The 144,179-nt window shown below is 37.6% G+C and overlaps 1 protein-coding gene across 2 annotated transcripts; it reads left to right on the top strand.

Annotated features, from left to right (window-relative positions):
• Positions 1-35,476: 35,476 nt before the first annotated feature.
• Positions 35,477-107,423, top strand: LOC149793794 (beta-1,4-galactosyltransferase 2-like). 2 transcript variants are annotated; one of them, XM_089967787.1, is made up of 7 exons: positions 35,477-36,324; positions 82,937-83,172; positions 86,879-87,069; positions 92,909-93,031; positions 96,483-96,584; positions 97,925-98,063; positions 107,114-107,423. In XM_089967787.1, exons 1-7 carry the CDS (start codon positions 36,015-36,017, stop codon positions 107,150-107,152), a joined length of 1,140 nt encoding a protein of 379 aa, XP_089823913.1. In that variant the 5' UTR covers positions 35,477-36,014; the 3' UTR covers positions 107,153-107,423. The 2 variants fall into 2 exon arrangements, with proteins under 2 accessions (XP_089823913.1, XP_089823912.1); XM_089967786.1 differs by lacking the exon at positions 35,477-36,324 and adding an exon at positions 74,063-75,214.
• Positions 107,424-144,179: the final 36,756 nt, after the last annotated feature.

Raw genomic sequence — 144,179 nt, 5'->3', positions numbered from 1 at the left:
AGCGGTTAGGGTGATAAATTCGCGATTACCAATCTATAAAACAACCTCCGGAGATGGACTCGGTAATGTTGTTCAGGGTTTCGTCAGAAGGATAGCTCCCAAATCAATACCGATCGTAAAACAATTATCAATGAAAGCTATTGACGTTGTTCGTGATAAAGCTGCTGGTGCTATTGGTAATGTTGCCAGTAAAGCGTTCTTGGCAATCAAGGACAGACTAGCACGATTAATACGTAAACCAAAAGTGGTCCAACAACCACCAGTGAAATTACCAAGCACTGAAGTGATGCCTGCAAATGTCAGCTAAGTAATAAATCAAGCCGCAAATCAAAAACTAGCAGTCTTGATAAATCAAGGGGCTGAACAAATAAATACAAGTCTGATATCAGGAAGTGCTTTTCGTGTTAGACGATAACAAATTATAATAAAATGTTTAAACGTACATCTGACCCAGCGTTTGACATGGATGCACCAGTACTAAAGGATGAGTCTATACGTGATTATCAATATTATTCTTATGAAGCAGTATCGCCAAATCAGCGTGGACGAAATGAATTACGAGTTCAGGATACAGGTAGATATTTCTTGCCCGCTGAAGCATTTATTGAAGTCGAAGGTGAACTTGTAACAAACGTTGTCGCTAATATACCACACGGAGATGATGTCAGAGTTGGTTTTGTTAATAATGGCATCATGGCGTTATTCAAAAGTGCTATATACATGGTTGATGGAAAGGAAATTGAGACAATCCAACGATTATGGGTCTAGCAAGATATTCAAACGATTATACTAGATCAGCTGGTCCGACTATGATGTTTGCCAAGGATAATGCAGACCATCCTGATGGGAGACCTGATATTGTAAGACGACCAAAAACTTTTTGCCGACAACGCTGACGCTGATGTATGGCCGCTGGTTCATAACAAACCAAATTACAATTTAGGATTTAGAATGCGTCAATTAATGTTAAAGGGTAATCGTAGTAGATTTTCATGTGCAATTCCACTGTCCCACATCCGTGGATTTTGCAGAAATGTCAGAAAGGTTATTTTTGGAGCAAAATATACACTTTTTCTTCATCGAAAGAAGATAATGATGCTATCTGGCGAGAAAATAACGCTGTTGATGGTAGAGTAATTTAAACTATCATTATGGATCTCTGTAATGACTCCATCGCACGCTGAAGAACAGCGGCTACTTTCTTTTATGGATCAAGGCGGTAAATCGATATTATCATGGTTAGCAACAACTACCCATAGTGTTCAAAATCCCGTCGACGGTTTATTTACATGGCATATAGCATCACAGCAAGGTGTTTCCGCACCAAGGCATATCTTTGTTACTTTTCGAGATGCTGCACGATTAGACAACCAAGAAAGAAATCCAATGGTATTTGACAAACTTAGTGTCTCTGAAGTATCTTTAAGAATAAACGGACATCAAGAACCATCTGAGGATATATTATTGAATTTTGAAAATATTTATGCAGCACGTGCATATCATCGTTTGATGACATTTATGGGAAGAGATCAAAATATAGACGCTGGTTTACAAATATCACAGTTAAAATTTTACAACGCTGTACCTAATTTATTACTTTTCGCTTGAACATCTTGATTTAGTTAAGCAAACTGTCGTTGATATACATTTTCAAGCTCGCGTGAACACAGGTGGTGTTAATTACAGAACAACTGCTGTTATACTCAGCGATACATCAATGTTACTTGAAGGTGTTGGTAGACGAATGAGAGTCATTGATGCGCCAGTGGAAAATATGTAGACAATTAGATCAATCGCGTTAATCATAAATGTCATATAGTCAGGTTAATGTCACTCTGACTCCCGGTCAGGTGAAAAAATTGCAATCAAAAATCGCGAGCGGATGCGGGACAAAAATAACATTGAAGCGAGAACAAATTGCTAGTGATGGTCCAAACAAGCTATCGTTGACTAAAACTCAACTAAAACATTTCAATAAAGCGCAAAAAGCAAAAACCGGACTTCTACTTGATTTCGCTCCAAGTGCCATCAAAGACATGATTAAAACTGATGGTATATTTCCACTTCTCGCAGCAATACCAGCATTAATTCCTGCGGCTGGACCAGCTGTCGCAAAAGCAGCAGCGTTAGGGGCTGTTGGAACCGCTGCTGGAATGGCATTAAAGAAAGCAACTGGGAAGGGAATTTTACACAAGGAAAGCTTAAAAAAAAGATCATCACGAACACAAAAACCAACAAAGTCAAATATGCCTCAGCCGAGTCGTCTAAGACTACCTGTGGAGCGGTTCTAAGACTTCCAGGAACTCCACCATCATGGTACCTCAAACGTTTTTAACGCTGAGTGTTTCACCGATGTCAAAGTTTGATTTACGCGATGCTGCTAAACAATTAAATATATAAAAATTTAGAGATGTTTTTTATGCGAGATCAGTTACCACAACACCCAAACAGCACTGAAACAGGAATTAGTAATCTTGACAACAGCGATGGTCCAGGAACTCATTGGGTTGCTTACGCGATTGATCAACGTGGAATTGTTTATTTCGATTTGTATGGGTGAGCACCGCCAGTTGAAGTTCTAAAATACGTACAAAGCACTCTAAGTTCTCCAATTTGGTACTCAACGCTACCAACACAAACATTAACCGATCCACCAATATGCGGCCGTGAAGTAATTATGTACTTGACGCGTTATCGAGATCAACCAAACCACCTCACAAAGTCGTGCACGATTACAACGCAGCAAAATTTAACATTTTAAACAACCCTTAAAGATAATTTGGTTGATATTTAAGGAAGATCTCTCAGTACAAGTAAAAGTAAAAAACAAGATATTAATTTATCAAAATATGCGACTAAAGATGAAATCCATAATCTTTCAAACTTGTCAGGGATAGACCCAGATGAGGTTGTTATTTGTCAAGATCGATATGGCAAGCTAAAACCAGCAATATCAGATGGAATGATATAATTCGACGAGTATTCTGTGCGGTCACGGATAACATCCTTGTGTTTACCGACAGCGGAATAATCAGACTCAGTTATATCATTTACAAAAATCAGAGAAGAAATTGCAAGAAGTGTTGCTAATCGTTTACAAAAAACCGGTGACACAATGACAGGTGAACTCAACATGAACGGAAATAAAATAGTGGTGTTAAGAGATCCAACGTTGGACGAAGATGCCGCAACAAAAAATAGGTTAACTACAGCACCGTTGATGGTAAATTATCCACGTTGCGGGCCGAGTATGATGTTCACCTAAGCACATTTACAAATTTCCGTAGAAACTTTAGAAAAATTAATGAAACGGCAGAGGAAATCTTTTTTAACCCGCTCTGCGTTGACACAAAACTCTCTGATATCAAAACATTTGATACGATTAAGAAAACACCCGAAGATGTCGTAAGAGAAATTCCTGAGATCGTTAACAAAATTAATCTGATTAACATCCCACCCGGAGTAACTCCGGGACATATTACCAACATCGTATACGCGGTATCATCTTGATTCCCAACATGTTCAAAGCAAAATAATACTATCAAATATACCGCAACAGTCACTGGTGTGTAGAGACTGTCTGTGTTCAGAGCTGCCAAATTTGAGATATTTACAACGTATCCATGGCGTCATTCAACTGATAAGTTTTCTGGAGTTGTGTCTATCATATTAAATAACGGAACCGAAGAAACAATTAAACTGGAAGAAGCTGATAAGAAATAAACCGCAACATCTTACTCGTGGTGTCTAGAATTTGTAGCTGAAACACCTCAATTGGTTACTGCGTAAAATAATAATGACATTGACAGCTTCAACAACAACATTAAATGTTCAACAATATATATATCTATATATATATATATATATATATATATATATATATATATATATATATATATATATATATATATATATATATATATATATATATATATATATTTACGATCAAGTAAGCGAATGGCAATCAGAATTAAAAAATACCATCATCGAGTATATGTTAAAAGTAAAAAAATACTAGCGGCTTGTAATCGCGCTGGATGCTATAGTTTATTCAGTGTCTGCGTTAGTTGCGTCCACCGGGGTAGTATTATCAGCTCTAACGCCTGTAACAACTGCAGTAGCAGTAACAATATGCAATTGCATCATCGACTGGATTCGCTGGTGTTATTAATATTATGCGAAAAAGATATCAACGTGCACTAACACAAAACTCAACGACGGAGTTGTAAAATTAAACACAGCCACGGACGCGTACTCGAAATTATCGTTGCTGTTATCATCAAGCCTTAGCGACGATAAAATATCAGATTCCGAATTTACCGTCATGACAAACATATATAACAATTATTTGAAAACAAACAAATACAATAATGACAGAGCTACTTCAGCAGATAACCGCAAATACAACTCCGCCGAAAATCACGATGATAGCAGTAAGCTCAACCAAGCCTGAATTCAGTATTAATTTTCCAACTGCGGTTCGGGTAAGCGAAATCGCGTTAGCATAGTTGCTACTATACCACAGTTCGCCAAATATCAGATCAAAATCATTTGGCGGATTACCAGCAAATACTTCGTTTGTGTTTTCAAATAAAAATAAACATGATGGTACACGTTGTTGGAACGTTGTTGGAATACCAACCGGGTGCTATCAAATCGAAGAAATCATTGAGGAATTAGCTCGTAGAATAAAAAAATTACACAACAAAGGAATCCAAAATAACAATAACAGCTCACGAACCAACGCTGTCATCTGCAATCGAGATAAACTCTCCCGATTACGCCGTGGACATATATCAATCATCGATTAGAACAGTGTTAGGATGGCTTGAAATTCCACCTGAAGTACAACCACCACCAACTGAACCAAAAAAGTCTGATTATACCACAGACAATAAATCATATCATGAAATTACCCCACGTTACAAAGATACTTTACTTGAGATATCAACCTTGGATAGTGATTTTATCTTTTCAAGCAAGGACAATATAGGCTGGAGACTTTTTAAACAAACTCCAGGAGAAAAATTCATTATGACTACTCAGTTGGACAATATTATTGAATACTTCTAAATCATTAATCAAGAACACAAAACACAACTACAGCGTTTCCAAGAACATCTTTCTTGATATAACTTTACGCAGCGAAAACATTAAACAAATAGAAATATTAAATCAGCTTGAATCAGACATGGAATATAACCAGCGAGCAATTCAAGCAATAATTGATTCCACTGACAATATAAATCGCTATAAACAACAGTTTTTAAACCGTATTCGATAACAGAAGCAAATCTACCAAATTTTAGATTTTCTGGATATAACGCAGCTGAGTTATAAAAAAATCAGTCAATGATGTTATCAACGAAAACCTTACTGACATACTTACGCAGTGGAGAAAAACACTACCACTGGCAATTATTCCCTGATATAACAATAATCCACACGGAGAAGGCCGCCACGTATCTCCGGAAATCGTAAATGTAACTCCAACGATCGCGCTCAATCTTGTGTGTGATGTAATTGATGGAAGTTACAACACAGACACAACAATATCAAATCAAGCGCACCAAGGATTTATTCTTTATTCGTTCATACCGAAAGATCAACCCGAATTTTTGCTTGTACTAGAACCGATCAATTCGGTCTATCTACGATGTCATAATCCACTGTTATCAAGAATAAATTTCAAACTAACTGACCAATCCGGGCATTTGTTGGATTTAAGACATAAGACTGTAAATATAAATTTATACGTAAAATCTTAAGGATTTCCGATCTTAAGATCTCATCGCAAAGATTTTCAATCTTCAATCTGCGATTTTCAGGGATTTTCAATCGTGAAAAGAAAACAGCACAAAAAATAATTCTCCGTTCCCCTGGATCAAATCAAGGATAAAGTCAACGAGGCGGATTAACAAATACTCTTCAGATTTCACAAAAATATTATTTTGTACTGAAAATCCGGCTGATTTCTCAATTCTGATCGGGTAATAGGTAGTCAAAATCGTGCACATCTAACATTTCAATGAGAATATATATATATATATATATATATATATATATATATATATATATATATATATATATATATATATATATATATATATATATATATTATTGAAATCTGTCAGAAATCAATTTTTTACTGAAAATCTGACATACTACTTTCACCTTCATTTCCACGCCCTTCATGTCATCAAGAAGTCTAACTTTCGTTTTCATTAGACATAATTTTTCTTAGTTGCCTCACACGAGTATTGTCTTCTTTGCTTGATATTCACGAGATAATTCAGATCTAATTTTCTCGATTGCACGAGAGAGAGACAAATTCCTTTACTCACTCTTCTTCTATTGTAGCTAGTGATTGACACATTGCTGTCTGAATCTTCTTTACGAATCGACGTAGAATATATGCACCATATTCTTTTTTTTCTTGCAGCGTCTCAAAATCAGAAATAATTTTTTTCAGGATTTAGTTCATCAGTTGAATTATGCCGTTGCGTTCTAATTTTTCAATAGCAAAAATAACATTATTGACATTTTCATAATTCATTATATCATATATACCGAATATATATATTTAAAAGAAAAATATTTTACACCATTATGTGAACTTGTAGGTTGCTCATATAACATCCTAGCAGGTCCAGAATGGTGTACACAGAGGACAACACAACCCCATATGAGCCTCTAGGATGTTCATATAACATCCTACCAGGCTCAGGGGCATTACGAAACATCCCCCCCCCCTTGTGAGCCTCTAACCTGTCAAACAATAGTCTAGCTGCTCAAGAGGGCGTGTTTCGGGAGACGTCACAACACATAGTATTCACACTATTTACATCTGTAAACTCCTAAGGTGCCACCGCATCTTAGCGAGTTTACAAGAATACAGTAAACCCTAATTAAGGGACGGCACAACACATGTATTTACACTTTTAACAGGTATTTACACTATTTATAGTAAGGACGGCACGATACATGTATTTACACTATTTATAGCAAGTACGACACAATATTAGTATCTACACTATTTACAGTAGGACGGCACAGACAGATTCGGGGTTATTTTCAACGCTCAATAGATTTGCAAACCCAGGAGATGCAAAATAGCACCACCACTTGGTATCATGGCGGAAAGGTGTGTTTGTTGTTGAGTTTCGAAAACCCCAATAAGAAAATGGTGTCGTGTAGTAAATAAACTGATTAATACTTAGAAATTCAAGGATAGCTCACGCGATGGGCATTGCTTATTTGCTGTTTTTTATTTATTTTTTTTCTTAAATAATCGTAGAAAAAAATAAACCAGAAAACCAGACAGATTCAGCAAAACAAGTGTATTGTATGTGACAAAAATATTAATCATCTTAATTAAACGATTACACCTACACGTGTTGACATCCACTGATTTTATCCACGGGAAGTAATCGTATACTTCCGTGATAACCAGTACGGGTCTTCTGAAATCAAGGACAGAGAATTATTTAGCCCACACTAAAGAAACTTGGAGACTGTTACGCCACGAAACCATATGTTTCAGACAGTTACTTTTGGATTGCAAAAAAAAAATGCAACTTGAATTTAGTTCTAGTTAAAAATCAGATTTATTTATTTTTTTGATAATGGGAAATTGTGTGTATTTGTGCAATCTTCTGAAAGTCAGCGGAGAGAACGTTTTCAACGACTTTTACACAATCGCGGCAGAGTTATCTCCTTTATCTACATCTAACACTATTGCGACATAAGAGAACAAAATTTGTTCTTTGTATCTTTTTGAATAAGCCGATTTGTATATTTTATTTGCGACTTTTTGTACTGAAGACGTGCATATGTCAAAATACTTACCAGCCGCGTTCATTGGTTGAAATATTATCTCTTTGCCGGTTTCAATATTGACAGATTTTACTGCTTACCTAGTAATTGTTTCACATCTTCCAGTATTTTCGAATACAGAATTTTCACGTTGTGTAATAGCTTGCATATTCTGTAAATTATTATTAAGTTTATTACGTCAGTATGATCGATAACAAGATCTCCCCGTAAAAAACTTCGAATACAAATCTATGATTGAAATACTTCTCTTTCCCCACATTAAATCTAAGATAACCAGTATTATTAACTATGCAACCTGGTTGTTTACTCTGGCAGTGTCTCACTGTACCATCACGAGATACTTCATAATTCTTGATGATGGGATGTGGGACAAATTATTTTTGCTCCATTTAGTTGTAATATTTTTGTATAAATTATAATTTATCTTCATATCTTGCTATTTGGTCTTCGGGGGTTCATATAACCTTATCAATGACCTTGACAGAGTCAAGATTGTATTTTTTCTTGTCGTAATAACGTTTTAACACTATATACTGTTGACCGCGATAATTGCACACACAGCTGTGTTTTATCTCTAACTCCAACACCACACCGTAAGCAGGGTTTTTGGACCTAGACTGCCTCTCTTTACACTTTGCGAATGTTGTCCGCAGAATTCATTTACGCAGGATTTGTTACAAGGAGTTGCAGATCCTATCATAAGCCATTTGCGCTGCTTCATTATATATAATATTTTTTATTTAAATACTTCTCTTAATTATGATATGGAAGAGCTTCAGAGATTGTCCACAATCAAAACTTCCAGATTCGATCTTGACAGACTAACCCCTAAAACATGATGATGGGGCATCTCGCACGTGGTCTACATTCAAAAATTGTACGCGATGACTCTGTCAAGTACAAAGGTGTGGACGAAGTTATTGATGCTACAATGAACGATACGCGGGCGAAAACGACTACCGATTATATCAACGATCAGAAATAATTTTTCAGACTAAAGTTTATTGTGCTAGCAGATTCCGCTACGTGGACTATCCGTGCCAAATATGACCCTGTCCTTGCTAATAGAAAAACGGTTTTGTTAAGTAAAACTTCCAAGCCAGGAACACTGAGTGGCATTGACAGACCATATTACGCTCAAGTGTATCCTGTGACCGCGGTTGTTTATGGAATTTATCAGCTAAATGATTAACTCAACATCGATGATTATGCACCAATGAGATTTTCACCGCTGAGTTGTGTATTCGAACAAGTAATTGAGCATTTTACAAATGCGAAGCGTGGAAATGGGTTAACTATTCAGCGACGTGAAAAAATAGCCAAGTGGGCTGAATCGGTCAAGGATACCGGAGCTACAATAAATGATGTTGCCGAGTTATCAAGTAAATTAAAATTTCCAATGGTAGTAAAAACGTTAACCGGAGAGATTTTATATCAGTTATATCAGTTAGCGAATAAAGGAAAAGGGACACCAATTGAAATTATTGATCAGAATGCGTACGCGTGGACTAGCGCAGTAACAATATTTCCACGGAATCGTACTGTAAGATTTTACCCCCTAGAAAACTCTGGAGAAAATATGTTTGATTTTATTCACGAAATAAGTAAAAAGGATCCTGTGTCAGTGTGGTTATTTAAAAGTTCTGATGAAGAATACGATCAATTTGTAAGACCCAACGGCGATTTATATCGTTGAGAATCTCTTCGTGAATCTCTTTGTAGATAGCAATGATAACAATCACGGTCATACACGAGAAAATGTGATGCTGACCAGTCTTGAATGTAATCGACGTAGGGGTGCTAATTAAGTGATCGCGGTGGTAATTGTGTGTCTTCGGGAATTACTTGTAATTGTTCACGTGTAAATCCACGTTGAGGAGCAGTTGAATCAAGTCTGTAGATTGCGGGTCTACCCGAGGATCTTACTCTGTTAGATATCTTGTGCGTCGTAATACCTCAAATATGATCAGTTGCTCTTTTATACCGCCGTCAAGTTCACCGAGTTCATCTAAATATCTTACAATCACATTGCCCAGCACTGGCTGTTTTGAAAATCACGTCCTTGCACTGTTATACGCGCGCTTTTGATTGCATTAACGGGTTTCAACGCAGTTGTTCAAGTTACTTCATTATTTAACGAAGCTATCACACTTGGCAATCTTGCAACCCATTCGCGAGATCTCTTGTCTTGAATGAATTCCTTCGCGTATTGATATCCAACTAACCGCTCAGCAAGTGTTCGATTAAATCGTTCAACGATTGCCTGATCACGATGAATTGCAGTATGCCCTCGTCTAATGGTGACGTTATGTTGCTTCATCAACGATGATACTGCACCCTGAAAGTCTTTGCCAGGATCAACCTGTAACAGCTGTGGCCATCGCAGACCACTTCGTTGATAAATTCGTTTAAACGTAGAAGCTACCTCAGTTGCTGTCTTTGTTGACAACGGCTCTGCTTCTTTGTATCTACTTGCAACATCAACGACAGTTAACGCGTATTTGTACGTTTTACCACGTATAGTATCATGTGGTAAAAAGTAAAATATCAGCCTGATGAACTTCATTAGGAACGCTGACATCAAAATGTGCAAAATGAATTCGTTTAGGAGGTGGTAAATAAATTTCCCATATTGTCTGTCGTGCTAACCACGTTTCAGTAGTAACACGTTTGACTTTTGCTGCTTTGGCGAGTTTACTAATCGCTGCTCTACCTTTCCTTTACTAAATTGATTACATTATACGAATAATCGGTTGCTTAATTAACAGCGCATATCACTAGATTACCTTTCATCGCGGATCTCACCAACCAATTAGCTAATGATTCACTGAAAGATTTATTCGTAATGGAATTTAGCACATGAATTAATTTTACATCTGCGATATGTCTATGCTGCAGATCTTTACTTTTATAAGCTACATCATGAGCATGATACGCTTTATCAATGTCATTTATGGGATATTCACCAGGTCTTGGTTGATCTTGATTATCAAGTCTGATATCAAGTCTGGTTCCAGGGCCACAATAATTTTATCCTGGGAGGTGTTTTTCTCCTGGGTATTTAGCCCACGGGGTCCCGGGTAACGTTGTTACTTTTGAGGCAATATCACCTCCGTGTTGCTTTTTTTAAACCCGACTGTGCGGGAATAAATTTAAATTTCTTTGTACCACACCGCGCACACTTACCTGTAACTGCTGATCTGTTATTTTTTTGTTGCAATTGTTGTTAGATCATTTGTTGGGGTACGCGCCCTGCATTTCACACAATATAAATCCATATTTATTTATATTTTATATACCATGAATGTAATTGTTCTTTCTGCAACACGAAAACAAGAACCGGCCAAGCATCATCCAGAGCTACCAAATTCTGTTCGTATGATCATAATTAGACCATCTGGAAGTGGCAAGACGTAACTGTTTCTTAATTTGATATTGAGATGTCTCAGGTGGGTTAAGTTCTATTTGATTGATCCGTCTGTAGATGACCAGCGGTGCTATGATGTACTTAAGGATTTTAATAAAAATGCAAAATCGTTAAATGAAAACGGTGATGTTGTTATCGAATGTATCACTGATATTGATCAAGCGCCATCTGTAGACGATCTTGATGGATTCGTTAACAATTTAGTCGTGTACGATGATGTAATGTTGGACAAACAGTCCAATCCAGCTAGAATATTTTCTCGTGGTAGACACAAAAACACTGATGTGATTTATGTAACCCAGCGGTACACACAAATTCCTAAAGTGATCAGGGATAATTGTAATATTCCTGCTGTCTTTAACGGAGTTGATACTTACACGTTACGAAATATTCATCAGACCTGGTGTAGCGGTGATATGGATATAATTAAGTTTAGAAATTTATTTAGTCAGGCTCAGTTAACCCCACATGGATTTATAACAATAAACTTACATGATCCTTGAACACGATACCGAGTCGGTATTGATACAATTTTTTGATAATAGCAGCAGAGAGGGTGCTGTCTCAAACTTGACACCGACGTGATCGCTGAGATTTTTCGCGATCAGAGAAACTTATTAGCGATAGACTGAATAAGTCAATTAGAGTTTATTAAGTTCGTCGACAGGGTTGTCTCATACTGGATACTGAGACAATCGCGATTTTTTGAGGTTTTTTGCGATTTTTCCAGGGAGACTTTTTTTTGCGAAACAGAGAGTGAACAATTAGAGGTTGTTCTCCCTCTCTGCTGCTCAGGTATAAAACACCATTTCACTTATTACACAACTGACTCACAGTTGTTATTGTGGTGTTTTTGAAGATTGCAGTGGGTGAACCCATTATGCTAATTTACATAGGTAACGATCACGAAGTCGAATAGATAAATCAAAGAGATTCTAGATGCATATAGGACAAAATTTATTACATATCATTTTTGAAAGTGAATGTATCAACCATTTGCATTAAAGACTATTGATAGGTTTATGAACAGCGACAACGTTCTCTGAAGTCTGATTTTACTCCATGTATAAAACCTAAAGCATGAGTATTTCTGTTCTATTATTTTTCAAGTTTGATACGATTGTGTGTTGTTAATGTTTGTCTAAATAGAAACACCAGCTGTACGTAACATATTCCACAAGCTGAACTGTATATTCAGGTTATTTCTCTTTATTATCATTCGTTATCTTTTTATTATACGAAGTATTAATTGACCTATACTTTTCAGGATGATTTTAGCCATGGAATAAATTGATTGAAAGAAAATAATAGCACACGTTCGTGTTTGCACAGATGATGTGTGTTTATAAAGCGTTGCAATCCGTGCGCATATATATATATATATATATATATATATATATATATATATATATATATATATATATATATATATATATTGATCCCTTAGAAACAGATTAATGACGTAAACAATTATATTGAATTCAGATTAAATTTAGTCTGCTGAAGCCATAAAGCGAAACCGGTCACACATTCTACGTGTTGGTGTTGTTTATTACAAACATTGTTTTTAAATATCATCTGTAGTGATTAAATTTACATTACAATATCATGTAAGGAAAACAAATTAAAGCTGACAAACAATTACATTGAATTAAATATATATTACATCAGATATAATTAAATCGTATATGCATAACACGTTCCCCCGTATAGAAAAAGAAAGATTCATACATAAAGCTTTATTTTTACCCCAGACTGAGGTAAAAAAAAATCATATAAGTTACACAGTGTGCACGAAATAATATATTATTTTACACGGAAAATGCGTCTGCTATTAAAGTATCTTTTCTCTTGATGTGCCTGATGTCACGATTATATTCCTGTAACAATAAACACCACCTCAATAGTCTTTGATTTTTATATTTCATCTTGCCGATGAAAGTAAGGGGGTTGTGGTTACAAAATTCAATAATCGAGGAAGGAGCTGAACTAAGGAAAACTTCAAAATGTCGTAATGCCAATATCAAAGCCAAACATTCCTTCTCGATTGTTGAATAATTCCTTTGGTGCTTATTTAATTACTTGGAAAAATAGCACACCGGATGATCAGTACCACTTTCATCTTCTTGAATCAAAACTGCTCCAACCCCAAGATCACTTGCATCAACAGACAGTTTAAAAGATTGGCTTAAATTTGGAGCTGTAAGAACCGGCGCGCTATTAAGTATGGCTTTCAACTTGTCCAAAGCCTCCTGACATTATTCAGTCCCACGGAACTTGTTTTTCTTACTCAATAAATGTGTCTGGGGATCAGCAATTATAGAAAAATTGGAAAAAAAATTTTGATAGTATCCAGCCATACCCAAAAATCGCATCAGTTGGTTTTTATAAACAGGCACGGGTAATTCAGAGATAGCCTTGACCTTAGCATTTATATGTTTACGTGTCCATGCTCCACGATATGCCCTAGTAAAGTTACACTAGCACGGCAGAACTCACTTTTAGATAAATGAATTGGCAAGCAAGCATATGTGAGTCTACCAAAGAATTTCCGAGTTGTGGCTACATGTTCTTTCCGGGTGTCATTGTAGATAATGACATCATCGATGTAAGCGTCATAATTGTCTAGACCAGAGGTAATCATATTCATGAGGCGTTGAAATGTACTTGGCGACCCTTTTATCCGAAAAACCATTACTTTATATTGGTAAAGTCCATCTGGAGTCACGAATGCCGAAATTTCCTTTGCTCTTTCCGTTAGTGGAATATGCCAAAATCCTTTCAGAAGCTCAAATTTGGTGACATACTTGGCATTCCCGAATTTATCAATACTGTCATCGATTCTTTCTAATGGAAATGAATTTATTTTTGTCAAACTATTCACCTCCCTATAATCAGTACACATGCGGAAAGTTTTATTTGGTTTTGGAACAAGTATGCATGGTGAACTCCAGTGACTTTTACTGGGCTCTATAAAATCATTCTCCAGCAAATATTGAATTTCCTTTTTCAAGTATTCCTGTTTGAGAGGGTTCATCCTCTACGGGCGTTGTTTAACAGGTTTGGAATTTACAATTTCAACGTCATGGAAAATATTGTTTGTCTTTGTAGGAACATCTGGTAAAAGTGCTCATTTTCAAATAATAACTGTTTAAGTTCATTTCTTTCTTGCTCCTGCAAATGTGAAAGTTTCTGGTCCAGATCTTTCATAATTTCTAAATTCCGAAGATTTGTCACTCCAATGTCAGTAGAATCCGATGATATTCCCTCGCTTATATCTTCACTCAGTGGGACAGGTACAACTAAATTAATTTCATGCTTTTCCTGGCTATCTCTTTCAATAAGCTCGTTTTAGCATGTTAATGTGACAGAGTTGTTTCTGTTTACGCTACTCAGGAGTATTTATGAAGTAATTTAAATCATGTATTGTCCTGTTAACTGTGTAGGGACCATACTAATTGTCCTGAAGAGGATTTTATGGTATTGGCAAGAGAGCCAGGACTCTATCACCAGGCTGAAAGCTCATTTCCTTCGAGTTCTGATCATATTTTGACTTCATTTTGGATTGAGTAGAGTGCAGTTGTGCTCTTGCAACCTCACAAGCCGTTGACAACTTGTATTTGAAATTAGAAACACAATCAATAAGATTAATTTCAGAATCTTCTTTAGAAATAAGTGTTTCTTTCAATAACTTCAATGGTCCACGCACAGTGTGTCCAAAAACCAGTTCAAAGGGACTGAAACCTAACGATTTGTGAACTGGTTCCCTAAGAGCAAACAGTAGTAAATGAATGCCTTCATCCCAATCTTTACCCGTATCAAAACAATATGATCGAATCATATTTTTCAATTTTTCAGAGTCTGATGGAATCCTTCTATTGCCCATTGGCTCTCATGGTGATAGGCAGAATATTTGAATTGTTGAATGCCTTGCTGGAATATTCCAGACATGAAATTTTGAGCCTTGATCACACTGTACAGACTTAGGAAGGCCAAACTGAATACAACACTATATGAAACCTTTTACTTTTGTTTTAGATTTTATATTCCTCAAGGAAATTCAGTCTGGAAACCTCGTTCAGGCACACATAATGGTCAACAGGTATTAGTTACTTGACTTGGTTTTAGGTAAGGGATCAACAAAATCTACCATAATTCTACTGAATGGTTCGTCAAAGGCAGGAATAGGTTGTAGAGCAGCCTTGGGAATTTTCTGATTTTGTTTTCCTACCATTCTATACGGCCCTGATTGTGATGTCTAAAATATAATGTTATATAACTTCATGCAGGAATTTGCCTCTTAACAAACGGCCACGAGTTAACTATCAAAAATATTTTAGACTGCAGGAAATCTGACCTACTCATCACTTCTAATGCAAGAACGATCTGAACAATAAATGGGCACATGCATTATTTAATTTTGGCGAAGCATATTTTTTGTTAATTCTCTGTCCTATGAAAAATGTAGTTCAATCGAATCCAGCTGAGCGGAGATGCTTCATTTGCTATTGTTATCACCATTAATAGTGTAACCCTATATCTCACTGCATGAGGGTAGAATGTCGGTGCTTGTTAACAATTCTCAGGCATTCAAAACTAGCGAGATATAAAATTTGTTATGACAACGGTATTGTCGCCCTCATAACAGTAATTTAATAAAAAAACTGAATTATTAATGTCCAGAGAGAAGCTTTCAAGCATTACTAATTAGCCGCTGTTCATCAATCGATGTGTGGAGAAAATGTATGGGTATAAGAAATACATAAACAGAGTAAGTATACAATTGTATAAAGACGAATTCATGTTCCTATTTGACAGCAAATGTATAGGTATTACAAATAAACATGCTGAATCACAAACATAACCGATCACGTAGTATAGTTGTAATGTACACAAAGTTACGAACATTCAGGAAAACAAATCTGAAACTTCAGCAATGTTTAACGCCTTAGAAAACGGATACTTACTGATAAATTAAATATATAACTTTATAAATTAATCCATTTAATTGATCACTATATCAAAATGCAAAGATGATGTTCAAATATATTTGGTGAAAATACATACACAAACAGAAGAATGAACACACAAAAGTTGTTCAAGTGCACCGAAGCACCGGATTAGGTTATTGGGATTTATTGCACACTCATATCCCCCACCCACCCCATCAAAATGTATATATGAATGCCTTCATCCCAATCTTTACCCGTATCAAAACAATATGATCGAATCATATTTTTCAATTTCACTAAACGTTTTCTTTACACACTGGCTTCAATAGGCTTGGTGTCACCCAGTGCGGTAACTCATGGTGTCACCCCCATGGACCTCCTTCCTGCACAAACATTCAAAAATTGAATAGACAGTCAAGTGAGGTAACTCATGGTGTCACCCCCATAGACCTCGTTCCTGCACAAAAATGCAAAAATTGTATAGACAGTCTCTTTGGTTTCTGACCCTCTGATAGTGTCACCCGGTGCGGTTCACAGACCCTAACGACGTCACTGTCTTTACACAATCTTACAAATAAAGACCACTTGAAACATAAACGAACTAAGCTTTATTGCAAACTCTGGTCTGACAGTAGATATGAGATTTTGCGTAAATACAGCTTGATAATGGTGGTGGTATATCGGGCATGAAGGGCACGGCACGGAGAGAGAGAGAGAGAGAGAGAGAGAGAGATTATCATCTCTATTTTGGACATAATGTTATAGTAGAATGAAAATCTGCTATACATAACTAGCCTGACTTTACCGAGCAATATAAATATCTTTTGAAATTACATAATTAAATATGTCCGTTAACATTGGTTTTATTTAGCAAATCATCATATGCATTACCACTTTTTGGATAGTTTATACATGTTAAAAAGTACAGACCTCTTATGCAAACGTCTGGAGGCATTGGTTCTAATACTGATCGAGAAAGATGTTTAGACCCGCATAACTGTGTAATCGGTTTGACAAAGGGGCGATAACAGAGCTAGATGCAAAGTGTTTAGTTTGAGTTGGCTGAACTAACTTTGCCATATGATTGAAATTGTATGCCAAGATAAACTGCTGAAAACATACAGTACCAAACTACCTTCATACAGAGAGTTAACATTCTGTTTATAAAACAGCTTTAGTGGAGTTTTAAACCAAAATTTAAACAGGGAATCAAGGTTAAATACCCACTTGCCACATGTACACCTAATACCATCCATAGTAGTTAAGGGGGATCTTATAGGGTCAATGGGACTTATCATTACAAATACCCTTGGGACAATATAGGGTCTATGTAAATTTAACATGGAGAAAAATCGTGGGACAATATAGGGTCTATGGGAATTAACATGGTCAAAAACCCCTGGGACAATATAGGGTCTATGTAAATTTAACATGGCCAAAAACCCATGGGACAATATAGGGTCTATGTAAATTTAACATGGTCAAAAAACCCCTGGGACTGTATAGGGTCTATGTAAAATTGAAACAGGGAGGGTCTCTATCTCTAAAAAATAAAATAAAAAAAGGGGTAGGCAATGGAAAGGCTATCTCTTTTCGAGAAATATGGCTGACCCTGAAAAGGGCCTTTGGGTTTATGTTAATATTAATATTAACATAGATGGCATCTGTTACATCTTCTTCTTCTTAAACTCCTTCTAACTGCCGGTCCATACACAAGTACCCTCTTGAGACATCCTTGTCTTTCTATATAAACTCTCCTCATCCATAGACTTGTATCTGTCCTATCAACAACAGTCCACTTGGACCGGACATACATGAGCATGTCCGTTCTGAACATCATTGTTGACACAAGGGTTGAAGATTGAACGTCGGTCCACATCTTGAGGCTCCGAGAGACAGGTGAATCAATGCAGTGAACTTCGCTTATTTATAGGCAGAGGTAGGATTGAAACGGATTGAGTTCATTCACCAATCCGAACACGCGTTACAAAATTCAGCCAGCCTCATCCAATCCGAAGAGAGCAGTCTGTGACGTCACTTAGTCAATATAGATCTGTTAGCGCTTGTGTGCAGTCAATCTATGCGACAGTGATTCAACATGACGGAAACTCAGAAAACGATCCAATGGGGTGTACCAGCAGCGGAGACCGCCCAAGGGAACCCGGACTTACTTTCAGAAGAGGTGAATTGGGATTTTGTGGATTTTCTCTCCTCGCAAGAATTTGTTCCGGAACCTTCGTTACCTTCTTCATTACCGCAAGTGGAGAATTTTAGACAGAGACAGAAAGAAGAATTGGAGAAATTTATACAACGACAAAAGGAAGCGGAACAGGCTTTTCTCATACAGCAACAGCAAGAAGAAGAGGTAAGAAAAAAACAACAGCAGCAACAGCAAGAAGAAGAAGTAGCAGCAAAGAAACAAGAGGGCGAAAATCAAACGGTCACGGTACTGTTGGACATTTTAGCAGAGTTAAGAAGTCTGAAACAAATGTATCAGACTTCTTTATCACGACCGAAGAGAATACGACCTTCCCGAGCTAAACACGTCAACCCTGTGACTAAGCCTACCGTACCACCCTTAGTGATTTCAACTCAATCATTATCATCATCATCAACAGTACGTAGTCCAGAAGTAGGCCTTGGCCGTGGCAAAGGCTTAAGGCAGTTAAAGTTGATTGCTTAAACTCACCCCTACACCAAAAAAGGCCCTTTTCAGGGCCACCCACATTTCTCGAAAAGAAATACAATTTCAATTTGCCAATAACTCCAAAAATAAACCCCACCCATTTTACCCTTATAGTACGTGTCTGTGTATGAGTGCGTGAGTGTAGCTTCTTATTTTAAAATCACAACACAAAGACACTTACCTTATATCATTAATTTATTCTTTTCTCCATTTTTTACAATCCAATTCACAATTCACAACACAACACTTTAATAAAAAGTTCATTGACTTCTTCTTTCTCCTTGTTTAGTCTCTCTGTTTTTTGAATTTTTTCACCGTCACACTCTTTTCCTCTTCTTCCTCCTCGCTTTCTTCCCTTTTTCTTTTTTTCTCCTGTTTCTTTTTCTTCACCTGTCTTCTTTCTTCCTCAGAAGAATCCCTCTCTTCCTCCGAAGAATCCCTCTCTTCTTCTGAAGAATTCCTCTTTTCTTCTGATTCCTCTTGTTTCTTTTTTGGGCAATCTGGAGACCAATGTCCTTTTTCTTTACAATAATAACAGGTATCTTGACTTTTGTCTTTTTTAGTCCCTGTTTTTGTTCTTTTTTGACGGTCTGGACACTCTGAAGACCAATGCCCTTTCTTCTGACAGATATAGCAAGTATCTTGACTTTTATCTCTAAAGGAAGGAGAGTAGTCCGTAGGCTGGTCTGAAGAGAATTTTCTAATGACCCCTCGCAAAGCTCTGACGAAACGTTCCATCTGGTTAGTCTCTTCCATCGTTGTGCTCGGCTTGAGAGTGAAATGAATAGTGAAAGGATAAGACACACACCCTTTTATATACGCTGGTCTGCTATGACTATAAAGTAGCTCATGGTGTTTGAACTTGAGTCATTTGACTTTTTGCTTTCAAGATGAAACGATCCTATTCATTCGAGAAGAAAGAAGAAGAAAGTAAGAGGCAGAAACGTGATCTATCGCCTCGAACCAGGGCTGAAATCTTGGCACAAATTCATGCCAGTGATTTTGAAGAGGACATGAGTGAACCAGAATTTGAAACCTCTAAACCAAGTTCACCACCCTTAGTCAACCCTGAAAAATACTATTCCATTCGAGAGACGGAAAAGCGTTCCTCTAGAAAATTTAGAACCACGGCTTACAAATACACGGTGAAGTTTAAAGATTTCAAGTCCGAAGTACCGTTAGAGAAAGCAGAAGGGTTCATCACCGGAGTGTGGGATTCTCTGCTCACTTCACTCAAGCGACAATGTCAACCCAAAGAAGACGATCGCATGAGACTTTCCATACAACACGACGGTTTGAAATCCCCTGTTTAGATCGAGTTTAGCACCCCTGCAGAATTGACCGCTTCCAAAGTCATGGACAAGATTCAACACGTGCAACAATCTAATGACCAGTTTGACATCACCGATGGAAAAGCCACATTGGACATGACCCACGTCTCTCCTCCTCAAGGGACCGGACGCAAAAAGATGTTATTGGTGAACGACCTTCGCAGCATTAAGCGTAGCCTTGTCCAAATTCACAATCCTCATGACCAGATGTGTTTAGCCCGTGCCATCGTGGTGGGACGAACCTATGCCAACAAGAACGACACGGCAGAATGGAAAAGAGACTGGGAGAACATTCGACAATCGGACCGAGCCAAACAACGAAGTGAAGCAGAACTCCTGTTACGACAAGCTGGCATGTCCAAAGACACACCCTGTGGCATTCCTGAGATGCAAAAATTGCAAGATGCCCTAGCTCCACGATACACTTTGAAAGTGCACCCTCAAGAAGTGCGCGGGTCTCTGTTGTTTCGAGGGCAAGATTTTAAGGACGGAAAATACATTCACGTTTATCATCACGATGAACATTTCGATACCATTACCAGTATCACCGGATTCCTGGGATACGGTTATTACTGTGAGAAATGTGACCATGGTTATAATAATCGAGAGCAACACAAGCATTGTGGATCGAAATGCACAGGATGTTTGGCCTCTTCACCCTGTCTGAGCGAAGAACCAGTGCCTTGTTCGACTTGTCTGCGCACGTTTGTCACCCCTACCTGTTACCAACAACATTTGAAGACGCAAGGTTCACAGAAGAAATGCGCTTGTCAACTGCTGAGATTGTGCTCTACGTGTGAACAAGTCATACGTACCAATAATACCAAGGCACACGTATGTTCAGGAAAGAAAAAATGTCACATTTGTCACGACATCGTGGACTTGGAACACCAATGTTACGTGCAAAAATACCAACCCCCACCAGAGAAAGAGGACGGTCACAAGAAGAAAGGCAATTTCATCTTTTTCGATTTCGAATGCATGCAAGAGACCGGCATTCACATTCCTAATTTCTGCGTGGCTCATCGAGCGTACGAGAAGTGCATTCAAGAACCTATCTTCAGTCATTGCCCTCACTGCAGCAAGATTCCCGGAGGGCGTGAAAAAATCTTTCGGGGGCCGAACACGTTAGCCGATTTTGCCCAATGGGTCTTAGACCCCGTCGACAAGACGTGGAGCCAAGAGGACATCGAACGTTACGGAGATTGTCATCGTCATGCCACAGTGATGGCTCACAATTTTTCCGGATACGATGGACAGTTTCTTTTGAGGTACTATACGGAACAAGGCACCGAGCGTCCTAAAGTCACTTTGAACGGAGCCAAAATCATTTTCATGCAAGTGGGACAAGAACAGTTTAAAGATTCGATGAGTTACTTGGCCATGCCTTTGAGTCGAATGCCTAAAACGTTTGGAATGACAGAAATGGCTAAAGGGTACTTTCCACACTTTTTCAATACGGAAGCCAATCAACACGCCGTTCTACCCCATTTACCTGAGGCTCACTATTACGACCCCGACAACATGCGTACCGAACAACGAGAAGCTTTCTACGCTTGGTACCAGGCTCACGCCTCGGACCCTTTCGGCTTTCAGGAAGAAATGCTAAAGTATTGTCGTTCCGACGTGGACATTTTACCGCGTTGCTGTGGAAAATTTCGAGAACTGTTCATGGAACACGGAGGGGTCGATCCTTTGAAAGAAGCTTGCACCATTGCCAAAGCGTGTTCCTTAGTGTACCGCCAACGATTCATGCCTGAAAACACCGTGGCTGTCATCAGTCCTCAAACGACCCACTATGTCAAACGTCAATACTCGGTCAAAGCCCTACGTTGGTTACATTACTTGTGCGACAAGGAAGACAAGTGGATTCAGCATGCCCGCAACGGAGGGGGCGAAAAGACCATCGGAACGTATTCGGTAGATGGCTGGGACTTAGAAAACCCCAAGATCGTGTACGAGTTTAACGGTTGCTTATTTCACGGATGTCCCGTCTGTTACCCTGACCGTGACACTAAAAATCAGTTTTTGCAACGAACCATGGAAGACTTGTACCAGGACACTTGTCAGCGTCGCCTAAAGTTAGAACAGGAAGGATACCAAGTGGTGGAAATGTGGGAACACGAGTACGATCACCGTATGAAAACCGATCCCGAGTTTAAACGCCTCGTGGAAAGTTACCAGTTCATGGACCCGCTGAACCCGAGGGATAGTTTGTACGGAGGAAGGACCAATGCCACCTGTTTGCTGTACCAAGCCGACGAAGAGAAAGGAGAAGAAATCAAATACTTGGACGTGTGTTCGCTGTATCCCTACGTGTGCAAATATTGTCGCTTTCCCGTAGGGCACCCGCAATTATTGACGGAACACATCGACCTGAAAAACATTCGACAATACGAAGGCTTGATCAAGTGTAAAGTTTTGCCTCCCACGAACCTATACCATCCCGTCTTACCTCACCATTGTCAAGGCAAACTGATGTTTCCCTTGTGCCGTACTTGTGCCGAAACGTGCAACCAGGACCAACCTTGTCAGCACAGCCAGGAAGAACGGGCCTTGACGGGAACCTGGGTCAGCGTAGAATTGTTCAAAGCTCTGGACATGGGATACCAACTGTTAGAAGTGTACGAAATTTGCCACTTTCCCAAGACACAACAGTACCACAAGGGTGACCCTACTCAGAAAGGCATTTTCGCCGACTACGTGGATGCCTTTTTGAAACTGAAACAAGAAGCCAGCGGCTATCCTTCCTGGTGTCACACTCCCGAAGACCAAATACAATTCAAAGAGAAATACTATGCACAAGAAGGCATCACTTTAGACCACATCGAGAAAAACGAAGGCAGGCGATCGTTTGCCAAAGTGATGTTAAATTGCTTGTGGGGTAAAATGGCACAACGACCGTGTTTACCCAAGACGGAATATTTGACAGAACCTTCCCGCTACTTCCAGATGATTCACGACAAAACCAAATACATGAAACACGTGGACGTCGTTCGAGAGGATTTGATCTTGGTCAATTACGAAGAAGATCTGGACTTTGTACAAGACGACCCTTTTGGAAATGTCATCATTGCGGCTTACGTGACAGCTCATGCTCGCTTAAAATTGTACGAAGCTTTAGAACTGTTAGAAGAACGCGTCCTGTACTTTGACACGGACAGTTGCATTTACATCCATCACCCGATTCAACATCACCCTGACATCGAAGGAGACCGTTTAGGAGCCTGGACAGACGAGCATCCCGACGACAAGATTCTAAGTTTCGTCAGTGGCGGTCCCAAAAATTACGGCTACGAATACCGGGACAAACAAGGAGAAGTGCACACGACGTGCAAAGTGAAAGGACTGACTCTGAATCATCGTACCAGTCGAGTGGTCAACTTTGGGGTATTGAAAGAAGCCTTGCAATCGGGAGAGGATGGAAACTTTAAAGCGACCACTTACCAACCGATCAAGATTGTACGTTTACCCACTCACCACATCGTCAGTCGACCTTTGGAAAAAGTTTATCAAATCGTGTACCAGAAGCGAGTGCGACTTCCCAATCATTTCACTTTACCGTATGGACACGTTGGTATAAAACATTGGTTGTAAGAGGATAGTCACCCACCAGAAAGATGACTTCGCCACAGCAAGAATCGAGTGAGAAACCCGATGAGAACTCCAAGTTCAAACCCTACCATTTTCCAGTCTTCTTACCTGACTATTGTGATTGTGCCCGTCGATTGGACACGTTTCAGAAATGGCCTACGGATAGGGAAGGATTACCTTCTTCGCATGTTTTAGCTAGAACAGGATTTGTCTACTTGGGACCTGAGTCAGGATTGGGATACGAGGTACAGTGTCTCGCTTGCGGACTGAAGTTACGAATGGATCTATGTATCTATAAAGATTCAGCTATTCTGGAACATACTCGATGGTCTCCGCACTGCCCTTACCTTTCTTTGGCCTTTCCACCCATCACACTACGGTACAATGTTGACGGTACCTTAGAGACGGTACCTTCCGAAACAAGACATAAAAAACGTAAAAAAGGAAAGATGTACAAGCTGGAGACTGCATTGCGACTAGTATAAAAAGGGGGCTATGGTCAAGATCGATAGTTCATTGTGACTACCAAGATCGAGCGAACAAGATGAATACTTTGAAAGAGACATCGTTCCAGTTTGGGGATTATAAAAAAGTTGTATCTTCCTCTAGTGTGACTAATATTGGATGGATAAGACCCAGGCATTGCGACGGAAAATGTCCGGAAGGAAACTGCGATTGTCCATGTGGTTACCATTGTAATTGCGTAACGGAGTTTGCAGACGAGTGCGATTGTGAGCCTTGCCTGTGACCAAGTAGGGTATCAGTGTTCTTTTGGTGCTCCTAAAGACTCAAAGATGTCACCCTCCAGAAAACCCCAAGGAAAGAAAAGGAAAGGACTGCCACCACGTTTAGCCAAACATGGGGACCTGTTATCTGTCCTGTCCAAAGCTTCTCCACCCCTACGAAAAAACTCATTCGAACGGCCTCCAAAGAGGTCATCGATACCGTGTGCGAATGTTGTTTGAACGTTTTGAAAGGCACGATCCCTTTGTCCAAACACCAGAAACAATGCTTAGGCAAACATCGTCACGTTCTTCGCCAAATGGTTCGAAAGAAAATTCATATTCGTCAAAAAAAGAAGATGTTAGTCCAACGTGGAGGCATTTTGCCTCTCTTGTTAGGCCCCATACTGAAAGGAGTCTTGGGAACCATGTTGGGAGGACTGGTGGGAGCAAGATAAAAAGGCCTTCGAAAGTCCCAAGATCTCAGAATCGACCCCTGACAACCCCATGGAAGGACGAAAACTAGCTTTAGTACCTTACAAACGATGGATGGAATACCATCGGTGGCAAGAACAACGCACCCCGCATTTACCTCCCAATCCCAATTTGAGCGAGATGTCCCAGTTACAACACGAATTGCAGTCCTTGATGGATCGCCAAGATTTGTCCGAAACAGAAAAATCGCAAAAGTACGGTCAACTCTTGCAACGACTGCAACTCTTTCACCAGAAAGCTTTAGACGAAACAGCTCTACCCACTCTGAAAGATTTTAAGACCTTGATGAAAAGTCCAGCACCATCACCAGTACCAGTACCAGTACCAGTGACCAAGACAGAAAAAGGAAAAGAAGAAGAAGAAGAAGGGTTTCAAACTCCACCAGAAAAAGTACGCAAGTTAACTACACCACCTACCTCCAGAATTGGATGGATTAAAAAGATGATGGCCACCCCTTCTTCATCACAAGAGAAAAAGAAAGTGAAGACAGAAGTGAAGACAGAAGTGAAACAAGAACCGATATCCCCCGCTCAGACATCCTCCTCCTCTTCGACACCTATTGCCGGTCGCACACGCAAAGCATTGCAATCCAAGAAAATACCCCAAGGGAAAAAGAGTAGCATCCTCCAAGAGTGGGTGCCTTATTAACACACCAACCAACACAAAAAAAAATGGAAAAAGTCTTAGCCAGCATTTACTACGATCCCTCCCATCCTGCAGGTTACGCAGGAGTTCAAAAATTGTATCGTGCTGCCAAAACGCGACTGAAAAGTCTCCGTTTACCTCAAGTGCAACGATGGTTACAAGAACAAGCTACCTACACTTTACACAAACCCATTCGACGCAAGTTTGCCAGAAGTCGCACCCGAGTGGAAGGCATCGATCATCAATGGCAAGCCGATTTAGCCGATGTCTCTCATTTGGCCAGCTACAATCGTGGCTACAAATATTTGTTTTGTGTCATCGACGTCTTTTCCAAATTTGCCTGGGTCGTGCCCTTGACTTCCAAATCGAGCAGCGAGTTAGTGCGAGCCCTGCAACAGGTGTTGAAACAAAGCGGTCGTCACCCTCTTCGATGGCAAACGGACAAAGGCACCGAATTTCTGAACCAAGCTTTCCAAAAAGAATTAAAGAAACGTGACATTCATTTTTTTACCACCGAGAATCCCGAAACCAAAGCCAGCATCGTGGAACGTTTTCAACGCACTTTGAAAGAACGCATGTGGAAATATTTTACGCATCACCACACTCTGAAGTACATCGACATCTTACCGCACCTGGTGCAAGCGTACAACCAATCTTACCATCGAAGCATCGGACGTGCCCCGCAAGACGTGACTCCCGACAACGAAGTGATGGTGTTCGAGCGTCTTTTCGGTACGTCCCCGACGAGGGCTGTCCCCAAGAAAAGTGGAGAGTTGACCGTAGGAGATTGGGTACGCATTGGCAAAACCAAACGCACTTTCGACAAAGGTTACTTACCTAACTGGACGACCGAATTGTTTCGCGTCACTGGACGAGTGCATGGCCGTCATCCTGCCGTCTATAAATTGGAAGACATGAACGGAGAAGTACTCAAAGGAACGTTTTATTTGCCCGAGTTACAACGTGTCACCAAAAAAGAAGACGACGTGTACGACATCGAAAGCATTCTCGAACGCAGAACCCGTAAAGTGGGCAAACGACGTGTCAAAGAAGTCAAAGTACGTTGGAAAGGATATCCCCCCAGTTTCGATTCTTGGATCGACGCATCGCAAGTCATCGACTATAAAAAGAAGAAGTGACCATCATGCCCTTTCACACATCAGACGCAGCTACGTCGACCACTCCTTCTTCACCTAGTTCTTCTGTGCAAGATTTACAAAAACAACCCTTGTGGGTGTGGTGTGGAGAACGTGTGCCTAAAACGCAAATCGTCTTTTTCTGCCAAATCTTCGTGGTGTATTGTGTCATCGGGGCAGCCATTGCCAATTTGAGTTTGCAACAAGGAGACAAACAATTGTGGACCATTTTATTGAGCAGTTGCATCGGTTACCTGCTTCCCAATCCCTCCCTGAAATTCTCCTCGAACGGGAACGTTGTGTCCAGTGCCAGTGCCAGTCACCACTCCAACCACAACCAGAATCCCATTTTGGGCGGAGACACGTCTCTGACGTCCAGTAATATCCCCTCGGACAGCCACAGAACTCTGGAATTATGAGTCACGAAAACCAATTTTACTTAACTTTACCCAGTGACAGTTCCATGGAGGTGTTTCCCCACAACACGTTGTGCTGTTACACAGCCAAATTTCCTCAGGGCATCCCCTTAGATCACGAAGCCCATTGGGAAGTGGCTTTAGTAGAAATGATTCACCCCACACAAATCCAAAACATCACCGAAAAGCAAAACACTTTTGAGATCGAGATCCTGAACCAACAAGTGCAAGATGCCATGACTGACATCGGGTTTTCAGGGGACATAAGACCAGCCAGCAATTCGCCCTTCAGTATCTACACCTTGAAAATTCCAGCAGGGTTCTATTTTAGTGGCCAACATTTGGTGGACACCATTACTTCCAGGTTCGAGTTCGCCTTTGGCAAAGCCCTGAACAGAATAAAAAAAAGTGTCACCCTGGAGTACCATAAAGTCGCTCGTCGCTTCCTGATGAAATTTCAGGACACCCAAACGTTGTCCATCAGTTTTAATCATGACTTGTTTGATATTTTAGGTGGAGACACAAAAATGGCTCAAAATTTTAAACCGAAGATCAACAGCAATACGGAATTTTACAAGTTCTTTCGATTCCCTGTAGAACTGAACCAAGGACTGAATGTGATGTTCGTGTACTCCGATGTGGTGGAGTATAACGTGGTGGGACACACCTCCGTGCCATTACTGCGTGTCATTCCTTTCAAAGTGGATAGTAACACGACCAGTGACCAGGAAGGTGGAAACACTTACCACGTCTACCGGGAATTTGTACATCCTCATTATTTGCCTGTCAGCAAGTCGTATTTGGACACGGTCAACATTGCTATAAAAGGAGATTTGGGACAAAATATTCCATTCACCAAAGGAAAAGTCACGGTGAAACTCCATTTTCGAAAACGGTTCTCTCACGACTCGTAAGTAAGTCATGTATCCAGTGTACCAAGGGGTTGCTCGACAGCGAGGACACGGTTTAGGAGACATGTTAAAATCGGCCTTTCGTTCGGTGGCCCCGGTGTTGAAACCGATGGTGACACGCGGATTGCACGCCTTGAAAGATGCGGCACTGACGCAAGGCAATGAATTTCTCCAAAATGTCATCATCGACAAACAAAACCCCAAAGAAGCCTTCATGAGGGCTGGCAAAAATGTTTTGCTGCAAACGGGCAAAGACATTTTAGGCCGACGAGAGACACCTATAAATGCCCTGCACGCTACCGAGTCAGGCATTCAGCAAGGACAAGGCAGAAAGAGACGACGAAGAAAACACCCTTTCACCAGACTTCAAGCTAGAAAGGCCAAGAAAAGAAGAACCGTTCGAGACTTAGACGTTTTCGATTATTGAGACACAGAAAAAAAATGATGCACCGAGAGTCTTGCGCCTGTTCCAAGACGGAACTGGATCTGTTTGCCATGCCCCCCACCATGATGACCATGCAAGAATCCCAATGGGTGGAATTTCATCCCGTCTCCTCATTGACCGATTCCGCTCCCTTCGAGTTTGAAATCAAAGGACAGCCCGAAGATTACATCGATCTGAATAGCAGTTACTTGTACTTGAAAGTCAAAGTTCAAGATAAGGATGGAAATACTATAGACACTGAGCTAGTAGCTCCCGTCAACAATTTCATGCATTCCTTGTTTAGCGGAGTGGACTTGTACTTGAATAACAAACTAGTCAGTAGCAGCATGGATACTTACCCTTACCGAGCGTACCTGGAAAATCTCTTGACGTACGGAATAGACACCAAGAACACTCATCTGAATGCCTGTGTGGTATGGGAAGCTGACGATGCAGGCCAGTTTGAAACATTCAAAGGTGCTGCAGACAAAGACAACAATGCGGGATTTGTAGAACGAAGAGACAGAATCAAAGATGGAAAGAGTTTAGAACTGATGGATCGTTTGCATTTGGACATGTGGTTGCAAGAGAAATATTTGCTAAACGGGGTGGATGTCCGCCTGAGACTGAATCGGAGCAGTACCGCTTTCCATTTATTGGCTGATAATGACGATAATTACAAAACCAAAATCCAAGAAGCCAGACTCATCGTACGCCGCGTAGAAGTGTTACCTAAAGTGGGAAACGACGTCAGTCAAACATTGAGCAGAACGACCGCCAAGTATCCGATCCGACGTGTGGAAGTGAAAACGTTCACCATTCCTAGGGGACAGCGATCTATGATCGAAGATCATCTGTTCCAAGGACAGTTACCCAAACGTTTAAACGTTGGTATGGTCGAGAATTCAGCCTTCAACGGAGCTATCGCTAAAAATCCTTTCTACTTTCAACACTTTGACGTGAAGAAAATCGAAGTCAGTCGCGATGGCAAGACCTTGTGTACCCGACCTTTCGAACCTGACTTTAAAGAGAACAATTACTTGAGATCGTACTTGTCCCTGTACGAAGCCACGGGACAGTTAGGAACCAACACCAGTCACGGCATTACGTACGAAGATTATGCAAAAGGCTATGCTTTGTGGGCTTTCGATTTTACTCCAGACCAAGGCAGCGACGAAGGACATTTCCACCCTATAAAATCAGGCCAGATTCGTGTGGAACTTCAGTTTGCAAATCCTCTGCCAGAGACAGTGAACGTCATCCTGTATGCAGAATTCGATAATACGATAGAAATCAACAGTTTGAGAGAAGTCATTCTAGATTACTAGAAACCATGGAAGACTGTTATCCCTCTTTACCTAGTGGAGAAACTTTGGAGATGGAATGTGAGGAGACCCTGGAAAAAGAAGAAGAAGAAGTAATCATGATGAAATCGAGATGGCCAGAACAAGAAGCCCATTTAGTTTCCTGTTTTGCCAAACACTTGGCCGACAAAATAACAGAATTAATCAAGAAAAATTGCTATGGATGTCAAAACGATCATCCCAGTCAAATTCAACACGATAAATGCCTAATGTTAAGTCAAGAAGAAAAATTGGACGAGTATCTGGACGAAGCTTGGAGTCTCATCTCGAACAAAGACGTGTTGCACCAGTGGTATAAAGACTTGCGTGAACATTCTTGTCCACCATTAACCACTCAAGAGATCCATCGTATCGAAGCTCTCCTGAATCAGAGTGAGGAAACAGAACGAATAACCGTTTATTCGTCAGACATTTTCAAGCAAAAGGTCAGGATCGAATTGACGACTTATTATTACCTGTGAAGAAGAAAACAAAACAATGGATACCTGGGAACTTTATTACCTTTTGAACCACAGTTCGTATACGTCTTCTTGGAATCCTGTCGTCTGTGCTAAAGATGAACTCCCTCATCGCAAACCTAAAGACCATCAAGCTTACGTGATCAACACGGACGACAGTCATCTCCCAGGAACCCACTGGGTAGCCGTCTACTTTCCTCAAGAAGGATGTGTGGAATATTTCGATTCGTACGGATTGCCCCCTTTGGAAGACGATAGCATCGACTTTATGAGAAGAAATGCTCAAACCACCCGATTCAATAATGTGAAATTACAAGGCACAGATTCCTTGGTGTGTGGACAGTACTGTGTGCATTTTCTGCATCATCGCAGCCTGGGCTATTCCTTAGAACATTTAGTGACTCATTTTGATCCTCGTTCTTCTGCTAGAAATGATGTGAAAGTAGATCGATGGTTTTGTGACCATTATGCTTATCTTTTGTCTCAAGCTAGGAAACGTAGTGTCCATCAATGGCCTAATGATTTCCAACAGTGGAAATCACAATTTCATTCACAATATTGTCAGCCCTGTTTAAAATAGGTTGTAAATTGAGAAAAAAATGTTAGTGATTTGAAAAAAATTGTTTGATGTTATATTATTAAAAATGTTAGAGTTGTTGTTAAGTGTTAAGTGATTTTTGAATAAAAAATGTTGTGTTTTGAAAAAATGCTTTTGTCTTTTGTTTAGCTATAAGAATGTTGGATTGATGCTCTTTCATTTCTTACTATCCCTCTCATGAACGTTGCGACTCGAAAAAACGTGTGGGGATGTTTTCCTTCACGTCCGCGCTTTGACTTTAAGAACCGGTTTGTTCCCAGTCTAACCATCCATTGTCGACTCATCCTCCTACGAAGATGTGCTCCAAACTAGCTAAGCTCAACGAAGCCTACGTGAATTTGCATAGGGTCAGACACAGTCTGATACCGAAGCCAGAAGAAATAGAGAATGTGAGAATGTTAAAAATCACTGAAGACCTGATGGAAGAACTCTTCAGAGAAGAAATGAACAGGGAGAAAGAAGAATGGACAGAGAAGTACAGACTTCAGAGACAGCAGCAACAGCAGCAACAGCAGCAACAACAGCAACAACAGCAGCAGCAACCTGAAGCTGACAGAGGCTTTGTCGATTGCCGTATCGACACGAAAGAGTTCTTCTTCTCTTTCCGAAGAAGCAGACCTATCGCCAGAAAGTCTATCCTCAGAGGACATCGCATTCTTAGAAACTAAAAAAGAATGCCATAGCAAACAAAAAAAAAACAGCCCTTTTCAGGGCTACCCCAATACTCTAGAAAAGAAATAACGATCGATTTGCCAATGTGTGTAGGTAGAGTAGTGTGAAAATAAACACTAACTCTTGCTTTTAAAAATGTGAGGGTATGTGTTGGTGTTTGTGTTAGTAAGAGCTAAAGTAAGTTGGTGTGGATAGTAGATTAAAATGATATCTTTTCTTAGTGTTTGAGGTGTATATTTGGGGTTAGATTGGATTGATTTGCGTATGTGGATAGTCTATTGAAGTGATTTATAAAAAATTTTTAGAATAGGAATGAGTAGCATAAAAAGTGAGTGAGTGTTTCTTTTAGGTCCGCGCTGTTGTTGTTTTTTTGGTCATGATCTAGGTAAGATGAATTTTATGTTATTAGGGGATGTTTTCCTTCACGTCCGCGCTTTCAGTATAAATTGAAACTCGTTCGGCAGTCCAGCTACCCTTGTTGATTGATCAACACCAAAAAATGAACACGAGACTTGAGAAACTGTTGGAGCTTCATGTGCATCTGGAATATGCCAGGCGCATATTAAATGAACTGGCCGCGGAAGCCATTGTCGAGGAGGGAAGGATAAGAGAGGAGGAAAGAAGAAACAAAGAAGAGGAGGAGAGAAGATATAAAGAAGAAGAAGAAAGAAGATATAAAGAGGAAAGAAGAAACAAAGAAGAGGAGGAGGAAAAGGAGAGAAGAAATTTCAAAATCCCAGAGAGCGAAAATTGGGATTCTGAAGCGACATATCCTGCCTCTGCTCTCTCCCCCCAAAAGGTAAAAAATAACTGGGGGATAAGATGTGTATGTGGCGCCAGGCCTGGAAGGTGCCACCATTAACCAGGTGTCCATGAAGTTCCAAACAAAAAAACAGCCCTTTTCAGGGCTACCCAATACTCTAGAAAAGAAATAACGATCGATTTGCCAATGTGTGTAGGTAGAGTAGTGTGAATATAAACACTAACTCTTTATTAATAGTGGAAGTGTATGTGTTTGTGTGTTTGTGTTTGTAAATGATGAAGTAAGTTTGTGTGAATAGTAGATTATGGGTTTCTTTATTGTTTCTAGCGTATGTGGAGAGTATAGTTGTGGTTATATTATATGAAATGAGAAAGTAAGAGGATGTTTTCCTTCACGTACGCGCGATGTTAGGTCATGATCTAGGTAAGATCCATTTTATGTTTTAGGGGGATGTTTTCCTTCACGTCCGCGCTTTCACTATAAGAACCCACAGTGTTCGTTGTTCAAACCATTCTGCAAAGAATAAAAAGAAGATGGCGTCAAACCAAATCGACAAAATACAAACCTTGCAAGACGTTTTAGACAACTTAGGAATAATGGAACAGATGCTATTAAGACTGGTTGAAGACCATTATTCCTATAGTCCCCATCGTGTGAAGATGGAAATTAATAACTTAAGGAAAGCAAAGGACAAGATTAGTGGTGTCGTGAAAGAGATCAAGGAGGAGAAGGAGGATGAAGAGGAAAGAATAAGAATACGCAATTGGAACGAAAAAATTGAAAAAGAAGAAGAAAATGAAAAGAGGAAGAAAGAAGAGGAGGAAGAGAAGAAGAAAGAAGAGGAGGAGAAGAAAAAAAAGAAAGAGAAGAAGAGTGTAGGAGATAAAATAAGAACTTGGTGGAGGAAAAGAAGAAATTAGAAGAAGAAGAAGAAAACCCAAAGGCCCTTTTCAGGGCCAGCCATATTTCTCGAAAAGAGATAGCCTTTCCATTGCCTACCCCTTTTTTTATTTTTTAGAGATAGAGACCCTCCCTGTTTCAATTTTACATAGACCCTATACAGTCCCAGGGGTTTTTTGACCATGTTAAATTTACATAGACCCTATATTGTCCCATGGGTTTTTGACCATGTTAATTCCCATAGACCCTATATTGTCCCACGATTTTTCTCCATGTTAAATTTACATAGACCCTATATTGTCCCAAGGGTATTTGTAATGATAAGTCCCATTGACCCTATAAGATCCCCCTTAACTACTATCCATTAATATCATTGACCATATTCTCCAAAGTCATTGCGATTATTGATTCCTAATGCATTTAACACCATCCATTCACATCAATGGCTATATTCTATAAATATTGTATAGTTTCAACATTTCCACTTGAAAGATATACATAAATAATATGATAAGCTTGGGTTAAATATTTACTTACGGTGATTTAACATGTATACTATATGATGAACCACTTTGTATATTTCACTGCCAGGAACAGAATACATATCCATAGCGAATATAGTACTGTATTGTTTACTAATCAAACTCGATGCATTACGGTAAGCAAACAAGTACAAGGAACACAGAAATTCTTCAATTTAAATTTATTTACACTAAAGATAATAGCGGGGTCAGCCTGAACACAAACGCCAGGGTGAAGTGGATTCACCCACCTGACTTAAGGCAAAGTGATGGGGCAAAACTGGAAGAAGTAACTTGCCGGTAAACTGTTTGATGGTACAATAAGTTCGTCTACAACTTATTTCTGCTGGCTTGGCAAGTCAACAAGTACGACAAGATACTCATCGTGCTCATAAGAAACCATTATGCTACTGTATCTGACATACTGTCACAAATATGATTAAATAGTAGCCTGAAAATAAGTTAGTAATACTCACAATGAAGCTGTGTTTGATTTTAGGGTTTGATAAAGCAATTTAATTGGGAATAATTGCTAAGTTAACAAGCATGCCAACCACCACCCAGTGACCTAATTTTAAATTATATAACGAAAACCATCGACTCCAAGATTCTAAGTTTCAGAGTCCTTAATAAGGAATAAAATGAACAAACTAACAAAAACGCAAAGAAATATGGGAATAAAGAAACAACCAATAATAAGTCTCTCTCTCTCTCTCTCTCTCTCTCTCTCTCTCTCTCTCTCTCTCTATATATATATATATATATATATATATATATATATATATATATATATATATATATATATATATATATACAGTGCCTAATTCATTGAAGGTAGGGATCGGTGCGGAGGCTAATATCAAATGCTGATAGATGTACGTCTTGTTATATTCAGTAAGTTTACGTGTGATATGCCTTGGAAATCTTAATGGCTTCAAAGGTGTGGTCCAAGAACTAAGACCACGAAGGTCGAAGTTGACTCCGCTGTTAATATCGGTTCCATGCATAAATGCATCTTTTCTTGTTCATTAAACCGCTCCGGTGGCCTAATGGTTTGAGCGTCTGTCTCGGATGCGGAAGATATCGGGATCGAACCCCGACCGAGTCATAACAAAGACTTATAAAATTGGTACTGACAGCTTCATCGTTAGGCGCTCAGCATTAGGAGGTCAGTGTTAGGACTGGTCGGCCCAGTGTCAGGTTAATGTGACTGGGTGGGACATCATGCTACAAGTCTGCGGCATGATGCCCCAGTGCTAGACATCACTATAAACTGTCACACTGCAGATATCGTAGCGATAAGACTGAAAAATTGTTAAAGCTACGTTAAAAATCTAAATCACACACACACAGTTTACTTGTTGGAAGGTATACGGTAGCAGGCTTGCGACGGTGTACTGTATGTTATATAAGAAGTTTGATTGAGTTCCACCGGCTGATTATGTGTAATTAATGCAATGAACGCAACGAGACAGAGCCTATACTCTGAAAACTATAGTTTTTTATAGTATTCCCCCAGGATCGATACATGACTGTAAATGTTCATAGCAGGTGTGTATGGTATTCAAGTATGCGCATGATCACAAGCGATGTGTTTGGGTGTTGTTGAAGGTATCATCTTCTCAAAGCCATATCATATGTTGTTCCGTTACGTGCTCTGATTGCCTCATCTGGACGTCTCTAAAGAGTGGGCTGTATTATAGGACAATTTCTTATGTTCATCGCACACCTTTTTTATTTTTTATTTGAGGCGATATTGCACAGCCCCCTTTACCCTGTGACTAATAAGAAAGCACATGTTGTATACGTAAGCTGGTTACATGAGGCGTGCGGGTCGGGAATCTGTACCAGCCGGACTTCAGATACATCGGTGTTGTTCATGGCCTTTTATTCGTCCGTGTACAGGGAATTAGGATTGGAATCACAACATGGCAATATGAACAATATGCAAATGGATGATATTTCGATTAAGGATTAAGGTAAAATTACAGAATTTGCAGGAATACTTCATTCGGGCTATAAGTAGACTGGGGACATATACGATCCTGTGACGTGTAATACGTGTTTTGTGTGTGTTTTATGACAAGATTTGTAATTATATAAGGAATGTATTGCCAAAAGGATTAATTAAATAGTGAAAAAGAAGCAATAAATATTTTCAGCATGAGGAAACGTTTCATTTTTGAGTTTTTCATCCTCGTTATTGTCATAGGAAGTTCAATTATTTTGATGTCCTATAAAGTAATCCCAGCTGGATACGCAATGTGTATGACTTATGCAAATCTTTCGAATGGTGGTTGCAAATGTAATTTGACAGGTGAACATTTTCAAAAGTTGAATAATACATTATTGAGAGATTCCGTTTTGGAGGAACTGGCGTCGAAGTCGTTACAGGAAAAGATAGCGGACTCGAAAACAGATGACAAACATTATCAGAAGCTTGCTTTATGTCCGGACACACCGCCTTATCTAGGTTAGTTATATACTTTTTGTGTCTTTCATGCAAAAACACTCAACCAGTGTACCTTGCTAGTCTATAACTAAATAAATTATAAGGAGACGTAAACAATTCTGCTAAACATTTTTGAGAGAAACAAAAAGGGATAGGGAGGGAGGGAGAGAAATTGTGTGCAACACTTCCTAGGAAGTCAAACGGGAGACACGAGGACATAAAACAGACTCTATGTTTTACGGTCTGGGCTTCGTAATCGTCGCTATGCCATGTCAGTATATGCCTTACTTTTGGACTAACGTCATCACATTGTTGGAGGCATAATAAAAGTAGAAAACGTAACGTTAGAACGTCCAGCACATCAGCTTATCGTGAGGAAACGCACTTCCATCGTCCTTTAGGACATGGCGTAGACACAAGTAACGAGCCCAGAACTTCTAAAATAGTTTGTACCTAGTATAGGACATAGAAAATAAATAAAACTCCCCAATAAGGGACACTTTAAGTACCCAATTTACATATTGGACTGCCTTGCTATAACTTCATCTGTTTCTCTCTATATATTTTCTTTAACACACACAAACACACACACACACACACACACACACACACACACACACACACACACAGCTCACCAAAGGTAACTTGAAGGCAATGTGAAAAACCATTTAAATCATTTCTGCGTAGACGCTCCCTTCACCGAAAAAAAGGTATCGTGTAAAATGGAAACATTTTCCTTTAGGAATATGATAATCCATTCAGGAGAACTGGCGACACGATTTCACTGACTATCGAATTGGCATAATTGTTACTTAAGACCAATTTAACACCATAAGAAGTCTGCCGGAGAAACCCTAATGCTGACAGGTGCGGCAAGAACAAGATTGTCACGGTGGCTGATGAGTTATACATTTGGGAGGTCATATCGGCACCAGTTTCATTTAGACATCAATAAAATCTTTCTGTGAAAGTTACATTCTGACATGGCCATTCATTATGGTGTGTAGTGATTAAACGATTTTCAAGATGGACGATGTGACGACCATATTGGATTTCTGGGCTGAACCATTTTCATTTATAACCTGCTTAACATCATAAAAGGTTTTACTTGTAAGAGCCTCATACCGCGATGACTTTCCTTTTGGCAATAGCATCAGTAACATTTTCAAGATGGTCGCTGTTTCTGTGACATTAAATGTTCGAGCTATAATATTTGCATTTATGACCAACTAAATATCATAAAAATCACCTCGTCAAAAGTCCATGTCGATTTGAATTTCCATTCAGGAGGAGTATCTATAGGAAGATTTTCAAGATGACTGCCGTGACTGCCGGATTGGACGTCAGATCGGCACAGTTTTAATTTGGGACAAGCTAGACGTAGTAAAAGACTTTAAATGAAACTCAATGTTGATAGAACCATCCATTCAGAACGAGTAGCGCATACTAATTTGAACTACGTCTGTTGTTGCGGTCGTAATGGGTGTCTCAGAGGCACCGTTGTAGTTAGGACCAACTATATATTGGGATAAATATTGGTATTTTCTCATGAAAATCCTTCAAGTAGGACAGGAACAGCCGCGATCAAACAATTTGTATTAACGGACCCTTGGGGCGTAGGACATCAGATCATTCCTTAATATATTCCGGTATGTGACCCGTAGAGCTAACAAGCATAGGTTTCCACTCCTTTTGAATGAATACCTGCTATATGGTTTTACTGTAGTCAAATAGCTCTTACGAAACATTCACTAAAAGCAAACCATCGTGATACCTCGTTGTCATGCAATTTCTACGACCTTATGTGACATGATTGACTCTGAAACGACAGAATCCGCCTCCTTTCGTCACGCCTGATATTTTATGAGAGAATCTGCTAGACTGTACCTTCGGATTACGTGCTTCCACAAATATAATCAATACACTGTTGGACGACACAATAATGGATCGAAGTGAAAACCAATTGTAAATATTGGCAGCAGAGCTCTATATGAATATAATGAAATGCTTTACTCACTGGATTGGAAGTAGAAGTGCTTTTGTTGTTTTATTTCATTTTTTTTTTTTTGCTTCATTTGCATTGCATATTTTATGAACACAGCAAAACACAATGTTACGATACGAGACTTAGTCTTAATCATCGAGACCTTAATCATGACTTTCATAGTGCGAAAAACGATTAAGTGACCAAGACTAAGTCTGGATGCATATACTGTTATGGTTCGTTAGCCCTGAAAGGGTTTCTGACTGAATGATAAATTTTAAACCGTTTGGGAAATTTGAACGTATGTAAATATTCCTTACTGTGTCAGTGTAAATTGTTTGTGTAAAGTACGCAGCTTATCTGGGGAGATTTTGGAATATCTGCAACATATAAAAAAGTGCTATAGTTACGTGTTATCTACCTGGATGTGTCGATAAGTAATGCATAGATAACCAGTAATTTCCTCAAGTCGAGTATATTTCGATGTTTCATAGAGGGTCATGTGTGTGCAAATGCTGGGCACAAGCGTGTTGTTTTTTTTTTTTAAAAATATTTACGCATATACAAAAGTGTATTGCCATCACAAACCTTTACAAAATAGTATGCCCAATTTTATAACAAGTGTCAAGAAGACACACTGTATCTTGAGCCACGCTGTAGAGTACAGTCTTATTAGTTTGAGAGAGCTGGTTACTTATTAATATGTTTAAGACAAAACATTTAAATTAAGGATTTAATTTTATACTAACATATTTGATATGACAATATCGGATATACTACAACGTTTATGCATGCTTCTTACATTTCTGGGGGCCCCGAGTGGCCGAGAGGTCTAAAGCGCCCACCGTTACTGATCACTGCGATCTCACCTCTGTCTGCGTGGGTTCGAGTCACGGGTTCGGCCTATGTTGATACGTGAGAAAGCTTGCCAGTAGCTTCTTGTGGGTCGGTGGTTCATTCCGGGGTTTTCCTGGGTTCATCTTCCACCATTAATACTGGCTGCCATGTATAACCTACCTTGTGTTGAAAAATGTCGTTAAACAATCTTACATTTCTGTAATTTATATGAAAGATTGAACATCCTTCAAAATTATGCCTAATATTTTCTGTTTTGTCCATATGAAGTATTGGTCGACCCTGTAAAGAGGTAGACTAAATTCGACCTTGGAACGAAATCTTAATGATATTTAATGTCTTCTCTGAATAAGCAATATTAAAACTAGACTCAACATGAACTTTACTAATTTTCCTTGAGATTCTGTGTACATCCATCCAGATATGAACAAAGAAGGAACCGTTATTAATAAAATATACAGAAACTTAGTCAATTCTTTAAATATTTTGATTGTCTTTTGAATCAACCTTCCACGTCTCGAAACAATCACTATCATATTTATTTCCACAAAATTTAGAAGAAGCACAGAGTATGTGGAAACACAAAGTAACTTTTAAATTATTAATATTGACTGTTATGATCAGATTTAAATTTCTGATTAACTTTATTTTATTGGGGTCATGTATGTTTTGAAAGAATTGTTTGAATATATCCACATTTTGGTTTGATTAAACGCATACACAAAAGAAACAAAGTCAGAAACAGTCGATCATCGGAAACTGTAAATATAAACTTTAAGCCGGTTAACAATGATCGAGACAGACATCTGATAACAAGCTGATTAAAAATTATCCAGACACAAATGAGACTTCGCCGTTTAGAAATGACCGATACACAAATGTGACTAAACACCGGTTAAATTTATCGAGACAGCAATGAAACTGCACTCCGTTTACTTTTGAACAGATGCGTTTAAACTCCACATTATATGCATCGTTATCTCTATCGCCCTGAATGAAATGTGTTTTGGGTTCGAGGATGTGTCAACATTCATACAGTTCCTCTACCAATACTGCTTTACTTTTATTTAAAGAAGTGGTTTTGCGTACAATTTGCGTCACTTGTTTGTGTGATTAAGGCATAATCATTATCACGCTTCAATGAGACATATTTATTTTTGTCTCAAGAATTGCGCAATAATTACAAAACGTAGGGCAAAAAATTAAAGGTAAATTGTATTGCAGCTTTATATTGATTTAAATAGTTATAAATGCAACTCTCACTTGTATTTAGAGCCGATATAGCAAGAACATAACCCCAGTATAAAGCAAAAGCATATATATTTGCCAGGGAAAATAAGACAAACGTAACTATATGTTTAAAAGGCAGATTGCTGTAGGATAAGAAGGTTTGTGGATAGGGGTATTGATATTACTTGTGTTCAAACATATTGTTACAATACATGTATCATGGTCCAATATGACCATTTTATGGTGTCACAGTGCATATTTCATGTTCCAGATAGGCCAGTTTATCGATTGTCCAAATAGAACCGTTTATTGTGCACAATACATGCATATTGGTCCAGACAGACCAGTTTAATGTGCACATTGCATTCATGATTGTCCAAAAAGACCCGTTTATATAGACCAATGTATCGTGTCTCAATACATGCATCATGGTCCATATAGACCAACGTATCGTGTCTCAATACATGCATCATGTTCCATATAGACCAATGTATCGTGTCTCAATACATGCATCATGGTTAAAAACAGATCAATTTATCATGTCGCAATACATGCATCATGGTCCACAATAGACCAGTTTACCATGTCGCAATACATACATCATAGTCCACAATAGACCAGTTTATCATGCCGCAGTACATGCATCATGGTCCGCGATAGACTAGTTTATCATGTCGCAATACATGCATCATAGTCCACAATAGACCAGTTTATCATGTCGCAATACATGCATCATGGTCCACAATATACCATTTTACCATGTCGCAATACATGCATCATGGTCCACAATAGACCAGTTGATCATGTCGCAATACGTGCATCATAGTTCACAATAGACCGGTTTATCATGTCGCAATACATGCATCATGGTCCACAATAGACCAGTTGACCATGTCGCAATACATTCATCATGGTCCACAATATACCATTTGACCATGTCGCAATACATGCATCATGGTCCACAATATACCATTTGACCATGTCGCAATACATTCATCATGGTCCACAATAGACCAGTTTATCATGTCGCAGTACATGCATCATGGTCCGCGATAGACTAGTTTATCATGTCGCAATACATGCATCATAGTCCACAATAGACCGGTTTATCATGTCGCAATACATGCATCATGGTCCACAATATACCATTTGACCATGTCGCAATACATGCATCATGGTCCACAATAGACCAGTTGACCATGTCGCAATACATTCATCATGGTCCACAATATACCATTTGACCATGTCGCAATACATGCATCATGGTCCACAATAGACCAGTTGATCATGTCGCAATACATTCATCATGGTCCACAATAGACTAGTTTATCATGTCGCAATACATGCATCATGGTCCACAATATACCATTTGACCATGTCGCAATACATTCATCATGGTCCACAATATACCAGCTTATCATGTCGCAATACATGCATCATAGTCCACAATAGACCAGTTTATCATGTCGCAATACATGCATCATGGTCCACATAATACCATTTGACCATGTCGCAATACATGCATCATGGTCCACAATAGACCAGCTTATCATGTCGCAATACATGCATCATAGTCCACAATAGACCAGTTTACCATTTCGCAATATTTGTATCATGGTCCATATAAAACAGTTTTTAATGATACAGTATGTTTATCCAAACCTGGTATTTTGCTGGCTTGGCAAGTCAGACAGAACTGATAATACGACCAAAGACTCAACATGTTTATTAGCATATGAAAACATTATTTCATTGTATCTGATATACCGGTACGTATGTAAAACGCCAATAATGTAATTAAACAGCACCCTAAATAACAGTTAATTGTTTCCGAAAGGAAGTTAGTAATGCTCAGCATCCCATTTCATTTCATATTGAGCCATTAAACTATTCATATATTTTAGCTTCAAAACTTCTTTAATGATGATATATTTTGTTTTGGTTTTGAACAGGAAAGAAAAAGGATTGGGAATACTATTGAGTTTACAAACATGCCAACCATCCAATGACCTTTCTTTAAATACTACAGCGATAACCATTGACTCCGAAATTCGACGTCGTTAGTAATCTTAATAAGGAAAAGGTGATGCAAATACCATATGGGTAAAGAAATATTGGCATAATCGAAAGATCATGAACAAAAGATAGTTCTCTCACTGTGACGGTTGCACGCATTGGAGTGGGGTTCTTCCAATATGTATTAATTAAATTATGATGAAAGTTCCACCCGGGCTCATGGAGTTAGAAAGTTAAATTAGTGACGAGGTAGATTTACAGCTCTGAGCCCCCAGTCAGCAATGCCGACGGTTAAATTATAGAGAACACAAAGATGAAATTAAATTAATAACAATTTAATAAATTCGATAATTTAAAACGATAAACTCTCAATCACCCGTCTTTCCCTCGACCAAGTGACAGCCTAATTCATTCCGTGATTTACAGTGTGAGTTCGATTTTCCCCCTATCCTTGTGTCTACTCATCTCTTTCTTTCCCGCTAATTCCTTCCTTCCTTCCGTTCCTCCAACACCTCCTTCGACTCCGTTTCCCTCTCGACTATCTCCTTCTCCAATTTCGCTCCCAAGTTCCTCTTCCTCCCTTCTCTCCCCTTTTCCTCCTAGACTTCAACTTCTCTTGACTCTTCTCCTTTCCTCCGTCTCTCTATCTGAGACTACGGGACCAAACTGTAACTGGTCTGTCCCTCAAAGCTTCCTGTGAAAAACCACAAGGCGTTAACATATACTTTATCGAATCTCACTAGATCAACAATTAATCATCAGATAAGGTTATTACGGTTTCTGTCACGCATGCGTACACATCGAAATTCCCACACACTTCTTGCAGGGTAAACAATGGCGTAATAACACGGTATCAGCGAATTGTCATACAGACATCAATACATTGCGTCACATCAGTATATACAACATATATATTTAATCTCATTGTACTACAATATGACAACAATCAGACGCATGTCTGTACATTACACTCCCACAAGCGTACGCAAATATTCAACAATGGCAAAATCTATGATCACATGAACACATGTGCTAGTCTACTATAAAATACCCACATAGCGAATTACAATATTAACTCTTACGACGGCTAGCAAGCTATATAATTCTTTACAAATATCAACTCATTTCTTAAAAATATGCAAACATATTAACATCACAAAGTAATTCGACGTACTACGATTCTAGTAATAATAAAGTATACATACGACCTACAATTAAAAATGCAGTCGCATTCCGCAAAGACCGAGCAACTAGCTCACTGACCTTATTTGAAGCTGTCTGTACTTAGAATTTCCTGTTCTAAGAGATTCCCGCCAATAACGAATGGCTGTTCGGAATTATGCTATCCTCCTCTGGGCAATCTCTCTAGCGAACTAATTCTTGCCGGAAGACGCGGAGGTATCATTCTAGCCAAATCAGGGTCTCTCCCCTATCTCGATTCTGATTGGATGGCGCTGTGGCCCTGTCCAATCGTCTTAGCGGCCAGTTCAACCTGGCTGTCTGTCTGCAGGGAAAGAAGTTAAGACACTCCCACTTCTTCGAGCAACTTCTTTTGATCTGGACAAATGTTTCCACATCTAGGTGATAATTGACTATCTGGCGGCCTCGCAGCTCCTAGGTCTGGCTCTCCACTTCTAGCCACGGCAATCTTACGTAAGGGATTAGTGCTAGCCTGCGGCAATGTTTAACATCAAACAATGGCTTGTCAGAATTACCTTGATTATACATGTTTCAAACTGGGCTACTATGGGTCGGGGTAAACGTGACACTCACTCATTTTCGCACTCATTCTAGTGACATAATTGTGTATGTCTGCGGGCATGAGGCTTCACATCAATATAAGCTGCCATACTGATGATATCGTAGCGATATGATTGTGAAATGGTTAAAGCTATGTTCAAAATATATATGCTTCAGAAGAAAGAATACTATGGTATTTTTTTTACAGGCAGGTTTTGAAAACAATTTGACTCTAGGAAATTTCTTTAACATTAGTGAACAAATTAAATATGGGAATACTTTTGCATTTCCATAGTATATATATATATATATATATATATATATATATATATATATATATATATATATATATATATATATATATATATATATATATATATATATATTCTATGGAAATGCAAAAGTATGTGTGAATCAAAAGGGATTTGCGTCGCAGCTTTTTATTCATGTGGTAGTCGTCAAGCGGATCCACTGTCACCTCTTTTTTATTAGTGCACAAAGTTTGGGAATTATGTTTCGGTACAATAATGATAATAAAAACATATTTATAAATGGATACGAAAATAAACTGGCACAAGATGCTGATGACACGTCGTTCCTTTCAGATATATTTGAAAACTCTTTGTCTGCCTCTGTAAAACATTATAAGCATTATCATCAATGTATGGCCTAAAAGTGAACATCAAAAAAAACAAAAGGCATGCAAAATATTTGCATCAAAGAATTCACAGACACAGATGTGTACAAATTTAGGATTTGATTAGGTTAAAATAGGTCTTTGTTAGGAGTTGAGTTATCCGTTAATACCGAATACATTGTATACATGAATTTCAAAACAAAATCAAAGATGCATAAAACCTGTTAAGGGAATGGAATTCTTTTTTTTTACAAAAATAATTCTCGGAAATGTTTTTTTTTTTTTAAATTACAATTTATGGGAAAATTGTTGTCCTAAAATCAAAGTAAGTATCTAAACTGACAACTTTATTCTTAATGTTACTAAATCCAACAGCAGGTATCCTCAAACGATTCGAAAAAATGTTTCTTAAATTTATACGGAATAACGGTCTTAATAAAATAAGTATAACAGCAATTGGCTTGCTTCGTGTATTGTAAGAAACTAATTAATTAGAAGTATTGGGGGTAGGGGTCTAATAAATGAGAAAAATCGTTCATATTACAGACTGCGCTATCAATAGTTCACTTGCTGGAAGGTATATGGTAGTAGATTTCCGATGATGTGCTAGATTTCCGATGATGTCCTGTACTTCCGATGATTTCCTGGATTTGCGATGATGTCCTGTATTTTGAAAACAATCTCTATTGAGGTACAACTCCAGTAATCAATGCCACAAGACAAAGTCTTTCCTCCGGAAACTAGTTTTGATGATTTTACCCCACCCCGTCGACACCTGAATAAATATTAATATCGAGTGTGTAGAGTATTTTAGGATTTGTTTTTGTCCTCCACCATTTATAATGGCCGCCATTTATAGCCTATTTTGAGCTGAAAATGGCGTTAAGTTCTGCAACAACAACAACAACGACAGTGTGGTAAACTGTCACACTGCATTCATCATAGCGATATGACTGAGAAATTGTTAAAGCTACGTTAAAAATCCAAATCACACACACACGCACACACACACACACACAGAAGAAATGCTAGTAGCGTGCGACGTACGGGTCGGGAATCGTAACCTTTTCAAAGTAGATAGAACTTCAGATTCCTCAGTGGTATATAAGCGGCTTTGTTCTCCTACCGGCATTTTAGTAGAGTTACTTGAAGTGTGAAAGCACGACAAGTCAACATGAGCAGTATGCAAATCGGACTGACGATTAAAGACAAGTACCAGATGAAATACGGATTATTAACTATAATTCATTAGGACCAAATTTTGCCTGTACATGCACAATGAAAGGATTTGTAATATTTTACAAATAATGTGTCGTTGTATAGATTATGTTATGGTGAAGGAGGAACAATACAGTATTTGAACATGAAGAAACGTTTCATTATAACATTTTTCAGCCTTATTACTGTCATAGCAAGTTCAATTATTCTGATGTCCTATAAAGAAATATCGCCGGGACCTGTAATGTGTAGGACCTATGCAGATCTTTGGAATAGTGGTTGCACATGTAATCGGAACGTTGAACATCATCACAAGTTGAATAATACTTCACTGGATGATTCTAATTTGGAGGAACTGGCGTCGCATTCGTTACAGAGAAAGATAGCGGAATCTAAACTAGATGTAAAACATTATCAGAAGCTTGCGTTATGCCCAGAAACACCGCCTTATCTAGGTTAGTTCTTTACTTTATATGTGTGACATAACAAAACACTAAACCAATGTATTATGTTAGCCAATTATTTATTAATATAAGACATAACCAGCTGTGCTAAACAACGAGAGAGAGAGAGAGAGATTGTGTGCAACACTTACTTGATGGGGGAACAGATGGGAAACTTGTGTCCTCGTAATCGTCGCTATTTGACTTCAGTACTCGCGTTAAGTAGATCTAACATAATCACATTGTTGGGGTCATATAAAATTAAAAACGTAACGTCCTAGATGTCTTTTACGCAAGCGAACTATGAAGAGAGGCATTTATTCACTCCTTCAGGATAATGAGTAAACGCAGGTGAGATAGCCCGAACTTCTAAAAAAATGATCCCTAATATAAGAAACTGAAAATAAATAAAAAGTTCCAATAAACCTCTAAATAAGTACAATTTCCATAAGAGACTGTGTGGCTTCTCTTCCTACCTCTCACCACCCACCCCCATTTTCACGCGCCCAATGTAAATTGAAAGGAATGTGAGAAAAATATCTAAATCATTGCAACGTTGACGCTCTACGGTCCGAAAAGAAGTATCATGAACGTTTAGCCCCTGAGTGTTGAAACCCACTCTGATAATCATAAGCACTACGGTTGTAAATGTTGCGTTTATGGCAGTCAAGCTGGATGAAAAACTGGAACCTATTTCGTTTAAGACTCCGTAAACACCATTAGGAGACGTTTTATGAAAGCCACAAGCCATTATCACTGTTCATTCTAGAGAATTTAATTAGATTGTTTGAAGATGGTTGCTTTGGTGACCATACTTGTTCTCAGACTAGTATATTTTTATTCAAGACGAATTTGGCACCATAAAAAGTCTTCTGGTGAAAACCTCATTCTGACATGACTTTCCGTCAAGGAGACGCGGCAATAACCAAATTTTCAAGATGGCTACTGTTGTGTCCATAATGGATGTCAGAAAGACACGAGCTTCACTTCGTACCATATTTTAAAATCTTTCTGAGAATGTTCCATTTTGACATGACCACGCATACAGCTTGAGTAGCGATAATAAGATTCTCACGATGTTTGCTGTATTGACTACATTGTAATTCCAGGCTGCATCATTTTCATTTATAACCAACTTAACATCATAAGAAGTTTGCCGGCAAGAACCCGTGCCGGTATGACTTTCCATTTAAGAGGAATATCGATAATATTTTCAAGATGGCTGCTGTCCATGCGACATTTAATGATTATCGGTAACATTTTATTTTACGACTAAACTAAATGTCGTTAAAACTATTCTGTCTGAAAACCCATGTCGATATGATTTTCCATTCACCAGGAATGTATATTGCAAGATTGTCAAGATCATTATCCTGACAGCCAGATTGGCAGAATTTGTATTTGGGACAAACTAGAGATAATAAGATGTTTTCAACTGAAACTCCATTGTGATAGGACCATTCATTCAAGAGGAATATTAAGACGGATGCTGTGGCGGCCATGTCTGGGCAGCACCATTTTCGTTTAGAACCAACTTCACATTGGGATAAATTTGGGTATTTACTTTCATGACAATGTTTTTAAGTAACTTAGAAAGAGCAACAATAACGAATTTGTGCTAAGGGACGGACGAAGGTCGCACGACGAACATCTGGCCATCCAATGAAATATATATATATTCGCACGAGGAACATCTGGCCATCCAATGAAATATTCTGGTTCATGACCGGTAGAGACAGCAACCAGTGATGTCTGTCCCTTTGGAATGACCATCTGATGTATGGTTTTCCAGTCGTCAGACTACGCGTGAAAACACCTTCACATAGAACACGTCTTTATGATACCTTGATGTCATGACTTCATTATTTAGCTTTGAGGAAGGATTATCACTGTGGCGACATAGTCCGACTAATTATTTTACGCTTAATATTTTATGAGAGAACTGCTACCTTGGGATTACGTGTTTCCACGAATAAAAGCAGTACATTGTTAGGCACAATTATAAATCGAATTGAAAATATTTTAACATTGGCAGCAGGGCTCTGGATAAGAATCTGATGAAACGATTACCCGGACTGCAACTAGTCGTGTATACTGTTGTTTTCTTTTTGAGTTTTTGTTTTAATTTCATGACGTATAGACTGAGTTTTAATCATTAAGACGTTAATCATGCCTTTCATAATGCGCAAAACCACTTAGTGACCAAGACAATTTTAGAGTGCATTCAGTTATAATGCACTTTAGACCTTACAGATGTTAGGACTAAACGCTTAATTTAAATCATCATTGTAATCTGAACATATTTAAATATTTCTTTACGCGTTTTTTGCTAAACAGTTTGTCTAAGATACAAATCTTCTCGTAGGTGGTGTTAGCACGCACACACACACACACACATACACACACATATATATATATACATGTATGTATATATATATGTATAACATGTATGTATGTATGTATGTATGTATGTATGTATGTATAACATCGATAAAAGGGTTAAAACCATATGTTATCTACCTGGATATGTTGAGAAGTAATCCGTAGATACGCGAAAATGACCTCAACTTGTATGTTTGTAAGTATGTATGCATGCATGCATGTATGTATGTATGTATGCATGCATGCATGCATGTATGTATGTATGTATGTATGTATGTATGTATGTATGTATAAGATCGATGAAAGGGTTAAAACAATGTATCTACTTGGATAGACTGAGACGCAATCCGTAAATACTCGACAATGACCTCAACTCGAGCATCCTTGCATGTATTTCACACTGCGTTACGTGTTTGTGCGAATGATACACAGAAACGTGATTTCTCTAACATAGATAGAAAATTATTGTCAGCGAATTTCTTTTCTTTTTTTGTCCCTTCAGCCAAGCAATAGAGTACTCTAACCATGTGCCTTAAATTGTTGGTCAAAAGAGTCGTCCTTCTGCTTCCCTGCTAAGACATGATTTATAACTTTCCGAACATAACGTTCAGGAATGCTAACCATGCAAACGACTAAAGCAGTCCTTGTTTCGCACATATATAATATTAGACGATCCTGTCAAGCAGTAGCTAGAATTTAATCTTTGAACGAATTCTTCTTCAACCTCTAATTTTCTTATAAGAATAAGGACTGTTTGAATGGGGCATGATATTATATATCACAGTTTTCTTCGAGGCTCTCCGCGGCTTGTACACAAACCTACATCTGACTAAAAAGTGAAAAACCATTACATTTCTAAAATAGGAATGAAACATTAATTCCGTTAAAATAGTTTGATTTGTTTTGAAACCAACCTTCCACACCTCAGTGCTATCAATATCATGTATATTTCTACTCATTGTATAAGGCGCAAAGAGAGAGAGAGAGAGAGAGAGAGAGAGAGAGAGAGAGAGAGAGTCCTTTAGTGTTTTGCTGCACAGGAACACAACTAATTTCTTTAATGCCAAAGCAATTGGCACGAAGTTCATTTCCAAGGACACGCCATGAAGGCCGATGCGATGATAGATTTGGCAACCGCACCATTTCGATCACAACTTCGGCCATTGAGTTACTTCAGTTCCAGATACCAAAAATCACATTGTACGACGTGTATGTAGTAGGACACATCTGAAGCTCCTGTACATTGCCAAGCCTGCGGGAGAGAGAGAGTGTGATCGGTGTGGACAGTCTGTTTTAATTACTATTTATTAATTCTGATTATGTTAAAGACAAATAAGGACGTGACGACGAGCCTCGCAGAGATTATATGCATGGAAAAAGTATATTGTAGCGAAGAGAATACTTGATGAAATTGGTGATTACTTATACAAGGGCAAAGGCAGTAATGATTATTTAAAATAGCCCATTTCATGCAGACTTCGGTGAACGTCGTAATTTGTTCGGAATTTAGATCACGTGGCGGTTGGTCAGCTGACCGTAATAGGCACTCGATAGGTGGTGGGCAAAATATGGCGGACGCTTGTTCGGAATTTAGATCACGTGGCGGTTGGTCAGCTGACCGTAATAGGCACTCGATAGGTGGTGGGCAAAATATGGCGGACGCTTCAGCATCAGCATCAACTTCTGTAACTGCTTCAACATCGTTTATCGAGTTGAAAAATGCATATTTAATAGCGATGCTGCCGCAGATATTGACAAAATTTAATATTGGAAACATCCTGTCTTATTTTCTGGAAACCAGGGCGGATTTCAAACCCATACGAGAGAGTAGCTTTGAGCTGTTTACATCTGGACATGTACATGTAAGTAAGGAAATGGTGTCGAAGTAAACAAATTTAATCTGACAGGCAAAGAGCAAGTTGTTCAAACTATTTATGTGCATCAGAAACGTCACTATAATAAAATGCGTTTCATATGAGTTTATCAGATTTGTTTTTGAAATTCTGTGGATAATTTGCATATAAATTTCAATCATTTAATTAATTTCATTTCTGAATTATTTCTAAACAACAATGGACGCCATTTTGTTATGTACATGTGTCCACCAGCGTTTGATTGGCTGGAGTATAAAGTAACTCGGGATGTTATTCGGATAATTACGGAGCAAATCGGTTAAATTCGGTATGAAATGGGCTATAGCTTCGAGTCCGCTTCTTCGTTTTTATGACAAATTTATATATATCATTCTGAATAGCAAATATTATGTTTAGTAATTTAAGATTTATTTTCAAAGAAAAGAGATAGGTCAAAATATGCGTTTCTGAAAGAGTTTTGTGAAATAATATATGCTGAAAATTAAGGACATACGAACCTAATAGCTATTTTAAGCCTGTATTTTAAGAATGTGTTAGTTTGCCTTGACCTTCTATTGTTTTTAAACACTTTACATAATGTTAAAATTGTTATCGTTTGTCTTTTTCTTTTCATTTGGTACTTTATGTTTAGGTATGCGTGGAAACGTTCGTGTACCAGGAGACTTCTTTTCAAAAAATTATATTACATATATTTAAATGTATTTTAATCAACACCATATAACCACGATTCTGCTTACGTATCGCTAAATATGCATGCATACATACATACAAACATACATACATACATACATACATACATACATACATACATACATAGATACATACATACATACATACATACATACATACATACATACATTAGATCAAAGTAGATCAGGGTTTGCAATGTACGGCATGCGGGCCCGATCCTGAATGTGACCTCGTTTAATCCGTTTCCTTAAATTACCTTTCCGGTCCTCACCTTGTAGGACGCTACCCATGCCTGAGATGAATCATACTTGCGAGTACTGCATTAATATGCGTCAATCGAGCTGAAAGAACACAAGGTAACAGACTGACTGGGTACATTTAATGAAGTTGACCCGAAAATGTACAGTTAAAATTCATTAAGCAGTGTGGAACGAACTTTAGTTTATGACATAATAAGAAATAGCTCGACTTCGTATGCGTGTGCCTGTATTTCTCAAAATATATATTTTGTATGGTGTGCTAACAACGATGGGGAGACCTTAAGTTGCTTTATGGGTGAATTTGCTTTTATTATATATCTGTTGGTTTTGTTATTCTTTGACTTTATAACAAAACTCCGTCAAACACAGCAGAAAAAAGCAAGGGTTTCTTCTTTTTAAAAGTAGTTCCTAGCGCTTGGACACCTCGACTGAAACGCTCTGAGATAAAAAGTAAGGTTATCTAAATAGCTAGATATGTCTTGTTAGGCAGCGACAATTTTATAAGTGAGTACCAGGCTATATCAATCATCACGCTAGATAGAAACAAAGAGTTTCTAATATATCTGCGAAGAATTTGCACAAATTGACACCGCAAATACCATAACGAAGCTTTTACAAGCCTGCGGTGGCAGCCTCTTTGTTGATGTTATTGCCTTCATTTCCAAATGATGTAGTAACTGCATTTCTTACCAATTAATGATTGTATATTTAAACTTGCAATAGCTAAACTGTTTAACGCTTGCCGAGTTTGCTATACAAAATTTGTCACGCTATCTTTAGAAGTAATTTTTAGCTTCCTAAATTGTATATATACCGTATATACTCACTAAGTGGCAAAATTATACACTAAATGACACCAACCTGATTAAGGAAGAAAGGGTGAATAGGCGAACGGGCAATTTAGGTATTCTTACTAACTAGACTATTTCTGAATCCTAAACTGCCACCAGTTTGACTGGTTTAGTAAAAATTTTAATATAAGAAATAATTTGCCTAATTTTACAATAGTGTATAAAATTAGAATCTAAACTTTGAATTTCTCGGAATTTTCTATGCACTTATTTGTTGATTCAAGGAAAGAGAAAAACGGTCGTTTGATTGTAATTTTTACTAATGTCCATTTATGTGTTTTTGTCATCTAGAAGAGACACTGGATTCTACCGGGAAAAAAGGAGCATCGAAAGAAAATAAACACCATTACGCACTGTGTGAATATTTAAGCAAGGAAAGAAAATGACCATAATATCTTTTTGTAACCTCGAGCCATATGAATCATGCCATTGGTGTGTTCAGTTTATAAAGCTGATTCTACTTAATCGGTTTTATATGCACTCGTAACATACAAACTCGCATAACGAGTGCATATAACACCGATTAAATAGCATCATTATTTTGTTTGTTGATGTGTGCTTAGTCGTGATGGAATATGGGCTGGTTTTTGCAGGCAAGTGGATGGGTGCCGTTTAGCCGCGGACCTGGGTTCGAATCTCCGTAGAGTACGAATGAAACATTCTCTAACTTCTATGATCATATTATTTGTATTAAATATTGATTATGTATGCGTGTGAAAATTTGTGCTTAGTAATATTGCATATGGCTGAATGCTTATAATTATAAGAAGATAACTGCTGAATACGAAGTTTGACATGAACTAGGCCATCTTTACAGTCAGTCAACTAAACATTTTCTTTATCCATGCCGTTGTGATTATTATCAGTCTTTGTACATTTGACTGCATTCGTTGATATCATTGAAAATATCCTATAAAGGGTATATTGGTTTTTTTTTCTTCGTTCGAAACATATGTTAATGTGTGCATATATCCTTGGTTACATATTTACTTATAGTGATTTACATTGTAGATCATGTGATGAACCCCTTTTTATGTTTCAATATTAGGAAACGTCTAATCACTCCAAAAAATTATAGCGTACTTTATTGTTAACCTATCATACTCGGTGCATTATGTTAAGTAAACACTTTTGAAGTACACGATAATGGGTACATAATTTAAAATTCCTTTGAACTGTGAACAATAGCAGGGTTAGCATGGACACAAACGTTAGTGCAAAGTGAATTCCCCCACCTGACTTTATCGGGCAATGTGGTGGGGAAAATGGGAAGAAATAATTTCGTTGTCAACATTTTAATGGTGGTATAAGTTTATATACAAATCGTAGTTTGCTTACTTGGCAAGTCAGGTGGAATTAGTCTACTGCCAATTACTCCTCATGCCTATCTATCTATCTATCTATCTATCTATATATATATATATATATATATATATATATGAAAACAGCTTTATCTTGTATTCGAAATAATTATCTGTAACGTCACTAACAGAATTAAACAGCAACATCAATTTATGTGAATTTTTTCCCCCGAAAATATTTAATTATACACGTCGAAGTCAAATCGTCTCATTTCATTGCATTTTCAGGTGAACTATTTAATGAATTAAATAATCAATTCATACAGTTATCCATAAGACTTATATTTTGATGCTGTATTTCCTTTTGGGATTTGCAAAGTAAAGCAATGCAATTCGGAACACTACTTAAGTTACTTTACAGATATAACAACTACCCAATCACCCTAATGTTAGATAATACAGCAATAACCGTTGACATAATCGGAAGTCTAATAACCCTTAAGACTTAAAATAGGAAAACAGTGGATAGAAATGTGCACACATACACACATACACACACACAAACACGCATGCATATATATATATATATATATATATATATATATATATATATATATATATATATATATATATATATATATATATATATATATATATATACATTGTTAGGCATACTTTATTTGTATTGACTGATTGACTTTTCTAATTCACTGAAAGTAGGAGCATGCTCCCACATGACTAAATTTTGTGGACACGTGTTGATTTTAGTTTCAGTTCTGGAGGAAACCTTAATTCTGACCGTATAAAATTGTGTGCGGTGTGATGGAAATTTCCATTAAGACAAAGTATTTTCATTTTTTGTTTGCAACCTCGAGCTATAGGATTCAAGTCATTGATGTGTTCGGTTAATCTCCTTCAGCTCACCCTCTGACTCAGTTGTCTCGCCACGAGAAGGATAGATGGAAGAGATTGTGTATCTGCAGATGACATGAGCCTTGTGCGAGGTTATCTGTTATGTATTTTGTATTGGTTTATCAACGATAGTTGATTTTGCTCCAGGATAATCGGTTTCTCATTCATTATAATTATTCAGCCCCCTGCCTATACATTCTGACACATGTATTCACTTGCTCATTTCTTTAGTGTATCTCTATGTTAATTAATTATGCCATTCGCTCCTTCGTTGGTTTCTTTCTTCTTAAAATTTTCTTGTATCCTTTTCTTCATTTTTAATCCAGCGAAGTCCCTGATAAATTGGTGTCGATAAATGGAGGATAGCTCAATTCTGTTTACATTGTTCTTTTGAAAAATGAATTTCAAAATTACTTCAAAATGAAAAGTTTCTTCAAACAAAAGGGTTTATATTCTCTATCCCCACCCATCCGAAAACATTGCGGGATATTAACCAAGACTAACTTCCAGGGCTTATAACTGTGATATTCCTTACTCAGTTTGTATAACTTACATTATAAGGAAATGTCAACAATAATGTGACCAATAACTTACAATACAATACAAAACAATGCAATACGATGCCATCCAATACAGTACAATACAAACAATACAATACAATACCATCCAATACAGTACAATACAAAACATTACAATACAATACCATCCAATACAGTACAATGCAAAACAATGCAATACAATACCATCTAATGCAGTACAATACAACACAAAACAACGCAATGCGATACCATCCAATACGGTACAATACAAAACAATGCAATACGATACCATCCAATACAGAATAATACAAAACAATGCAATACAGTACCATCCAACACAGTACAATACAAAGCAATGCAATACAATACCATCCAATACAGTGCAATACAAAGCAATGCAATACAATACCATCCAATACAGTGCAATACAAAACAATGCAATACATAACCATCCAATACAGTCCAATACAAAACAATGCAATACAATAACATCCAATACAGTACAATAAAAACATTACAATAATACAGTACCATCCATTACAGTACAATACAAAACAATACAATACAGTACCATCCAATACAGTACAATACAAAACAATGCAATACAATACAGTGCAATACAAAACAATGCAATACATAACCATCCAATACAGTACAATACAAAACAATGCAATACAATGACATCCAATACAGAACAATACAAAACAATACAATACAGTACCATCCAATACAGTACAATACAAAGCAATACAATACAGTACCATCCAATACAGTACAATACAAAACAATACAATACAAGACAATACAATACAGTACCATCCAATAGAGTACAATACAAAATAATGCAATACAATACAATTCAATACAGTACAATACAAAACAATGCAATACAATACCATTCAATACAGTACAATAAAAAACAATACAATACAGTACCATCCAATCCAGTACAATACAATACAGTACCATCCAATATTGTATAATGCAAAACAATACAATACAGTACCATCCAATACAGTACAATGCAAAAAAATGCAATACAATGCCATCCAATATAAAACAATGCAATACAAATCAATCCAATACAGTACAATAAAAAAATAATGCATTAAAAACACCCCTGGGTCAATATAGGGTCTATGTAAATTTAACATGGGTTATTTTCTTCACTCTCTGTTGATAGTATTTACAAAGGGTTATTTCTTCACTCAGTGTGGATAGTGTATAATGATTTTCTTCTTCCCTCTGTGTGGTTAGTATATTATGGCATTTTCCTCTTCCCTCTTTGAGGATAGTGTATATTGGGTTATTTATTTCTTCTTCCCTCTGCGTGGATTGTAGATATGGGGTTTATTTTTTTACATCTCACCTACGTGTGGTTAGTAGGTATGGGATTTGAATTCTTACTCTTCCATGTGTAGATAGTATATTTGGGGTTTGTATTATCTCCCTTCTGTGTTGATAGTATATTTGGGGTTTGTTTTTTCCTCTTCCTTGAGTGTGTGTGTGTGTGTGTGTGTGTTCGCGTACGTTGTGTAGATCATATATTTGGTTGTTTTTCTTCTTCTTCCTCCCGAGTGTGGATAGTATATTTGGGGTTTGTACGCGTTAGCAGAGTTGTGTGGATAGTATATTTGGGGTTTGTATGCGTTAGCGACGTTATGTGGATAGTGTATTTGGGGTTTGTACGCGTTAGCGACGTATTGTGGATAGTATATTTGGGGTTTGTATGCGTTCGCGTACGCTTGTATGGATAGTATATTTGTCTTGTTTTCCCTCCCTTCCGTGTGGATAGCATAGTTTGGGTTTGTTTTCCGTCCCTTCCGTGTGGATAGTATATTTTGTGTTTTTATGCGTTAGCGACGTTGTGTGGATAGCATATTTGGGGTTTGTATGCGTTCGCGTACGTTTGTATGGACAGTATATTTGGGGTTTGTATGCGTTCGCGTACGTTTGTGTGGATAGTATATTTGAGGTTTGTATGCGTTCGCGTACGCTTGTATGGATAGTATATATGTTTTGTTTTCCCTCCCTTCCGTGTGGATAGCACAGTTTGGGTTGTTTTCCCTCCCTTCCGTGTCGATAGTATATTTTGTGTTTTTATGCGTTAGCGACGTTGTGTCGATAGTATATTTGGGGTTTGTATGCGTTCGCGTACGTTTGTATGGACAGCATATTTGGGGTTTGTATGCGTTCGCGTACGTTTGTGTGGATAGTATATTTGGGGTTTGTATGCGTTCGCGTACGCTTGTATGGATAGTATATATGTTTTGTTTTCCCTCCCTTCCGTGTGGATAGCATAGTTTGGGTTTGTTTTCCCTCTCTTCCGTGTCGATAGTATATTTTGGGTTTTTATGCGTTAGCGACGTTGTGTGGATAGTATATTTGGGGTTTGTATGCATTCGTGTACGTTTGTGTGGATAGTATATTTGGGGTTTGTATGCGTTAGCGACGTTGTGTGGATAGTATATTTGGGGTTTTATGCGTTCGCGTACGTTTGTATAAGACAGTATATTTGGGGTTTGTATGCGTTCGCGTACGTTTGTATGGATAGTATATTTTGGGGTTTGTATGCGTTCGCGTACCTTTGTGTGGATAGTATATTGGGGTTTGTATGCATTCGCGTACGTTTGTATGGATAGTATATTTGGGGTTTGTATGCGTTCGCGTACGTTTGTGTGGATAGTATATTTGGGGTTTGTATGCGTTCGCGTACGTTTGTATGGATAGTATATTTTGGGGTTTGTAGGCGTTAGCGACGTTTGTGAATAGTATATTTGGGGTTTGTACGCGTTGGCGACGTTGTGTGCATAGTATATTTGGGGTTTGTATGCCTTCGCGCACGTTTGTGTGGATAGCATATTTGGGGTTTGTATGCGTTCGCATACGTTTGTGTGGATAGTATATTTGGGGTTTGTATTATCTCCCTTCTGTGTTGATAGCATATTTGGGGTTTGTGTTTCCTCTTCCCTGTGTGTGTGTGTGTGTGTGTGTGTGTGTGTGTGTGTGTGTGTGTGTGTGTGTTCGCGTACGTTGTGTAGATCGTATATTTGGTTGGGTTTTTTTTCTTCCTCCCGAGTGTGGATAGTATATTTGGTGTTTGTATGCGTTAGCGACGTTGTGTGGATAGTACATTTCTGGATTTTATGCGTTAGCGACGTTGTGTGGATAGTATATTTGGGGTTTATACGCGTTAGCGACGTTGTGTGGATAGTATATTTGGGGTTTGTATGCGTTCGCGTACGTTTGTATGGATAGTATATTTTAGTTTTGGTTTTATTCTTTGATCTGTGTGTGTGTGTGTGTGTGTGTGTGTGTGTGTGTGTTAGTGTAAGAACGTCTGGACAGTATATTTGTTGGGTTTTTTCCTCTTCCCTGTGTGAATAGTATATTTTGGGTTTGTTTTTTCTTCTTCCCTCTGTGTGTGTGTGTGTGTGTGTGTGTGTTTGTGTGTGTATTGGTCTCTGTTTGTCCCTATAAAACTCCCTTTATCCCTATCAAATACATTCTACCTACCTACCTACAGTAGCGCGTATTCAGGTCAGCCACTTGCAACACTCTTGCCATTTATCCCCTAGTTTCCAGTACAGTGACGTCACTGACGCTGGAAATTTTGAGACTATAAATATGAACTTGGGGTTTTCCACAGGTTGTAGCTATACATATGTACCAGAGTTCATAAACAGGAACGTCACTCAAGCTGAGGCTATAAAATGATAGTGGGGTTTTCCAAAGGAATAACCCACAAGTGGTAGCTATAAATAGATAGTGAGATTTCATAGGAATTTCAGCTGATTATAGCTATAAATAGATACATGGGTGTTTATCCACGATCGTCACACAAGTTGACATTGTAAGTAGTTACTAATTTTATCCATTTTAGTCTAAACCATTGTAACTTAATTTTCGGGGATATGTTTATTTTCCTTAAATTCTGTGACCATTTCGTCATTTTAGCGTTACTTTTAGTCGCATCAATTTTGTCGTTGAGCATTTCCTTGATTATAGCTATTTATAGCATCATTGCAATTATGCAAATTTTTTAACACCCCAGCAAGATTTCAGGTCTTGGTAATGCTTTATATATAAATCTCAGGCTTGTACTAGTGTATGTATGTCTCTGTCTCTGTTGTGTTTGACCCTCTACCATCATTGTCCCTAGACAGACCCTATACAAATTTCCCATTGTCAATAGACAGTCCCACCATTTTCAATTTCCCTTGTCGCTAAACAGGCCCACACTCTATTCCCATGTTAATTTCCCTTGTCGCTATACAGGTCCAAACTATAATCCCATGTTAATTCCCCTTGACGCTCAACAGGCCCAAACTATAATCCCATGTTAAATTTACATAGACCCTATACAGTCCCGGGGGTTTTTGTCCATGTTAAATTTACATAGACCCTATATTGTCCCAGGGTTTTTCTCCATGCTAAATTTACGTAGACCCTATACTGACCCAGGGAAATCTGTAATACTAATTTTTCATAGACCCTATATTGACCCAGGGTTTTTCTCCATGTTAAATTTACATAGACCCTATACTGACCCAGGGCTGTTTTTAATGCTAATTCCCATAGACCCTATAGTGCCCCACTTCACTACTTATACCTTCAAGAGACAAGAGTCAAAGTCGTTTCAGATACCATCAAGTAAAAGAATACGATTCATATTACTCTCGTCTACAAAGCATATATTATCATATATCAGTCTGATTGCCTCCCCTATGTATCGTCTTTATAACTTTCGTGTATTATTGTAGGCAAATATTTTTTTTAATTCTCTTAGCTATAATTGATGATGCTGTTTTATTAAAAATATTTAACAAAGTAATAAGTCTCCAATTTCTCTTCATATATTTTTTCGGGAAATAATGGAATGCGATAATTCCCTCACTCTGTGTTACAGATAAAATCCGTTGCTTATTTTAAATCAGTGATTTACTGAATTTATGAAAAGCTGTCCTACGTCCTTCCAAAAGAATTGATAAAATTCAATAATGAATATATCACTTCCTGTACTTTTACAATTTCTCATGTACTTTAGACATTTGAAAAGAGTTTGTACGCCCCTTTAAAAGTTTCTTTATCCACGTAATACCGCTCCAATGGCCTAGTGATGAGAGCGTCTGCCTCTGAAGCGGCAGGTCGTGGGTTCGAACCCTGGCCGAGTCAAACCAAAGACATACAAAATTGGTACTAACAGCTACCTCGCTTGGCGCTCAACATTAACAGGTTACTGTTAGTACTGGTCAGCCTGGTGTCAGGATAATGTGACTGGGTGGGACAACATTCTATATGTCTGCGGCATGATACCCCAGTGCTAGACATCACTATAAACTGTCACTGTAGATATCGTACCGATATGACTGAACAATTGTTAAAGCTACGGTAAAAATCCAAATCACATAAACACATATCCAAGTCATTGTGATTATTATCATTCGGTATAAATTTGATACCATCCAATGACATCAGTAAAATTATTATATAAATGCTATAACAATTCAAATTTTACTGTTAGAGATGTATGCTAATGTATGCATTGCCTTGGTTACATATTTACTTATAGTGATTTACATTGTATACCATGTGATGAACCCCTTTATATGTTCCAATACGAGGAAACTACTAATCACTCCAAAAGCTGCTATCGTACTTTATTGTTTGCGGATCATAATCGATGCATTATGGTACGCAAACACAATTTCAAGCACACGATAAAGGCACGTAATTGAAAATTCCTTTGAAGCGTGACTAATAGTGGGTCAATATGGACACTTACATTTGGGCGAAGTAAATTCGCCCACCTGACTTAATAGGGCAAAGTGATGGTGGGAAATAGGGAGGAGTAACTTTTAGGTCAACATTTTAACGGTAATATAAATGTATCTACACATGATATTTTGCTGGCCTGGCAAGTAAAATAAAATTAAAATACGATCAAATACTCATCAACTTCTTAGACATACGAAAACTTCTATATAACGTCATTAATAGAATTAAGTAGCAGCCTAAATATATGATTAAATGATAATGGTTGGGTATTTATCGATGTGTAAAATTCACCCAATCACTCACAAAGCAAACAAAATCGGAAGGACTTTATGTTAACTTGTGAGTGATTAGGTATATTATACTCATCGATAAATACAAAACCATGATAATTTTATCCGTATAATTGCAATTCACTTTAATGTAGATCGAAATTTTCTTTCATTAGCCTCATAACTGCGATATAATACATAGCCCGATCTTCGCTAGCCAAGAATCGTTGATCCATGTTATACAGTGATATGGGGTCGAATGTAATAGCGGGTCATGCAAGTGATATATTGTTATGATCATTGTTTTACTATTTAAAAAATGGTTGTTGCGGTTAAACCAGGATATTTTATTGAAATTACGCTTGAGTATGGCACGTGTGGTTCTAGCAACGTTGTTGTTACTTTCTAGTTATTTCGATATTTCAAAAGAAAAATCGGGTCCATTTTTAGTAAGATTCCTTGCTTGACATATGAACCTGACCTCTAATAACAGCTGGTGTAAAATGTTGTCGAGGTGAAATGAAAACTTTCCGAGGATTGGCTTGTAAAGCCTACCACACTCCTTCTTCGGCAAATGTGGTGAGTGGTGAGGTGTAGGAAGGTATGTGCAATTACATTGTTTTAACTTATCATGGTCAATTTTAATATGGGGTTTGTAAATTTTGGTTGGAAATCACAGGAGTGGGTGGGTTGACATATGTTATTGTTAATAGATGGTCCAGATCAGTATCACGTGACCTTTTACATCCAATGAAATTGCAGAAAACGCGCCAAATTAAATGTTTCCTTAAATAAGTTCTAATTACTAATACCCTCCTAAGGCATCATCTCATTCCAATGCATTTTCAGGTGAACTATTTGATAAATTCATTAATTTATTCATACATTTTACCCACAAAACGTTTTTATTGATAACGTGTTTGTTTTGGGGGTTTACAAAGATATTCAATCCTGTTGGGAATACTGCTAATTTTCGAAACTATGGCAACGACCCAATGTCCCAAATTCTAAATAATACAGCAATTACCGTTGACAACAAAATTAGAGCCTAAATATCCTTACGACGGAAAACTTGACCAAGTTATCAAATGTGTAAAGAAACATGCGGATAAAAAAAATCAGTAATAAGCAACATTCACACACATAGAGAAATAGATAGACAGACAGACAGACAGACACACACACACACACACACACACACACATATATATATATATATATATATATATATATATATATATATATATATATATATATATATATATATATATATATATATATATATATATATATATATATATTGTTGGCATCCGTTAGTCTCGAGAGACGATGGAACTACGCCCATGAGAGATGTCCTGGTTGGTGGTTGTGCAGCGTCTGCTGTGACTAAGTAGTCCAATGTGGGAGTGGCAGTCCCTGCTGCACTTGCTGCACTTGAAGGTTGCGTCAGGTGTTGGTTGAATATATATATATATATATATATATATATATATATATATATATATATATATATATATATATATATATATATATATATATATATATATATAGACTTGATTTGTTGTGTATGATTGAGAGAAGGATTTTTTTGGGGTCTTGCATGACTAATGTAACTTTTTGTAAATATGTTTACGTTGATTTATTTCTAAATGATGCTTTGATTCTGACAAGGATTCATTGATGGAAATGTAAATTTAGACAGAGTATTTTCAGAAAATTGTAACTGCGACATAGGTCAAGTGAATATGTATATAAAGATTGTTTACTTCGGAATTATTCATTCCATACCTTAATACCAATTTTAGTGGAATCCATTTCAGGTGTGTTCAGTTATTATTTTAGAGGATTTATCAATCTAAATTATAAATTGGAATTACAAAGTGCTTTGACTTTAGGACTAAATTACTATTTTGGAAATTATTGTGAACTGATTCAATGACATCATGGATTAGATCATTGTGATACACCAAGACTGTTGTTACATTAACCAAGTTCAAGAACAGTGGCACATCAGCACATTCGAAATTGAATTCATTCGTAACACCGCTAGAATACTCTATAATTCAGGTCTTGTAATATAACATGTAGGAGTATTTGAGATATAATTCACCAATCATATTGTAAATTAATTGTACATTTTCGTGTTGTATTCTACACATGGTTATTTGAGGGCGATCACAATAGCTCCCAGTTATGACCCGGGAACTAAGATCACGATCACGATGGTGGGAACGAACCCCAGGGTCAATGTCGGTTGCATGTATAGATTCGTATGTTCTTGCTGTGTACAATAATATACAGTATCGTTATATTGTGGGGATATAAATAATATATGAATATTGACCAAGGGGCTACATCCCTAGGGTTATGAGAGGACCTATGATTCATAGACAGTTGGATATTTGATTTTGTCTTTTTAAGCCTAATAAGTGCATTACAGCTGTAAGGCGTTCATCTAAATAGCTTCTAAATTTTAACCACGTGCCAAAATTACATTCTATACAGTAATCCTTTGTCATGGTTAGGAGTCCCGTTGAGAGCCGCGTTTGATATAGACTGACACAAATACCAACTCTAAAATATACTGGTCTTATGATTTTGTAGTCATTATAAACACACACACACACACACACACACACACACACACACACACACGAGATAAACGGCATCAGAAGCTTGCGTTATGCCCGAAAACTCCACCTAAATTAATTCTTTACTGTCTTCATCCGTCAAACAAAAAGCTCATGCTATGTACCTTGATAGCTTATCAATCAGTACATTAGAATAAGACATAAGCAACATTGTTGAACATTGTTTAGGAGAGAGAGAGAGATGAGGGACCATGTCTTGCCCTTGGTGGAAAACAAAAACATGTGCATGTGTGTGTGTGTATGTGTGTGTGTGTATGTGTGTGTATATGTGTGTGTGTATATGTGTGTGTGTCTGTCTGTGTGTGTTGGTCTGATCTTCGAAATCGTCTCCATGCGATATCAATCCACGCGTTACACAGGAGCAAGCATCGTCAGATCGTATGGGCCATTCAAAAGTCGAAAACGTAATGACAGAAAGGTCTTCAACACAGCTTATTATGAAGAAACGGAATTTCTCTACCCTTTAACCTGGTTTACTATTGCGGTTAGATACATTTTAGGAACAATTTTGTGTCATTCGTATTTGATTGACATATTTGTTTCTAATAATACGTGAAATTAATTTCTGGAATAGAACAAATACCTTATGCATTGCAGCAAAAGTATCATCATCCTATCCACCAGATCAACTTAGGTACCTATCCGGACCAAATAAAATATACTCTCTCTCTCTCTCTCTCTCTCTCTCTCTCTCTCTCACCGGTGGCCTAGTGGTTAGAGCGTCTGACTTGGAAGCTGGAGGTCGTGGGTTCGAACCCCGGCCGAGTCATACCAAAGACCTTTAAAAATGGTACTAACAGCTACCTCGCTTGGCTCTCAGCATTAAGAGGTTCGTGTTAGGACTGGTCGGCGTGGTGTCAGGATGATGTAACTAGGTGGGGCATAATGATGCATGATGCCCCAGTGCAAGGCATCACTTTAAATAACCACACTGCAGACATCGTAGTGATATGACTGATTTTTTTTAAAAATCCAAATCACCATGTCTGTGTGTCTGTCTTGCTGTCTCTATCAAATGCCCAATCTACAATCTGCAGTTATAAATGACCCAAAGAATGCAACCGAAATGGCAGGTATTCAAAAGGAAAAATTTTCATGTATATTAACTCGTCCTTGAGACCTGAACTCCACCTGTATCGATAAAACTCTGATTGTCATGATCTTATTTAGTACGTTTCAGTACAACTCCTATATGTTTTATTATTATCTGCAAATACACGTCGATGCCTACTTACGCACATGAAATTTTAAACTCAGATATTAAATATATTGTATTCATAGATTTATGCACAAACGACAAAGGAATATATGTATTCATGGTTGAAAGGACGTATCGACAAAGGCAGAAATGTGAGAATATGAAATATGATGATTAATACGTATAAATTTCTCCAGCTCCCTCAAACCGTATAAATTTCTCCAGCTCCCTCAAACCTTTAGCCACATTTATGCTATCTGCACATTATTCTTACTACTTTGACGCAATGGTACTATTATTGCCTAGTTACTTGCTAACTTATAAATTGTTAATTGGTGAGTTTAAATGTACCGAACCCAAACACCACAATGTGCCTGGGATCAATAAAACTTTTTTAAAAAGCTCTATTGTTAAGTATTTTTGTTTACTTTGGGTTTCGCTGTAAGCCCCAAGAATATGTCTTGACTGTGATGCGGTTTCTTCTTGTTGCGCTATATAGGTCTGGCTAACGATAAACTCCAATGATAAACAAATATCGGGACCCGGTTTTTCTGTGGCGCCACCTTTTGGAAAGATAACTGGCTACGATCCCTCATTATTTCACTTACGTGCTGCGGCTTTACATGTTATGCGTCTCTTTGTCCTAAGCCTACATACAGACTTTATCGTATCTATTTCGTTGATGTCTTTGTGTTTTCATATTTAACCTCAGGCCATTTACTAGAACGCGTATTATACGATTCGTGCTGTTATTCAGAATTACTCAGTAGCCCAAGATTTATGCCAATAGGTCCAATGGAGCGAAAACAAATGTATTTACAAGTAATTTTAATCTAGCTATATTTATAGTACCCGAAATTTATTCATCAAAGACAGCCCCCCCCCCCCCAGGGCAAGGCAAACGAGGCAACCGCCTTGGACCCTGTAACGTCACCCTCTTATTAAGAGGGTAGGTTAATTAGATTTGGCTGGCGTTATCTAGAGGATGACCTCACTCGATGTTTTAGCCCAGCGGGAGTGAAAGAAGAATATAATTTCAACAGAGAACTGACCGAGAATACTGGGAAGAAATAAAGCAATACGAGCCCCTTCCACGAGAAAATAACAAATGTAATCAGAACAAATTAATAACGGCAATTCCAAAACAAGTTAAATTATATCGATAGAATGTTACAGGAGTGTCCAAATTGGATTTATTTCAACATCATAACGAGCGGTGAAAAGAGTATAATGTCCACGATTGATTTGCATCACCTTCATCCAGTGACCGTATCAACGTCCTCCTAGTTCATCAACTTCCTAAGATCTATGCTTTGCCCATCCATAGACTTCCTTGTCCTTTTTTTTCTGACCTCGTCCTTCTTTTTATTCGGACTTCTGTCTTTAGACTGTCTCGTCTCTCTCCCAGAAAGCTGTTCTTTAAAGGACAAAATTACCCCTAAATTTATGTTTATCCCACTCTCTAGAGGTACATAAAATTCCCTCACGTTACTCAGAGCATGTTGGCTATCCACACACTGCGTAAATTCTGACTTAGTACGGTAGGACATTGACCTCGCTTCCAGCTGTTGGTCTTAAATTACCACGAGAGCGTCTATCGAATATTACCGTATTATTTTACATAAACTACTATATGTTCGATTACTATTGCATGAAATTCACAAATTGTAACTCACAGCAATCCTTAACCTAAAAGAGTATTCAAACATTACAAAATCAGATATAATTAGGTAAGTAACGTTAACTCACAATAATTTGTATCGTCCTAACAAACAAAGGAAGTTATTTCATATAACCCTATGAAATCCTACATATATGAACATTTGGCTCGCGTACAGTCAATTCTACCAATGAATTAATAACTGTAAAATTAAAAAGAAAATTGCATAACAACTCTAGTATCAACACACATCCATGAAATTGAATAAACGATACATACTATGAAACCTAGTCATAGTAATACGTTTGCATAAAACAAACAATCAAATAATAGAATATTACATGAAACTAAAATTGCGTACCTTATTGGTGTTCCCTTTCAGAACTTATGCGTCCTAGCAATAAAGCCTGTCTTTCTTGTTTAACGAGGAAAGCACTATTCTCTTTAGGCTTCCTTGGGGAAAGACTACTTTTCCTCTTTCAGGAAATTTCAGACTTTAAGAATTTCGACTAAGGTTGTCACTTTAAATTCTGATTGCTTCTAAAGTGTACGGCATAATTTATTCTGCCCAATTGCAGGCAGTGGTCCCTAACATTTTTCAAAGAAATAATTCCTTTCATCAGATTTAGACAGATCAGAATCTTTGAACGACGGTGCGTAACAATTTCCCTTTGAAAAAATGATAACGTTGACATTGGTTCCTACCAAGTGGTTAGGGTTGGTAGCTCAAATGTTTAGGGCCGGGCTTGATCAAAGATTTTTGTATGCAACGTTAGGTTGTATACAGTTACCCTATTCTGACTTTAGTCTAAAATATAAGTTGGAACGTGTCCTTGGATAAGTTGACAACTATCGCAAAGGAGTTTATCTCATCAACTGAAGATAAAAATTTTGGCTGTACCAAATCGAAAAGGATATTGTAGGCTATTACATTTGCGTACTACGACGAGTTCTAATTTTAACTGAACTGATATTTGAGAACCCGGATGTAACGTGGTATTGATGGTCCATTTATACTGTACATATACACTGTACTAAACACAAATTTCTACACTGTAGTTTACAGTAAGTGGTCGAATGGTTTATATCCGTACGTGATTTATGGTTCCGTTGATGAAGGAAATGACATCCTGTCATACCACATCGCTAATCATTGTAATTCCGACAATCAGAAACTTTTGTTTCGCTCGCGTTTGAAGATAATTATGTTCACACATATTTCGATTTATTGTGAAGTCAAGTTTAGATACATTCATGATATTTATATCCGTGATGAAGAAGCAAATCTCGAGAGACACAATGTAAATTGACGCTTAAGGTTAAATTGGAGGATAACTGTATGACAAGTTTTGGGGATAACAGAATCGATGTTATTAATATCCTGACATCGTGCGAGACAATACATTCACCATGGCTAAATTTACCAGTTTGTCGTGCCATAATACATCCTTTATAGTCCATGCAAGACCTATATGCAGTGTTCAGTATAACTGTCGAATTTATATTTCTCAACAAATATTTAACTACCTTACCCAGCCTGAAATATTTAAGTGGAATGCTTCAAAGTTCAAGATATACAGCAACGTCAGAAGTTGATATTTCTACATATAAAACGTATTTTAAAGGCCTTGCATTGTACACATTGAATGGCATCGGCATGTGGGAAACTCCATACCACAGATGCGTGATTCAAACTTGAAACCAAATAAATACTCAACCTCTTGGGGAAACTTTTGCATGTTTAGGTGTCTTCGCTAGTATGTGGGTAGTTGCTGGTAAGAGGGAGGGGAGCGCCTTGGGTGAAATTACGACAACCTCGTCATCAGAAGACAACGTACATCATAGTCCCTGTAGACCAGTGTATCGTTTCACTATACTTATATCGTGGTCCATGTAGACCAGTGTATCGTTTCACTATACTTATATCGTGGTCCATGTAGACCAGTGTATCGTTTCACTATACTTACCAGTCTATCGTGTTAGAATACGTGCATCATAGTCCGTATATACCGGTTATCGAGTCATTATACAGTTTTGTTGCGTTTACTGATAATTTAAAGGCTCAAATGTCAACATTTTACAGATTCCCTTTAACACCATCTGATAGTGGTTTCGGTGTAATACATTATTGTTAAAAAATCCCGACATCTTGTCTCACAATCTATATTAATAGTTACAAATACTCTCTCTCTCTCTCTCTCTCTCACACACACACACACACACACACTGTAGGACACAAATAAAAATATATATGTGTATACGCACATCAGCAAAAAAGGTTTTACTAAGACTTGAAAATATCTCGTAAAATACAGAACTCTGTAGCCGATAGACTGTACCGCTGTTGAATTTAAGAAGGTTTTATACGTTAAAAAAATGGGTGTACGGACAGAAACCCACTGACAGTGGTAGGACAAAACAAACCAACAACCACCTAGGATCAAAGCCACTCAGGTGAAGGACCAAAGCCTTCCCCCACCGCATTTACAATTATTGAATTAATGACTGTATTATTGTCTTTAATTTTTTAATTAATTGCTTTAAATCACATTTGTCAACCATGTACGGGGGGAGGGGCTTTTATCTTAAGGACCTTTTATTCTAGAATCCCCCAAAAGGGTCCACGTGTCCTCTAACGTGTAGGATTTAATACACAGCTTTGCTAAATAGTTTTCTCGTTTTTTGTGTCTAAAACTATACTTGTGTAACTAGTAAAGTTCTTTTTAAAGTACAGAGAGACACAAATTAGATATATTTTAATCAAAATAAGAACAAAAATTAGAGCACCAAACTTGCCATTTCCAAACATATGCTCTTGAGGTCAACCTGTTTAACATAAAAAGTCTTAATCCAGATAGTAAAGGATTTTTAAAACTATTCAATCACTGAACAGTCATAGAATATATGTTCCATATTTTCAACATATTGTTTACAAAGTACGTGTATTGTCATCAATGATATTGTTTTCTAAGATTGATTTGTTGCAATATTCTATGCATGCATTTAAACTGAAAGTTAATTAACTTTGAGTCTTTGGTGCACTTGTTCGATAAAATGACATCAGATAAGGAGCAAGATGATGAAGCAACATTTAATCTACTAAACTGTGAGTCAGTTGGAGAGTTTGATAGAGACATGGCTGAGACATTTGTAAATGAAAATGATCATTGTGTTAGGGAAGACAGATTTCCACACCATGAGCCTGATGATATAGTGAAATTTATAGAAAGTAAGCAGCAAGTAAATACTTTAAAAAATACACTTTTTGATGTAAGGCTCGTGACTAAATTCTTGCAGTCAATAAATGAATTCAGAAACTTACACGAGATACACCCATCTGAATCGGATCAGCACCAGGCTGATTTTATACTCAGTGTTAGGAGAAAAGATGGATCTGAGTTTGAAGCGAACAGCTTAAGAAGCATCATCAGCTCCATTGATTGCCATCTTAAAATCAAGAAATATGCAAGTACAATCATGAGAGGAACAGACAAAAATTTTGCATAAGCAAAGGAAGATATTCGGGCAAAGCAAAAATATTTAAAATCTAATGGAACAGGAAATAAACCCAATCGGAGTCAAACGATTAAAGACGAAGAAATAAATGCATTGTATAGAAAAAAATAATGGGGATAGAAACACATGAAGCCGTTGTTAACACATTGTGGTTTAACAACTATGTGTATTTTGGTTTGAGGGGGGTGACTGAACATTATAAACTTAAAGGGGGTTGGGGGCTGCTACACTAAACAAAAATGTGAATGGATTCGAGTATCTTGAACTCAATGAAAGGTAGACAAAAACAAGAACAGGAGACAATGTCAAGGACATCAGGGATCTTAATCCTAAGATGTATGAAAACAAAAACAACAAAGAGAGATCCACTTGTTATCTACAAACAGTATGCTGAGCTAAGACCAGCAGACTTTTGTCAACGTGAAGATCCTTTCTATATTGCACCCAACACTATATCAATCTCAGCGACACACCCAAAATGGTTTAGGAAACAAGTCGTTGGAATTAACAAACTTCGAAACATCATGAAAAAAATGAAAGAAAATGCAAATATTACAGAAAGAAAGAAATTAACAAACACTAGTTGCCGAAAGTACCTAATTCAAAAGTCGAGACAAAAACATTTCGCCAACTGATATCGTGCAAATTTCAGGCCACAAAAATGTAGTCTATAAACAGCTACTCAAACATTAGTAACAAACAACAAGAGAAGTACTTCAATTACCTGAGCAACACCCGCCACCCAAGTAATGATGTTGTCAACCCTCACCCCCACAACAAAGAAATTTTAAACTGCACAGCAACTTTTGTGTATCAAGTTCCTAAACGTGTAATATTCAACATAATCACATTAACTGCAACCCATTCTACGGACCAAACATCACCGTACAAAATATGTTTGTTATGAACCTCTCGCAAAAAGTGAACGAGATCCCTAACTGGGTCAACTTCTTTCAACAGGCGGATTCTCAAACAGGGACCACACAGCGGAAATGTAGGAGCATTATTGAAAGTGACAATGACAGTCAGTAGGAATAGCGAAATATGGGCTGAAACGATATCAATGAAACGTGGTTAAGGTTAAATTGCTAAATTACCTCTTGTTCCTTCATTATTTTGATGTTTCTGGCTCGAATCGTACTTTTGCTATAGATGCAAATGGCCATCCTGTTACTGTTCATGAAAACGAACGCTGCAAATTCAATGTTTGCCTACACATTATTTTAAAAAAATTAATTGTGCACTATCAGCCTTGTGTTTTTATTTCATTTAATATTGCTAAAGGAAACATATAGCAGTTAATATGAATGAAATGCACAGGAAATTATGAATCACTACAGAACTTTTTTGGGCGTACATACATGCGAGGGGATGTGAAGAGTTCACTCCCCTAAAGTGTACTGTTTATGGCCGTCAGTTTTATCTCCCACATGAAATGAAAACTTGTATGTAGTATAAATAAAATATATGTATAGCATGTACGCTGTATCAATGATATACCACTCGTTGTATAAATTTTTCATTAAGAGGAAACTCGTCAAGCCTCTTTGCATACATCTCGTGGTATATCTTTGTTGTTTTTGTTGTTGTAGGACTTAACGCCATTTTTCAGCACACGATAGGCTATACATGGCAGCTTGTATTAATGGTGGAGGAAGAACCCGGGAAATCCCCGGAAAGAACCACCGACCCTCGAGAAGTTACTGGCAAGCGTTCTCACATACCCACATTAGCTGAATCCGAGACTCGAGCCCCGGTATATCTTTGATAAGCATACATACTATGCATATATATATATATATATATATATATATATATATATATATATATATATATATATATATATATATATGTATAAGCAATGAACTGACAAAGAATATTACAGAACTAGTATCTAACTTGCCTGAGCGCATTCGACTCTTAACGAGTTTTTTTTCAAAGGAAAATACAAAACATAGACAAGACAAACAAATAAAACAGAAAAACCGTTGTGTTTGCAAAACTTTTCATGACTATTTCTACAGGAAAGAAACATTGAAATCTATTTTGTTTTCAGCTAATTTACTTCATCTTGTTGTGGATCCTTGAAAATATTATATATTGACCTAGAAATCGATGAGCCATAACGATGTCTGTTTTTTATGTAAATTTATGTAAGCGCAAATTATATCCCGGATATTTCATTGTTATAGTAGTAATTATAGGCTGTTGGGTGACTAATTAGTATATTTAAAGAGTTGAAGAACATAAATAAAGAGGTACATATTTATCTTACCGATCGACAGCTGCGTTTGTCGTCTTGACTTAGCAAATGAACAAAGCTTTTAGCGAAAATATACCTCGCTTGATCTCATATTGCCAATAATGATTAAGGTGGCGCTAGAAAAGGACAAAAGGAAAATGACGTCGAACAGGGCTTTTCATCGTTTGGCACAATTTCTCAGCGTATTATCTGTTGATTGTACTTTCGAACAGCCTTGACACGGTCACTTGTGGATTCCTATTGGTTTTCAACATGGATTAACATTTTATCAGGGTTATAAATTTGTACTTTAAACACATTTCGAAACGCCTTAGCTCATCATGTATAATGCGTAAGAGCATTGCTTTAATCAGCGGTTTCCCGGATGGCCAACTTGCCTATAGCGTTCGCCTTTACCGATCAGTGTAATCTCACCTCTGTCCACGTGGGTTCCAATCTCAGGTTCGGCCAATGTGGTTATGTGAGAAACTCTGCTAGTAACTTCCCACGGGTAGGTGGTTTTTACCAGGGTATTCTCGGGTTCTTCCTCCACCAGTTATGCTGGCCGCCATGACTAGCGTCACAAGCATTGATGACCACCGTTAAATTAAGAACTTTATTCAATTATACGTCTACTGTTCGATAGATGTTAACTCTTCCTGAGATTGCACGCCAAGTTTCCTTATGTATGTGTATGCGTTTTAACTAATTTTTGCAACAATTATTCTGCCTACATCGGCTCGTGATTCTAGATGTTGGCTGCACAAGATAGTTGTTGGTTAGAACGCGTGTATATCGGATTAATATTTTAAAACTACTAAATAATTGTCTCTGGAAGGAACATTTTGACGATGTGCTTTACAAAATCTGACCGTTAATGACTGTATCGTAACTCTTCGTGAAACGTTTAAAACTGGCATGTTTGAAAAATATAATAAATACACTGGTATGCCGATACATTATGTTATTGTATATAATATATGCGAAGTGATAGGTAAATTGATGATTTTGATATATTTCCAAATCAGCCCCAAGACTAATCAGAGTTTTATTATTTGCCTGTTTGTGTTTCGTCGTCACAGACGTTATCTCGGTGTGGCCATCCAATATGTTGTTTGCTTCGTGTATTGTCAGAAATTAAATATTTGTTCCGGGGGTTGTCGCATATTATAAATATGATTTCCCTCCCTTGAGTGTATAAATTAGAGGGAACTCGTTTATGTTGTAGAACGTACGCTGCCAGTAGGCCACTTTTTGGAAGGTATACGGTAGTAGTTTTGTGAGGATGTGCTGAATTGTACATATGATATTTTGCGTGTGTTACACGTACTTTTGAAGTGGGATTCAAGTAATGAACGCCGCGAGAGACTCAGGCATAGACAGTCTATCCCGGGAAAACTGTAGTTTTGATAATTTTCTCCCAGGGTAGACATGTTACACGGTTCATATCGAGTGTTAAGGTATTTTAGTATGGGTATTGATAATTTCTGCATACGCGCTATGACAAACCCGACGTCCGGATCCGGTTTAATCAGGTCTTGGTAATACATTTCAGCATCGTATTGGTTATAAATATTTAGTTTTAAAACAAAAATAGCTCGCTAGACGGATTGTCTTTGTTATCAGAAACAGAGGTCAAACAGGAAGAAGAAATAATAAACATGTGCCAATCACCACCTGACTGAGTCAGATAGTGGTGGCCAGGGATGCAGGGATGATGTCATGTCCAAACTATTAATATTCATAAGTGTTTGTGGTAAGGTATCGTTGAAGGTTGATGGTCTTGGGTCTATCCCGTAAGGTTTTCCGTGTGCAGAGGTCGCACCCTTCGTGGTGTGTCTGTTGTAAGCAGTTCCATTATAGCTTTGTGATTTACGTTCACCGCACACAAGTATTATCTTTAAAGTGACATTACACTCAATTCGAACAAGGACTAACAAGGAAGTGCGTGTTGTATAGGTAGGGAAGGCTGGTATTTGATGCGTGCGGGTATCCGATTTTTTATTGTAAAGTACATACAACTGTGGGGTCAATAGTGGCGTATGCTGGGGTTGTTCTCCCTCCGTCTACCAGGGCTATGAGGGACAGACGATAAGCATGAAAATACAATATGGCAGCATGGACAATATGCAGTTTAGAAAAAGTTTGTTGGAGGTTTAGGGAATCTACAAGAAAATATATAGTGTATCGTTTGGAATTCAGTCGGACCATAATTATACCACACATACAGGACCCACTGATACGTAACACTGATTTTGCGAGTGTATATTGAAGGCTGTGTCATAGTACACAAAAATATATAGCCATATGGATAGGTGATAGTGAAGAAATAATTATAAAAAACAGCCTTTCAACATGAGGGACAATGCCGTATTTATGTTTTTCATCATCGTTACGTTCATAGGCGGTTTAATTATTCTGACGTCCTATATGGGAATATCTACTGGACATGTAGTGTGTAGAACTTACGCAAATTTTTCGAATAGTGTCTGTACATGTAATGTGACCGTTGAACCTCTTCGAAGGCTGAATAATACATCGCCAGAAGATTCTCTTTTGGAGAAACTGGCGTCGAAGTCGTTACAGAAAAAGATAGCGGAATCGAGAACAGATGATAAACATTATCAGGCGCTTGCGTTATGCCCGGAAACACCGCCTAATCTAGGTTAGTTCTTTACTTTCTGTGTCTGTAATAAAAATAATGCAAGCTGCCCAGGACCATTTCGATGAGACATAAAACAATCTGCTGAACATTTTTAATGAGAGAGAGAGGGGGGGGGGAGGGAGAGAGAGGGTGTGCATCACTGACAGTGGAAGCAGATTGGAGTCATAGGAAGACAAAGGTACTTCCCACGCGCGCGCGCGTTTGTGTGTGTGTGTGTGTCTGTGTGTGTGTGAGGATCTGATCTTTATAGTCGTCGCTATTCGACGTCAGTCCCTGCATTACGTAGGAGCTAATGTCGTCACATGTTATGGTCCATGACAAGTTGAAAACGTCAGACAGGTCATGCACATCACTTTATTATGAAAAGAATGCACTTAACACATCATTATAAATTGCCACACTGCAGGCATCGTAGCAATATGACTGAAAATGTTTTTTAAAGCCACCCATACACACACAAGCACATATATAACACATCTGCATGAAATGACAATTTTGATAGTTACAGCTGATTTTGTCGCAGGGTCCATTTCTTTCCCAAGAGAGTAGCCACTGAATATTGTCATGAACGCTGTTGGGACAATATAACCATATATGCACGTAATGGTCTAAAAAAGGCATAGATGATAAAAACGTTTTTTTCGTTTCTTATTTTACCTCAAAAAACGCTTTTGTTTTACGTTTTTTATTATTTTGCGTTTTTTATATTTGGTACTTCCATTTTATTTTATCATCGGCCATACAGGCGGTCCTCTGTCATAATCTAGATAACAAATATCGATCAATAATGAATCTATGATGCTAGCCTACGATTCTTTACGTAAACATGCTACAGCATAGTGCTGATATCTGGTAGTGTAGGCCAGGCGTGGTCAGATCAGTCAGATGGTGATAACGACATTGAGTGAAAAAAAATTCAATGTTATCTGGACTACAGTTTAAAACTTTTGACATTTTTCCATATTTGTATCACTGAAACTTTAAAACTGGTATGTAGCGTGTAAATAAGTAAAATATTGATTTTTGTGTTGCCTAAAAACTACTGGAACTTTTTTTAGTTTTTTATTTATTGAGAAAAAATGCGTTTTTTATTTTAATTTTAACGTTTTTAACATCTTTGGAAAAAGGCGATTGTTTGCTTGTTATTCACATTAACCCCAAGGATGCGCCTTTTGACACCCACACCCACGACAGGAAGAGACTTAGCCCATGTGTTACAAATATAAAGGTATGAATACTCCAACTTTGTAACCACTTGCAGGACATGGAAAGACATATATACATATCCAACATGCTTATGTTTGTGGGCAGCCCATCCCACTAGGATTCTACCGAAAATGATCAATATTTGAGGTGGAAGTCAAGACTGACAGAGGCGGAGATACGTGTTTTAGAAAAATAATTCTTATTTGGCGCTCCTATACTGTTCCAAATAATTACTTTTATCCTGGTATACTTGTCAGTACCGTTGGTTATTCACCTCAGTTCAATGTCAGATATGCCACAATTAGCAGATTTGAATGATGCTGTATAGAAGTTCTAATCACATCTTAGTCAGTGACTTTTTGTAAGCAAGCCAGATACAAAATAATGTGCACATAGCTATTTAAGTATTTCTTTTATATGTGATATTTTACTTTACGAATGCGGTAGAGCACGAAATGCAACCGTTCGTCCGTACACGAATCCATCTGACCGTTCGTCCGGTTTTCTATCGCTTTTAGACTAAATTTTAAGAAGACTTTTGGGGCTTTCGTATTGGATTGCAGATTTGTTTCTGTAAATAATTCCGTGAAAAAAAGCCCACTGGAATAGAACTGTTGCCAAGAAAATTATCATCATTCTATACACCAGATTAACTTAGGTGGCTATCCGTCCCAAATATGCATGCTTACACGCCCTCTCTCTCTCTCTCTCTCTCTCTCTCTTCCCAATTTGCTAATCTACAATTATCTATGACCCAAAGATCGCGACCAAAATAGGCGAGGCTCAAAAGGGGGCATTTTCATGTATAAAATGAACCTTTAAAAGAACTTTTTTATGCAAATGTACGTCCTGTGAATTTTCCCCTTAAGTACCTTCTGTATAATAATGTTTTAATGAATTATGTCACATTAGATAGTTTGTAAATTCTACAATTATTATTAGTGTATGTGGGCAGAATTGTCTTGTATGATTTGTCCATGTCCCAATAAAGGGCATAGAGAGAGGAATTAAACTTCCGAATTCTGATTGCGTTATACGTTATTATATTATGGATAACTTTATTATTTATGGCTGTGGCGGGCTGAGTCTGAATTGCGGGTGATTTGGCACAGAGTGGGGGCGAGGGCGAAATTTTATCTGATTTGATATTATTTCTCCATAAGCAAATGCAAAAATAACAACTTTGAAGTGGGAGTGGGTGAGTCGATATAAAATGGGGGCGTGTTGGCGTGTGCGAGTTGACATAAAGTGGTAGTGAGTTGGCGTAAAATGGGGGCAAGTTGGGTGGGGTTGGTGGGTGGCGAATTTGCAATGGGGCGAATTACATGCTCTTTGTAATCTGAACTCTTCTTGTAATCTGAACCTCCATCTATAGATTAACGGCGGATATAAGTGGTTAAAGCGTCCAACTCGGATGCGGGAGGCCACGGGTTCAAATCCCGTCTGAATCATACCAAAGACTTATACAATGGTGATTACAGTTGCCTAATAGGTTAGTATTAAGACTGGTCGGCCTGGTGTTAGTATAATGTCATGATACCTCGATGCTAAATATCACTATTAACACCCACACTGCGGGCATCGTAGTGATGTGACTGACAAAATGTTAAAGCTAAATTCAAAATCCAAGTCTCACACGGACAAAGGTTCCCAACCTTGCCACAGCAATATGTATAGGATCAATTTTTTTAAAATTTTTTTTAGAAACCTCCATGCATTCACAACTTTGTTCACAGAGCAACAAGTTAGCCATCAAGCAGTTAAGCAGATTGCTGAATCGGAACAATGGAAATTCAAACATGTCATCGATTTTATATCGACTATGTGTTTATTGCTAACAGTAGAACTCGAGAGTTTTGTTTAACAGGCATTCGTTTCTAGTGATGCATTACCCGGAAATGTTTGTCCAAAGCCATATTTATACCAACATGTTGCACCTACAAGCTTCGTTTATATTTTGATTACCTGATGATTACAGGAAACGTGATACCTGTCGTGTGACAGGCACTTAAATGGACGAAAATAGATCACTCACAAAAGTGGGCTAATTAATTATTTTAATGCATTTCTCCAATATGAAGGTGGCTATGTAAGGTTGTTAAGTGTTCACAAATCCTTGTGTTGTATATCTTTGAATTGTGAGTATAAATAAATCACTACAAACAGTCTTTATGCATGTACCTGTACGAATGTTGCTGTTCCAGCTAGATATGTTTCTTACCGCTTTCAGATGTACATATATGTTTTAGGGAAACTTTAATTATCATGATATGGCTCTACGACCTCAACAGAAAAACAACATAATCAATAGATATAAAATGATTTACTTACCATATTTTATCTTATTGTTTCACTCATGTTGGAATATTATATTTAGGGCAAATTTAACTTTACCAAGGCAGCTCGTACCGGGCAAGCTGACCTTTCAAATTTTAAAAAAAAAATCCTTGTTGCATACATACTTACATGCATATATATATATATATATATATATATATATATATATATATATAATGGAGAGATATTTAGTGAAATTATTCGTTCTAACCTTATAGCGTATAGCTTCAAATTTTTTGTTCATCTTTCATTATCAAAAGGATTTTGACAAACGGTTTTCCGTTTGATCGTCAGTTTGTATAGGATTGAAAGTTGCTAGTATCCGCAAATGTTTTAATATCTTCAGACAATTATTTCTCGCTGACATGCGCTTCTTCTTTTCCAGCTTTCTAAGGTAAAGATTATGTCTTACAAAAGTTTATTATTGATACATGTTCTAATCGCTGCTAATTTTGTATCTCCTAATTTTAATATCTGAATGCAATCAAATTTCTCCTATAACTTGTTTTGTAACCGTATTTTGTCACAGTGCTTTCTTATTTGCAATGACGCCTTTAATGCAAGTGGACAAAATAGTGAACATAAATATAGTGGTATTTGGTAATTTTGCTCATTAGGACATTCCCATAGTCCTAAGTCCAATGGGCAACCGTGGGTAACGTCACTGGGAAAAGTTAAAATGTTACTAGGGGCTGACCATATCTGACATCATTACGCGCTACTCTAAATACGTATGAGAAACTCTTTATTAAATGTGTATAGCATCTAACGGGAGATTAACACGAGAATGGCATTATAGCCTATAAAGGATGCATGAGATCGAAAGGGTTTATATCATTTTTAAAGACTGAGTTGAACACAGAGCCAATACGTATAAAAAAAACAAAGCCTGAAAAGGATTTATACGGTAAAAAGGGTTTATATGTTTTTTAGTTTTGAGTTGAAAACAAGGAGAATACATTTGCAACATGTACAATACCAAGGCAGCATTTTTGGGGTGGGGTGGGGTGGGGATAGTCATATGAGTATATTTTCTAGGAAAGTGAGTGGGCCTGAAAAAAGTTGTTTGGGTTCTTCCCTTGAGTGAAAAGCATAGGAAAATAGCAAAGTATGTATGTATAGACTCAAAGGTTAATTGGTCATAGGGGAAGTTAAATGGTAAAGGGGTTTACGTTTGAACTACCTGATTAGACACAAACACGCACACACACACACACACACACACACACACTGTCTTGTGTTAACATAGTGTTTAAGAGCAGGAGATGAAATTTAACAAAACTACTATTTATGACACCACCTATACCATCCCACACCCCTTACATATACTATTTAAAACACACTGTGTTAGCTTAGCGTGTAAGAGAAGAAGATGAAAACCAGCCAAATATTCTCACACACGTTATGGGTAGCGTTCGGAGACTGAACAGTGTGAATGAAGAGCATCAATGTGTACTATACGATTTGTTTCACGTTCATATTTTTAATGCTGGATTTTCACTGAATAACTCAAAGGACACCAGAACATGACCCGTAAGCAATCGTCGTCAGATCTTCAAGTAGGACAGCGGAGATCCGATTTTAATCAGATTGATGAAATCTCACAAACGTACTATCCATCAAAATATAAATACCATCCAACACACAAACACACACACACACACAGACACATACAAATGCCTTGTGTAGCTCCCATACTCCATCTATAACTAAAAAATGGGAAGAATTTTTTTTTAAAACTTCATCTAAATCAACAAACACTATCTATCACATTACTTCTAAAAGCGACCACCTCATACACACAATCGAAAACGCATTGTGCAATGCCTCCCATACATTCCATCACACGAAAAGGGAATCTTTTAAAAGAGAGGAGAAATCGCACAAACATAATATCTTTCACTTCACCTACACTATCCAATACCTCCATAATTTTCAAAATCCTTTAACACCATCATGATGGAATTGTGAGCATTTGTAAATGCGTATGTGTGTATCAAGACAATGAGCCACTTATTTTATTTTGTATATTATTGTTTGAGAATCACAATGAAATGTTCCACCATACAAATCCATTTTCTTCTTACCTTTTCTCTCTTCTTTTCAATTTCTTCAGCGACACATATTCTTCCTCCTTTTTATATTTCGTCTCTAGGTATGAATTTCTTGGATTTCTTTTACGAGGATGGCTGCTTCATCTTCTAAAGACCAATCGTCTTATTCCTCGTCCTTTTGTTTGTTTTGTTTGCTCTTGTTTTCGTTAGAGCAATCTGAAGACCAGTGTCCTTTCTCGTGACAATGATGACAAGTATATTGACCGTTGTCTCTCTTTTCTCCTACCATACCTTTGCACTGACGTTGTGGGGCATTCTGGGGCCCAATAGTATTTCTCCTGACAGATGTAGCAAGTATCTTGACTATTATCTCGAGCGTAGGAATAGTCCATTGTCTTTTCTAAGTAATCTTTCGAGTGATCCTTTTTAAATGTATGATGGCAACAGCGGTCTGTTGTGTCTTATCCCTAAACGGAAGGGTATGTGGTGCTGATGCTTTCGTTTTGATCGTATGAGAGTGGAATGATTACTGGAACTCTAAGACGCGCACCATGTATACAGGGAAAACGCTGAGTGTAAAAGTGAGTCAAATGAAAGTGTGCATTCGAGATGAAACGATTCCTTTGACAAACTAGAAGAAAGTAAGAGGCAATTACATGCAGTATCGCCGCGCACACGAGCTGAAGTGTTACGTTAAATCCATGCCAGTGTTCTCGAAGACGACATAAGTGAGCCTGGTTCAACGCTCCCCACTTCTGCCACAGACTCAAGAGTGTCCCTATTCACGCCAAAAGAAATTCGTTTAGTTCCCAAAGTTTCTACTACATTTGAGAGATGCAAAAACTTACTTCTCGAAATTTTAGAACGAAGTCTTACACCTCGACCATGAAGTTTAGAGTTCAAGTAGTGTGTATGAATCTTTGGAGAAAACAGAAACCAAGTGACGATGGCAATTAGTATCACCCAACACTTTCCAAAATGTGTAGTCATAAGTTCACGCTAGCGATCCTGAAGACATGATTGTCTCATGTCCGACACCATTTACATCGAGAGAGAGAGAGAGAGAGAGAGAGAGAGAGAGAGAGAGAGAGAGAGAGTCTGTCGTAAAACTGATTTGCTGACAGACGAACTAAGATGAGCCACAAAAAAATCTCGTTCTGTAGCTCCTGAGGATTTTTTAATCGTTGCACGTACTATTGACATATTTGCCACAGAGAATATGTTGAGAAATGAATGCTAACACACACATGATATTGCATCAAAACTTTAAAGGAATCTTGTCAGCTTGTGGAATCATATCTTTTAGCGGAATATGAACTATGTCTTGGGGAGTATAATTGACTCTCTTCCATAGAATTTTTTTATAACAAGAAAAAATAATGCCTTTTCTCTAGCGGTTTTACTATTGCAGTGGAAACAGAATAGAACGAGAATGTGCTGTCCTGTAGTGCGTGCTGTTCCATCTATCGTAGCTCACTAAATACTGAAATGTTATTGGTTTTAGTTTTGACACGGACAATTTGTTTTCTCACTTAGACATTTGGCGTAGACTCACTCACATGGGTAGAGAGACAAGGGCTAAGCCAGTTGTTTTTTTGTTGTTGTTCTTTCGAGTTAGCTAATTTTAGTGGTTTGTATCAAGTAAGGTTTTTGTTTATATTTGCTAGTAACCGTTTATATGAAAATTGAAAAAGTCAGATATACATATTTCCCGTGACACGTAAAGCGGAGAGTCTGTGCATCTTTCAAAACTTAAGTCACATAGCTTTGTGTTGTCCCAAAGAGTACAAAGGCGGTTTTAAAATAAAATTATAAGTAATGTTTTACCCAATCGTTTCGGGTCCGTGTACATAGTATAATGCTATACTGACTCTCATTTTCGATTTGTCTGCATTTCATCTTTTGACGGAAATCGATATTGGTGTTTTTTAAATATACTAATGCTGGCGTATGAGATACGATGTTATTGAAATGTGCATATATAGAAATGATTGCATATCAAATATGATGTTATCAATTTTTCATATATACAAAAGCTAGTATATGATATACCATGCTATCCAATTGTTCATATTTTACCGCTTCAAAGATTACTTTAGTAATTTCGATTTGATTTTCTTTACAGTTGGAAGATTGAACATAACAGAAAAGCTCACACTAGAGGAGGTAACAGATCCGGAAAGTTTAAAAAGAGTGATATTTGGAGGAAGGTACAGACCTCTTGACTGCAAAGCGCGAGAACACGTTGCTATAATAATTCCTTATAGGGATCGGAAACATGACTTGGATGTACAAGTTAGATTACTTCACCAAGTTTTGCAAAGGCAGCAGTGTGAATATATGATTTTCGTCGTGGAAATGGTAATTAATTAATTAATTAATTAATTAATTAATTAATAATAATAATAATAATAATAATAATAATAATAATAATAATAATAATAATAATCTAGTTATGTTGATGATAAAGACGATGGCGATAACGATTATGAGACATTATACCCTCTTTCATTAAGTGGATTTTCCTATGACTATATGAGGTGGGGTTTTTTAAAAACAATTTTATCTTTCGCTTGATAAGACTAAGGAAGGATGTTTTTTTCCCACCCAACGAATTTGGTTGAGCTTTTGCGTAATTAGGGTTTTCATTCTTCCGTCCTTCCAACGACCCTTCTATATCTGGGTCATGACTTTACCAAGTTGACTTCATTTCAGGCAAAATTGGCACGCATATTTTCATTAGCACACATCTGGATAATTTAGAATGTTAGCTTTCTAAGTCATCGTTTTGTATTTTTTCATTGAAAATAGAATGTTTGTTCACCGACTGGTTATACATATCTATCTATCTATCTATCTATCTATCTATCTATCTATCTATCTATCTATCTATCTATCTATCTATCTATCTATCTATCCATCCATCCATCCATCCAGCTATCTATATATTTAGCTATCTAACTATCTATATATCTATTTATAAATCAATCCATATATCTATCTATCTGCTTGTTCATCTATTTATGTATCTATCTATCTACTTGTTCATCTATTCATCTATCTATCTATCTATCTATCTGTATGTCTGTCTGCCTGCCTGTCTGCCTACCTGCCTGCCTGTACGTCCGTCCGTCCGTCCGACCGTCCGTACGTCCATCCATCCATCCATCCATCTATCTATCTATCTATCTATCTATCTATCTATCTATCTATCCATCCATCCAGTTTCACTCAATTTTTCGATTTTTTTTCCACAATTATTTCAGCTTTATGTACATAAACAATTTTAATGAAATTACTGTGAGCATGGCTAAGCAAGAACCACTTGAAGTAGACACATGAATTTAGTCGGAATCTTTTTGTAAATATTTACATGAGAGGATTACATTTGTCTGATAGAAACTTTTGGAACTGTTACAAGCCAACTTTTTTGAGGTGTGGATCCCTCCCCACATTTATGTTCCTTTCATATAGTCTGCCAGGGATTTTCCTCACTGGTTACCCTGTTTATTAAGATAGACCTTGTATGTTTTAGATATTGTTAAAATAATGTTTATGTCCGTTTAATATGGTGGGTAATTCTTAGGTTCAATTTTTGTTGTAGATTATACAGCTTGGCCTTACACAGGGTGAGCACCTCTCAGTAAAAGTGAAATGAAAGATGAGCTTTCATGTTATTTATAAAATGATGCTAAGTCAATGTTTGACAAATGCAGTGAGTAATAAAACTTACATTTTTCTTGTGTTATCTATTTTCACGAAGTTCGCAAAAAGATCGCATTGATAGAAGCAATTAGCCATGAAATACGTAGTTTGAAATAAAATCTATTGAATTGTAATCGCCTAAACTAGTTGCAAAAGTTGTAAATTTACATTAATTTATATTAGCACTTGTTCAAGGCGGGACCTTCTCCACAAACAATCCCGGTTTGCCATGTTCATTACTAAATTTTAAATAGAAAAAGAATGAACGGGAAATTAACTGTTCGACCTTTATCCTGGTTATCTTGTTGTGTCTTAGGTTTTTATGAAAAGGTTGTAGAGCTCACAACAATTCATTCCCATCTTAATAGCTGTCCAGTGGAATCAGTCTATTAGTTGTGTTCTCAGTTTTTTAATGTTAGGCCCGAAGCATATGCATATCAGATCGTTCCGCCAGGGTGTAGATAGGGTTAACATCGGAGTCTTGGCTAGCGAAGATGAGCACTTTGTAATAAACGAATTATTTTACCAGGCTGCATACACAGATGGTTACCATCAAATATATTTTTGCGTTGGGACAGTTTTATTTAATTTGGTATTTGGTAAAGTCACGGCACACTAATTGGTACAAGCAAATGTTATACCAATACGTAAACGAACACAGCTTGGACAATGACATCAGATGACGTAAAATAATTTGCAATGCATGCACAAAGACTCCATAGCTTGTGTTTTTCAATGCGAATAGTTTAGGCAAAACTTGAATCATTGAGACATTTGCTTTGACTCCACATCTCATAACAAGGCCACACTCTTACGAAACGGTGTCAATGGCGATAACATATGTCAATGTTAAATCATATCTCTAAACAAAAATATTCTTGGTGATCTTAGCTACTTCTAATATATTCTCTTGTTGTTTCAAACTTATCATTATCATATTATACATTCGTTTCGTTATCTGTAGTAGATGATATTACTAACGTCAGCTACTTTATTTATTCTTGCACAATACCCTCTAATTTGTGTCGGGTTTTTCTTATAATACAGGTAAATATGCATCGTTGCTGTTCCAAGATATTCATAAGATGATTAATATATCAGTATGATCCTAATATGTATCTGAAACTTCATACTGCACCTTTAGGCCTCTTTAACAAATTTATCGGATGTGTTTAAACTCAACTCCAAAATACTTTCAAATACTATAAGCATTAGTCTCTCAAACGTTCTTTATTTATACATACCTCGATAATCGTATGATATAAAAGCTTTCTGACATTAATTCTTTTATAGTCAGTATACAATATTCTCAAGCTAACTCAGTATGAAATTATCTCAGACCTACTGTACCACTGAGCAAATATTCTCGCACTAACTCTGCCATAGAGCAACTAATGTCAGCTGTATATTTTGCATAGTTTAGTAGCGATAAATAATCGTATTCCTGCAGTAGTATAGTTACAGTCAATATTATTGGCATAACTACAGCATAATATAGTATAATAACTTCATTTGCGCTCGCCCACGGAAAAAATACCATGGGTTTTTATACACTTGTTTGAATAATACACTTGAACGTAAAGCAAAGGTACAATCATGGAGTGTGCAAGGAGCAGACCAATCTCAGCTGCTAAATTCTATATCACTTATTGAAAATACTTCTCACGATAATACGCTATATGTTTGACCTAACTTAGTTTAATAACTACACGAACAATGCTCTGTAGTTATATGCACTTTTAAGATCGTTTAAAAGACCGTTCTCAAAAACGGATAATTACACTTTGTCTATTGTTACTTGAAAGATCAGTAACACAAACTGTTTTACTCCAAATCTCGCACGATACAAATCAATCATATATTAACACGGCAAAGGCAAAAAAGAAACTATGGCTGTTTTAAAATGCCACTAAGTAGCATAACATCTATGTGAATCTGAGAAAGCGAATGTTATTATAATTTTACGCAGGTGGTTATTGATCCTGCAGCAAGCAAGGGTGACCTCGATATTAGTATTATTATTAATTTACGACTGGAACGATCTCATTTTGACAAACAATAAAGTCCCAAAAGACGGACCGAATTTAGGAAAATTGTGTTTACTAATGGAATCCGATATCACTTCCCAGTTTTATGAAGTCCGCGTCTGAAATGAAGCGGTAGGAATCCCACTACATATCAGTCAAATATGCGGGGACAGAAATATCATGGTTACAATATATATAAATGTAGGTGTGTGAGTGCCTGATAGTTTGTGTGATTGTATGTGTTTGGTTGTTTCTGTGTTTGCTTTATGTTCGTATGTATGTGTTTTTTAGTACAGGCTTCGCCAGTTTCTTGTATCTATATTTTTGTATTTCAGGCTTTACCAACAGCTTTTAATAAGGGACTAATAAATAACGCTGGTTTTACAACAGCGATGATGATCAACAACTTTTCATGTGTGATTTTCCAAGATGTGGATGCTTTCATGATGGATGATCGTAATCTATACCGGTGTGGCTCAGATCCCCGTCATTACCTCGCGTACAGCACAAAATACGGAGATAAGGGGTGAGTGTATATATGTCTGAGTTTGCGTAATACAGAGAGAGTAAGGTTCACTATTACCCATATACCGGTGTACTACTATATATATATATATATATATATATATATATATATATATATATATATATATATATATATATATATATATATATATATATATATATATATATATATAAAACCTTTGCTTTGCACGTATCATGGTACCTTTTAAAAGTACCGTAGTATCGGTAGTGGCCGTCGTTGAAAGATATATTAAAAATCCCGAGTGATCTTGTTACGAAATTAATTATTTTAACGTGTTTTCATTTTACATGACACATAATTTAAAATCGTTATTATATCTTTGCAGAAGAGTTGTATTTGTCACAAGTTAAATTTGAATATTGCAAATATATAGTTATAATACATGAACCACATATTTTACGCGGTTGACGTACCACCATGGTGGCCAAATAGAATACTGCCAAAGATATTTCAGGTCAAGGAAATAATTTGAAAACTTTCATATTAAATTAAACAAAACAAAACATTTTTTTTGGTATTTACTAGCGTATTGAACTGTGTTAAGTACATATATTCCTTGGGAAGACCACGAAGCATCCAAAGATTTTCAAGACAGCAGTTGTTTTTTCTGTTTCAATATTTACATAATTTCTAATACCTTTTGTTTGCTGGGTAAGCGTGTTTTATGTTCCCTGGCCGTCTCTGTTAAATATCTTGTCAGGATGATGTCATCCAACTCAAAGTTTCCTTGCCTGTTTTATTAAGAGTAAGGCAAGTGAACTATAGACTTCAGTGACAACACTTATTATTTCTGCCAAAAAATCTTTCTAATATCAGCACGATGTATTTTACATGGTGACATTTACAGTGTAAAGTTAATCAGTCGACTTTAGGTACGTATTTTAGATGACAGCTTATTAAATAATTAATATAAACATAGCAACTTCATCTACTTAGACGTATTGACCATTTACGTTGTTGGGGTGAGGGGATGCGATTCTATTTTAGCAGAGATATATTTATTTTTAATTATCTCATGTTAGTTCTTCATTGATTCAAATTGAATAATGGATATATCACTGTGCTAGTTTGCTATAAAATCAAAGTAAGATATTTGTCTAGTTATAGTCAGAAGAAAATTTCAAACCAATAGTGACGGATCCATCTCCCGGAACATTAAATTGTTGGACCCGAAACAAATTAAATATATCGTGGAACGTATCGCGGTGTATTCAGATAAACCACATTATTATTATTATTATTATTATAATATATATATATATATATATATATATATATATATATATATATATATATATATATATATATATATATATATATATAGTTATGTATTTTTGATTTCATTATATCTGATCTAATTGTTTGTAAATTTTAAAATCTTTTCAATTTTATTTAAATTTAATTATATGTCAAAATAATGTAATTTTGTTTGCTAGGAACTTAAACTTTCTATCAGAAAATAGTTTGACCTTGACTGTTCAATTTAGTGAACACCAGGTGTTGACCTGGATCTTGACCTTGATTCAAAGTTAGTAGTAGCCACGTAAATAAGTTCTTTTTTATTTTAAAATGATTGGTTGTTGTCGAGGTCATTATGGTACTACGTGGTTTAAGATGTAAACATTTTTTTCTTTCTTAGAGTAAAATGATTGGTGTTTGACAGGGTCATGTTCAGTGTACACGGTTGGGCTATTTTCTTTGCACTGGAAAGTGTATGATGTGTGGTTGGAGTTATCTCAAGTTTTTTGGATTAAAAAAGATTAATTCTTTATTTCCTGGAGACATAAGTGTGCTCATATTAAATTCTTGAACAAAGAAAGCTCTTATAAAAATTGATTCGGATTTCCAAAACTAGAGTGATATTTCTTGTGTCTACAAGGAACTGTAGACATCATCACACTACAGGTTACAGCATAAGTTATCGTCTTCCATCTTGGATTCTTGTATCTACCACTGTTTTGTAAATAAAGATGTGATGTATCGTAGAGTCTCAAACATGGTATATGTAGCTCTTTTCACCAGTTGTCACATGATCACGGCATTGTCGCGGCAATACAATTCGCGAAAATCGCACGTTTCGGAGCCCGTAACTTCAGTTTGGTACAACGCAGAAACGTCAATGATGGCTTGATTAATAGAAACATATCTCAGAAGTAAAACAAGCCATATAGTGTGCGTGTGTGCTTTTAACGGCAGAAATAGCAGAAGGAAATCGAGGGTCATGGGTGGAACCAAGTATTTTGAAGTTACGCACCTTCTTTCTTATATAGTATGATAGAGATGATCCTATGTCAGAACAGGTCATGGTGTAATCTAATGTATTTTTGTCACTCTGTAAGATTTTTTCCCTCAACATCAGGCTCGCTCGAGCGTATCTGAAGTCTTTGTTTGATTCAATATGCTGCAATAAAGACGTTGAGAGGTAGCACGAGAACAGGTCTGTTGCCAGTTGCGTTTGTAACTGTTCCTTTATTAATTTTTGTTCGGTTGTATTCGACATTCTATAAACAGTGAATAAAGTCATGTATATACACTCCATCCATTCTTAAATCTAGTTCACTCATTTGACCAGCGGGACAGTGGTCAGTCGCCTGTTCCATGAATAGCAATCCCTCAAAAAATCGTCAGATAAATCAAAGCATTGTTAGACAGCTATTAGTTGTCCTGAGTACCGACTGATGATCAAATCACAGAAAACTGTTTATATTATGTGCATATGATGCAATCACCAAACTGTCGTATTTGCTGTCATAAACACCCTACAGATAATTGACTGTAACAAGGCATTAGTGACCCGAACGGACACACACCTTTCATATAGTGAGGAACAGTGTGTTTCTCTGTTGGAACGTGTGTGTGTGTGTGTGTGTGTGTGTGTGTGTGTGTGTGTGATTTTAATTTTTAACGTAGCTTTAACAATTTTTCAGTCATATTGCTACTATGCCTGTAGTGTGGCAGCTTCTAGTGATGTCTAGCACTGGGGCATCATGCCACGGACATGTAACATGATGTCCCACCCATTCACATTATCCTGACACCAGGCCGACCAGTCCTAACACTAACCTCTTAATGCTGATATTCTAGCGATGCATCTGTTTATACTAATTTTTTACTCGACCAGGGTTCGAACGCGCGACCTCCCACATTTGACTCGGACTCTCTAACCACCAGTCCACCGGAGCGGTCCATTTGGAAGGTAGAATTCTTGTAAAATTAAGAGGAAATTATGGCAAATTAGACAATCGTTACAGTGAGAGCTATCGAGTAGCATGGACATACCGTTCCTTCGCCATATCGACAGCTAATTGCATGATATTGATTGGCTTAATTACCTATTGTAACAACAGACTAAAACTGACAGTCTGAGCTGTATGAAATATTAAACATTCGAGTGATATACGGGCAATGCGTCAACATAATGCTTGGGGTAATTGTTACTGCGAACAATCTGATACCAATATTTCCACGCTGCAATGCAAAAAATGTATTGATCTAAAATAATTTCTGAAGGACGAACTAAATGTCAAGCTTGCATATGTTATGGAAGAAATCAAGAGAATGAAAAGAGATATCAACCATTTGAATGAGACGATCAAAAATTAGGACGAACAATTAAATTACAAATCCATATAAAACACCAAATCGAACCGAGATTGTTAACACAAATCTAGAATCGCGCAACATACTTTTGTCCGACCATCAAGGCAGTAGAAAGAACGGTTTTACCAACGTCAGGCATCCCACATTATAGAATCATAGATCAGAAGTGTCGTAAATTCCGACAGCGAAGACCCCCAGCACTACAGCACAAACTGGCGCCTTGGGTGATCAAGTGGTCTAAAGCGCTCGCCTTTACCGATCACTGCAACGTCACCTCTGTTTGCGTGGATTCGCGTCTAAAGCTCAGTCAACATGTGTGAAAAGGCTGCCTGTAGCTTCCCATGGGTCAGCGGTTCTAACCCGGGTTTTACTAGTTCTTCCCCCTATTCTAATAGTATCCATATATATCCTATCTTGCGCTGAGAAAGACATTAAATCCCAAAACAACAACAGCTACAAAGTGTGACAGGGGCAACATAAAATGCAACACAGGCGAAAACAAGACAGGCAAGAAAGTAAGTACAACAAATCAAGTAAAACTGTTAGTCATCTGTTAAATTTTAAAATGGGTATGGGTTTGGAGCAGTGGAGGTGCATGATTGGGTGTTTCATACAGCAAACAAATCTCTGAAATCTACATCAATCACAAAAACGGAAATCAGTGGTTTAGCTCAGGCAGTGAAATGTGTGTTGTTTTTCGCGCTATTTGTACATGGAGTGGAGATTAACCATTCAAGGAGGCAGAACACATCCACAAGCGTCACACTCGACATATAGTCCTCTCAATAATACCAGTCCACATCATCTTTCTGATGAACGGGTGGCAAACTCGCAAAATATATTATTTACGTGAATGAGTAATTCTGAACCCAGTCTGACTAGTCCAATTCAGGCTAGTGTTTCTGTACTAGCGCAGCAGAACTCCCGGGCCTCAGCAAGTGGTATGACGGAAAGGGAAGATAATAACGATGATACCTTTATAGAGTCTGCAGACTGACTCAAGCTTGAATCTTTTAATGCTGGAGATAAGAAAAAAAGCCATTGAACAAGGGAGAAAAGAAAAAAACATTTTACCAATATGACAAGCTAATAATAGACGGTTACACGTATGTATTTGATGAGGTTAGATATGATACTGTTTTTGTATACAAAGGATAGGACTCAGACCGAGGTCCATCAAATGTGTATGAGAAGAACATTTCTACTTCTGTGCTAGGTTGTTTGGTATGGAATAAATATGGTTTAAGTTAGAAACTTTCTTGATAAAAATAATAATAATAACAATACTACTACTAGTACTAATAAGAAAAGTAATGATATAAGCAATAATAATAATAATAATAATAACAGTACTACTATTAATAATAATAATATAAGCAATAATAATAATAATAATAACAATAATAACAATAATAATAGTAATAATAATAATAACAACGGGAACCTAGTACAGCACATAATCTCTAATCGCTTTGCAATATTAGTTGCGAGAGAGAGAGAGAGGGAGAGAGAGAGAGAGAGAGACTGCAATGGCAAAACACTGAAATTACAATACATGCTGAAAATAATTAAAGTAAGAAAACATTGTTAAGCCCATTCTTGCAGTCAACATAAAAGAACTTTACGAGCAGTTTTGAATGAGAGTACGGTCATTCAAAGTTCAATAGGCAATTAGTTCCAGGTAGGTGGGCCCTGTTAGGCAAAATAACTTAGTCCGTAGGACTTTGCACTGATAGTGAGAATAATAATAATACGAGTGTCGGAAGATTGCTTAAGTATCCAGAAGTATTTTTCTTTCTTACCTATGTGACGTCAGATATATATTTTAGACGGGAGGTAGTCAACTAAGTGTAGCAAAGAAGTAAACTGATCGTGTTATATGTATGTATGTATGTATGTATGCATGGATTTGGGTGTGTGTGGATGTATGCATGCATGATTGTATGTGTTTACGCATGTATGTGGGTGGGGATGGATGTATGGATGCATGCAAGCTTGTGGTTTAGAGGGGTCTCAATGGTCCTTTTCAGATAAAATATATAATTTCATTGCTGTAAAATCTTTTGAAAAGTGAAATATGAAACATATACTTGGGGTAAATAATTTCTGACTAGTATATAACTACTGTCTACATGTGACCTTATTTTCAATTTCCTGCTTCTACTTGCGTGCCGTCAGATTTTGCCATTCATTTTAATCTAGACTGATAATTTTTCAGGTTGCCTTTTCCAGAGCTATATGGTGGGGTAATAGGATTTACCCCAGGCCAGTTCACGAAGGTCAACGGATTTTCCAATTTATACTTCGGTTGGGGCGAGGAGGACAATGATCTGTATACCAGGTTTGTGACAGTGGTAATTTATTATTGATGTGCTCTTTAATGGTCATGATCTTGTGTGTGTGTGTGTGTGTGTGTGTGTGTGTGTGTGATTTGGATTTTCACCGTAGCTTTAACAATTTCATATGGCTATGATGTCTGCAGTCTGACAATTTAAAATGAAGTCTAGCACATGAGGCATTATGCCGCAGACATCTATCATGATACCCCACCCAGTCATATTATCATGACACCAGGTCAACCAGGCCTAACACTAACCTCTTAATGCTGAGGTAGCTATTAGTACAATTTTTGTAAGTCTTTGGTATGATTCGGCCGGGGATCGAACCTACGACCTCCCGCATCCGAGGCGGACGCTCTAACCAATAAGCCACCGGAGCGGTCATCAGGTATGTGACACAGCGATATATATATATATATATATATATATATATATATATATATATATATATATATATATATATATATATATATATATATATATATATATATAACACTAAAGACATACAACTTCATAAAATACAAATTTGCAAAGATCTCTTTTTAAACAAATTAAAAATTTAAAAATTAATCTTTTTTGTGTGTAAATAATGCACAAAATGTAACAATTTAAAAAGAAATACAGCACTGCCGCAAAACGGTACACGTGAATTTAAGAAAGACCTTTTTAAACAGCTGGAAACACTCAAGATATGGAACAAATTTGAAATCATGTACAGATTAACAGAAAGCGTGTCAAATGGTTAAGGATTTACCATTCAACGGGAAGCAATTAAAAAGGTCTATTTGACCAAAGTCACCCATTGTAATATTTATGTAACTCTAACCACTTATCCAATTTATCCCAGACTTTTCACCTTTCATCACTGGGCAACTACATTTTATAGTAAGTCTTGTAGCTCTAAAAAGTGAAACCGATGGTAGTTATTTAATAAAAAAAGATCTTTGTATTAAGTCTCTGTCATATTTAGTTCAAACAACGTTCTTATATAATTTGTTTACTTCACAAATGGCCGTGTTTTATAAATTATTTATTCATTCATTGAAGGGAACTGATTAGACTTTTTTGTTATGAATATTTACGTGACTATCAAATACAAAATAAGAATATATTGTATGAACATCTGAGATTTGTATATTGATTTATTGTTTGATACCTTGCCTTGCATTGCCTTAATGTAAGACCACTGTCACGCAGTATGGTGTTATCCTTCAAGATAGATACAATATATGTCATTGTAACAATTGTTAACAATTAAGTTGCTAATTTTTATGTGTTTGTATTTTCAAAGAATAATTACTTAATTGGTTCCGTAAGGCTTTGTTTTAGTACAAAACCTTGGGAATAAATCATATTTGCTAGACATTCTATAATAAGACACTTTTCTGGATTACTTTCTCTATTCATTTTGCCTAGTATCAACGCCCCATCGAACTCATTCTGTGCTAATCGTAAAGTGTCTTAAAAATGTATTGCATGATATGTCGATGATTTTCTTTCTAGGTATGTAGACAGAGAAGAAAGCAATTCCATTTCTGTAGTTATCCTTGACATATTGCGGACTTCTTTCAGAGGAATTTGTTTCTTACTGGAGGCAAATGCTGTTCAGTTCATTGTTTTGTTTACCGCTTACATTTGCTTCAGCTGAATTCATAAGAGAGTTCTTAAATCAGAAATCTTAATGATGTGTATACGATCAAGAATGATCGATTAGTATTTAGAGATCAATAAGTATTCTAAACGTCTCTCCATACTCTCTCCATACTCAATAAAGAGTATAGCGTGTTTCTAGTATTTTCCACTGTGGTATCTACTGGTCGTAGCTCTATCAAGTTTTCATTCTCTATATCCAGTTGAATCCTTATGTTCTAATCGAAAAAGGTAAGCACAGAACAGTGCATTCCTCAATAAAGGTCGTATTGTTTTTAAACTGATGAAGATCAACGCTTCGTTAAGATATGTTGATATCCTTTTCAGGCATACTAGGCAAATTGCTACGCATTCACTTGTTAGCATCCCGTATCACCTTCGTATCCGACACGAACAAACGCACGTGCATAATCTGAAGAGAGCTTCCGAAGAACTATTAAGATGCGAACTTACCCCATTGTTCAATACTATTTATGTATGTATGTATGTATGTATGTATGTATGTATGTATGTATGTATGTATGTTTGTATGTATGTATGTATGTGTCTGTCTCTCTCTCTATATATATATCTCCCCATCCATCCATCCATCCATCCGTTAACAGCACTGATATTTACTGTAAAGGTGTAGTGGTTGTCTAGGGGTGGGGTTCTTCTTATAGACTTTAACGAATTATGAGAAGTTCCCCTGGTCCTTATTCAGAAGGTTAATTCTGGACACTATATTATTTATTGACTAAATATATTTATGGCTACGAGCCCCCAGTCAGCAATGCCGACAGTTAAATTAAAAGAAATACAAAGATGAAATTTAAACAATAACAATTTAATAAATGAAATTTAAAAGAATTTAAAGTAATCAATGTCTCTCTTTCCCCCAATGATCCCTTTGATCATCATTTGAGTTCACAGTGTGAGGAGATTTTTCCCTTCTTGAGTGCTACTCATCTAAATCTCTTCGTTCCCTTGTCTTTCTCTCCTTTCGTGATCTCCACTTCCGCTTCCTCTTCTATAATCCTTGTTCCTTGCCGTTATCTTGACTTCCGGTTCCTCTTCTAGTATCCGGAACCCTTGACGGTATCCCTTGAGGTCACCCGAAATTCACTCGGTATCTCTCACCGTCACCCGAAATTCTCTGAACTTCTCTCGTCCCCCGAAATTCTCTGAAATTCTTTCGTCCCCCGAAAGCTTCGACAAATTCTCTTCAATTAACAGCAGTCGTATCAAGCAGAATCAACGTAACATCAAACTTACCTGATCGAAGCTATTTCATGAATTTCCTAAATCCCGCCAATTTTTACGAATGGCTAACGGAGTGTGTGTCACTGCGACTCTTAAACACCAACTGACGAATTTCAGGCTTGTACAAGTCTTATGCCAGTTTCTCGAATCAAGTCCCACCTACAACGCATCCCGATTGGATGGCGACGGACTCTGGTCATTTGATCGAACTGTCAATCATAAAAATGTCAGTCTGTGTGTCCCCATGTACTGTCCAGCCTACCATTGTCGGCTTCCGGCTCTTTGAAGTTGTCTACGTCACGTGTTCCCATGTACAAAGATTCCCGCCAGATTTCCACTCAAGAGCTCAAACAAAGACTGGGTTACGTAAGAGGATTAGCCAACTTAGGTACTTGGAAAACAAAGCTTACCTGGCTCCACTTACAGACTTATAAATACATGTATAATACAAGGGGTTGGGGTAAAACATCACATTTACATTAATACATTTTTATATTCATTTACTATCCGCCATAGCTCGAGAAACACAGCTTGAATGCAGTATCATTTTATTGCTTTCAGAGTTAAGCACGCGGGTTTAAAATATGTACGATCATCCAAAGACGTCGGTGGATACCTGGGTTTTAAACATCATCATGATGCGACTAATCCAGAGGGATCTGCGTAAGTTTGAGAGAGAGAGAGAGAGAGAGAGAGAGAGAGAGAGAGAGAGAGAGAGAGCGCAAGCATTTTTACGTATATGAAATCAAAGGAACAAACCCTGATTTCACAGTGATTTCTTCTGACAAATCCAGTTCTGGTTTTAATCTTGTTTAGCTTCACTTGGTCATCCATATCTATTCAAACCAATAAGGCGTGTGTGATTTTACCCACGAAGGACTCAATCAAGGATTAGCCCTTTAGACCAGACCCATACGCCCCGCACGCAGACTCGTAAGCACAACTAATATGTGTAATAGATATGTCCATTTCACGTAGGAGATTATTTCAAAATCTCAGTTACATATTTCTACATGTGATGACCTACTTCCTTCTTGACGGTTTATAGTAGTGTTGTTACGGCCTTAATTGTATAGTGTTCAAATCTGTAAAAAGTGTTATGAAAGTATCTTAGGGATTTCCTCAATTTTTTATAAATGGATAGATATTGTTCCTTGATATAATGATTATAATATTATATGTAATACTCATCGTTCCAACCGCTTCTTTATGTTTGTTATAGCAATTAATTAAGTACATACTAAATGAAAGATATAATTTTTTAAAATATCAACGTGGCCGCAAGTACTGCACAGAGTGTGCATTTTAAATTTATTTTGAAAAACAGCGTCTTAAATTTCATCGCATCTGTTTTGAGTACATGTGTTGCTTTTCTGCGACCTTATTTTTGTACATAAAGTTATATATTCCTTAAATGTGTTCATTCTTTGTTTAATGGAGATTATAATCTACAAACAAAATACAAACGAATAGTTTATCATGTCTTCATGGCATATATATTGCCATTTCTTAGTGTATACATATAAACAATATATTGTTTTCTTTTGTTTTAAATATCTGGCAAGTGTTATACAATTTTCACTAAGTGGACTGATATGAAGACGTGGTCTAGTCAAATTTGCACTCTAGCTCTTTCTGCTCCGTATAGACTCTGTACACATTTTAAAATATTTATATGTAAAATATAAATTTTTAAGGAAAAAAAGATCAAGGTGTCCCAAGAAACCTGATTCTCATAAATCTTTTTCTCTCCTTTTAATATACATTAGTGTTTACATTTATTACTGCATTGCTGAGAAGTCCAAAACTTCAGATACATGCTGCAGAATTCGGAGTCGTGAGGCACAATTTATGGGGTCGTAACTTGCAATACGTTTTCAATGGATTGTCATGCGTACATTACCCAAATTGCAATTTTTTCTATCATGTTAAAGTGAACCAATAAATTAAATTCCAATAAAAACTGAATCAACATCTTCCTTGTTATTATTATTTATTTTCAGATACAGCTTAATACGAAATGCCAACGCACGAGCAACGGTAGAGGGCGTGGGTACGATAAGGTTCCGGAGGTATGCGGTGGAATATCGTGAACTTTATACGTGGATCCTTATTGGGGTAGAACAAGCAGAGATAACACAGGTATTATTGATATTTCATCTATTTTCCCATTTTTAATGTTACAGTAAATGATGATATAGAAGTAAACATTATAGCTGAAATGAATCGAAATTCGTTGCCGTGCCCGCGACAATGGTTTCATCCATTCCTGTAGGCTCATTATAATCGTATCAGAGTTGATGAAGATTTATAACAATGCAGTTCTTCCTATCAAGTCAGCTAGAGATAGACCTATATAAAACTTGTCAGCTTATGTTTTGCCCCATCTCAACTTTCATCATCAGAAAAATGGCTTCCCCGGTGATAAAAGTAAGTCTTAAATTATCTAATGAAATTAATTGAAATATGCTAACGTATTTACAAGAACGGCACCGTTTACTTTCTTAAATATATCAGCATTTGGTGAGAAATGCCAACAATATGACTTATGCCGTTCATCCACTGAAACAGGAAGGACTTCACTAATTTATAGAATAATGTGATCAATCATCATCGACTTACGTGTGCGTCCCCTTGACTCCAAAATTACGAAACAATATATTTTCCAGTAGCGAATCTGTTTAAGAACAAACAGGGCGCTTTGTCATGTTACAATATTTTGAACAATCTGTGGATGCAAATAAATATGTAAACAGATAGCCAACCAGCCAGCCAGAGAGAGAGAGAGTTTTACATAGACAGCTTTCCCTTCTGTCTGACTCTCTCTCAGCAGTATCAAAATGGGCGGTGTTGATTTCAGTAGCTGAGATAGACGAACGCCATGAGATTGTTGTTTAAACATGATCGTGACTTGCTTTTGCTTTTACGCTATGGTGCAGTGACAGATCATTCTAACGCTAGCGTGAAAGATTTTTCAAAGCAAACTCGTCAAGCGTAAAATCAAGTATATGCTTATATTTTTGAGGGAAATACAATTATTAATGTTAGAAATACAATCACTAAGCCATTTAGTTGCGTATACAACGGCAACGGCGACCCTGTCAAAACGTTGAAGCTACTGGTTAAGATAATTCCACCTTTGTGTACACAGTGTTGGTGTTGTTTTCTAAAAGGATACTCGTTACAAACACAATGCATACAATTCTCACAGGTGAACGACTTTTGGAAATAGAAACCTGCTAGAGTGCTGATGTAATATTTTTGTCTTGTGAACGATTTTGCGACCCAAACTCTACTGGTTACCACTTCCTCGACTGTCATTGTCTTTAAATAAATTGATTGTTTTGGGTCACTAAAGCTACGGTTTCGTATCTGTACGCGGAGGTTTTCCATTTCCACTGTCACCAAACCGAACTTAGCCATTTTAAATGTTTATTCTCAGTATATATTAAGTAGAGTTTAGTAATTATATTGGAAATACTTTATGATTCGGCAAAGAGTTCTGAATAAGCACGTATTCGTGAATGCAAACGTATTGAAATTATTTTACAAGCACAGCCTGGCATACAGTTTGTTAGCGATACACGTCCGGCAACAAATCCGATTGGTATGGCTACGTCAGATTTTGATGTTGTAATTCTAGCAATACATGTCATACAGTGGTTGGTGCGATGATTTAACAAACCTCATCTACAACTTTAATATACGCTTGTATTTCACGACCAACACGGTTCTCTTTGATATTTAATCTTGCAATTTTTGTTCCGCTTTGATTGTGGTTTCGTGTCGGTAATGCCCAGGATCTGTTATAGTTCTTCTATTAATTATGTTATCGCAAAGTATAATTATTCGACAGTTTGACCTTGTCCTGGCGCATAAAAAATATGAATTTTTCCGTGACAATTACTTCATCGCTGCAGAAACAATTACTTAGTGTTTCCACAGCTGGATATATGGTCAGAAAATGAGTGTTTTCGATTGCTAATGCTATAATACAATTCAGACCTCGATTTGGGTGATCGAACATCCGGGTAATCCGGACTGTCAATGTCTTTTTGAAGTTTAGCAGTAATATACATCAGTGTATACTATGGTTCCTTAACACTAATCTGACGCATGTATTCGTCGTCAAGCGGAACAAAATCAATACCAGTCTTTCAGCATCCGCTGTGATCTGGTTCAACACCCATCGGTAAGTTCCGTAACCTCACCACCGGGGTTAGAATCCATCACTTATATGTAATGATAAATTTAATCTTTAACATAAACACCAAAGGCTGTTAATTACGTGTATGGATAGGTGTGGAATGCTTCGAACTGAATTTCATGTTTAGCGAGTAATAACATATATATATATATATATATATATATATATATATATATATTATATATATATATATATATATGTCGTATATATGAATGATTCTACAATTTCTCGGGATTGTTATGAATTTGTATTCGTCGACCAGGCTGATTATTAAGATTATTAATTGACTCCGGCCATTATAATAACCAGATATGATAAATAAATACGATCCAGTCTCACGTATTGTTTAAGATAAGATATTTAGGTTTATCAAACTCAGTCATGTTAGCAAAACAGTTTGGCCATTTTTTATTATATGATAAGTTGTTTCTCTTTTGTTTCTCTGTTGTTCAGAAGTTTTTAATACGGGGCAAATGAAGTCACTACGCGTATAAATCAATGATCCTCTGCGATCTGTTAATATTCGTATTTTTGTGTTGAATCATCAGCGTCGTAAAAGTTTTCGATGAATGCAATCGCCATGCTAGAGTATCAGATTTCGTTGCTACGGCCATATTCTTAGGGACAGCGCCTCTCAGCTTCAGAGCAATATCTTGATTGTGTACATTAGACGTTTTAAATTTTCCATCTTGATCCTGGAAAATCATAAGCTCGTCCAGTTTAATGGAAACAAAACAAAAATTGGATGGAAAAATCAGTCAAATCCTTTTTCAGAACATCCTGCACAGATCCACATCAGGGTCGTGCCGGGATGGGTAACATCCGTAAATCTTAATAACAGGCATTGCAGTTACTATTCAAAGTACTTTCTAATTGGGAAGTTAAAATCAATAAGCGTTGTCGGGCTTCGTGAACGCTCACGTGCACGTAACACTACAGCAACAATATGTCCACATATATACACATCGATCCACGTTTGCAACGGCTGAGTCGAAGAAAAAAAAGCAATGGTAGACGATCTTGTAAATATTCAACGACTTAAAGTGGCGTTGCAGCCCTGTACATGACAATATATAGATTATGTGGAGGAGTTGTCACGTACGAGTCACGTGTCCTATTGTTAAATTCAAGCTGACGATTCCCGTTTCCTATGTGCGTGGAATCATCCATGCCAATTCATACCTTTTAAGGACACATGGGAAATGATCGACTGACTTTGCCATAGGGCGTAAATCAAGACTGGTTAATGGACGCACTGCATCAACAGCGAAGAGTTATTTTATGAGTTGTACCGAATAGTCGAAGATTTTTGCCTTATGGTATTTTACGAGTTGCCCCATAGTCGAAGACCGATTTCCATTTGATTCGTTTAGACTGAACGAGAAACCGTATTGTTTCCCTCGGCTTTCTTTCTCAATGACATTCCAGATCGTAGAGAAGCGGCGGCATCGCAAACAGGGACCTCAGCTACACGTGCACGCCCAGACCATACGGGTCCAGTTGTACCAGCGAAAGTTAATAAATCGGGCACAACGTGCAAGTGTCATGCTGAGATATCTGCAGTGTCTAATTATAAATTCCTAAAGTAAATATTTTAAGCATTTTTACTTTACCAAGATCAGAAACTGCAATCGCTTAAACTCCGGCTATTACTTAACTGAGTTCCTATGTGAGATCGACAGTGTTGAAGTTGTCGGTTGTTTACACAATCATTTTGTCCGGTGTACCCACTTATTATTTCGATCATGCATCTAACCAACTTGTTCCAGTGGCCTGGGTGGTTAGAGCATCAGCCTCAGACGTGTAACGTCGCTGGTGCGAACTCCGTCCGAGTCATATTAAAGTCTTTTTAAAAAAGAGGTACTATCAGCTGTTGCACTTGGCGCTCAGCGTTAGGAGGTTACTGTTAGGACTGGATTGCTTGGAGGCAAGATAATACCATTGGCTGGGACACAATGCTACAGGTCTGCGACAATTTGTCTGAGTGGTAGACATCACTATAAACTGCCACAATGCAGTCATTGTAGTTATATGGCTAAAATTGTTAAAGCTACGTTAACAAAAAAAGCACTCATACAAACTCTATACCGATCATGTATTGTGCGCTTATATGCAATAATTTAAAACGCATTATATGACTCTTTCATTAGTCTGAATGTTTTGTAAATATCGTTTCGTCACCGACTATTGACTGTATGAGTTATGTGTCTTTACTTCATAATTGCTCTTGAGAGGAATGATATCATTACATAATGTTTTGTAAAATGTATTCACGTTCTTTGTTATTGCGAATGTATTAATGTTTTGCATACACCTGAGTGTCATTATAGATGTTATATATGTTAGGATGCATCTAGGATTCGATAAATGTGTGTACTTGCCCCCACTGAACCTGAAACGGGAGCCCAACGTAGCCATTTGGCGAAGGAGAATATTGCTTCTCTGTAATATGGCTCACTGCTGGATTTGTTGACTTTCTTTCCATACTTAAATGGATTCATTAAACGCAATAGCAAGTATATAAATTTCGTTAATTACATAGAGTGCTTTTTTATTATAGTACAACACTTAAAACTGAAATAAAAATCTCGTGTTTTTAAAAAATATATATTTTATATACACACTAACCGTTTAGGAATTGAACTATGGATTGCAAATAGTCTCATTCTGGTTAATCCTACAAAGCATTGTCATGAAATTCCTCTACATAAGCCATTAACGAATGTTACGTTTCCTCCCAATTACTTGCTGCCAGCATCAACATCCCAGAAAGTCAACAAATCCAGCAGTGAGCCATATTACAGAGAAGCAATATTCTCCTTCGCCAAAAGGCAAATGACATAACATGAGTAATTGATACAGATTTCTTGCTGATAGCCGTCGTGCACATTGTATGCCAGCCCCCTCGAGAGATACATTTATTGATATAATAAATGATAATGAAGTGAAATTTTGGAGTAAAAGGTGTAATCTATACAGAGTGCAAACCTGACTTACAACATGATGTTTTACAAACTGCATCTCGTTTGCTAATGACCTTGTTTTGCAGCTGGTCAGGATTCTTGCCGTCAAGGACACGATCTATGTGGATTAAAATCAGAATGCAAACACAAAATATGCTGAAAAATATATTATTCATCACTCATTTGAACTGATCTAGATGTGAAACTTTCATTCAGTGATTGTGAACTGGAATTTCACAGTATACATGATCATGTACTTAGTGTGCTGTTTTAATTAATTCAATATTATTCATATTAAGCTGTGTTCATTTGTCCTTTTTCTGATCTGATATGTTTTGAAGCTTGAAAAGATCCATATGTTCTAACATATTTCGAAAATAACACAACTAGCACCGTAAATCGTTTCGCTTAACACGTGGCGCCAATTTTTATAATCTACAGACGGGTACGCTAAGGAACGAGCTTAACAATATAATACATCTGTGAGGCAGAGTGCACATTTGAAGATAATCGTCTTGTTTTGTTGGAAATGGGTCTTTTACAGTTGCTTTAAATAGAAAAAAAGATGTACTCTTACGCTATTCCTATGCAGCAGTAATATTTTTAGAATATTCTTAAAGTTTTATGGGCTGAATTAAAACGAGATGACAATACAAATGACAAAAACAACTTGTTTTGAATTTTTTTATTGTGCAAACAAATGCGTAACCTATATACAGGCTATATGTAATATTTTGGTACATCATTGCTAGCATCGTCTGATATGGGATTAGCCTGAAGAAGTGTTTGTTTGCTGTCATCATGACCATTGACAGGAATATCTGCACTCTGACTGTTATTAGTGTTTCTGCTAAATAATAAAAAGTGTCTGTGTTTTATTTGATTTGGCCATTTAAAACATTGTTCCACCCCGCTAGCCTCTGCATCAAACGTGATCCCACGACCTCTCTTAGTAACCAGTCAGATATGGCACGTAACACACATATATACCTGACGTTTTATAAATACACAAGTACAACGTATCCGCCAATTTTGCACTGGATCTGAAATTAAAGGGGAGTTTCACTATAACGCGTCCTAAATGCAACCATCTATAGAATATTTACTACTAGTTTCATTATCTGCAATGGGTGATGAAGCCAATGCCAGCGACTTTAAGTATATATATTTATATACAGATTGTTCACGTTTTTCTCATAAGATTTGCCAAGCGTATATCGTTCCAATATAACTATTAAGTTGATTAGATTATCAAGAAACTTATTTGGAAAAGCATGCGTCTTTTAAATCTCTTTAACAAATCTGTATGATGCTTGTAACCGAAATAGAGATTTGATCTTTTATGTAACGTTACATACTCCGTTGTGCTATTAACCTGATTTTGGATTGGATAAACTGGTTACCTTCAAATTAAGACACGCACCAATCTTTGAAGTTTCGGCCGTTATATATAGCTATACAATGAAAATCATGTTGTCAGAATGTTGTATACAGATCAAATTCCTGCATTAGTATATTTAGTCGCATATAAAATGAATCTCCATACATCTGTTATAGTCACAGTCAATAATAATGCATTGGCGTCTCTGCCAGCAGAGTTTCCATTGTCTCTCTCGCGACCAAATGTAAAAATCAACACGCTACCAGAATGTTGCTGCGCAAAAATCATTTATTTCTTGCTGATAGCCCTCGTGCACATTGTATACCTACCCCGTCGAGAAATATATTTATTGATATAATAAATAATAAAGCAGTGAAATTTTGGAGTAAAAAGTGTAATCTATACATATTGCAAACCTTACTTACAACATGATGTTTTACAAACTGCATCTTGTTTGCTATTGACCTTGTTTTGCAGCTGGTCAGGATTCTTGCCGTCAAGGACACGATCTATGTGGATTAAAATCAGAATGCAAACACAAAATATGCTGAAAAATATGTTATTCAGCACTCATTTGAACTGATCTAGATGTGAAACTTTCATTCAGTGATTGTGAACTGGAATTTCACATGCGCATGATCATGTACTCAGTGTGCTGTTTTACATTAATTTAATATTATTCATATTAAGCTGTGTTAATTTGTCCTTTTTTCTGATCTGACATGTTCTGAAGCTTGAAAAGATCCATATGTTCTAACATATTTCGAAAATAACACAACTAGTACCGTAAATCGTTTCGCTTAACACGTGGCGCCATTTTTTGTAATGTATAGACGGGTACGCTAAGGAACGAGCTTAACAGTATAATACATATGTGAGGCAGAGTTCACATTTGAAGATAATCGTATTGTTTTGTTGGAAATGGACCATATGCAGTTGCTATAAATAGCGATAAAGAATGTACTCTTACGCTATTCTTATGCAGCAGTACTATTTTTAGAATATTCTTAAAATTGGATGAGTTGAATTAAAACGAGATGACAATAAAAATGACAAAAACAACTTGTTTTGAATTAAAACAAATTATTGTGCCAAAAATACGTAACCCATATACAGGCTAGCCTAAAACGTAATATTTTGGTACATCATTACTAGCATCGTCTGATATGGGATTAGCCTGAAGATGTGTTTGTTCGCTGTCATCATGACCATTTACAGCAATATCTGCACTCCGACTGTTATTAGAAGTGTTTCTGCTAAATAATAAAAAGTCTCTGTGTTTTATCTGATTTGGCCATTTAAAACATTGTTCCACTCCGCTAGCCTCTGCATCAAACGTGATCCCACGACCTCTCTTAGTAACCAATCATATATGGCACGTAAGACACAGATATACCTGACGTTTTATAAATACACAAGTACAACATATCTGCCAATTTTGCACTGGATCTGAAATTAAAGGGGAGTTTCACTATAACGCGTCCTAAATACACCCATCTATAAAATATTCACTACTAGTTTCATTATCTACAATGAGTGATGAAGCCAATGCCAGCGACTTTAAGTATATATATTTATATATAGACTGTTCACGTTTTTCCCATAAGATTTGCCAAGTGTATATCGTTCCAATGTAACTATTAAGTTGATTAGACTATCGAGAAACTTATTTGGAAAAGCATGCATCCTTTAAATCTCTTTAACAAATCTGTATGATGCTTGTAACCGAAATAGAGATTTGATCTTTTATGTGACGTTACATACTCCGTTGTACTATTAACCTGATTTTGGATTGGATAAACTGGTTAACATCAAATTAAGACACGCACCAATCTGTGAAGTTTCGGCCGTTATATATAGCTATACAATGAAAATCATGTTGTCAGAATGTTGTATACAGTTCAAATTCCTGTAGTGGTATATTTAGTCGCATATAAAAGGAATATCCATATATGTATTATTGTCACAGTCAATAATGATGTATTGGCTTCTCTGCCAGCAGATTTTCCATTGTCGCTCTCGCGACCAAATGTAAAAATCAACACGCTACCAGAATGTCGCTGCGCAAAAATCATTTATGCGAGCGAAAATGCTATCGAGTGTGTTTGTGAAGTGTATACTTTTATAAACGTAAACGATGACAAAAACGACGCCGCATACACAAGAACGAAAGTGTCTGCACCTGGAGTGGCAACATTTTGGTGAGGTCGACGTCTAGGTTGCTAGATCATGTAATAATTATATTTACAAAATTAATAATTTCTTCTCCAACAAAATGTGAAACATCTACATATGTTTACGTTAGACGATTTCCCTCCTCAAAATCTCTCATACCAGCCTTAAATTGTATCTTATTGCCAAAGAATTCGTACACTCTCGTGTGGAGATCATGAAAAGGGTAATACAGTTATGCACTACATATTTCATTGTTCTGTCTCAGCTACCGAAATCTATAGCGCAAATGCTGATAGTACTCTCTCTCTCTCTCTCTCTATAAATATATATATATATATATATATATATATATATATATATATATATATATATATATATATATATATATATCTGTGTGTGTGTGTGTGTGTGTGTGTGTGTGTGTGTGTGTGCTAATCAATCATAAACGATTTCTTAACTCTTGCAGAAATACCAAAAGTGGTTTGATTATCCAATGAAGTCATAAGTGGAGAACCAACCGCAGGTTAACGCAGGTACTCCGTTGAGTTTGGGTGTCTGACGGCATATGAAGCAAACAGTGGAACAGGCCCTGACCTCCTTTGTTGATGAAATACAAGAGAGAGTGTGAGAGAGAGACAGAGAGAGAGAGACAGAGAGAGACAGAGACACAGCGAGAAATAGAGAGATATTCAGCATGTACATTTCTTAAATTTATATGGTTATTTTATCAAATGTTATGTTTATATATATATATATATATATATATATATATATATATATATATATATATATATATATATACGAATATGTTAGTGTTATATATATATATATATATATATATATATATATATATATATATATATATATATATATATATATATATATATATATATATATGTATATATTCTCAGATCAACAATATATTGGGATTGGAACAAAGATACGCAAGTAATTAACATAAAATATAAAATAAACAGAAATATGAGTATATAACCAGCAATTAAGAAATCTGATTCACCTGGTGGTTTCTTGATTTCTGATAATACGGTGTTTAAATTGGACCCACATTCTTTTCATAACGAATATGTTAGTGTTATGATGATGCAAAACTGTGGCGGGACAATATATTGTTGAATGAATTTATGAAAATATTTGGTCTCCTTCCATGTTTAAAATTGGTGTTAGACCAGTCCAAACTTTCGGCCTTACACGCATCAATTGCTATTCCAGACTCAACACTAAGCTTCCAAGTTTGATCTGAATGACGAGTTAGAAAGTTCCCAATGACGGCTGAGGGAAATTGTTTTGTTAAATGTTGGGCGTGTTATTGTCGCTTTCAGTATTTATTACAGTACTAAATTCGGCTGTAGTAATAGTCCTGTCTGTTTGCATTTCTTCCATAAACAATAGTTTGACTACCTCTTTGTAAGTAGTGATTGAATGCAAAATTGTACACGTAATATTAGCACACTATTGAAAGGAACGTGAAGAGCAAAATATATAACTCATCTGACCCTCAATAAACTCCAAACCTAGAGACTAAGTAAAAGCAGTTTCGTTTTATAACCTACTGGTGCATTGTTTTGTTCCAGTCGTACTGGTTACATGAATGGTCCCCGAGTGGCTGAGTGGTCTAAAGCGCTCTCCGTTACGGATCACTGCCATCTCACCTCTGTCTGCGTGGGTTCGAGTCTCGGATTCAACTAATGTGGGTATGTGAGAAAGCTTGCCAGTAGCTTTTCGCGCGCCAGTGGTTCTTTCAGGGGTTTTCCCGGGTTCTTCCTCCACCAATAATACTGGCCGCCATGTATATAGTTTGCTGAAAAATGACGTTAAACCCTACAGCAACAACGACAACATGAATGGTAACCTGTTGCAATTGTCAGCCCTTTTCACAGACAGAAAATGTTCAATATATGCAAAGCATTACCATGTCATATCTATCAAAATTTGATATAGTGTAGCGAATTTATATCATGGGTATCGAATTATATCTGTTGAGTGTATTGTGTTGCGTGGTTAGGCTCTCATAAACAATAACAAGAAAAAAGTGAAGACAACAAGCGTTGTAAAATTAGCAAATAATTTTATTATCTGGAAAAACAAGGTAAAATTGAAAAGAAAGAACTTACGGTTTTACGAATGAATCCAAAACTAATCCAAGAATTAAAAATGAGATGTCCTAATAAAATGTTCAAATGAATTTGAGTTCGAGTCCCGACAAAATCCAAAATGGAAGGCGATGACGTATGCTATAGTCAGTGTAGTAATGATGTGTCAACAGTTCTTTGTTGAACCACATAAAATAACATTCCAATTTTGAATTCCGAATACAATTTTAATACATGTCTTTGTCCAAGAATTCTGTATGAGTACTTAAATATTCCCAGGGAAAAGAATTAATGTCTTAAAATCCGAATAATTTAAAGAATAATTAAAGTAATAAATTCCAACTGGTCAGAAGATAATTAACACCTTGACGTCTGAGTGTTTAAAAGCCTAAATGAAATTATTTCTTAAAATATAACTATTAAATCTGACTACTGCGCAAGTCCGGTAAAACCAGACTTTCGAAATAGAGGCTATTTACATGTCTAAAGTCATGTACTCCCATTACAGCCTCGATTTCACTCTATAAATCCCACACTAAGAATAAATAATAAAATTTAGAAAAAAGTTGTTTTATTCAAATCTTACTAATTCTGAATCAAGGTCAGGAACTATGTCAGCATTAAAGTACAAAGTTTTTAATTAGGTTTTCGAAAAACTGAACTGAATTTCTGGAAAATATCATAACCAGTAAATAAAATTGCATTACAATATCATGAAATGGAATTTAAAAAATAAAATAAAGCAATTTAAAACTAACAAACAAACAACTAAATCAGATCAAATCCACATAACAATTGTAAACGAGTATACCGAGACAATCTATTGAATTTTTAAATAGTGTCTCTTCCGTTTGGTGCAGTATCAATCAACTATATATACTTACGTAAAAGCCATCAATATTGCGCTGATATATAGGACTCCAAATATATATTTATGCAGGTATGTATGTATGTATGTATATATATATATATATATATATATATATATATATATATATATATATATATATATATGTATGCCTCACTCGATATATCGAACAACTTACCAGCGTCAGGTTCCCTCATTATCGCAACTACTCAGTACTTGAGTTATTTGTACGAGGTTTTCACAGTGTCTCTTTCCACAGGAATAAAATTTAGAACTCCGGTACTTATTTGTGTCTTCTATGGGTAGCTGTATGTAGTATTTCTTAGATAAATTTGGATCCTCATTCTATTCTATAGTTTTAAGTTTCTCATCGTCAAATAATTCCCGTAAAATGAGTATGGCATCTTTTGATTCCTATTCTAATCGAGTGTTTCCTTTTTGGAGAAATCCAGCTAGATAATGCAAAGTAGTCTGATATGTGTACATAACTATTTGAGACATTTGAAATTATTTCTTACATTAACTAATATATCTGATTAATTGTCACCGATATCTAAATTATCAAAACGTGCAGCTTATTAACATGAGACGAGTCCACTTTGTATCAGTCAGTTTTGTCCGCATACGGGTGTGTTGACACGTGGAGTGTGCTGAAAATGAAATCGACCTGTCTCAATGATACTCGCTTAAATATGAAGTAAATAATAAAATTACTGGTCTTGGAGAAACATAATCAAACGAGGATGCTGCACCGAAGAATTACGTAGATGATGGCAACATTCCAGTGATGAAACTCGCTCATGACAATCAATGATGGAATGACCAATTTAGATTCAAATATTTTAATCATGTAAAATCGTCTATAACCTTTCGTAAGAAAAAAAAACGGAATTGTTGATAATTTCTTTGGAAACACAAAATTTATCGGTATTAAACTATCCGAAATAAAACAAAATTACCGACAGTGTAGTATATACAGTAGCGTCTGGATCAGCATTATGGACACCACACAATAAGTCCATCAAATATACACTGAGGTTACCGGTATATACAGGTTCTCAGTACTTGGTACTTCGACATTTACGATATATACCTCTATTTCACGGCGTTATGCACTAACCGGATCCTTTGGATATATGTTAGCGATGTTGGAGCAGGACGACGCGGAATCATTTGTTGTGGAACTAGAATAAAAATATTTACGACTTTTATCTTTGTGGTGTCTTGAATTAGTAGCTAAACTACCACCTACTTAAACTATAATGAGCTCCACAATCGACGTTCAACATTACAGATACAAATATGTGAATGGCAAACCAAAATAAAAAAATATCGTTGACGAGTATACAGTAAACAAATATAGCGGACCTGTCGTTGTCGTTGACATAATTGTGCATTCGGCGTCCGCTGTTATCGCTGGAACCAGCATATTGCTAACAACAATAACAATGACATCACCAGCAGTTGTAACAATTTGAGTTTCAGCTGCAACAACACTTTCTTTTGTTCTTGTTATCATCGCAAAAAAATATACACATGTATAAATACAAAATTGCATGAATATACAATACAGTTGCATACAGTCACACTAGCATACTCCAAATCATTTTCGTTGATATCATCAGGTCTTAGCGATGGAATAATATCAAATAAACGATTAAAATTTACGAGACAATGACTGTCAGAATTTAGATCCGATTTAGAAAATCAGGTTTTAAAATCCTAATTTAAGTTCAGGTGTTATAAATAATATCGTCATTGCAAACGCTACTACAGCAGATCGTCGCTAATACAACTCAGTCGAAAATCACGATGATATCTGCAAGTTCAGCCAATCCTGAATTTAGCGTCAACGTTCGAACTGCAATTTCAGCGAAAGAAATAGCACTAGCACAATTACGAGTATATCATAGTTGACCAAATATTAGATATAATTCATTTCGTGGGTTTGCAAGCAAATAATTCACTGGTATTGTCGTATAAAATAAACGCAATGGAACCCCAGAATGGAATGTTGTGAGTATACCTGCGGAGAGTTATCAAATCGAACAAATCAAAGATGAATTCCACCGCAGAATTAATCTATTATAGGAAAATAATCCAAAATTAATAATACTGTTCATGAACCAACATTATCGGCCGCGACAGAAATACATTTGCTAGATTATTCCGTTGATATATATTCTCATCGATCCGTAGTGTCTTAGGATGGCCTGAAGTACCACCTGAAGCATCGTTGACGCTACCAGAACCACAATGTCTGAATTTTTCACGAATACAAAATGTCTGAAGCTTCCATAATATCGAAAATTTCCATCGAAGTCTTCTATCTTAAAATTGTATGCTTCTGATGGTGAATTACATTCCAACATGCAGGTTCACACATGTGAATATGACAATACTATACCAACAAACATCGATGAAGTATTTATCTAATCATCTTTCGACATAATTAAACGTGAGCATGCACATCCTTTGGCGACCTTCAAATTTATTTTCCAATATGCACAATATTACAATAACGACGTAAAACAACAGATTATTGAAACGAAACAACATATAAAACAGATTATATCAGATTTTAAATATATTAACAAAGATATCATTGAAACAGTGATTAGATGCTATTAACTTTTTTTAAAAAAATAAAACCCTGTATAAAGAATCTTAGTCCGCTGTTTCTCAATCATTATAAAATAACCGAAATAGAATTACTAGCATTTAAATTACCAGGATTTAATTACCACAAGCTAACAAATTTTCAACGATATCATCAATGAAAAGTTTCCTAAAATTACCAAGTCATTGAGAAAAATAGCCCCGCCATCAAATATTCTCAAACATAACAATGAACCATACGGTGGATGTTGTCATATTGCACCAGGAATTGTAAATAGAACATCAATGATTGCAGCCGGTTTACTATGTGATGCAGTTGACGCCAGCTATTAAGTGAATACTGAAAATTCCAGTCAGGCTCAGCAGGGATGTATTTTATATACATTCACGCCTCAAGCCCCACCTGGATTTTGTGTTGTATTAAAACCCATTAATCCGGTTTATCTGCGATGTTTTAATCCGCTATTAACAAGGAAACATTTCAAGCTTACTGACCACACCGAACACTTGCTTGACTTGCAACACGAACTTCTAAATAAAAGTTGATATTGAAAATTCCAGTCAGGCTCAGCAGGGATGTATTTTATATACATTCACGCCTCAAGCCCCACCTGGATGTTGGGTTGTATAAAAACCCATTAATCCGGTTTATCTGTGATGTCATAATCCGCTATTAACAAGGAAACATTTCAAGCTTACTGACCACACCGAATACTTGCTTGACTAACAACACGAACTTCTAATAAAAATCTGTATGACCGCTTCTAACGGAGCAAACGTAGATCTTCGAGTTCATGATTGATTTTCAATCCTGATTTATAATCAGGGGAAATACAATATGTTATAACAGCACTTTTTTACCGATTCTCGTCCAGACTGCAGACAAATAGTACTGAGGAAAAAAATCAGTTAAATCTAATAATTAGATGGGGTAAATTAAACTCAAAATTGTAAAATTCAGTCAGATTTTTTAATTTGATGGGGTAAATGCTGCTCAAAATTGAAAAGCCAGACTGAAAACAGAAAAAATAAAAAACTTACAATTTCATAAACATATAACATAATTTGTTTTACTGATCATCAGTCAGATTTCAGGTAAATGTTAATCAACACTGTAAAAATCAGTTAGATTTTATAACTGGATCAGGTAAATGTTACTCAAGATTGTGAAAATCCTACAGAAAACGGAAAATTACTTAATAAATATAATTATCAGTATAAAATAAATATTGTAATTTGAATAAATACTATTTTCAGAATACATATTATAATCGGAATAAAAATTACTATTGTGATCTAAATAAATATTATCAGAGTAAAAATCAAAATCTTATTCTTCACTAAATATCGAATTTGCTGAGATAAATGGTAATCACGATTGTGATCATCGATCACATTCCATAATCTGTTGGGGTAAATGGTACTCAAAAAAAGAATTATAGGACTGATTTTATAATTTACAGGGGTAAATGGTACTAAAAAATTAATGGAAATTATACTGATAAACGGAACATTACACACAAATTCTTTTACAAATATTTCTGTATAAAATAAACATTATTAATATAATGAAATTAGATCTGAATCAGAATAAATATTCTAATCAGAATACATATTACATGTGTTATTATTTGGTGTTAACACGTTCACTTTCACAGTCACAAGTGACTTTGTCATTAGTTTCCTTTTCACAGTCCGTTACCCCAGGTAAAGCTGAAACGCTTGCTGTTGTCATACATTTCACTTTCACAATTATGTTTAGTGACGTTTTCATTACAGTCATTTTCAAAATCACTGTTTTTCTTTTCACTTTTACAATGTCTTACCCGCATAATCACAATGATTTTTGTTTCGTATTCGTGAGATAATGCTGGTCGAATTTTTCAATAGCGCGTGCAAGAGAAACATATGTTTCAACGTCTGTATCTTTGACTGTCACAAGGGTTGTGACATAGATTGTTGAATCAGCTTAATGAATCTATATTCTGATGGTAGTGGATATATCTGTTCAACATTTCGTTGTATTAATGATTCAAAATAAAAAGAGATTTCTCAAGATCAGAAATTTGTACGCCATTATTATAGAATTTTTCAATTTCATAAATAACAGCATTAATATTTTCATAATTCATTATATAATTAATATATATTTAAAATTAAACAAATATTTACCTAATACTAACTTAAATATACAGACAGCACGAACCACATGTGATTACTAGCTTCCCAAACAACACTGTAGCATGTCCAGAGGGTAAATTTATGCACACACACACACACACACACACACACACACACATATATATATATATATATATATATATATATATATATAATATATATATATATATATATATATATATATATATATATATATATATATATATATATATATAACATGAAAGAGTTCGAGAGATTATCGTCTGGTTCATCCGACGAATAAATTTCTGACTAAAATTATTCGTGCGCCAAGAAAGAACTTCGCGGCGATGTCGCGGCTCATGTGTGACCAACATTCATAAGAATGCACAACACTAAAGGTGTTGTCAATGCTACAATGAATGGCCAACAAACGCAACGATTATTAATTCTCTCGCTAATCAAGGATATTATTTTAGAGTACAATTTATTGCGGAGATAGGCGATATTTGGATTATCCGTAGCAAACGTTACCCTGTTCATTACGTCACACTAGAAATATTTTTACGTTAAATAAAAGTTCCAAACGAGGAATGTTGACTGGTATTGAGAAACCGTATTGTAAACGAGTTTATTATATGTTCATTTTTTACCCATTTAACTTTACATTGTCAGAATCATGCAGTATTACCCGATATTGAATCCGCGCGACAATACACATATAGCATTCACGTGCATAAAGGAACTACATTATATTGCAAACAAACAGAAGACGCAGACGTCAGTACTTTTGATTTCTACACAAATCATGTACACTCACATAAGAGGCTCTTTACGTTGCAGTTGTTTAAATTTCCTTCTGAGTGAACTAAAATATATATTTCGTGGACTGCCACATGCCAGCTGTTTTGGCACATTCCGCGTTGATACAATGTTATGGATTTAGGCTAGCTACAGTATATAACAGGAGCAATATGAGGTCTTTACATATAACATACAAGTGACAAGTCATATACTCTGTTCTTTAATTGGTGATAAGAATGGCAAAATAAAATATGCTTACAGTTTTACGTACTGAATTTCCTCAAAATGTATTTTCTTAATTCTGCAAATCCGAATTACATGAGCCATGTCATAGGTTTTCATATAAATTACACATTTCAAAACTGTGCTGTAATTTCAATGATAAGTGCAATTGCATCCTCCTTACTGCACTCAAAATGAAATAAGCATTAAATTCCATAGCGTCTTTTTGATAATTGCAACTCCATATTTTCCCCACATTATGATTTCAAAGATGCAATGACAGAAACAGGAACACATTTGCAGATGTCAAAACGCCTCTCCCTGGCTTCTTCAATTTGATGTATTTCATGTGGAATCGTCACATACAAAGCCAGTCCATAATCACGAAATTTGCTAGAATCGAGAAAAATACAAAAATCTATTCATTTCAGATCAAATGGAAAAGTTGTTGCAATGCACATTCATTCACAATATGACTCCAAATTTCAATTTTAACTAGACACGCCATTTTCTTTCGAAAATTATGTCGAGCGCGCGACTAAGTTCAAATTTATCTGGACGGAGTTATGTGCACAGTAATAATGTTGATTTGTGTAATGATGAATATGCGCTTGTGTATTTAGTTTGGAATGCGGCATACATTCATTTACGTTGTTTCTTGTAGTGTGTTTTGTTTATATAATTAAACCTTAGGTAGAATTTTAAAAAATGAGCAGATAATAAAAAGGTTACTGAATTTGTATGGGAAAATATGAACTCGTTTTGTCGGAAGGATATACTACATTCCCGAGGTCGTGCAGTATTCCATCCAAAAACTCGTTAATATTTTCCAGTGCAAATGCAGTAACCTATAAGTATACTGTGACCGCAGTTATTTATGCAATATATCAACTGAATGATAATCTTAGCGTTTATCTCACACCAATTAAATTTTGGAAACATTTTTTTTGTAACCGAACTAGTGATGGAACATTTTACAAACGCGAAACGTGAAAATGTTTTAATGTAACTAAGACGTAAAAAAAATAAGTGGGCAGAAACAGCTCAAGTTACAGGAGTGTCAGTCAAAGATGTCGCTGAACTGGGAAAGATATTAAAATTTCCAAAAGATATTGTAAGAATCGAAATATGAATCGAAAGGAACTCCGATAAATATTAATGATACTGCGCATGCGTGATCTTCGGCTGTAACAATATTTCCACGAAATCGAACTGTTAAGTTCTATAACGGTGATATGGTCTATTTTATCAGAAGTATCAGTAAAAATGATCCTGTATCCTTGTGGCTGTTTCAAAGATCCGATGACATAAACTCTGATCGGTTTTCTCGAACTAATGGCGATATTTACCGTGCAGAATCTCTCCATGAATAAATGAGAACTCTTGTGTTGAAATATACCCATAACGATGCTGAACAATTGCTGAGTAATTATTTTTACCGTTGCGTTAGTTACAGTTCATGTTGCTCAGAAGGAAAATTCATGGAAACCAACACTGTTGGAATTTCTTGAAGATATACAATGCAATTTTGTGGATGACGGACGCGGCGGCTTGTTGAATACCTGATACGATTATAAAGATGCTATCTCGGTCGATATAATTCCATGTTATCTATGATGTTTTCTTGGATTCTGAATATTTTAAGATATTTGGACATTCAACACACGAGATGACCAGAGTTGTGATAATTGGACCCTTACCAGATTTTGACTTAACTTGATTTGCGCGTATTGAGTTTTTTAAGTCTGGTGAAGGTCTTCATCCGATTTGTTATATGTGGTTTGCTAAACATTTTGCAGAACAAATGTGGGTACCAACATTATTATTACGGTAAATGCTTGATGTAAAAATACCATTATTGTTAACAGTAAGTGAAGCAGCGATATTATATCGTTGGCTGAGGCACGTTTGGTTACCCACAAGAGAAAAAACTATTCTGATGATAAAAAACCTGATACAACTGTTTTGAGAATAAAATCGCAAAAGATCTTGGCATAAAAAATAATTGGCAAATTTACCCAAGAATGATCATATGATCATAAACGACATTGTACAAAACTAGGTATAGATGATGTTGAACTCGATTTTATAGTTGCTGATACAACGACGAGAAACACATTTATAAGTCAAAGTAATGTTAATTTATCAGACGGAACTAAATTATATACATTTGTGAGTTACACTGATTGGGCGTCACCGCAGTTTACTTGTTTAAGACCTTCGATGCTTGCCTACGTTTCGATAAATTTATTATCAATGATAAACCTAGTTCCTGATGATGTTGTTAAGAGTCGCCACAGATTCATTTTATATTACTAAAAAGTACAGGATTGTTTGAACAACTACATGTCGGCACTGATGCATCGTGAGGCAAAAGTAAAATAAAACACAAAAAGATGCTAGTTATTCTGAATCTGCCAACGTTGAAATCAAGGATATGTATAATAAAAATAATCAAATATCAGAGTTGTTATCTGCAGCATCGGTATATGATCCTGTGACCAGACATAAGACTGTTTATCTCAATGGATAGATTGGTTCTTGTAAAATAATACGTGCGATCGAATTATTTCTTGCACTTGATATAATCGTGTCAACCCATACGTACAGGCTTACCAGAGCAATGAATGAACGAGGAGTTCAATCTCATACTTATCATAACTTCTTCCGATGGAAGGGATATAAATTAACTCCTGAACGTATGGGTGATAAATACACTCTAAAGATTATTATCTTGCATGAAATATGCACATTGTCGCTAGAGACATTAAAAATATTTCTTGACTGGTTACTGACAAAAATAATGCCGTAATAATGAACGCTTGGTCCTGAATTGAGAGAGCTTAAGTGAAATAATGCGTGAGATACTTTCAGACACACATATGAATATTTTTAGAAATATGTGGAGACCAGCTGATTTGATAGTTTCAGTTAGAAAGATAGTCCGTGATACACTTCAACAACAATTATTTATGTTACATAAAGTAAAGTTTTCAAATCAACCTGTACCAATGTGTTTGTCGCCCAGCAGCTACTCGACGGCAAAATATCGACGTTGAACTTCCAGGTTGCAGTAGTAAACAAAATTTAATGTTAAAATATATTGTTTTAGTTCCTGTCAGTGTTGTTGAGAGTGTTTTAACAATGGAGAAAACTCCATGGACAGCAGAATATGCTATAACAATTTATTCGGCACAATGATTAACGATTTCGGATACTAATATCTAGATTGTTGATGATGGTATTGAATGATCAAATTTAGGTTATCTCGCACGGTCTTGAGTCAGAATAATATCTCAGCTGCGGAGAGTTATCATAGACTTCACACAAAAAAATAATAAAAATCAGGAAATTAACGATGATGTAGTAAGAATAAAATTAGTTATAAACAATGTGACAAATAAAAAACTAACGCGACTTTGATCTCAACGCTGAAGTTATCATGAAATTAAAACAACAATAGAATAGTCATTGTGCGAGCTGTAACACAGTAATGTTGTGGCAGTCTTCAAATAATAATTCAATACAGTTTACCGTATATAAAATTACTAGTAGTCTTGGTCCCACACACGAAAATGTGATACTGACCTGCCTTGAATGTAATCGACGTCGAGACGCTAGTTCACAAACGTGAACGCGGTGGTAATTGTGGTTCTTCAGGAATTACTTGTAATTGTTTTCGTACAAACCCACGAACGCTGAGGAGCAGTTGAATCTAATGTATAGATTGCAGGTCTACTCGTGGATCTTACCCTGCTGGAAATTGTATGTGTAGTCATACTCCAAATAGGATCGTTTGCTCCTTTTTACCACCTTCAACTTTACCGGGTTCATATACAAATCCTACAGTCACATTACATAGCACTGGTTGTTTTGAGAAGGAGTCATGTCGTTGTATTGGTACACGTTTTGTTTGTGATCGCATTGATGGGTTTCATAGAAATTGCACGATCGATTTCATTATTTAACGCAGCTATCACATTTGATAGTCTTGCAACCCATTCACGAGATCTTATGTCTTTTTGAACTTTGCTCAGAAATAGTTCCTGTGCATACTGATATCAAAACAACCGCTCGATTAAATCATTCTACGATTCCCTAGTCGCGATAGATTGTGGTGTGCCCTCCTCTGATTTGGACCTTATGTTTTTTTTCATCAGAAATGATACTGCAACCTGTAGCAACTGTGATTATCGCAAGGATTTTCGTTGATAACTTCGTTCAAAAGCAAATACAAGTTCAGTTGCTGTTTTAGTTGATATGGTTCTGCTTCTCTACAAGCACAGTCAACGACGGTTAACGTACATTTGTATGTAAGTGACTAACGTCTACCAGTTTTAATAGTATCGTGTGGTAAAAATAACATATCTGCTTGATGAACTTCATTGGGAGTGCTGATATCAAAATGAGCATATGAATTAATCTAGGTGGTGGTAGTTAAACTTGCCATATTGCCTGTCGTGCTAACCAACGTGCAGCAACAGAACGCGTGACATTTGCTGCATCAGCAATTTTACTAATTGCTGCTCTACCCCTCCAGTATCCTCTTGTGCTATAATAAATCGATTATATTATTATTATAATAATCGGCAGACTAAATACAAGCCCCTAGTACTAGTTTACCTTTCATCGCAGATTTTACTTGGAAGATAGTATGTTTTTATCTGAGATATTTAATTTTTATGGTATTTAACAAGTTCATCAGCTTCACATCTGCGATATGTCGTTGTTGTTAAACCTTATTTTATAAGCTACGTCAAGAACGTGACATGCGTGATCAATCGCATTTATTCGATATTCTCCACGTCTTGGTTGGTATCAAGACAGGTTCCAGGACCATAATAATTATATCCATGAAGATTTTTTTTCTCCTGGGTATTTAGCTCATGAAGCTCCTGGTACTTTTCCCAGTGAAGCAGCGATATCACCACCCATGCCATCCGCCAAGGACGCAATAGATTTGTATTGTTTGTACCACATTTCACACACTTGCCTGTAAGCGCAAACTTTTACTTCTTGTTGTTATTAGTGTTAATTCACTTGTGGTGGTATGTGCTCTGCATCGAACACAATATAAATTCATATAATTTATTATATTTGTACAACATAGATATCATTGATTTCTCAGCGACATGAAAGCAAGAGGAGCCAGTCAAACATCATCCAGCGCTACCAAATTATATCTTAGCAATTATCATAGATCCATCTGGCTGGGTCTGGTAAGACGCAATTGTTGCTTAATCTGACAAGGAGATGGCTCAAGTGGGATAAGTTATATTTAGTGGCACCATCGGTAGATGATCAGCGATGCTACAATGTGCTTAAGAATTTTAATGAAAACGCATAATTGTTGGACGAAAGCGACAATGAGAGTACATGTATTACCTTTATCACCGATATTGATGAAGCCTCATCTGTGGGTGACCTCGATGGATGTATTAATAGTCTCGTAGTATATAGGATGATGTGATGCTGGATAAAGAATGAAATGCAGTTCGGATAATTTCTCGAGGCAGGCATTATGTATATTACTAAGCGATATACACAAATACTTATGGTGATCAGATATAACTGTAATATTTTAGCTGTATTAAATAGATTCGTTACACATACTATATGAAATAATCATCAAACGTGGTGTTCGGGCAATATGGATACGATTACGTTTTATCACGATAAAATTACATGATCCTCGGTCGCGATATCGTGTGGGTCTTGATACAATTTTTAGTTACGAGATAGCTGCAGGGAGGATGAGTACCAAAATTAGTGCGCGGGTGGGTAAACTAACACACATACGAATTTGAAAACACAAGCGACACATAAGATAACAAAATCAGCTAACCCAATTAGAGAAAATCTCGGTCGGTTAGAGGCTTCTGTTTGACGATATTGACCTTGTAGTTTTTATTTTTTCGTATGAAGCTTTATTTTCATAAAGGACTTGGTCCAAAGCTAGTCTGTTCACCCTCCCTTCTATTTTAGCTATTACATACTGGGTTCTGGCCGGATCGGATATTTCTTGTAGTGATTAATCAAAGGTTAGTCTCTTTATATCAGAATGGTGCACGAACACCTGTCCTCCTCTCTCTCTCTCTCTCTCTCTCTCTGCTGCATGTGGTGGAATTCAAAATCTGACGCTTTTACATCTTCTACAATGCAACATTTAGATAAAATCAGGGCCGCGATATATCCTATGTATGTTAAGCTAAGGTGCAATCTATAAATTGCCGGTAGAAATAAAAAGAGGTAAATATCTTTCAACTTACGACATTTTCATTTATAAGAGAAACGTCTGAAGAAAACGGCGCTCAAATGTACAAATCGAAATAAAAGGTAGGTTTAGCCAGTGACGTCACCTGGAGGGTGCGGGGGATGCGGACCGTACCGGATGTCGCCATCAGATGGGGGAGGGACACCAAAATGACTATACAATTTTGGAATTTTTGTGCAGGAAGGAGGTGAATGGGGGTGACGCCATGAGTTATCGCACATGACTGTCTTTACATGTTTTGAATTTTTGTGCATGAAGTGGGTCCATGGCGGTGACACCGTGAGTTACTACACATGACTTTCTTTAAATTATCTAATTTTTGTGCAGGAAGGTGATCCATGGGGGTGATACTGGGTAACACCAACCCTACTGACGCCACTGCAGTGTAGCTATGTAATTTCAGCCACAATGGCGGGATATTCATACGATTCAGAACGGGTAATACATTCACAGACTCCAGCACAGGCGGACACTTTAACAGTAATTCTCGTGCTTTTAAGGGAATATGTGATTATTATGAGATACATAAACAGTCATAACGAAGAAAGGATAAGACATTTAGCACTTGGTTTACAGGTAGGGTAATTGTTCTATAAAAACAATGACATTCCCGGATTTAAATATTGTCCACGTTTCCGTTACTTTCACTAATCAAACTAACGTTGAGTCGGACAAAGGACATTAACAGTGTTCGAGTTATTTATTGACCTGGTGTGTATCATAGAGTGAAATCTGAGCTGCATCGCTGCCTTCCCTAATAATATTGATACGGATCTAAAGGCATGGCTACAGCACAGGTGCTTGACGCGAACTTGATGTTAAGAAAAAGAAGAAGAAATCATCTAAAGGAAAAAATCATACAGAGTGACAAAAATACCTTAGATTACCCCCATGACCCGTTCTGACATAGTACCCTCTCTATCATAATATATAAGAGAGAAGGTACGAACTTTCAAATACTTCGCTCCACCCATGACCCTCAATTTCCTTCTGCTATTTCCGTCTTTAAAGGCACACAGTTAGCTCAACCATAACTCACGAAGTTCAATATGCGGGCTTACCGTATGTCACAATTGTTGTTAATAACGATTAAATATGTAACAACGTTGATGATATAAAGCATTTGAAAATTGACCATAGTCCAGTATCTCCGGACAGCCTTTATACGTGCGTGGTAATAATGTAACGCTCAATACACCCACAAATTAATTATGCCGCTTTTGAATGAAGATTCATGATTGCAATTAGCATTGATGAACATATAAAATGATACATTTTATTTGAGTCGGGTCCCATTTTGAGACTCAACTGAGGTGGCAGAGGATATTTTTTAAATTGGTCCCTGCCAAACTATTCGACTTAAGGTTAATGATGTGACTTGTTTTTTTTATGGTTTGATAGTTACAGATATGGACACAGTTGTAAATGGGGAATTTCGGGCTTGGGTTGTGTAGATTCTTTGCAACATGTCGACAGTGAAATACCAATAGTCGACTACAAAAGAGAGCCAGTCACCCAGAGCCTTATACGTATATATAACGGCCTAGATGGCAACTATTTTGAATTGCGTCACCTGTGTAGTAGACAAGGTCTTTTTATTTATTTTTTTTTGCTTCTTTTTCAGAATTATCACCTAGTAAAAGGGTTTTGTGTTTTCACCTTGAGTATCACTTGGTGTCATTATGACAAATAACCTTCGAAAGTTAAACAGAGTGCAGATATAAATGTGGGACTGGGTTGTACCAATTATATTTGCTATGAACATCCATTGACCTCTCAGGTCAAGTAAATAATATTATTGTGATTTTTACTATTGCCATTCTGACTGTTTGAAGTACATATAAAAAAGAGGAACATTTGTATATCGCCGGTCAACAGCTGCATTGTTCGTTCTGACTTGGTAAAAGGATATAGCTTTGAGCGCGAAAATATACCTCACAAGATCGTATATGGCCCATACAGGGAACCAAATGTATCTCAATGACTTCCGGCTGAGGTTTCTGTCTCTTTTCGTTATTCCTCAGAGTATTATCTGTTGTTGTTGTGTTTTTTTTTGTTTTTACCGGCAACTATTACACCGTCACTGGTAGTTTGCCATTGGTTACACACATGGAGTTTCATTTTGTATGGGTTATACATTTATATTTCAAACTCATGTCTGAATGTGTCATTTCATCGAGTATAATGCGTCAGTGTATTACTCTATTCATTGGGGCGCGGGTGGCCGAGTGGTCTAAAACGCTCGCCTCCGGTGGCGAGTGGTCCAAAGCTCTCGCCTTTACCTTATACTGCCAGCTTACCTCTGTCCGTGACGTTTCAAATCTCGGCCAATGTGGGGATGTAAGAAAGCTTCCTGTGATCGACGATTCTTACCGGAGTTTATCGAGCTCTTCCTTCAACAGTTATACTGCCCTCTTCCCTTCAACGTGTAGCGCCTCATGAACTGAAAAATGGCGTTAAACCCCAAAACAACAACTTTTTTTCAGTTATACTTTTCTCGTTTTATAACTGATACCTCTTTCTGAGATTGTATCACGTTCCCTACTTTTAATATTTGTTTTCGATTAATTTGTATAACATGTCGGCTCATACTTCTAAATGTCGGCTATGCAAAGTGATTGTTGTTTGATTAGACTAAACCTAATATTCCGAAACCATTCAGTAAGTGTCTCGAGAAGCAACTTTTTGAGAATCCCTTTTGTATCTCTGATTATTCAAGACATGATCGTAATCCTTCATAAAATCTTCTAAAGCTGATATCTGTAAAGAATATATAAATGTTCCCGTATGTTGATAAATTATTTGTATTATATATGGTACATGAGACGTGGTACGCTGATTTTTTATTTGACATAATTCTAAATTGTATCCCAAGGCTGACCAAATATTCATCATTTGCCTGATTTTGTTTCGGTTTTCTTCTAATAAATTAGAAATAATTTCTCTTATAGTTAGTATGCTACCAATATTTTCCCTCTTGGAAGCGCCTTGGATACGGGAGGTCGTGAGAGCGACCCCCGGCCGAGACATACCATAGACTTACAAAAATGGTACTAACAGCTGCCTCGCTTGGCACTCAGCATTACGAGGTTAGTGTTAGGACTGGTTGACCTGGTGTCAGTATAATGTGACTGGGTGGGACATCATGCTACATGTCTGCGGCATGATGCCACAGTGCTAGACATCACTATAAACTGCCACACTGCAGACATCGAAGCGATACGACTGAATTTTTTTTAAAGCTACGTTGAAAATCCAAATCACACACACACACACACACACACACACACACACACACACACGCACACACACACACACACCCTCTTGGAGGTATACGGTAGCAGTTTTGTGACGACGCACTGGATCATACTTAAGAGAACTTGCCGGTTAGTCCGAGTTTCCTCTTACCCTTGTTGCCCCATTTTCATATTTAGACATTTTTGTTGGGGTGTAGGGTTAGAGTCAATTCCCTATAGAAAAGTTGGAATTCGTCTGCATGGGCTAGCCGCTTACTAGCCAGTAGTGTATGGGGACGATATAGGGACAATGGGACTTATAATTAAAATACCCTCTGGGACGATATAGGGACACGGGGAATTTAACATGGGAGCACAGGATATGCTCTATGGCGACAAGGGGATTTAACATGGGAGATAAAGAACCGGCACTATGGCGACAAGGGAAATTTAACATGGGGAATACAGGACCGGCACTTGGGGGACAATGGGAATGTAACATGGTTGAGGCTGTCTAAGGACAATGGGAATTGAACATGGGAGATTGATATAACACAGACAACAGACAACAGACTAAACACTGATACAAAACATTCAAAAATTGGGGAGGCAAGAAAAGTCAAGTATTCTCGAGGCCTATGAATGACCCTTACATTCACTTCACCTATTATATAATATCCACACACGCAGAAACACAAAGTATAATAACCAAAATATACCATCCCCACACGCGAAGAAGCAAATTTAAACCCAAACTCTACTATCCACACACGCGAAGAAGCCAAATCAAGCCCCAAACTCTACTATCCACACACGCGAAGAAGCATTATCAAACCCAACATCTATCAATCACACACTGGAGAAGCTAAAACATAGCCCCAATTTACTATCCACACACACGGAGAAGTAGAAACATAACCATTATCTACTATACACACCAGGGAAGGTTTAAACAACCATACACTCTACTATCTACACAAACGTACATGAGCTCATACAAACACACACAGATAATCACATTAGTAAAGGAGTAAGTGTTTATAATCACACTACTCCACACTCACACCAATTGTCAAATTGAATAGCATCTCTTTTCTAGAGCTTTCGTTAGCCCTTAAAAGGGCTGTTTTTTGTAACGTCAGAGTCACCTGGCTAATGTTGGCATCTCCCAGGTCTGGCACCGCACACGCATCTTCTGTTCCAATCCCCTTCCCAATTTACCCATGTGGTTAGGTGTGCTGAGGTTTGAGTAGCCGCATCACCCAAATCTTCAGTTTCTGAGATAATGAAAACTTCCCTCTGTCTTCTTCTTTTTCTATCCCGTAGTCTAGAATGCTGTCCTTGTCCAGGTCTCATCATAAGTTGAAACCTGATTCCTCTCTTCTTTTCCTCCTCTTCTTTCTTTCTTCTCTGCTCCTCCTCATCTTTCATTCTTCCTTCTTCTACAATGGCCTCCGCTGCCAGCTCATTCAGGAGACGCCTGACGTATTCCAGGTGTATCTGGAGTTCCAAAAGTTTGCTTATTCTGCTACTCATTATTCACTGATGTCTCGTTGACAATGGGTAGCCAGACTGACGAGTGCTTCTTATGAATTCTTCAAGCACGGACGCGAAGGAAAACATCCCTACACTGTTTCGAGTCGGAACGGTCAAATAGTGTCATGTGAGGGATAGAGAGAAGTCAAAGAGCATGAATCATGATACCCAAAGCAAAACAAATGACAAAATTCATTTTTTTCAAAACACATTTTTTTTATTCAACACTAACAAGTAACAAATTTTTTCAACATTAACTATTAATTTAACTAACAAACATTTTTTTCAACTCACTAACAATTTGTTAGACAGGGTTGACAATGTTGTGAATGAAATTGAGATCTCCACTGTTGGAAGTCATTGGACCATTGATGGACACTACGTTTCCTAGCTAAAGACAAAAGATACGCATAGTGGTCACAAAACCAACGATCTACTTTCTCATCGTTTCTAGAAGAATGACGATCAAAATAAGTCACTAAATGTTCTAAAGAATATCCCAGACTGCGATGATGTAGAAAATACACACAATATTGTCCACACACCAAGGAATCTGTGCCTTGTAATTTCCCATTATTGAATCGTGTGGTCTGAGCATTTCTTCTCATAAAGTCAATGATATCATCTTCCAAAGGAGACAATCCATACGAATCAAAATATTCCACACATCCTTCTTGAGGAAAGTAGACGGCTACCCAGTGGGTTCCTGGGAGATGACTGTCGTCCGTGTTGATTACATAAGCTTGATGGTCTTGAGGTTTGCGATGAGGCAGTTCATCTTTAGTACATACGACAGGATTCCATGAAGCAGTATACTAAGATAATAAAGTTCCCATGTATCCATGTTTGTGGTTTTTTTCTTTATAGGTGATAATAAGTCTTCAATTCTATCCTAATTTTTCGCTTGAAAATGTGTGACAAGTAATCGTTTCTTTGTTTTGCCTTTGCACTCTGATGCGATGGATCTCGTGAGGCGTTAATGGAGGACAGGAATGGTCACCCAAGTCTTTATACCACTGATGAAACACGTCTTCTTCCCAGATGAGACTGCAAGCTTCGTTCAGATATTCGTCCAATTTTTCTTCCTGACTGGAATGATCGTTTTGACATCCATAGTAATCTTTCTTGATCCATTCCGTAATTGTTTCTGCCAGTATGTAGCAAAGCAGGAGACTAAATGTGCTTCTTGTTCTGGCCATCGGGACTTCATCATGATGACTTCTTCGTCTTTGTCTTGGGGTTCTACTTTCATGGTCTCCTCACATTCCATGTCCAAAGAATCTCTACTATATAAACATTGAGAAAAGTTTTCCATGGCTTCTAATAGTCTAGAATGTCTTCTCTCAAACTGTTGATTTCCAGAGTATTGTCGAATTCAGCATACAGGATGACGTTTACCGTGTGGTCTGCAGGTGGGTGTGCAAACTAGAATCTGATCGATTTTATAGGGTACAAATGTCCCTCTTCGCTGCCTTGGTCTGGAGTGAAATCAAAACCCCACAAAGCATAGCCTCCTGCATATTCCTCGTACGATATGCCGTGACTGGTGTTGGTTCCTAACTGTCCGGTAGCTTCGTACAGTAACAAGTACGACCTCAAATAATTCTTCTCGTTACCAAACTTAGGTTCGAAAGGCCTGGTACACAAGGTCTTGCCATCGCGACTGTCTTCAATCTTGGACACATTGTAATGTTGAAACTGGAAAGGATTTTCATTGTAGGCTCCGTTGAAAGCTGAACTTTTGATGATACCAATAATCAAACGTTTGGGTAGCTGTCCTTGGAACAGATGATCTTCAATCATGGATCGCTGTCCAGCGGGAATGGTGAAGGTTTTCACTTCCACACGCCGTATTGAATAAATGGCGGTCGTTCTGCTCAAAGTGTGACTGATGAGGTTTCCCACTTTAGTCAACACTTCCACATGACGCACGTAGAGCTTGGCCTCTTCGATTTTGGTTTTGTAAGTGGCATCAGCAACAGCCATCAAATGGAAAGCGGCACTGCTACGATTCAGTCTCAGGCGGACATCCACACCGTTCAGCATGTACTTTTCTTGTAACCACATGTCCAAATGCAAGCGATCCATCAGTTCTAAACTACGGCTTCTAGCAATTTTCATTCGTCTTTCAACAAATCCCGTTGTATTTTGATCATCCCAGCAATCGTAATGCTGTTGAACTTAGTCACTTTGTCCGGTTTCCATACCACGCAGACATCCAGATGGTTGTTCTTGGCTTCTTTTCCGTACATCAAGAGATTTTCCAGGTACGCTCGGTAAGGGTAAGTATCCATGCTGCTGCTGAGCAGTTTGTTATTTAAGGACAAATCCATTTCACTGAACAAGGAATGCATGAAATTGTTGACGGGAGCTACTACATCATCATTGTCTAAGTCAGTGTTGGGCGGTTCAATCACTTTCACTTTCAAGTACAAGTAACTGCTATTCAGATCTATGTAATCTTACGGCTGTCCTTTGATTTCAAACTCGATAGGAACTGAATCCATCAAAGAGGAAACGGGGTGAAATTCGACCCATTGGGATTCTTGCGTCGTCATCATGGCAGGAGACATGGCAAACAGATCCATTTCCGACTTGGAACAGGCCCAAGACTCTCGGTGCATCATTTTTCTCTTTCTCAATAATTTAATAATCAAAAACGTCTAAGTCTCTAACGGTTATTCGTTTCTTTGTCTTTCTATCTTTAGAAGTGTGAAGTCTTGTGAAGGGGTGTTTCTTCGTCGTCTCTTGCTGCCTTGTCCTTGCTGTGCCTTCAGGGAAGTGGGAATACCTGACTCGGTAGCGTTCAGGAAATTTATAGGCGTTTCTCGTCGGCCCAAGATGTCTTTGCCCATTTGCAGCAAGACATTTTTGCCTGCTCTCAAGAAGGCTTCTTTAGGGCTTTGTTTGTCGATGATGACATTTTGGAGAAATTCTTTACCTTGTTTCAACGCGGCATCTTTCAAGGCGTGCAATCCGCGTGTCACCATCGATTTCAACACCGGAGCCACCGAACGAAAGACTTATTTTAGCATATCTTCTAAACCGTGTCCTCGCTGTCGAGCAACGCCTCGGTACAATGGATACATGACTTATGAGTCGTTAGAGAACCGTTTTCGTAAATGGAGTTTCACCGTGACTTTTCCTTTGGTGAAAGAAATATTTTGTCCCAGATCTCCTTTTATAGCAATGTTGACAGTGTCCAAATAAGACTTGCTGACGGGCAAATAGTGAGGATTTACAAATTCGCTGTGAACGTGACAAGTGTTTCAATCTTCCTCGTCAGCGTTCGTGGCAGAATCCACTTTGAAAGGAATGACACACAGTAACGGTACGGAGGAGTTCCCCACCACGTTATATTACACCACATCGGAGTACACACACGTTATACTCCACCACATCGGAGTACACAAAGATCAAATTCAGTTCTTGGTTCAGTTCTACCGGGGAAGGAAAAAACTTGGTAAAAGAATCGTTGTCGGAATTGACTGGTAATTCGAGTTTTTGTTCTACTTTCATCCTATCTCCATGTCCCCGCCCAAGATGTCAAACAATTCAGGACAAACTAAAGTGGACAACACTTTGCTCCCCTCAGGAAATTTCATCAGGAAGCGACGAGCTACTTTACGGTAATCCAGGGTGACACTTTTTTGACACTCTCCAAAGCTTTAAGAAACACGACATTAAACCTGGATGCAATGGTGTTCACCAAATGTTGACCACTAAAATAATAGCCTGGGGAACGAATAATTGATAGGCGGTCGACTTTTGATTTTTTGTGCTAGGTTTTTTCTTATCATATTTTGCATGTGTATCCAAGTACTGTTGCATTTGCTCGTCATGAACTTCCACTGAAAAAGAATTTTGATTGGGAAGGACATTGAGGACTTGGGTCGGGTGAATCATTTCCACTAAAGCCACTTCCCAATGGGCTTCGTGATCTAATTGGATGGTCTGAGGTAATTAGGTCGTGTATCAGCACAAAGTGTTGATGGGAAACACCTCCATGGAACTGTCACTGGGTAAGGTTAAGTAATACTGGTTATGGTGACTCATAATTCCAGAGTTCTGTGGCTGTCCGAGGGATTACTGGAAGTCAGAGGAGTGTCTCTGCCCAAAATAAGGTTATTGTTATTGGAGTGGTGACTGGCATTGGCATTGGACACAAGATTCCGGTTGTTCCCGTTCGAGGAGATTTTCAGTGAGGGATTAGGAAGCAGATAACCGATGCAACTGCTCAAGAAAATGGTTTGCCCACTTTACGGGTTCTGCGTTCGAGAATGCTTTCGATGTCGTACACGTCGTCCTCTTTTTTGGTGACACATTGTTACTCGGGTAAATAAAACGTGCTTTTAACACTTCTCCTTTCATGTCTTCCAAATTATAGACGGCAGGATGACGACCATGCAATCTTCTACTGACAGGAAACAATTCGGTGGTCCAGTTAGGTAAGTAACCTTTGTCGAAAGTGCGTTTGGTTTTGCCAATGAGCCCCCAATCTCCTACGGTCAACACTCCACTTTCTGGGTGGACAGCCCCCGTCGGGGACGTACCAAACAGGCGATCAGAAACCAGCACTTCGCTGTCGGGAGACACCTCTTGCGGGGCACGTGCAATACTTCGATGGTAAGGTTGGTAGTACGCTTGCACCAGGTGCGGTAAGATGTCGATGTACTTCAGAGTGTGGTGATGCGTAAAATATTTCCACATGTGTTCTTTCAAGGTACGTTGAAAACGTTCCACGATGCTGGCTTTGGTTTCAGGATTCTCGGTGGTAAAAAAAAAATGAATGTCACGTTTCTTTAATTCTTTTTGGAAAGCTTAGTTCAGAAATTCGGTACCTTTGTCCGTTTGCCATCGAAGAGGGTGACGACCACTTTGTTTCAATACCCGTTAGAGGGCTCGCACTAACTCGTTACTCGATTTGGAAGTCAATGGCACGACCTAGGCAAATTTGGAAAAGGCGTCGATGACACAAAACAAATATTTGTAGCCGTGATTGTAGCTGGCCAAATGAAAGACATCGGCTAAATCGGCTTTCCATTGATGATCGATGCCTTCCACTTGGATGCGACTTCTGGAAAACTTGCGTCGAATGGGTTTGTGTAAAGTGTAGGTAGCTTGTTCTTGTAACCATCGTTGCACTTAAGGTAAACGGAGACTTTTCAGTTGAGTATGGCAGCACCATACAATTTTTGAACTCCTCCGTAACCTGCAGGGTGGGATGGATCGTAGTAAATGCTGGCTAACACCTTTTCCAGTTTTTGTGTTTGTTAATATGTGACCCACTCTTCGTAGATGATACTTTGAATGGGGCGAAAGGGTGGCTTGGAAACTGGTTTACGTGTCCGATGGGCCACGGGAGTAGAAGTCGAAGCTAGTGGTGGAGGTGGTAATGGAATGGCTTTGGTCTTCTTCTCTTTTTTCACTTCTGGTTTCCCTTCTTTCTCTTTCACTTCTGTCGAAGGAGGAGTGGATATCATCTTTTTAACCCAAGTTTTCATTTCTTCTCGTTGGGTTGTGGGGGAAGGGGTCAACAAGGACGCTGCAATATTACCAGAAATGGGAGCTACTGACGGTGTTTGAAAAACTTCTCGTATCTCTTTTTCCTCAGGCTTTCATGGGGTAGCGTCTCTCATGACCCCTGGGGATGGTAGTGGTGGTGGTGGTGGTGGTAGTGTGGGGAATGGACTTTTCATGAAGGTCTTGAAATCTTTCAGAGTGGGAAAAGCTGGTTCGACTAAAGCTTTCTGGTGAAAGAGTTGCAATCGTTGCAAGAGTTGACCGTACCTTTGCGATTTTTCTGTTTCGGACAAATCGTGGCGATCCATCAATGACTGCAATTCGTGTTGCATCTGGGACATCTCGCTCAAAGTGGGATTGGAAGGCAAATGCTGGGTCCGCTGTTCTCGCCAACGATGGTATTCCATCCATCGTTTGTAAGGAACTAAAGCTAGATTTCGTCCTTCCATTGGATGTCAAAGGTCAATTCTGAGATCTTGGGACTTCAGATGTCCTTTTTATCTTGCTCCCACGAGGCCTCCCAACATGGTTCCCAAGACTCCTTTCAGCAAAGGTCCTAACAAGAGTGGCAAAATTCCTCCACGTTGGACCAACATCTTCTTCTTTTGACGAATGGCGATTTTCTTTTGAACCATTTGGCGAAGAACGTGACGATGTTTGCCTAAGCATTGTTTCTGGTGTTTGGACAAAGGGATCGTGCCTTTCAAAACGTTCAAACAACATTCGTTCACAGTATCGATGACATATTTGAAGGCCGTTTGAATGAGTTTTTTTTAGCAGGGGTGGAGAAGCTTTGGACAGGACAGACAACATGTCCCCATGTTTGACCAAACGATTTGGCAGTCCTTTCCTTTTCTATCCTTTGGGTTTAGAAGAGAAATGTTTTCTGGTGGGTGACATCTTTGCTTGTTTGTTCCGGGACACACCAAAAATACACTGGCGTCGATGTCTAAGCACACGCCCTTTTATCTTCTTTTCGGACTATCGCTTTGTCATAAAGGTGACAGTGTGTTTTCCAAAATCGCCAAGGAATCCTGCCCTTTGGTGACTCCTCTTTTCTTTTAACGACTGTATCTTTTTTTAGGGTAACGTCGATGCTTGGCTAAGCGCTTTACCGGATGACGAGACTGTCTTTGTCTCTTTCTTTTTTTTGGACAGGAGAATGGCGATAGTGACGGTGTGTACTTCTTTGAGGTGACATCTTTGGGAGTTCAGGAGCACAAAAAACACTGATAGCCCTTTTTTGTCTCAGGACTTTTTATACTGGAACGCGTCGAAATATGATTGTCTTTACGTCGTATCAACTTGAGGACAGGCAACACGCTTCGTGGAGGGGTTCGCAACTGATTAAATCGAGTCAGTTCTTGCTTGGACAAATCCAGTCAACTCTGTAACTTGCCCGATTTCTCTTGGACTTTGATTTTGGGAGCAGGTACTTTGTGAGTAGCTGTCACTGCCACTAAAGAGGAGGGTGTCGCCACTGGAGGAGAAGTTCTTGGAGACACGGGCTTCCGTAGAGTCATCAACGGAGAAGTGGATGAACCTGAGGCTACCGGAGATTCGGTCACCGTCGTTGCAGGTTGTGGTTTGCGAATGTAAGGTTGCGTCCTGGCCTAAGTGACTGTCTTGCGGGTAGAAGCTGTTTTCTGTGGGCTTTTCTTTTTCTGGAGTTGTGACAAGGTCTTGACACCATTAATATCTTTCTTCTTGGGACTTCGTTTGGCTTTTATGGGAGTGGCTTTTTCTTGGGGAGAACTTTGGGTACATTAGGATCCCATCTTAAGAGGGAGCGAACGATGACACCTGCTAGAGTACCGCTCCCTCCAGGTTTCAAAATGATTTGCTTTTTGGTTTGAGTGTCGATGCGGGCATCGGCAAGGTGGGTCAAACCTACTTTGTTTCTATCAAAAAAGCGTTTGGTTTGATGAGAAATCTGAATGATACCTTGCAGTAATTGACGTGCTGTCACCGTGAACCATCGTATGACTTCTTTGAGACTGGCTTCTAAGACACGAGCACGTATTTGTGGATTTTTTTCGTCACTCATGCCATACAAGGCACGAATCAATTTGACGGGAAGATGAGACTGAAAGGACGTCATGTTGACGCTGTATGAGACAGACGAAAAGTGTCCGAGGTTTTTATAGATTTTTTTGGTTAAGTCTAGGACAGAGACATGTACAGGATAGGCCCTCCCTCTTGACACCAGTGGTGAAACAATTGGGTACGAATCGTAAATCATCGGGGAGTAGTAGGTTTCAAATCGACGAGTAAATAGGCATGTGGATTATGAGTGGCATCGCCGTACGCCTGAGTTAACCCAGGCGTTCCTAACTGTTTGGCTACGACTTGCACTTGCGATTTATCTCGAGGGCTTTTAAACAAGACCACGTAATAAGCATTGAGACTGATGGTGCGATGGGTTTTACTTTGTTGAAACAAATTTGAGTGATGTAAATGACACTGGCATTACGACGATGCCCTTTGCGCGTAAACCAAAGTTTGATTTCTTGTTAGTCTTCTCCTAACATGTCGGAAATGACCAAATGACTTTGACGGGGGTCAGATACGATTCCGTCGTCTTCGTTTGGAATGCCTTCCACAAACACGATGGAATCGCCTTGACTTTCTCGCAAGAGACTGTACGCCGATTGCCACTCTTTGTAACACCACACGATTCGTTGAGGTGGACGATCGATCAGATGATGTTTATGTTCGATCAAACGTTTGACGAATTCGGTTTTGCCTGAACCGCTAGGTCAAGCAATGAGCATGTTAAAGGGATGGCGAAGATACAAAGCCTCCCAACTGTCACGATCTAAGTGTTCGTCGATGACTTTGAAAGTGGAGGAAGAGGGAGCAGAGACACTAGATGTAGCCTTAGTGTCAGGAATGTCACTTGTGACACGAAAACAGACAAGAGTTTTTATACTTATTCAGGACACTTTTATTGATGTTTTAAAATAAACACGAAAGACAAAAATACATCAAAGTCAAATAGTTATGTACAACGATAAAATGCAAACGCATAGGGAACGAATATTCGTCTTTCACAGGATCTCGATGAGGGTAGGGTGACATGGACAGGTGTTTGCTCTGGGCTGGATGACATCCGTAGGGTGGTAGACGTGAAGGTTGACATCCTCATTTACAATGAAACCCAGTAAAGTGTCTACGACGACGAGCGGCATCACTTTCCCATCCATCAGGTTTGACACGTACAGCATCACTTTCCATGATAGGGGTAGTGGTACTAAAGTTCCCATGATGCTTTACTGCATCACTGCGGTTACAGCGTACAGCATCACTCACATCGCAAGGCTCAGCATCGCATTCCACTTCAGAAACCCCAAATTTGAATTTTGCCTGTCTGAACTTGTTTTGTGTTTCTCTTAAAGTATTCATCTTCTTCGCTTGGTCTTGGTAGTCACAATACACTATTGATCTTGCACATGGGCCCTTTTTATATGCTGACCAATATCGATGTGACCGTACGGCAAAGTGAAGTGATTGGGAAGTCGCACTCGCTTCTGGTACACGATTTGATAGACTTTTTCCAAAGGTCGACTGACGATTTGGTGAGTGGATAAACGTACAATCTTGTTCGGTTCACAGGTGGTCACTTTAAAGTTTCCATCCTCTCCAGACTGCAAGGCTTTTTTCAATACCCCAAAGTTGACCACTTGACTGGTACGATAATTCAGAGTCAGTCCTTTCACTTTACACTCCGTATACACTTCTCCTTGTTTGTCCGGGTATTTGTAGCCGTAATTTTTAGGACAGCCACTAGCAAAACTTAAAATCTTGTTGTCTGGGTGCTGGTCTGTTCAGGTTCCTAAACGGTCTCCTTCGATGTTAGGGTGTTGCTGACCAGGTCGATCGATGTAGATGCAACTGTCCGTGTCAAAGTACAGGACACGATCCCCTAACAGTTCTACAGCCTCGTACAATTTTAAGCGAGCATGAGCTGTCACGTAAGCCGCAATGATGACATTTCCAAATTCGTCGGCTTGTACAAAGTCCAGATCTTCTTCGTAATTGACTAAGATCAAATCCTCACGAACGACGTCCACGTGTTTCATGTATTTGGTTTTGTCGTGATTCATCTGGAAGTAGCGGGAAGGTTCTGTCAGATTCTCCGTCTTGGGTAAATAAGGTCGTTGTGCCATTTTACCCCACAAGTAATTTAACATCACTTTGCCAAACGATCGCCTGCCTTCGTTTTTCTCGATGTGGTCTAAAGTGATGCCTTCTTGTGCCCAGTATTTCTCTTTGAATGTCGTTTCGTCTTCGGGAGTGTGACACCAGGAAGGATAGCCACTGGCTTCTTGCTTCAGTTTTTAAAAGGCATCCACGTAGTCTGCGAAATGCCTTTCTGACTTGGGTCACCCTTGTGGTACTGTTGTGTCTTGGGAAAGTGGTAAGTTTTGTACACTTCTAACAGTTGGTATCCCATGTCCAGAGCTTTAAACAATTCCACGATGACCTATGTTCCCGTCAGGGCGCGTTCTCCCTGGGTGTGCTGACAAGGTTGGTCTTAGTTGCACGTTTCGGCACAAGTACGGCACAAGGGAAACATAAATTTGCCTTGGCAATGGTGAGGTAACACGGGATGGTACAAGTACGTGGGAGGCAAGACTATGCGCTTAATCAAACCTTCGTATTATTGAATGTTGTCCAGGTCGATGTGTTCCGTCAGCAATTGCGGGTGCCCTGCAGGAAAGCGACAATATTTGCACACGTAGGGATACAATGAGCACACGTCCAACTATTTGATTTCTTCTCCTTTTTCTTCGTCGGCTTAGTAGAGCAAACATGTGGCATTTGTCCGTCCTCCGTACAAACTGTCCCTCGGGTTCAGGGGGTCCACCCACTAGTAACATTCTACGATGCGTTTAAACTCGGGATCGGTTTTCAAACGGTAATCGTACTCGTGTTCCCACATTTCCACCGCTTGGTATCCTTCCTGTTCTAACTTCAAGCGTCGCTGACAAGTGCCGTGATACATGTCTTCCATGGTTCGTTGTAAAAACTGATTTTTAGTGCCACGTTCAGGGTAGCAGACGGGACATCCGTGAAATAAGCAACGGTTAATCTCTTGCACGATCTTGGGGTTTTCTAAGTCTCAGCCATCTACCGAATACGTTCCGATGGTCTTTTCACCCCCTCCGTTGCGGGCATGTTGAATCAATTTGTCTTATTTTTCGCACAAGTAATGTAACCAGCTTAAGGCTTTGAACGAATATTCACGTTTGACAAAGTTGGCCATTTGAGAGCTGATGACAGTCAAGGTGTTTTCAGGCATGAATCTTTGGCGGTACACTAAGGAGCACGCTTTCGCAATGGTGCAAGCTTCTTTCAAAAGATCGACCCTTCCGTGTTCCATGAACAGTCCTCAAAATTTTCCACAGCAACGCCGTAAAATCTCCACATCGGAACGACAATACTTTAACATTTCTTCCTGAAAGTCGAAAGGGTCAAAGGCATGGGGCTGGTACCAAGCGTAGAAAGCTTCTCGTTGTTCGGTACGCATGTTGTCGGGGTCGCAGTCTTTAGCCTCAGGCAAATGGGGTAGAACGGCATGTTGATTGGCTTCGGTATTGAAAAAGTGTGGAAAGTAACCTTTGGCCATTTCTGTAATTCCAAACGTTTTATGCATTCGACTCAAAGGCATGGCCAAGTAACTCATCGAATCTTTATACTGCACTTGTCCCACTTGCATGGAAATGATTTTGGGTCCGTTCAAAGTGACTTTAGGACGTGCGGTGCCTTGTTCCATAAAGTATCTCAAAAGAAACTGTCCATCGTATCCAGAGAAATTGTGAGCCACCACTGTGGCATGGCGATGACAATCGCCGTAACGTTCGATGTCCTCTTGGCTCCACGTCTTGTCGATGGGATCTAAGATCCATTGGGCAAATTCGGCTAACGTGTTCGGTCCTCGAAAGCTTTTCCACGTCCTCCAGGAATCTTACTGCAGTGAGGGCAATGACTCAAGATAGGTTCTTGGATGCAGTTCTCGCACGCTCCATGAGCCACACAGAAATTAGGTATGTGAATGCCAATCTCTTGCATGCATTCGAAATCGAAAAAGATGAAATTGCCTTTTTTCTTGTGTCATCTTCCTCCTTTTGTTGGGGTTGGTATTTTTGTATGTAGCATTGGTATTCCAAGTCCACGATTTGGTGACAAATGTGAAATTTTTTCTTTCCTGAACATACGTGTGCCTTGGCACTGTTGGTACGTATGCCTTTTCCACACGTAGGGCACAATCTCAACAGTTGGCAAGCACATTTCTGTTGTGAACCTCGTGTCTTCAAATGTTGTTGGTAACAGGTAGGGCTGAAAAACGTGCGCAGACAAACAGGGCAATGCACTCGTTCTTGTCCTTCGTCCAGACAGGGTTGAGAGGCCAAACATCCTGAGCATTCTGATCCACAATGTTTGCGTTGCTCTCGATTGTTATTGCCATAGTCACATTTCTCACAGTAATAACCGTATCCCGAGAATGCGGTGATACTGGTAATGGCATCGAAATGTTCATGGTAATGATAGACGTGAATGTATTTTCCATCTTTAAAATCTTGTCCTCGGAACAACAAGACCCGCGTATTTCTTGAGGGTAGACTTTCAAGGTGTAGCGTGGAGCTATGGCATCTTGCAATTTTTGCTTTTCAGGAATACCACAAAGTGTGTCTTTGGACAGGCCTGCCTGTTGTAACAGGAGTTCTGCTTCACATAGTTTTTTTGGATCGGTCCCACCACGATAGCCCTGGCTAAACACATCTGGTCGTGAGAATTGTTAATTTGGACGAGGCTACGCTTAATATTGCGAAGGTCGTCCACCAATAACACCTTTTTGCGTTGTCCGGTCCCTTGAGGAGGAGAGACTTGGGTCATGGACAGTGTCGATTTTCCATCAGTAATGTGAAACTCGTCATTGAATTTTTGCACGTGCTGAATCTTGTCCATGACTTTGGAAGGTGTCAATTCTGCAGGGCTGCTGAACTCGATCCAAACAGGTGATTTCAAGCTGTCGTGTTGTATGGAAAGTCTCAAGCAATCGTCTTCTTTGGCTTGACATTGTCGCTTTAGTGTAGTTAACAAAGAATCCCACATCTCGGTGATAAACCCGTCTGCTTTCTCCAATGGTAAGTCGGACTTGAAATCTGTAAATTTCACCGTGATAGTACTTTTCAGGGTTTACTGGTGAACTTTGGCTAGGTGTAGACTCTCTGGGTCTGGATTCTGTTTCACTCATGTCATCTTCAAAATCACTAGCATGAATTTGTGCCAAGACTTCAGCGATTGTACGAGGCGATAGATCACGTTTCTGTCTCTTACTTTCTTCTCCTTTCTTTACGAATGAATGTGATCGTTTCATCTTGATAGCAAAAAGTCAAATGACTAAAGTTTAAACACCATGGGATCCTTTATAACAATGACAGACCAGCGTATTTATAAAGTGTGCGTGTCTTGCCCTTCCACTATTCATTTCACTCTCATTGGATTAGACTAGTCCTGGAATAAAACGTAAGTGTATCTTGGTTGTAGAATAAGAACATATGGGCTAACCAAAACTCTAGAAAAGAAACAGTATTCAATTTGCCAATGTGTGAAAGTGGAGATTTCTTTTTTGCTAGAGGATTTAAGGCTTTCTATTGTTGTAACAGTATTTATGCCGTATAGTCTGTTGCTGCAAAAGGAAATATCTAGAGCAAAGTGCTTAAGTTTGTTCAGTTTTTATTTCAAGCTCTACAAAAGGAGTCAAGTTTGTCTTGAAAGAGGATTGAAACTCGAAGTTACACGGACGGGAAGGAAAACACCCCCTTTGTTACTACAGTTAGCTGCCGATGTGTTTATTCTAATCATGCTTGCCGTATATTTTTGTGTTTTAGCCGTCATATTTCTTCTTAAGTAAATAAACGCATCAATAGACAGAATGCTTGGGTTATCATCCTTGAGGTTCACTGTACAATAGTTTATTTACTTCATAAAAAACCCAGTCACAATTTTTATATATATAAAAAACAAAAAAAAACAAAAACATGCCACTCAGTACTGTGACACTTCTGACTATACCGATGTGAGTGTGTATGTCAAAATGTTTAAGTGAGGTACAAAGAAAGTGACAGTTTCAGAACGTGAACCAGTATTGTGACCTTTCAGTAGTTGATGTGGTAAGAAGAAATGGTACAATACGCAGGATTGCAAGTTCACACTCCACTCCAGTCAGTCTGCACTGCAATGGTAACAACACAAGAGCGTAGGCATTATTTTGCCACACTAACTTCGAACAAAACAATGCATCACTCATCATAAACGATTTCATTGGCTAGACTTATTTTATGACCGCGTTCGCTACGAATTGACTTTAGTAGCTCTTCACACAGTGTCGAGATAGGTCGTGTCTCACTGCTAGTCGATTTATACAATAATTAAAAAAAGTAAAACTAACCCAAGAACAATCGTACCCTGGGCGATCCCACATAAATTTTGTCAGTTGTATAGTCAAATACATCACAGCATATTTGGATGAACTATTATGTGAGGACTTTACATCCACGTTATCAAAAAAGGAGGAATTTTTAGTTTCCATAATCTTCAGTTCCCTCTGGTGATATTTAGTAATGGTGAATTTTTTCTATAGCTGTGATTATCTAAGTGGAATATGTGTTATTTTCATCTTTCTTAAGGAAAATATACTGTAAAAACAAACGTAAAAGTTGTGATATGTTCTACAGTAGGAAAAACACTCTCTCTCCGTCATAGTAGTTTTGATTGAAATCCTAATGGTAGCTGTGCCTGTTTGAAGATACCTCTCCAAAACTGTGATCAGTGGTCACCCTATTTCTGTGAACTGTTCCTTTTGTCGTTTAATTTTTTTTCTGAAACAGTTACATCCTTACAAATTGTAAATCAGTAAATCGTTGGATGAAATAAAATCTTGAGTTGACGAGCTTGTACAATGCAGGTATCCTAGCCTTCTCTTTATTTTGGCACTGCAATGTGTCACGGAAAAAATTATAACATTAGATCTACCATTTTTCAAGAAAGGAAACAAACAGAATGCTTTGTCAAGAATGACGCGAGTGACATTGCACTGTATAACCCTGCCTATGGTTAACTCTGAAATCTAAAACCAAAACACAGGTTCGGAAAAACTGTAACAATGTTCAAGAATGACGCGAGTGGCATTGCACTGTATAACACTGCCAATGGTTAACTCGGAGTTTTAAAACCAAAACACACGCTCAGAAAATATGTAACAATATGAGACCTATTTCTCTCAGTTTATTCTCTCAGTTTAGACTGTGGATAGAACAAAGAGCGTTATGGTGCTGGGATTTTTTTCTTCTCCGCCTTAGATTTGTGAAAACTTTGCAACATTGTTTGTAACGTGTGCTGCGAAACACAGGACATATCTTAAATCTGAGATATGTTAAGCAAATGTTAAGCAGTCAGTCGACAATAAATATCACATTACCTTTTTATGAAATTGATGAATGAATGAAAACAAGGAAAATATTTCACATGGAATGTATGGTTGTCTCAATAATTATTAGTCCTATGATACCTCAAGAATAACGGAACCAAAAATGGTGTCCTACGTTTGTTTTTTTTTCTTTATCATTCTTTGTTTCTTTCTCTCTCTACTGTAATGTTAAGTCTATATGTCCATCTCTCAAAACACTCCAGACTAAAGTACTGTCCCGTTGTACTGTCACCCAATGCAGTAACACTTGTGTGCGTGTGCGTGTGTGTGTGTTAGCTTTCGCTTACACACATATCGTTTGTACGAACATTTAATAACAATGAAACAGCAACCATTGATGTAAACCACTTAATGTAACCGTGTAGGTGTATGTCATCGTTCTAATTTTTTTCTACAAGTCACTTTTGTGTCTACTATATTGCAAAAACTAATCTTCATGAGGTATCAAACAAATTTATTTCTTCACTGGTCGTGTTGGTTCTGTAATCCTACTGGATTTACCACTGTTGTTCTCTCAATCTCTCGATCTCATTGAGTGATGCATTGTTTTTTCTAAGGTAGTGTGGCAAAATAATGCCAACACAAGAGCGTTGTTACCATTGCAGTGCAGACAAATTGGAGTGTAAACTTACAATCCTGTGTTGTGTATTGTACCATTTCTTCTTACCACATCAACTACTGAAAGGTCACAGTACTGGTTCGAGTTTTGAAACTGACAAACATTTTTAATCTTCCTCAAACATTTTGACAAGCACACTCACATCAACAGAGAAGTGTATAATATCGGTTAGCCAATGAAGTCACTTACAATGTGTAACACGTTGTTTGGTTGTAAATTCAGGGCAAGTAGTGTAGCGGCCAGCCGCAGAATAATAAAAACACATCCGATCTTGCCCCTGTGCGAAAATGTACTGAAGTCAATTCGAAGCGAACGCGGTCAGAAAATAAATCTAGCCAATGAAATCGTTTATGATGAGTGATCCATTGTTTTGTTCGAAGTTAGTGTGGCAAAATAATGCCAACGCAAAAGCGTTGTTACCACTGCAGTGCAGACAGATTGGAGTGTGAACTTACAATCCCTTTGTTGCGTATTGTACCATTTCTTCTTGCTACATCAAATATTGAACGGATAGCAAATGTGTGTTTAGTTGTTTCCTTCTTCGCATGTGTGGATAGTAGATTATGGTTATGTTTTTGCTGCTTCCCGTGAGTGGATAGTAGATTATTGGGTTTTGTAAGCGCTCACGTACGTTTGTGTGAATAGTATATTATTGGGTTTTGTAAGCGCTCACGTACGCTTGTGTGGATAGCAGATTATTGGCTTTTGTAAGCGCTCAAGTACGTTTGTGTGGATATTAGATTGTATGTTTTTTTTATCCTTCCCTTCTCTGTGGATGGTAGATTTTGGGTTTGATTTTAGGCTTTTTCGCGTGTGGATAGTAGATTCTGGTTATGATTTTGCTGCTTCCCGTGTGTGGATAGTAGAATTTGGGTTTAAGTTTGCTTCTGCCCGTGTGTGGATAGTAGAGTATGGGTTTTTTTCTGCTTCTCCCCGTGTGTGGATAGTAACGTATGGGTTTATTTTTGCTTCTTCGCGTGTGGGGACGTATATTTTGGTTATGATATTTTGCGTTTCTGCGTGTGTGGATATTACATAATAGGTGAAGTGAATGTAAGGGTCATTCATAGGCTTCGAGAATTTTTTACTTTTCTTGCCTCCCCAATTTTTGAATGTGTTGTATCAGTGTTTAGTCTGTTGTCTGTTGTCTGTGTTATATCAATATCCCATGTTCAATTCCGATTGTCCCTAGACAGTCCCATCCATGTTCAATTCCCATTGTTCCCCAAGTGCCGGTCCTGTATTCCCCATGTTAAATTTCCCTTGTCGCCATAGTGCCGGTCCTGTATCTCCCATGTTAAATTCCCCCTTGTCGCCATAGTGCATATCCTGTGCTCTCATGTTAAATTCCCCTTGTCCCTATATCGTCCCGGGGGGTATTTTAATGATAAGTCCCATTGTCCCTATATCGTTCCCATACACTACTCTAGCCGCCCCAGCAAACTTGAACGACCGTTCATCGAGATATACCTACATTAAATCGATATGAATATGATTTATTTTCTCAAAAATCGTGAGCATAGCATTCGTTATGTCTCTTTCCGCTGACAGACGATACGAAAGTACGTCGTTGCTGGAATTTGACTTGGATCTGGCCATTTGCATTCCGAGTCAAACCACTATACAAATCTCGTAACCTACATGTCAATAACAGCAGAGGTCATATAGTGACGTGATATAGACAGTAAAGAAGTTTCCATAGTTTTAGTACATAGAATCTGGACATATTATATAGAAGTCACCTAATGTTTGAACATAAATATAATGCACACTTAAGTCTCAACATATTTATTTTGAGAACAGCGACCAGAAACCTGTTGGTATCTGTGAAGGGGCAAATTTTCTGGCGATCTAACATGAATACATTAGTTGAGACCAGAGAACCATTAATTAGATTTATGGGGACAGGCGCGTATCATATCGCCATGCTACCGTGTACGGTAATGTCCTTTGGAGGGAGAATTTTATTCTTAATTAAGCATTTGTTTATACAGCAGCCAGACGGACTATTAGGGATACGGCAAACTTCATTTTCATGGTAAAGTTGTCACAATTGAGAAATCGCAGAAACTCTGTTACTCAAAT

The sequence above is a fragment of the Sinohyriopsis cumingii genome, chromosome 8 (genome assembly GCF_028554795.1).
Source record: "Sinohyriopsis cumingii isolate HCF-2022 chromosome 8, ASM2855479v2, whole genome shotgun sequence".
NCBI lineage: Eukaryota > Metazoa > Mollusca > Bivalvia > Unionida > Unionidae > Sinohyriopsis > Sinohyriopsis cumingii.
Note: the sequence above shows the minus strand (reverse complement) of the source record. Positions and strands in the feature narration are given on the sequence as shown.

Bases quoted from the DNA above. Each gene is read 5' to 3' on its own strand.
- LOC149793794 (XM_089967787.1), top strand. From the start codon at position 36,015: ATGAGGAAACGTTTCATTTTTGAGTTTTTCATCCTCGTTATTGTCATA. The intron at 87,070-92,908 runs GTGAGTGTATAT...ATAATTTTTCAG, and splicing joins ACAAAATACGGAGATAAGGG to GTTGCCTTTTCCAGAGCTAT. The intron at 93,032-96,482 runs GTTTGTGACAGT...TATTGCTTTCAG, and splicing joins GACAATGATCTGTATACCAG to AGTTAAGCACGCGGGTTTAA.